This window comes from Quercus robur, chromosome 7, assembly GCF_932294415.1.
Source record: "Quercus robur chromosome 7, dhQueRobu3.1, whole genome shotgun sequence".
Taxonomy (NCBI): Eukaryota; Viridiplantae; Streptophyta; class Magnoliopsida; order Fagales; family Fagaceae; genus Quercus; species Quercus robur.
The window spans coordinates 14,702,987-14,847,165 of NC_065540.1; the positions used below are offsets into that span (position 1 = coordinate 14,702,987).

General features: G+C 37.2%; 6 protein-coding genes, 1 long non-coding RNA gene and 4 pseudogenes across 16 annotated transcripts; 7 read left to right on the forward strand and 4 right to left on the reverse strand.

The window, feature by feature from the left end:
* The window catches only part of LOC126691057 (receptor-like protein 7), a 3,344-nt pseudogene extending 2,625 nt beyond the window's left edge, over positions 1-719 (reverse strand).
* A 5,569-nt stretch (positions 720-6,288) lies between these two features.
* On the reverse strand, positions 6,289-53,450 carry LOC126692412 (receptor-like protein 7; annotated as a pseudogene).
* LOC126692413 (uncharacterized) lies at positions 25,169-26,806 on the forward strand. The gene is made up of 4 exons (XM_050388012.1): positions 25,169-25,446; positions 25,527-25,706; positions 25,780-26,177; positions 26,261-26,806. The coding sequence occupies exons 1-4, from the start codon at positions 25,170-25,172 to the stop codon at positions 26,792-26,794; spliced, it is 1,389 nt and encodes a 462-aa protein (XP_050243969.1). The 5' UTR covers position 25,169; the 3' UTR covers positions 26,795-26,806.
* Positions 53,451-58,111: 4,661 nt separating the features above from the next.
* Positions 58,112-72,933, reverse strand: LOC126692415 (uncharacterized). 2 transcript variants are annotated; one of them, XM_050388015.1, is made up of 24 exons: positions 72,440-72,933; positions 72,165-72,274; positions 71,486-71,558; positions 70,836-70,897; positions 69,353-69,494; positions 68,884-69,102; positions 68,642-68,708; positions 66,850-67,249; positions 66,088-66,235; positions 65,799-65,959; positions 65,209-65,308; positions 64,532-64,606; positions 64,260-64,394; positions 63,771-63,860; positions 62,385-62,561; positions 62,191-62,295; positions 60,967-61,125; positions 60,327-60,371; positions 60,010-60,231; positions 59,360-59,466; positions 59,210-59,266; positions 59,033-59,105; positions 58,657-58,911; positions 58,112-58,419 (listed from the first exon to the last, which is right to left on the reverse strand). In XM_050388015.1, the coding sequence occupies exons 1-23, from the start codon at positions 72,578-72,580 to the stop codon at positions 58,750-58,752; spliced, it is 3,030 nt and encodes a 1,009-aa protein (XP_050243972.1). In that variant the 5' UTR covers positions 72,581-72,933; the 3' UTR covers positions 58,112-58,419; positions 58,657-58,749. The 2 variants fall into 2 exon arrangements, with proteins under 2 accessions (XP_050243972.1, XP_050243971.1); XM_050388014.1 differs by having other exon boundaries at positions 58,618-58,911.
* Positions 72,934-75,409: 2,476 nt separating this feature from the next.
* Positions 75,410-80,819, reverse strand: LOC126692416 (uncharacterized). 2 transcript variants are annotated; one of them, XM_050388017.1, is made up of 7 exons: positions 80,554-80,819; positions 79,601-79,666; positions 78,688-78,806; positions 77,879-78,009; positions 76,243-76,390; positions 76,001-76,157; positions 75,410-75,875 (listed from the first exon to the last, which is right to left on the reverse strand). In XM_050388017.1, exons 2-7 carry the CDS (start codon positions 79,611-79,613, stop codon positions 75,784-75,786), a joined length of 660 nt encoding a protein of 219 aa, XP_050243974.1. In that variant the 5' UTR covers positions 79,614-79,666; positions 80,554-80,819; the 3' UTR covers positions 75,410-75,783. The 2 variants fall into 2 exon arrangements, with proteins under 2 accessions (XP_050243974.1, XP_050243973.1); XM_050388016.1 differs by having other exon boundaries at positions 75,410-75,790; positions 80,554-80,811.
* A 2,572-nt stretch (positions 80,820-83,391) lies between these two features.
* On the forward strand, positions 83,392-87,396 carry LOC126692417 (transcription termination factor MTERF4, chloroplastic-like). Of its 8 annotated transcripts, none has more exons than XM_050388023.1 (4): positions 83,392-83,699; positions 83,793-83,875; positions 84,993-85,075; positions 85,503-87,396. In XM_050388023.1, exon 4 carries the CDS (start codon positions 85,531-85,533, stop codon positions 87,103-87,105), a length of 1,575 nt encoding a protein of 524 aa, XP_050243980.1. In that variant the 5' UTR covers positions 83,392-83,699; positions 83,793-83,875; positions 84,993-85,075; positions 85,503-85,530; the 3' UTR covers positions 87,106-87,396. The 8 variants fall into 8 exon arrangements, with proteins under 8 accessions (XP_050243980.1, XP_050243979.1, XP_050243978.1 ...); XM_050388022.1 differs by having other exon boundaries at positions 84,993-85,052; XM_050388021.1 differs by having other exon boundaries at positions 83,393-83,710; positions 83,795-83,875; positions 84,993-85,180.
* Positions 87,397-93,246: 5,850 nt separating this feature from the next.
* On the forward strand, positions 93,247-96,481 carry LOC126692418 (uncharacterized). Its single transcript, XR_007645018.1, has 3 exons — positions 93,247-93,379; positions 96,021-96,089; positions 96,212-96,481. It is a non-coding gene; the product is annotated as an uncharacterized LOC126692418 (long non-coding RNA).
* A 1,467-nt stretch (positions 96,482-97,948) lies between these two features.
* LOC126692419 (pre-mRNA-splicing factor ATP-dependent RNA helicase DEAH7-like) lies at positions 97,949-106,884 on the forward strand. Its single transcript, XM_050388026.1, has 15 exons — positions 97,949-98,151; positions 98,405-98,518; positions 99,307-99,592; positions 100,123-100,296; positions 100,433-100,527; positions 100,905-100,999; positions 101,814-101,922; positions 102,573-102,750; positions 102,860-103,089; positions 103,222-103,398; positions 104,035-104,106; positions 104,216-104,392; positions 104,687-104,748; positions 104,847-104,999; positions 105,158-106,884. The coding sequence occupies exons 2-15, from the start codon at positions 98,513-98,515 to the stop codon at positions 106,755-106,757; spliced, it is 3,414 nt and encodes a 1,137-aa protein (XP_050243983.1). The 5' UTR covers positions 97,949-98,151; positions 98,405-98,512; the 3' UTR covers positions 106,758-106,884.
* Positions 106,885-108,673: 1,789 nt separating this feature from the next.
* On the forward strand, positions 108,674-110,090 carry LOC126692420 (transcription termination factor MTERF4, chloroplastic-like; annotated as a pseudogene).
* Positions 110,091-119,675: 9,585 nt separating this feature from the next.
* On the forward strand, positions 119,676-125,950 carry LOC126692422 (dnaJ protein ERDJ3A). Its single transcript, XM_050388028.1, has 7 exons — positions 119,676-119,886; positions 120,560-120,615; positions 122,441-122,514; positions 122,865-123,391; positions 123,476-123,817; positions 124,544-124,888; positions 125,241-125,950. Exons 1-7 carry the CDS (start codon positions 119,803-119,805, stop codon positions 125,535-125,537), a joined length of 1,725 nt encoding a protein of 574 aa, XP_050243985.1. The 5' UTR covers positions 119,676-119,802; the 3' UTR covers positions 125,538-125,950.
* Positions 125,951-130,708: 4,758 nt separating this feature from the next.
* On the forward strand, positions 130,709-139,401 carry LOC126692423 (pyruvate decarboxylase 1-like; annotated as a pseudogene).
* Positions 139,402-144,179: the final 4,778 nt, after the last annotated feature.

A 144,179-nucleotide genomic window follows, 5' to 3' on the forward strand; every position in this document is an offset into this window, starting at 1 on the left:
ATATAAAGGGTAGACAAATCAAGAGTAACCAACCTTGTGAGGCTCGAAATCGCATTAGGGATCTGCACTGCAAAGCAAGCATTTGACAAATTCAAGTAACTCAAATTCTTCAGCTTTCTAAACTCCGTTGGAATCGGACTGTTGAAGCAGTTATAAGCCAAATTCAGGTTCTCAAGATACTTGACTGAAAAGGCTACTTGAATTTTCAAGCCCACCTATGATGGTTTCGTTGAACAGGTTGAGACCAATAACACGTCCCTCCTCGCTGCGGGTTACACCTTCCCACAAACAGCAATTTTGACTTTCATTCCAGTGTACCAGTTTTGTGGACGAAGTAGTATTGAATTTGAGGCCGTTCTTGAATTGGAGCAAATAGGATCGTTGATTACTAAGACATTGGCCAGACACCACAGAGATACCAAAGCTGACGAAAAGTGAGCATATTGGTATCAAGAAGAGCAATGAAAAGTAGGGAATTTTCACTGGGGGCTGTAATAAGAAACGCTAATACAATCAAGAATTGAAGAGGTGATGAAATTAATGGTTAGTTCAGGAGGGCAAAGATCTATGAACATGGCCTTATTGACCTGTGACTCAATGACCTGTGACTCAAAGTCTTGGTGGACCCAAAAGGCCAAAACCACTCAGAATGTAGAATTGGGAGGTAAACGTCGTACTCAACACACAGTCTCTAGCGTGGACAAATATATAGTTGTCATTGTCTCGTTGCAAATTTACAAAGATTAGGTAGAAATCATATTAACCAAGGCTAGGACGCCATTTTTTTTTTTTTTTTTTGAATTTGGACGCTTGGTTTATTCGGTTCTGTAGGCACACGATTTGCGTTAAACCTCAGTTGAGTTGGGTTCGCACGTAAATGGGCCCATACAATATCATTTGTAAAGAGTGGGATCGAAAGGCTAAGCCATGTTTACCCGGCTGTGTTTTTGTTAAGATATTTATGCATGGTTCCAGTATATTTACCTCTGAAGCCCCTTTTTCCTTTCAGTGAGACTGGAGGAGCCCCTCTTTTAGGTTACATATTTTTTCTTTTATACTCGCATGCGTTCAATTTCCTTCGTCCACGTGTAGGGTCGACCCCTTCTGAGACTGATACTTGTCCCATCAGTCTCAGACCTAAGTCATTGAGAGTTGTTGATAAAGTTAATGGATAAGGCTCTGTTAGGCGCAGAGATATGCATGGGGAAGGTGACAAAGGAAGCCTCTCTTAGATATTTTAGATTTCCCCTTCGAGCACGCCCCTTTACCTTTCTGCCCTTTTTCTTGGGTCAGCCGAGGACTGCACTGTCCTCGGCTGCTTCTCCGGGCCAATTGGGCCACACTATTCTTGAACTCTGGCCATGACCTTTTTAGGCTTGGGCCTTTGGACCCTTCATCAGCAAACGGGCCTGGCCCGCCGATTACTGGACCCCACAGGTTCTATGAGTCGCAAATTTATACAATGTTTGAGAATAGACAATTATTTTGTAATTGTAATATAATATATAATTTGTTGTCAAAAATATTTTGAAGGTAATTTTGCTCTCCTTGAAAATTAAAAAATTTCTAATTATTTTTTATTTTTCTTTCTCTACCAATATATCATTATATATATATATATATATATTTTTTTTTTTTTTAGAGAGTTTCAACTTATAGTTTCCATTTTTGATTATATCTTTTTATTATTAGATTAAGACACCAGTCGATTTTTGGTATAAGCAGAGATTGAACCATAGATCTCTTATTCAACCATGAGAGACTTTACCAGTTAAGTTAACTGGAACCCACTATCATTATATTATTTTGGGTGTGTTTAATTGATATTATTCTTGTATAAGGTGGCCCATATTCTTCGAAATTATATTATAGTATGCTATGTTTTTTTTTCTACAACTAAACTTTTTAAGTTTTAAATAAATTATTCAAATACTTCATTCTCTTAAAGGAGATTATCATGATAATCAAAACTCATAAAAAAACTTATATTGAATATGTATAATTTATTCTTTAAATTTTATTGTACAAAAATTGTTCTTCCAAAAAGTAATTTCCATCACTCTATTTTTACAAATATATAAATTTTTTTTTTCTGTTATTATTATTCATTTTTTGAAATGGTCCATATTCTTCTAACTATTGTTATTATGCATTATATTTTCCTAATTTCTGTTGATACAACTAAAATTTTTAAGGTTTAAAGTTATTATTCAAATTCTCATTTTCTTAAGGAGATTATTATGATAACAAAAACTTCTCCTATAATTGCAATTAATATTACTAGAATAATTGATAGTACTCTCAACCAAAATTTTTCTTTTTCCATTCTTAAGTAAGTACACCGAATTGGACCAAATGGACCAAAGTAAACTAAAATGGACCAAATTAGACGAATGGACCGAAGTATACAGGATGGACCAAATATACGGAATTGGGCAAATGTGGAACAAATGGACCGAATAGACTGAAGTGGACTGAGTTGTATCGAAATGTCCCAAAGTGGACCAAATTGGGCTGAAGTGAATGAAGTAGATCGAATGGACCAAATTTGACTGAAATGGACCAAAGTAGATCGGATGGACCAAAGTGGACTGAACATGACCAATTTTATATGTTTCCTAATTTTTTTTCTTTACAACTAAAGTTTTAAGTTTCAAATTTCTTATTCAAATTCAATTATCAATTCCAAAATAACTAAGTATTAACTCGAAAAAAAAAAAAAAAAATCAAACCAAAGCTATAAAAGGGAGAGAGACTACCTATGATGAGGAACTCAAAAATACAACACCAATAGGTATTAACCTAAAATAAAGTTTCAAAAAACACAATGATTCATAAACCTAAAGTACACTTGTAAGGAAGAATATAAAATCAAGAGAGAGAGAATAACCACTTTTCAAGAGAGAATATGAGAGAGAATAAAAAATTTATTGAAAATAAGATGAGAAGAAAAAGAGTAAAAATAAAAGATATAGAAATAAACACCAAATTATCCAAGTCATACTATATGATAGAATAACATTATATTTCTTATATACTATCTTTATAATTCAATAAAATAACATCTATGAAATTAAAGAAAATAAAAAAGATAAAAATTAAAAAATACAAAAATAAATCACATCAACCTAAAGCAGAGTTATAAAGAACAAAAAAATTCATTAACCTGAAGTAGAGATGCAAAAAAAAAATAATAAAATTCACCAAAAAATGAAACAAGAATTAGAGAGAGAGAGGGAGAGAGAAATAATCTTTTGCGTGTAGGAAAACTATGCATAGAATGAAAGAGTGAATTGCAAATTTAAAGTAAGAGGATAGCAATAAGAAGAGCCAAAAATAAAAGGAAGATAAAGGGATAGAGGAAAAGCGATATTAAGGTAGATAATAGTGGGGATATGAAAAGGTAAAAGGGAGGAGAACGGTTGTAGAATATGTAAAAATAAATTGGGAAATTAATTTTTGAAAGATGATGAGTTGATAGAAAGAAAAAATGATTGATTATAGAGAATGTGCAAAATGAAAAAAAAAAAAAAAAAATTGTGGCATAGTGATGATGTGGGTCAACTGGAGTGCAGTAACAATAAATGCTACGCTTTAGCATTTAGATATATATATAGACCAGTGAATTTCTTGCGGGTGTACATTATAAAATTATTATTATATGAAAACATTCTGTTAAAAAATTATCCTAGTAATACATGGTTTGAATGATCTCAAAAATATTTAATTATTTTGAGTTACATAATTGCATAATTTTTAGTGTCTTTGATTGCATGTATCATTAAATTTGCTTTTATGTTTTACTATTTTTTTTCTTTTTTCTTTTTTTGTTTCCAATTATTTCTTAAGCAATTAAAATTGAGTAGGAATGTCATATTCCAAATAAATTATTTTAAAATATATAAATTAGAAAAAAAAAAACAACATAAATTTTTTTGGAAGAACCCAACATTTAATCCTCACCCCAATTTATTGTGAGAAACAAAAGAGTTACATAAATGACATTTTTATATTAATAATTAGTGCACCACCTATAGAAACATAATACTTAGAAATGAATGCATGTACCTCACGAAACACATAAGAAGAAATTAATATATTGCATGTCATTAAAATTAAGAGTATGCTATTCCTTTTTCTAGGCATGCGCCACATGGCAAAACTTTAGGGTATTGCAGCTTGGGATAAAACCTGAAGAACAAAATTATTAGTTAGAAACTTTGGATAACATATATTAAACACCTTTTATTTTGAAGATTTATCAAACAACACGTTATCAAGCAATTTATGATGCACAATATCATCTATTTTGGTTTTTATTTTTATTTTTTTTTGCTATAAAAGAGAGATACATATCTTGCTAACTGGTTGCACCAAAATTATTTTAAAATTTATATATTAAGAAAATAAAATTATTTATGGTTGAATATAAATAAATAAATAAGAAAAAAATGAAATAATTCATTAAGACCTTTGCTTAGGTGAAAGGTTAAATGTATACGGTACAGTACTTTTTCTTCTTTTTTATTTTTATTTTTTATTTTAAAGAATAGTGACACCTGACACTAATTAAATAAGTGAAACACAAAATGAAAGAATTCTTAAAGAATGCACATCATAGTGAAATCTAATGCTCTCACATGTGAGGTTCCTAGACACTTTTTATTTTGAAGATTTATGGCCACCAACATATGAGCAAGCCATTTATGATGCACAATACCATTTATTTTGAGTTTTTTTTTTTTTTTTTGCTCTAAAAGAAATATATATACCATGCTAAGTAATTACACAATAAATATATTAAAAATGTAAATACTAGGAAAATAAAATTAGTTACTTTTTAATATAAATAAATAATAAAAAAAACTAAATAATTCATTAAAACCTATATTTAGGTGGAATGTTTAATGTATAGTACCTATTTTTCTTTCATAAAACAGTGACATATAACACTAATTACAAGATGAGGTGGAATCGTAAATGAAAGAATTCTAAAAAAATGAGTAACATGGTAGAACCTAATACTCTCACACATGGATGTGATTGAGCACCGGTAGGACCTCGTCTTCATCATCTAACATTGCGTCATAGAAAAGTATTCCATTTGAAGTTGACCAATAAATTTGTTTAAAGCTAGGTTTACAATTGAAGTATTGGTCAGTTGACATTTGATCCTCCACAAACAATAGATCTGTAATAAAAATTTGTTAGATCGCAAGACAAGGGCATGTATCCTGGATATGTTCCTCAAGTAACACGGGAAGAAGGCATCCTCATTATGGTTTTTACTTGTTACAATCAGATATAGTACTCCCAGAATATAGGAACTTATACATGCATGTTTAATGTTCTTATCAGATTCTCTTGCTATTTCAAGTTTGAATCCGCGCATGAGTACATCTAAGATGCATGGACAATGCACTAGTTTTAGTGATATACACCCGATGCACTAGTTTTAGTGATATACACCCACTTAATATTTTTTTCTCAATCTCTCGTCCAGTGAGTCAGGGATGTTGCCATTGCTCTTCCCTTACTTCAGCAGTTATAAAAGTTAAAAACTGAAAATACATGCTGCAACTTATCAGCCATCATCTGATCTCAACTACCCAATTAATAGCACTAAAACTAGTGCCATATACAAAAAATGCAGGCAAATCATGTCAAAATCATCATCATCAATTTTTTTTTCCTTGAGGCATTATTATTTTCTGTTATTTACTCATCGAATTTTTTTTTTTTCTTTTTATACTCCAAATGCAGCTGGGAGAATGCCTACCTGATCTGTCACCACATATTTTATTATTATTAATTTTTTTATAAATGGAATTCACCGTTGAATGCAATTTTATTCAGACAAAAATGTTATTAATGCAGAAATTGCATAGTATGATAACAGGGAACCGTTTACCAAAAAAAAAGATAACAGAGAACTCCGCATGTAAATATATCTCAGCAATCTCGTTCAAATTTATATACCTACACAATCTCTTTGATTTACTTCTTTACCGCAGCTTTTATTGCAAATACATTGAAAATCTAGAAAATTATTGTGTACTCTCAGAATACCATAAATACGTACTCCTTTCTCTCACATAAATGATGGGCTCCATTAATTAAATTCATAGTAGGACCCAACATTCATATGAGAGGGAAGAATACGCATTTACGATACCCTGGGAGTATCTAATAATTTTCCTCAAAACTTAAAGAAAAAACATAAAATTAAATAAAAAGTAACAACTTTTGCATGACATACATACTGAAAAAGTAACCCTCTAAAACATTGTACTTAAACCAAACCCTTTTTTTGTTTTTTTTTGAAACATGATAAACGGCATTTTATTTAAATAACTAAAACATTAGATACTTATACCTAACCAAATAAACTAAATAGCCACAAAATAAGCCAGCCAAACACAGATAAACTACCATTAGTACCACACACTTTGCCGCAACTGCCCTATCATTAGTGCCTCTGCCCTTGATTTATGCGTGCTCGTCTTCGACGGTATTTAATTCCAAGATTCAGTTGAGGGAAGATCCTGATAAGAATGTCATCAACGTGTGTGAAATACCATCTACTCCATCTCTTCCAAAACATAAGGGGCACAATGACAATCCCAAAACCAAAAATAAATCCCAGTTCAACACTTACGAAATTCAAATGAATTTCTCCAGAATTCGAATGAGTTTCTTGAAATGTTGGAGGTGGCGATCTTGGAACTAGAGCACAATTTTTATTCAAAGGATTGCCACATAATCCCTCGTTCCCTTCATAGGATGTTCCTGAAAATGTAGCAAATTGCTTGAAAAATGGAATCGGTCCCACCAATTGATTGAATGAAAGGTTTAGAAATGCAAGGAAAGTTAGACTATCTGCAAATTGCATAGGGATATCTCCTGTAAGCTTGTTGCTTGACAAGTCTAATGATTCCAGCTGAGTCAAGTTTCCTAGAATTGGTGGAATGTGGCCAGTAAGAGCATTATGCGACAAGTTGAGAAAAAGTAGCGATTTGAGCGCTCCTAATTCTTCTGGAATTGGCCCATCAAGATTGTTGCAGGATAAGTCAATTGAAGTGAATAGAGTTAGAATCTTAACCAGCTCCATGTCTAGACCTTTACCGGTAACTGTTATCACATTTTGATAATCAATTTCACTGAATTGTAGGATTCTAATTTGGAGGTATTCAAATTGTGATTGGGCAATCATTGCCTTCCAGGCATAAAGGGATTTTCTTGGAAGCCAACCAGTAAAATTGTTTGAAGCTAGGTCTATGATTTGAAGCATCGGCCATGTGTTATTTGGCCCTCCACAATCAATGGACCCATAAAATTTGTTAGATCGCAAGATAAGGACATGCAATGAGGATATTTTCCTCAAGTTACATGGGAAGGCATCCTTTATCTTATTGTTCCCCAGGTCCAAGACCTCCAAATATTTGCAATTCCCCAAAGACTTTGGTACCACTCCTTCTAATAGGTTTCCATTGAGATTTAGAGTTTGTAGACTACAATTAACTGAAAACGAATCATATATATAGCCACTGAGTTGGTTTCTCCTCACATCCAGCACCATTAGAGTCTCACTCATCTCATAAAAGCATTGGGGAGTTGTGCCACTCAATAAATTATTTGACAGATCAAGAACTAGAAGATATGTAGCACTGCATATTGATTCAGGGATACTGCCAGATAATTTATTGTTTGAAAGAAATAAGAAACTAGCGAAAGTAAGGTTGCTGCCAATGCCATCATGTATAACAGAGCTGAAATTATTCCTTGAGAAATCCAGATATGCAGCAGATGCCAGGAGTGCCGGGAGTGGACCCTGGAGTTGGTTGGAGTGAAGTCTAGTACAATCAATGCAGTAGGAAGATTGAGCAAAGGCCCTTCCAGGTGGTTATAAGAGAGATTTAGGTAAAGAAGATTAGTAAGATTCCAATTCCAGTTGGGTATCTCTCCAGGAATCTGGTTAATTGAAAGGTCTAGAAAGGATAATTTGGATTGGTTTCTCAAGAAATCAGGAAAAGTCTTCAAGTTACAAGAAGCCAATTTTAATTTGGAAAGTTGGGGAAAGGAGGATGATGAAGAATTCGTTCCATTATATTCAATCAACAAGCTGTTGTATGAAAGATCAAGATAGGAAAGGTTTCTCAACTGCTGAATCTTATTAAGTTGCAAGGAGCCACTAAAATTGTTTGAAGAAAGTGAGAGAAACTTAAGACCTTGAAGTTCAAAGACAGACATTGGTATTGGCCCTTCCAAGTTGTTGCTACTTAAATCAAGGGTGTCCAGTAGGTAAGAAGAAACAGAAAAGTAATTGAGTTGACCAGAAAATTGGTTGTCGGAAAGCTCCAATTTCTGCAACAATGGAAGGGAAAACAGAGAGACAGGAATACTCCCTCCGAGTGAATTGAAACCTAAGTGAAGGTTAACCAGATTCGGAAGCTCATTCCAATGAGTGGAAGTAATCTTACCTGTCAATTTATTATGAGAAAGGTATATCTGGGTCAAATTCTTGGCCATGCTGAATGATGGAATCGGTCCAGTGAAGCTGTTGAATGACATGTCCAAATAAGCCGACTGAACAAGATTTGCCATAGAGTTTGGGATTGACCCACTGAAATTACAATTAGAAAGATCTAATCTGGACAACATTGTAAGGTTACCAATTGCATCTGGCAGTGCCCCTTGAAGTAGTTCATTATTTAATAAGTCAAGCTTCTGCAGTGTAAGAATTTGCAAGACACTTTCTGGAAATGTTCCTTTCAGTCCACAATAAACGAGATTCAAGGACGTCAAATTTACAAAATTTGCAAAAAATTCTGGAACTGGAGTATTTAAGGGATTACCATGAAGACGAATAATTGAGAGGGACCGAAGCTCTGATAAAGAGGAATCAAAAGGCCCTGAAAGATAACACTGTGACATGCTCAACACCCTTAGATTCCACAGTGAAGAAGATAAGGCCTGACACCATTCATTCCCTGGCGCTGATATATTTACACCATCAAGATAAAGCTCCTTTAGCTCCCCAAAATTCTGAACTAACGTAGCTAAATTTGGTTTCTCAATTTTCAGCATAGAATTACTCAAAAATGAATCGGTAGACAAATCAAGGGTAACCAACCTGTTCAAATTCGAAATCTCTGAGGGAATCTGCCCCGCAAAGCCAGCATTTGATAGGTTTAAACAACTCAAATTTGTCAGATTGCCAAACTCCTGTGGAATCTCAGAGTTGCTGAAATTGTTATAAGCCAAATTCAGGTTCTCAAGATCCAGGAGACTGAAAAGGCTTGAATTGTCAAGTCCACCAGAGATGGATTCATTGAACAGGTTGAGACCAATAACACATCCCTCCTCGCTGCAGGTTACACCTTCCCACAAACAGCAATTTGGACTTTCATTCCAGTGCACCAATTTTTTGGACGAATTATTGTTGAAAATGAGGCTGGTCTTCAATCCGATCAACAAGTCTCTCTGATCGTGAAGACACTGGCCAGACACGACATAGATACCAAAGTTGACAAAAGGTGAGCATATGGGTAACAAGAAGAGACATGAAAAGAACGTAATTTTCATTGGAGTTTGTATAAGAAACACTCCTACAATCAAGAATCGAAAGGGTGAAGAAATTTATGGTTGGTTCAGGTTTATGAGCTGTGGCTCAAGTCAAGGTAGACGCAAAACCAAGACTTTGGCACGGCAACCGGCAGGTCAAGAAGGGGAGGTAGTGTTGGGTGCAAGCACCGTGTGGGTCCAGCCCACATGCATTGGTCAAAAGCCCATGGATTTGGATCCTCTCCATTTCTATTTGAAATGGAGAGTGTCCAAGGACCGGATCTTTTTAAAAAAGATTTGTGGTCAAAAATTCATAATTTAACCCATATCAATTTTAACTGTGGTTAAACACTTGAACTATAGCACTCCTTTTTTTTTTTTTTTGGTTAATCTCACACGCCAATTCCAACGCTTAACTCAACCGAACAAAGTTTACTGGAAAACAAAAATAAAATATAACATTAAAAGAAAGAAGAGAGAGAGAGAGAGAGTCATAGCTGTTTTGGGAGGAAAAAGTGAAAACTAAATAGTCTATGTTTGTTTATTTGAAGGTAACATAGTCGAAGCTTCAGATTTTTTATTATTTTAGAGGAACACATTTCAAAGGTTGTTTTCTTTTTGTTACAACAGCGCACGTCTCTGTTTTTATCTTGCCAAAACAAAGGTACAATAGTACAAGTTTTGGTGCGTTTATATTGCTGTCTCGGTGGCTGGATGCCTATTGGAGTCTATTTGAACTTTTATTTTTAATTTTTTTAGATAAAAATTAAATCTTTACAATAGCTGGATGATACTTGGAGCCTATTTATAATGGCTGCATAGTTTTGAAATTCGAATTGGACCGTAACCGTTAGCCATTGACTAAAATGGTTTTTTTTTTTTTTTTTTGAAGAGGAAACCATCCTCATAATTCATTAAATAGAAATAGAGTCCTGATACAAGGCTTGCACTACAGGTGGAGGGGAATCCTCCAACCAGATTACATCATGTGACCCACCTTTTGCATGCCTAGCTAATAAGTGGGCAACTGTGTTAGCACTCCTTTTAGCAAAGTTGACTTGTGACCAACGAAACTCATTAAGCAGGCAAAGCACATCTTGCAGAATATGGCCAACCCGTGAAGACAGACCCCTCTTTTTCTCCAACGCTGTCATGACCGATTGGTTGTCTCCTTCAACCACCATCTCCCTAAAGCCACACTCGAACGCAAACTCCACTGCACGTCTATAAGCAAGGATTTTAGCTTCCTCACTGCAAGCCGCCGGTGGTCCCTTACCTGAAAGGCAGCCATAACTTCACCTCGTTCATTCCGAATAATGGCTCCAACACCTGAAGCGTCTTCCTCCTTGAATATCGCCGCATCAAAGTTTAGTTTGAACCGGTTCGGGGGTGGTGGTCTCCAGCAAACCGGGTTCGAGCTTAGGGGCGTTGTGACTAAGCGGGAATGAGCATGTCGAAATTCTGCCAAATAATCTTTAGCTCTTCTATTCAGAATACCAGGTTCCAGCAACTGTTTCCCATGGATCAATGCATTCCTTTGATTCCATATTAACCAAGCCTGCACAAGAAATAGTTCGAGCTCATCAACGGTGAGCTTTGCCATCAGTTCCTCCCATAGTTGTAGCATATCCTCCGGACCCACATGGCACTTCTGCAATCTAGCTGAGCAACCAGCCCAAATGTCCTGCGCCACACCACAATTCCATAGTGCATGGATTTCAGTTTCCGATTCCGTCTTGCAAGCTTCACAGCGATTATCTGTAATAATCTGCTTCTTGGACAGATTTACCCGAGTTGGCAGGATGCGACTACAAGCTCGCCAGCCAAAGACCTTAATCTTGTTTGGCACCTTAAGTTTCCACAAAGTTTTCCACACTTCTCTTCCCACAGCTCCCCTAAAGCATTCAGCATAGTTCAATTCCCTCCATGCCTTTTGCACTACACGATACCCCGACTTGACAGAATACTCTCCTGATTTCTCGCCGATCCATACCACTGTATCAGGGATATCTCTAAAACTCAATGGTACACGCAATATGGCTTCAGCATCTTCATGGTGGAAATTCTGCCAGATGAATTCTCGGTCCCACCCCCTAGACTCCGAATCTATTAACTCTACTACTGTCAATTCTTCTTCAATGTTTGGTGTTGGATGGAGCACTCTGTTTGTATTGTAGTTTGGGAGCCAAGCATCATTGAGAACCCGAATGTGGCGCCCATTCCCTACCCTCCAACATGATCCCCTTTGCAAAATATGCTTGGCTGCCATGATGCTCTTCCATGTGTAGGAACTATTTGGTGAGTCAGTGGCTTCAAGAAAATGACTTCGTGGAAAATACCGAGCTTTCAGGCAATGAAACAGCAGTGAATCTTGGTTTTGCATCAACCTCCACCCTTGTTTAGCAAGCATTGCTAAATTAAATTGGTGTAAATCCTTGAAACCCATCCCTCCTTCTATTTTTGGTCTAGCTAGTTTGTCCCAACTCAGCCAGTGAATCTTCCTTTCATTCCCAACTTGTCCCCACCAAAACCGAGCACACATAGCTTGGAGTTCCTCACATAATTTAAACGGCAGCTGAAATACACTCATAGTGTATGTGGGAATTGATTGAGCCACTGCTTTGATTAGAATCTCTTTTCCTGCTCTGGAGAGAATTTTTCCTTTCCACCCTTGTAACTGTTTCCACACTCTATCTTTTAGAAAAGAAAAAGTATGGTACTTACTCCGCACTACCAAAGTTGGTAACCCTAGATAGGCCTCGAATCTCTGCACTTCACTCACATCAAGCATGCCTTTGATCAATTCCCTTTTTTGGTGTGGCGTGTTACTGCTAAAATAGACAGAGGATTTCTCCATATTTATGCACTGACCCGAGGCTTCTGCATATAACTTCAAAATCTCCAATACCTCTCGAGTCTCCTCCTCAGAAGCTTGGCAAAATACAAGGGAGTCATCAGCAAATAAAAGATGCGAGATTTTTGCGGCTCTCCTGCAGATAGACACACCATGAATATGACCCTCCATTTCTGCTTTCTGCAAAAGAGATGTAAAGCCCTCTGCACATAACAAAAATAGGTAAGGTGACAAAGGGTCTCCCTGCCGGAGTCCTCTTGTGGGGGTAATCATTCCATAAGGTTTGCCATTAATCAGTACAGAAAAGGAGGTTGAAGAAATGCAACTCATCACTTTATCGACCCAAATTCCTGGAAAGCCCAATTTAAGCATAATCTGCTTCAAAAAACTCCATTCCACCCTATCATAAGCTTTGCTCACATCCAGCTTCAAAGCTAGATTCCCTATTTTACCCTTTTTCCGGCCATGCATCGTATGTAAAGCTTCATATGCCACAAGAACATTATCTGTGATCAACCTTCCTGGAACAAAAGCACTCTGTGTTGGGGCAATAATGTGAGGTAGGACCTGTTTCAACCTGTTTGCCAAAACCTTTGCAATAATTTTGTAAATAACATTACAAAGGCTAATGGGTCTAAAGTCAGACATTTTAGCAGGATTTTTAATTTTTGGAATGAGAACGATATAAGTATGATTTAGCTCAGGCAACATATGACCATTATTGAGAAATTCAAGAGCAGCAGACACAACAGTATCACCAACAATATGCCAAAATTTCTGATAAAAAAGGGCATTCATACCATCAGGTCCAGGCGCCTTAGTGGGTCCCATTTGAAATAAAGCTGCTTTTATTTCCTCCTCACTGAATTCATTAGTCAAGGTCTGTTGCATTTCACTAGTCACCTTATGCGGAACGGCTTCAAGGCACTCCTCAATTCTTGAACACGGGCTCCTGGAGAATAAGTTATTAAAATACTGCACTGCCACACCTGCCACATCGTCCATATCCTCCACCCAACGACCATCTGTATCCATGATGCCTTGGATAAGATTTTTCTGCCTACGTTGGGAAGCCTTCAAGTGAAAAAATTTTGAATTTTTATCACCATGTTTGATCCAATTAACTCTTGATCTCTGGGCCCAAAAAATTTCCTGCTTTCTGAGCCACTCATCCAATTCTTTGCTAGCTAGAAGAAATTCACATCTATTCTGTTGTGTTGGTGGAGCCCGGTTTAGAGCCTCAACTCTTTTTTGCAAATGTTTTATTTCTTCTACACCTGGATGAGTTTTGGAAGCACCCCATGCTAGCAACTCCGAAGCACATCCACCAATTTTCTTGTGGACGATTTCTAAGGCCGAATTACCCCATCCTCCATTTTCCCAAGCCTCCTGGATCACCTGTTCGCACCCATCCCACAACAACCAAGCTTCTTCGAATTTAAATCCACGCCTCCCCTTGTGCCTAAGTTTCTGCGGTTCCTTATTCTGGAGAATCAATGGCAGATGGTTCGATGTATGTGAGACAATGTGGTTCACAGAGGTTCTAGGAAATTTAGACCTCCACATCTGGTTCGCAACCGCTCGGTCCAAACGTTCCTGTGTGTTGGCTGTCCCTAGCCGCCTATTATTCCAAGTGTATGGATATCCAATAAAACCCAAATCCACCAAATTACAATGCTCCAATGCAGCACGGAATGCATCCAGTTGACGTGGTGGGGCTGGTCTGCAACTTAGTTTTTCCGACGAGTTTAACATCTCGTTGAAATCGCCTATGCACATCCAGGCACCATTAACTAAAGAGCAAATATGGGAGAGGAGAGCCCAGGATTTATACCGGTCTTGTGTTTCTGGCCATCCATAAAAGCCAGTCAGTACCCACTGGAATCCATCACTTTCGGTCACCTTAGCTGAAATTTGGTTGTCCGAAAATTTCAAAACATCTAGTTCGACGTCTGCCTTCCACATTAACGCAAGTCCACCACCAAGCCCCGGTTTTTTAACAACAAATCTGTTCTTATAAGGTAGTTCCTTGCACCAATAATTAATACCTTCTCTGTCCAGCCTAGTTTCCATGAGGAAACAAATAGAGGGAGCTTGTTCCTTCACGATTTTGCGAAGGTTTCGAACTGTCCAAGGGTTCCCAAGCCCTTGGCAGTTCCAGCTGAGGATTTTCATTGTTCCCGGCAAGGGTGATCAATCACCCCCACCGATGTAGAGTCTATTTCACCATCCTCACGTCTAACCTTGGTTCTTTTTTGAGAGCACGCAGCTTCCCCTATTTCACCGCTCACAAACAGAGCATCTTCTCCAATCCTTTTTCCCAACGTAGGCATGCTAGTGGATTTAGTTAACTCATTTGGGCCAACCTCCATCCTGATGACCCTAGTCCACTTACCCATTTGTTTAATGGGCCGTGAAGCAAGCAAACCACCTCCTTATTTCCGTCCTCTAGCCCATAGTCCGTGTCCACCCTCAAATTTGTTTCCGAGTTCCCTGCTTGCACCACCTTAGGCACGTGACTATCCATGCATTCACTATCCTCTCCATGCATTAAAATCAGCACGTTATGATCCAAGCTTTTAGTCACTTGCGCGATACCCTCCGCAATCTTTGGCTGGATATCTGGATCAACCCCGTGAAGCTCGTTGTTACCAGATTGGTTTATGCGCATGTCTCTGGGAGCCAAAACCCTAGCCGCCGTCTTCGCCGTTGCTCCCATCTCACTCCGCTCCACCGTCTGGTTGTCTTCCTTGTCAAACGAATCATCCCCATGCGTACTGGTACGTTGACGCAGAGGAGATCTATTTCTTCCATTGGTTGCTTTCAGCCAATTCCCATACTGGTAGTCCAAAGCAGTAGACCTTTTTGACTCTTCATAATGTGCTGGGCAGTGTCTGAGATCGTGTCCTAGGATCCCACAAAAATGGCAGAACACCGGCAGTCTTTCATACTTGTAGTCAACCCAATGTCTCTCTCCATCCAAGCCTATGAGAAATCCACCTCGCCGGATAGGTTTGGTTATGGGTAAAGCCACCTTAACTCGCAAGAAAAGGTTTTGTTCATCGGTCCGGCGTCGACGTTCAACATCCTCAACGACACCCAATTTATTCCCAATCTCCGTCGCCACCTTCGAAGACATCATATCAAACGGCATCCCCCATATCTGAATCCACATGGTTGCATGCTCCAAAACCACATTTTTAGAACTCATTCCTGCTTTCCAGCGCTTAAGCATCAAAAGTTGGTTATCGAAGCTCCATGCCCCCCCCCCCCCCCGGCAGAATGCGTTCAAGGTCATATTCAGATTGGAACTTGAATTGAAAAAGATTGGAGCCCACCTCCGATATTTGCAACTCCTTATCTAGGCCCCACGCTTTCCGAAGTGTATTTTTTGCAGCTTTTCGGTTATACGGTTTACACGTTAGAAATTTCCCAATCAAGCTTAAAACGCAGCTATCGATTTCCTCCGATCTACCCTCCTCCGAAACCTGAATTGCTTCTTCTTCCTCTGCCGTCAATTTTAGGTTTACCATACTATTAATAACATCTTCAACCATAGTTACTTTCTATCAACACTGAAGAACGTCACCACCCCGTGAAACCAAGACCAGTTTGTGTAACAAGGGAAAAAGGTGAATTTAAAATGGTTAGAAAGGTTTAGAAAAGATGGAAAAAAGGAAGCCCTAGGAGGACCCTAGGGAGATAATGCTCGTTTTCACGAGAGGGAGAGCTCCTACAAGAGGAGAGAAACAAAGGCTAACAAATTCTCCCGACTAAAATGGTTCTTTTACCTCCCAAAATCGACATATATAAATAAGTCAGGAAACCATATGAACCGCGGTCGAACCGCCTGGTTTAGAAACCGTCTCACGGTTCATATCAGAGCTTAACCTTGTAAATTACAGACAGAACCAAAAAGAAATAGCAGTATAAGAATAACTTAACCTTCAATGAATCCATAATCTTTCTCAAAAAAAAAAAAAAAAAAAAAAAAAAAAATCCTTCTACAAGATCCCTCCAAATAGAAAAAGAAAAAAAACTAAATTTTCTCTTACACAGAGCCATAGTGTCCACACTCAAAAGTTTGCCTCCACGTACAAGTTGTCCAATCGACGCGAGTCACAGCTTCGGTCCTTGTCTTCTGCAGCCTCCAGTCGACGACCAGTGAGCAATGGTGCTTGGATCTCTCTTTCTCTCACTGTTCTTTTTTTTTTTTTTTTCCTGAGAACTCTCATTTCATTGTCATTTGTTTGTTAAAGACTTGAAGTCTATCTATCTATTCGGTAAAAATTAGTTTCCACTTTCTAGCTTAAGAAATGATGCCTGCCACTTTGTGTACCACACTCTATCAAAGACCACCAAAAAAAAGAAAAAAAAAATCAGATTTCCACTAATATTGTTATATTTAATTATTAGTTTTGTTGATATTTGTGTACCACGGCAGCTTTTGACTTCATCAACTAACATCTTTAATATTTTAGTAATATTTTATGTTAGATTTAAATTTGATTTCAGTGGTTTATTATTTTTATATATTTGCTGTTTTGCTCTGTTTGGTTGCTTAGAAATTGCAAAAGAACAGAATTAACTTATACACAAAAATTATTCCCTTTGTTTGATCCTATCACGAATTTTTAGTCTAGTGGAAGCTTGTTATTATCTTCTTTTTTTGTTCCTTTGCTTGAAATTTAGTAAAGAAGCATGGGATTCACATTGATGTGTTATGAAGTTGTTATTTTTTAATTTAATTATTGAAATTATATTTGGGTTTGGAAAAAGGCGTATTTTTTGATGAATTTGGCATGTTTTGCAGTTATTCCTACGATGACAGTGCAAGAGCATGCTGGAAACGAAAAATCATGTGTGTGGCATGCCAAAGATTTTGCGGATGGGGAATTGAAGGATGAGCTCTTCTGCATTAGATTTTTTGAATTATTTGCTTCTTTGCGTGCCTGAATATATGTATTAAAAAATTATGTCTCTGAGTAGTCCTTAGCTGTTTCCTTTCTGTGTTTCTGTGAGACGTGTGATATGCTCTTTTAATTATAATTTAAGCTCTAAGTTTAGAGATTAGAGAATCTTAGATATGAAGGTTCTCTTTTTGAGAGCAAATTAGGGGAGTCTGGTTAAGGTATGGATGATAAGTATTTTTGAATTGTTGAAAATTCTTTGGAGATTGTCATGAAGAGTCTAAGATCCAATTTGTTGTCGTAGAAGCTTATTGGTGTTATGTTAATCTGTAAGACAATTGAATGCTTTGTAACTTTGGTGAAGGCTTTGAGAGAAGACTAATTTTGATAGTATTTTTGAGGTTTTTGTACCATATGTGTTGTTTTGATTACATGTAGCTAAAGAAATTCTTGGCAGCTCTTTTACTAGTGGTTTTTGTACCATATGAGTTTTTATTTATTTATTTTTCCTTTCTTAGTTTTCTGATTTTACTTTAATTTTTAAAAGAAAAAACCAAAATCTTGCGATAACTATGATTTATGTTTGGCAGTTTGGGTATTTGCTTTGTTTTAATTTAGGCATTTCGGTTATTTATGGTTTCAATAAAGGTTTTTCGGTTAGAATTTGGTTTTTTCTTAGCGTTTTGTTTGTTTTGGATATTTGAAAGAATTCTGTTCCGCTTCTTCTTTGCAACACCATATAACTAAGTTTAAGCATAACATTGTTAATTATCCTCTTCGAATACTTTTCCTTCCCCAAATACGGTTTCTGTTGTCTATAATTTACTACAATTGCTTTTCCTTAGCACCTGAATTTTTCAATATCTACACTCCTAATCATTAAAACCTACCGATCCACACTTTATTTATTTATTTATTTTTAAAAGCCTTAAAATTAGAGCCCATAACCGTTAATAAACTTTAAACATAGAGCAAAATGAGATAAATAAAGAGAGAGGGAGATAGAAATAAGAAGGTCAGCCCCTCTATCAAGCCAGCTTCCTGCCAACGTGTACCCTCCCACCACTGACTCGCTAAGACTGCTAACAGTAATTTTTCCTCTTTATTTTTAAATTTGTGCATTAAATATGATTTTTTTCCCCCTAAATATGTTATTTGTTCTTTATGAGATGTATATGTGTTGATTGTGATTTTTATGTTGCAAAAGCCACTGAGAGTAGGGAATAATCCTTAAAATTGCTTCTAATATTGTTGCATTTGGATTATTTAAAAGTCATATAAGGCATGGCTTTATGCATAAATTTGTGATGTTTCTTTTGCTGCTTTTACATGTTTGAGATTTTGACATCTTAGTTTTAGATTAAATGATCTATGAGATTTTTCTCCTTCATGTATGTGTGTGTTTTAATGTGCCGTATGTGTTCTATATACTTTCAGCCTCAAAATTTTCATTCGAAGTACTGGCAATTGCAATTTGGAGAACTTAGTCTACCAAAGGATTTAGTTGTTGGGTTTTGAGTTGAATGTATTTGTAGGTAGTTCTTTGATAAGATTATATGCAGCAGTGGTTGCAATAATAATGCATGATGTGTGTTTGATAAAATGCCTGCCTTGAAAAGATTATATTATGTGGAATATTTTGCTAAATGGTTTACTTATTGTAGTAATTCTCTAGAACTTTTTTTGAAATCAAATCAGCATGTGCATGAAATGCTTACTTATTGGATTAATAATAGATTGTTAGTGTTTAATTGGAAGAAAAACTAAGCTTGAAATTGATCCAATCAAACTTATCCAACATAGGCATTTCTGCAGTAGATGCAACTGTTAGGTCCTAATAATGGACTGAAGTTCAAGACTTCAAGTTTTGTACAAGCTGCCTCGAGGTCCACTTAAGTTTGTTGCCTAGGATATATGGTTATTTATATTTGTATAATTGGAGCACGTGAGGATTGATCTGAAAGTATGTATGTAATCAGCTATATGTTCTGATTCAACAATTACAGGGTGTGGCTTCCATGATTGAATTTATGGCCTATGGGACCAAGGTTAGAGTTAGATTTTGGCCTTATTACCAATGTTAACCATGCAATTCATTTTGTTATGAGTTTTCCTTGATAAGTTATTGATAGCATGGTCCTTAGAAATCAACTATTTTTAAATTTGTGATTACCCCTTCCTACTGCTTGCAGTTCATTTGTACAGCCATGTTGTAGTTTTTGAAAGTTTTTGAGCACCATGCTTGGTACCCAAAAAAAAAAAAAAAAAATCAATGTTATGCAGAAGGTAGAAGTGTTTGAGAATATGAAACTGCCTTCAGTACTGTTTCTTTTTTGAGAATTTTTGTTAAGAAGGTCAATGATAGGAGGGTTTAAACCTTTCTCTGCAATTAAGGCCATTGCAACATGTAGGAAAACTCCCCACTTAAAAATCTACCACTTTGTTCTGTTTCTTCTTTCTCCTCGGGTTTGTATCAATTCGTTTTATATTTTCCTTTTGTTTTTATGTAATTAGTAATGTACTTCATATATTATAATTGTTTTCTTAATTTTGTAATCACAATGAAATTAGAGGGTGGGGTTAAATATGATCTGTCATGACTGCATAATATTCTCCTTGAGTTTGGCAAAGATTAGATTTGATTTGATGCAATGATTTTCTATGTTCGGGTTTTTACCAGAATGAGACTAATTTTCAGGATTTATGATGGCTGAACCAATGCTCATGATTGGTGGCAATAATGCTCAACTTAAGTTGCTGCATAACTCATGTTGGTGTTGCTGCTGGAGGCTTAAGTAGCTGCATAATTGCTGGTGTTGTTGTTGCTTAAAGTCAAATTCTTTTTTCAGACACTATATGCTTAAATATAATACATTATTTAAGTCAAATTCTTTTTTAGAAAGAGCATGTAATTCAGAAACTTATCATTATGTTTAGCTATTTAATTCCATGAAATTTTAGGTCAATTGAGCCACAAGTGAAAGGAAAAGATTTACTCTGACTGTGATATTGCTTTAAGCCCTTTCTCTTTCGGGTTTGCTTTCTACTAAATTATCTCTATCTTTATCTTTATCTTTTTTATAATTCTTTTGTTAGCATTGTATAGATTTTCATTATTAACATAACAAAGCATTGTATTAAAGTTACCTAATATGTGTTAGATGAAGATGACGTTGCCAGTTTTATTTTTGTGTAGCAATTGGTTATATGATTATTTACTAAATTCAACTTTTGAATGGTGAAATTAGAGAAAGAGATTATTTAATTTATTAAGAAGAAATTTTCTTTTCTATTTCTTTGAGGAAATTAATAAGATTTTTTTTCCTCGAAGGCGTGTGAGCTCTACACTTTTGGGAGCATATAAGTCACCATGGGAAAGGAAGAACTCTGCCAAGAGCTTGGAAACCACTTTTTATTGTACTTTGAGACCACGATTTAACTTTGACCTGTCTTGTGGTGAAAAAAGAGACTACAACATATAGTGATACAATGTATACAATAAATTATCATTGTCATTCATGACAAGTGGAAGCCATGTATAATCACTAATTAGATTAGTTTTATATTTATTGGGATGTGTGAGTTTTCATTATTAAAATTATTTCCTCATCTAGAAGGATTATATGGTATGGTGTAGCCAATGTTTCATATAAAAAAAGTTTATTGGGAATAACATAAACTTGATGTTATGCACAGATATAAGTTGATGTACCAATTCAACACTACAATGTCATTAATATAATTGTCTTAAAGGATGAATGTCAAATGCGCCATGTGACCAATAGTTGTTCTAAGTTTTGACACCCTTAATCTTTCTTATACAAGCTTTGATATTTTGACATGGTGGTAATGCATGCTTAATATGTATAATTATTATAGTGTAATAATTTGTATAAAATGAAAATTATGTCATATTGGCTCTTACTTATATCAAACTTCATTACTTCAATAATCTCTTTCTTTTCTTTTCTTTTTTTCTATTTTTTTAAGAAACATGCCTCATTTTGAATAAATTAGAGAAAATACAATTATGTGTATCATTTCAATAGCTTCCCGTGCATCGCACGGGTTTGAGGCCAGTAGTTTTAAAAACTATTGTGATCTAAATCCTAGTGCGACCTTTATGCAAAATTTAGCTACAAAATTAGTTGTAGTTAAAGTTTAATCTTAGTTTAGATCTAGGGTTAAACATTAAAATATCAATTGCATTAATGATTATCCAATAGTTTTAAAAACTATTGCAATCTAAATCCTTGTGCGACCTTTATGCAAAATTTAGCTACAAAATTAGTTGTAGTTTAAGACTACAATTTTATTCAAAATGTGAATTTTGACAAACCCATCATAGGATTACATTTTCTTTTTATATCATCTATACTTGCAAAATTTCTAGAAAATTTAAGATTAATAGTTATGTTATCAATAAATTGTTTAAATTGTAAATTTTTGTAATTTAAAATTATGCATAAAATATAATCTTATAAATCATATAGTAAATAATATCTGATTGACAAAATTTGATGTGTATTAAGAGTTTACATAACATGCAATTCAACGTTTCAAAATATGTAATAATATTAATGATATTGAATAAGGATATGCTTAAATAGCTCAATGCAGCAAGAACTCATATAAGTCGTACTTGAGACAATTAACACATTTCTTCTAATGAGGCATACATGCGCATCTTATATAAGTATGTCTGTATACAGCTTACCAGTTACAAATGTCAAATGCCAATGGCCCTTAAGCCACGTGGCAACTGATCCCTTTATAGTGGGTCTTTGATATGAGGATGAATCCCCCTTGTCTTCAGCTGGCAACAAAAAAAAAGGGGTTTACAAACATCATACAACACTAGCAACCAATTGAACGTTTACTTTTTTTTTTTTAAAAAAAATTTACTTTTATTAGTTTATAAGGCAACCGAAAAAACTAGATTTAACCATAATAAAATTGCCCCAGTACCTCTACACCTGATTCTTTTGTGCTCTTCGACCCAATTTCTTTCAAAGATTCAGCTGAGGGAAGATCTTGATAAGAATATCATCAACGTGCTTGTAATACTGTATTCTCCACCTCTTCCAATACACCAGGGGCCCAATAACAACCCAAAAGCCAAAAATAAATCCCAGTTCTGCGCTTATGTAGTTCTTCCAATCTGTCCAAATCCAAGATTTCGAATGAGTTTCTTCAAATGTTGGAGGCAACGCTCCTGGTTCATCATATTTGCACTCTATATTCAAAGGGAAGCCACATAATCCTTTGTTTCCTTCGTAGGAAGTTTCCAAGAATGTAGCAAACTGCTTAATTTGAGGAATCTGGCCCACCAGTTGGTTGAAAGAAAGGTTTAGAACTGATAGGAAAGTAAGACCATTTGCAAGTTGCATAGGTATTGCCCCAGTAAGCTTGTTGCTTGACAAATCTAGTGACTCAAGTTGACTCAATTTTCCTAGAGATGGTGGGATTGAGTTTGTGAAAGCATTATGTGACAAGTTCAGGATATACAGTGATTTGAGCTCTCCTATTTCTTCTGGTATTGGTCCTTCAAGATTGTTGCAGGAAACGTCAATTGAGGTGAAGATAGTCAAAATCTTCACCAACTCGATGTATAGACCTTTACTGGTAACAGTTATCGCATCTTGATAGTATAATTGACTAAATTTTAGGACTTCAAATTGGATGTGTTTGAGCACTGGCTGGACTTCATCTTCATCGCCCAGCATTGCCTTCCAAGTAGAAAATGATTCTCTTTGAAGCTGACCAGTAAATTTGTTTGAAGCTAGGTCAACAATTTGAATTACGGGCCAGATGACATTTGAACCTTCACAATTGATTGATCCATAAAATTTGTTAGATCGCAAGACAAGGACACGCAAACTGGATATATTCCTCAAGTAACATGGGAAGGCATCCTCCATGTAGTTGTTCCCTATGTCAAAGACCTCCAAGTTTTTGCAATTGGACAGAGACATTGGTACCACTCCATCAAGTAAGTTTCCATTGAGATTTAGAGTTTGTAAACTACAATTTCCAGGAAATGTATCTATTATTGTGCCACTGAGTTTGTTACTCCTTAAATCCAGCACCCCTAGAGTCGCACTCATCTCAATTAAGCATTGAGGAATTGTGCCATTCAAGGTATTGTAAGACAAATCAAGAACATGAAGAGGTGTAGCGTAGCATAATGATTCAGGGATTCCCCCATGGAATTTATTCCTTGAAATTGAGAAGAAAGTAGCACTAGAAAGGGATTTGCCAATGCTAGCTGGTATAACAAAGCTAAAATTATTTTGCGAGTAATCCAAGTATAAGGCTTGATGACGTCGAAAACCGTCACCAATGGGTCACACCGTACTCGCGACTCGAATCGAACCTGCACGACGAAACAAACAAAAGAATCCTTCAGAGAAGCACCGGTGTGGTGCCGGCCGAAGGCTCTCCGACGGTCAAGTTAGAATTCCTTTGTTTTACTTAGTGCGTTAGAGAGGGTTCATAAAAGCATACCCCGGTTTCTGTGGGTATTACGCCTTTTTATAGTGATAAGGGGTTGACTTTCCCTTTTTGGTTTCCACATCTTTTCAATGTGGGACTCTATTCCTAATTCTTCCAAACGTGGTGAGCAAGGATTCCCATTTCCGGATCATGGGCCCTCGCTGCGTCAGCAGTGATGGGCCTTCAAAGCTGGGACCATACTTACGCAGGCCCAAGAGACCCAATCCGTCAGGCCCATTAAGGTAAGCCCATCATGCCCAATATTTTATCATCTTCAGTTGCCCCCTTCACCCCAATGATCCGTCATCTTTAAGGACAAAGGATCAATGGGGTGACGGTCCTTATGTATGGCTATGACGGATTCATGCAGAATAGGATGACGGTCCCAGATGGATCAACTCGTCAAAGGAAGAATCATCAAGTTGACGGTTACATGACGGGTACAAATCTGTTGGTACGTACTGACAGGTTGTCAGCATTTATTAAGCATGCCACGTGTCACTCTCTGAATGGTCGTTGTATAGGATCGAAGCGTCGCTTCGTCTTCCGTGCACTTCCTATATATATAAGGCGCCTTACTCTTTCATTTTTCAATTTTCACTCAGAAAACATTTGTCAGAGCGAAGCCGTCAACCTTGTCAGAGAAATCCGTCGAGGACGAATATTTGCTGATTACACCAACCGTCACCTATCCTCTACTAAGTTCGGTAAGTGCTTCTAATTTACTATAGTCAAGTTACATTTTCGTCCATGCATTGTTGTTTAGGCTTTCCATACCCGTCAACACTTTCAAACCCGTCAGTCTTAGGTTTTATTGTCAATTGTAGGAAATGTCTAGTGCGTCAAGTAACCAGTCGGTGGTTCGTGATGGGACGGAATACGAGGATGTATACCCATCCGGTCATAAAGACCAAGAGAGCCCCGGCGAAAGTAGGAGTCCGTCTGCCTCCTCTTCATCCTCAACAGATGAGGATGTGGAGATAGTTGAAGTAGATGGTTCCGACGATGACGGGGATCGAGCACTGGAGTCCGTCGTAGGTGCTGATGGACTAAGGCAGTTCATTATGTTACCAGAGTGGACGGTGCATAGGTTTACATCCGTCATTAGAGAAAAACACTTCAGCACCTTCAGAACCAACTTTCAAATCCCTGACTATGTTTCCATCCGTCTACCACATGTGTCGGAGAAGTGTTACTATGAGGGGGTAGACGGTGTCGGAGTGTACGAGCAGGCGTTGAAGGCTGGACTTCGATTCCCGCTTTCTACACTTCATAGGGAACTCTTACAGTATCTGGGGTTGTCCGTCACCCAGATATCCCCTAACGCCTGGAGGGTCTTCATAGCCATGGAGATTCTTTACGGTGCAATGTCGAACGGGGAAAGGAAATTGACGGTCCGTGAATTTCTTCACTGTTACCGTCCAGACGAGATTTCCGGATCAAGGGGGATGTACAGTTTTGCTAGTCGGAGCTCCTTGTTGAAGGTGATTTTTGAGACCCCAGACTCAAATAGAGACTGGAAGAGTCGGTACTTCTTCCTGGAGGGTGACAGATGGATGAACCATCCAGGGGAGACGGAGTACATGCCCGTCGACACAACTTGGGCAGTAATAAATCAGACACGTATGCATCCGTCTTAATTTTATACTGCTATTCATATCCGTCCATTTTTATGTCTATATCTTGATCACCTTTCTCTGCAGGTAGACGGCGCCCACAAGTCAGCCTTGAGGAGTTTAGTTTCCTTGAAAAGATTTGCAGGAAAACTACGCCGGAGGAAAGGACTTGGGCTAAGTTGGTGAACCCAAGGACCATACATTGGTACTGTGACGGTCCTGAGCCCACCCAAGAAGCAATTAGATACGACGAACGAGTTCATAAACGTAAGCCCGTCAACTTCACTTTGTCATCTAACTGCCCTTACGTAGTTTTAATTTCATCCGTCATTATTTGCAGAGATGGATGACGCAAAAAGGAGAGCTTTGATCAAATCCCAAGCCGTCAAGAAGAGGGAATCCGGCGAGGTGGTTCCTAAGGTGTCGGCTTCAGCACCTAAGAGGAAACCAACATCAAAATCTGACCGTCCGTTTAAGCAACCAAAAGTCTCACTTGAGCCCGTGGTTGGTTTGATGGCAGAGGGTGTCAAGACCGTCACCCCAGCTAAGAAGGGGACGGGTAAAGGACTGATGACGGCCCCAGAGGGTAAGCAAGAGAGACCTCCTTCCCTTCTCCGTGATGACTCCAAGTATGCATTGGAGAAGCTGTCGTCCATCATCACGGCAGAAGACTATGAAGACCTGGGAAACCATTCGACGGAGGCCATGGGGGAGACGGGCCTCTTCTCCGTCGCTCAGGTTGGTTATGTTTGTCAAATAAGTTTTTATTTTTCTTTCTTCTTATTACCTACATTATGTGACGGTCTCTTGTCTATTTGCAGTCCTTGGTCATGATGAAGGGACTACTTGACCGGTGTCTCAACCGTGAGAGTACCTTGGACCGGGTGCGCGCGAAGGCGCAGCAGACGGAGGAAGAGCTCGGACAACTTCAGAGATGGAGGTCCAAGATGGAGAAGAAGCTGGAGCTTTCTGAGCAGGCGAGGAAGGAGCTGGAGGAAAAGACGGCCACTTCGCTGACGGTCATAGAGAATAAAGAGGCTGAGATCAAACAACTCAAAGAAGATCTCCGTCAGGCTAAAGTGGCAGCCGTCGAGGAATACCGATGCTCGGAGTCCTGTTTGAGCGAGCTGTCGGATTCCTTCCTCCAAGGCTTCGATGATTCCCTCCGTCAAGTCAAGAAGGCTTATCCAGAGCTGGACTTGACAATGGTCAAACTTGAGGACCAAGCCCAGACTTCTGCCCTCCCCGTCGCCTCCGAAAACACGGAGGACCTTTTTGGCGACGGTGCTGCTCAAGGAGACGGAGAGTCCGCCCCGTCGAAGGATGTCCCAGTTGCTGAAGAAAAGAAAGATTGATGCCTATGTACTTTATTTTATGAACAATCCGTCCCTCTTTTTTATTCATTTTTTAAGACAATCCGTGCTTTTTAATTGTATTAAACATTTGCCTTTGGGGCTTTTGGCTTAAAGTTCACATATGCTTTTTATAATTGTTTGGTACTGTTTAAAGCTCCGTCTACCTTCTTGAGGGAGTATTTTTGTGAGAATATTTTGTTTGTCCGTCCATATTGAGGACTTATTTTTTTTTTTATTGAGCACTTACAATTGGGGATCCGTTCATTCTGTGGTGTTGTATGACACTTTTGAACGGACTTATAAAAATTAACGTTGCTAGTGGTCCGTCCACTTTTCGTACATGCTCTTTTATTATCCTTGTGGGATAGTCCGTCCACTGTGTGGAATTATTTTCACCTTAGTGATCCGTCCACTGTGTGGGATTATGTTCAACTAAGTGATCCGTCCACTTTGTGGCCTTGTATTTTTAATCACCATAGTGATTCGTCCACTTTGTGGACTTATGTTTCTTCACCTTAGTGTTCCGTCCACTTTGTGGACTTTCGTTTCATCACCTTAGTGATCCGTCCACTTTGTGGACTTTCGTTTCATCACCTTAGTGATCCGTCTACTTTGTGGACTTATGTTTCATCACCTTAGTGATCCGTCCACTTTGTGGACTTACGTTTCATCACCTTAGTGATCCGTCCACTTTGTGGACTTACGTTTCATCACCTTAGTGATCCGTCCACTTTGTGGACTTTCGTTTCATCACCTTAGTGATCCGTCCACTTTGTGGACTTATGTTTCATCACCTTAGTGATCCGTCCACTTTGTGGACTTACGTTTCATCACCTTAGTGATCCGTCCACTTTGTGGACTTACTTTAGTGATCCGTCCACTTTGTGGACTTACTTTAGTGATCCGTCCACTTTGTGGACTTACGTTTCATCACCTTAGTGATCCGTCCACTTTGTGGACTTTCGTTTCATCACCTTAGTGATCCGTCCACTTTGTGGACTTTCGTTTCATCACCTTAGTGATCCGTCCACTTTGTGGATTTACGTTTCATCACCTTAGTGATCCGTCCACTTTGTGGACTTTCGTTTCTTCACCTTAGTGATCCGTCCACTTTGTGGAAGTGATAATCCTTGTAGGCTTATCCGTCCATCCTGCGGACTTGTCTGTCCATCCTGCGGACATCAAGTGATCATCCATTTGAAGGATCCGTCCATCTTATGGACTTTATTTTGCATCCGTATATTTGGTGGAACTCAGTTACTTTGTGGGCGACATTCAAGTAGAAAATCTAAGTTGATAGAAATGTGTAAAGGAAAAGTGCCTGCCCCCCCGGGCTTAAAAAGGCACGACAAGATTGTAGCAAAAATAGTTAAACAGTTGATGGAAAAGTTAATAATGTCAAAAAGTCTTAAAGGAAAAACTGGTTGTCGTGTCGCTATCACTGGTAGTATTTCCTCAAGTGCTCAGTATTCCACGGATGCGGCAGCTTTTCTCCGTCTACTGTCTCCAGGTGGTATGTTCCCTTCCTTTTCCACGACGCAACTCTGTAAGGTCCTTCCCAGTTGGGGCCGAGTTTTCCCTGTGTAGGGTCTCTTGTTGCACCCATGACCCTCCTGAGTACGAGGTCTCCTACTTGGAAGCTTCTTTGTCGGACCCGGGAGTTGAAATGCCTGGACATGCGATCCTGGTATCTAGCGATCCTCTGCTCTGCAGTCGACCTGACCTCATCTATAAGGTCCAGCTGTAGCCTCGTGGATTCGTCATTCCTGCCCTCGTCGTGGTTGTGAACCCTGTAGCTTGTGAGCCCAACTTCTGCTGGGATGACTGCCTCGCTCCCGTATGTCAGTCGAAACGGTGTCTCTCCTGTCGGAGTCCTCGCCGTTGTCCTATACGCCCACAGTATGCTTGGCAATTCTTCTGGCCATATGCCCTTTGCCCCCTCGAGCCGAGTCTTGATAATCTTTAGCAGGGATCGGTTTGTGACCTCAACCTGACCGTTAGCCTGAGGATGGGCGGGTGATGAGTAGTGGTTTTTTATTCCTAGCTGTGTGCAGAAATCACGGAAGGGGCCGTTATCGAACTGCCTCCCGTTATCTGAGACAAGGACTCTAGGAATACCAAACCTACATACTATGTTCCGCCAGACAAAACTTCTAATGTTCTTTTCTGTAATGGTGGCCAAGGCTTCCGCTTCTACCCATTTCGTGAAGTAGTCAATACCCACTACCAAGAACTTTAACTGCCTTATCGCCGTTGGGAAAGGTCCCATGATGTCCAGTCCCCACTGAGCGAACGGCCATGGAGCCGTTACGGGGGTTAGCTCTTCAGCTGGCTGTCCGATAAAATTGCTGAACCTCTGGCATTTGTCGCATCTTTTAACGTAGGACTCAGCATCCTTTTGCATGGTCGGCCAGTAATACCCAGCTCGTAGCAGTTTGTGCACCAACGACCGCGATCCAGAATGATTCCCGCATATTCCTTCGTGTACTTCCCTCATCACGTAGTCTGCCTCTTCAACCCCGAGACATCTTAGGTAAGGACGGGAGAAACCTCTCTTGTAAAGAATGTCTTTTATCAAGACGAACCTTGCCGCTCGGACTTTTAACTTTCTCGCTGCCTCCTTCTCTTCAGGCAATATCCCGTCCTTTAGGTATGAAGTTATCTGCGTAGTCCAGTTTCTTTCGGAGCGTATCTCCTGCATGTTGTCGGGGTCTATTAGCGGAAAGATTTGAACAAAGGAAAGCACATTACCCGGTGTTATCATATGTTCTGCTGAAGCGGCTTTGGCTAGCCGATCAGCGGGCTCATTGTCTCCCCTGGGGATCTGGACGAATATTGCTTTTAGCCCGTCGACTCTAGCCCTCACTTGATCAAGATATCTCTTCAACCTTTCCCCTTTGCATTCATAATCTCCGTTTACTTGATTGGTCACGACTTGAGAGTCGCAATGCACGACCACACTTTCAGCTCCGGCGGCTTTGACTAGGTCGAGTCCTGCTGCTACCGCTTCGTATTCTGCTTCGTTGTTGGTAATGGGGAAGTCGAGACGGACCATAGATTCAATCTCGTCTCCTTCAGGTGACAGCAATATTATGCCGGCTCCTCCAACTCGCTTATTGGATGATCCGTCGGTGTAGATGTTCCACTGGGGGGGTTCTTCTGCCCCCTTGTCCGCGTCATGCGTAAACTCTGCTATGAAGTCGGCTACAGCTTGTCCTTTAATGGCCACACGTGGGCGGTATTTGATGTCAAACTCACTCAATTCTATTGCCCACAGCGTCAGTCGACCTGCGGCCTCAGGATTACTTAGTGCCCTTCGCAAGGGCTTGTCGGTCATTACGTTCACGATATGGGCTTGAAAGTAGGGCTTGAGCTTGCGAGCCGCCGTGACCAACGCAAAAGCGAGTTTCTCCATAGGTTGGTATCTTTCCTCGGCACCGCGGAGCGCCTGGCTGGCGTAGTACACGGGCTTCTGTGCCCTGTCCTCCTCTCTGATTAAGGCCGCGCTGACGGCCACAGTGGAGACGGCCAAATAGAGGAAGAGCTCTTCACCTGGTTGCGAGGGGCTCAGTAGAGGTGGTGAAGATAGATAGGTTTTTAACTCCTCGAATGCTCGTTGACACTCGTCCGTCCACTCGAATGACTTTTTCAATGTTCGGAAGAAAGGTAAACATTTGTCCGTCGCTCTCGACACGAATCTATTCAATGCCGCTACCTTGCCGTTAAGGCTCTGTACTTCCTTCACGTTTCTCGGGGGGGCCATCTCCATTATGGCTCGGATTTTGTCCAGGTTAGCTTCAATCCCCCTTTGAGATACCATGAATCCTAGGAATTTTCCTGCCGTTACACCAAACGCGCACTTTCCTGGATTGAGCTTCATGTTGTAGGATCGAAGTGTGCCGAATGTTTCCTTGAGATCTTCCAAATGGTCTTCCTCCTTCCGGCTCTTCACCAGCATGTCGTCGACATAAACTTGGACGTTCCTCCCGATTTGTTGTGCGAACATCTTGTTCATTAGTCTCTGGTATGTTGCCCCTGCATTCTTCAGACCGAATGGCATTACTTTGTAACAGAAGAGACCTTGACTGGTTACAAACGAAGTCTTCTCCTGGTCGTCCTCGTGCATGCGGATCTGGTTATAACCCGAGAAAGCATCCATGAAGCTTAGCAATTGGTGTTGAGCCGTCGAGTCCACTAGGATGTCGACCCTTGGAAGGGGATAGCTATCTTTGGGGCATGCTTTGTTAAGATCGGTGAAGTCCACGCACATCCGCCATTTGCCACTCGTTTTCTTCACCATTACCACATTCGCCAGCCAATCGGGGTAGTAGACTTCCCTGATGAAGCTTGCATCTTGGAGTTTGCGGACCTCTTCCGCTATTACTTGGTCTCGTTCCGGGGCGAATACTCTCTTCTTTTGTCGGACGGGTGGAAACGAGGGCAACACGTTCAACTTATGTACCATGACCGAGGGATCGATTCCTGGCATATCGTCATGGCTCCAGGCGAACACATCCTTATTGCTTCTCAAGAAAGCCACGAGCTCTTGACGGATTGCGGGTTTTGCAAGCGTTCCGATCCTGGTGGTTCGGTCTGGATTGGAACCGTCGAGAGTTATCTCCTCTAGCTTCTCTGTAGGTTCTGTCGTCGTTCGGTGTTCTTCTATGTTCAAAGCCTGGATCTGGTCTTCCACCTCCATCATAGCTACGTAGCATTCTCGTGCGGCAATTTGACTTCCGCGTAGCTCTCCTACCCCATACTCTGTTGGGAACTTGATCATCAGGTGGTAAGTTGATGTTGCCGCCTTCCACGAGTTGAGCGTGGGTCGCCCAATAATAGCATTGTAGGCTGACGAGCAATCGACCACCAAGAATGTTACGTCCTTGGTGATTTGTTGTGGGTAATCTCCTACCGTCACCGATAACGTGACTGCGCCCAAAGGGAATATTCTACTCCCTCCGAAACCAACGAGCGGGGCGTTTGTTGGTATCAGCAGCTCCCTATCAATCCTCATTTGTTGGAACGCCGGATAATACAAGATGTCGGCCGAACTACCGTTGTCGACCAACACTCGGTGGATGTTGTAATCGCCTGCCCGCAAGGTGACGACGAGGGCATCGTCGTGTGGATGGTGTAGGCGCCTTGCATCCTCTTCCGAGAACCCGATAATAGGGCCTTCCCTTCTTGCCATCTTTGGCACTGTGCCTGCTAATTGGACATTCTGTACCATCCGAAGATATGTTTTGCGAGCCTTTTTTGACGATCCGGCCGCACCTGTTCCTCCAATTATCATCCTTATGTCCCCCAATGGGGGCCTTGGTCGCTCGTTCTCTCGGCGGGGGTGTTGTTCTTGTGGGGGTTGATCCGTTCTCTCCTTACTGACGAACTTCTTCAATTTCCCTTGTCGGATAAGGGTTTCGATTTGTTGCTTCAAATCATAGCAGTCGGCCGTGTCGTGACCATGGTCACGGTGGAAGCGGCAGTATTTGTCTCTGGACCTTTTGTTGGGATCACTCTTCAGCTTTCCCGGAAACGTCAGGGATCCTTCGTCCTTAATCTGCATTAGGACTTGGTCTATCGGGGCGGTCAACGGAGTGAAACTTGTGAACCTTCCGCCCATTGGTTTTGGGCGTCTCTCCTCCCTTCGATCTCCCATCCGTCCTCTCTTTCGCCCCTGGTCCTGTCGGGGGTCCTCTTGTCTGTCCCTTTTCTTGGGTCTGTCTTCTCGGGCTAACAATGCGTCTTCAGCGTTCATGTACTTGGTGGCCCTGTAAAGCACCTCTGACATGGTCTTTGGGTCGTTTTTGTATAGGGAGAACAAAAACTTACCCCCCTTCAGCCCGTTCGTGAATGCTGCCACCAATATCTTGTCGTCAGCTTCGTCGATCGTGAGCGCTTCTTTATTGAAGCGTGATATGTAGGCCCGTAACGTCTCCTCCTCTCTCTGCTTGATATTCATTAAACAAGCTGTGGACTTCTTATACCGATGTCCTCCGATGAAGTGCGTAGTGAACTGAGCGCTCAGCTCCCTGAAGGTGCCGATGGAGTTTGGTGTCAGCCGGCTGAACCAAATCCTTGCCGCGCCCTTCAGGGTTGTAGGGAATGCCCTACACATAATTGCGTCCGCCACTCCCTGAAGGTGCATCAGGGTCTTGAAGGTCTCTAGGTGATCGAGGGGGTCCTTGATTCCGTCATAACTGTCCATGCTTGGCATGCGGAACTTACTCGGCAGGGGGAAGGAGTTGACGGACGCCGTAAATGGCGAGTCAGTCCTGTTGACAAGGTCGTCAAGATCGCTGGACACTCGCCCCTTGAGAGCGTTCATCAGGACTTCCATCTGTTCCTTCATCGCCTGCATCTCCGCGATGATGGGTTGTGGAGCTGTGTTCGTCACTGAGGGGATGCTAGCGTCCCGTCGCACTTGTTTGCTCGGGGCGTTACTCTCCTGTGGTCCGTCATTATTTCTCCTTTCCTCACTGTTCCCTTCTTGATCTTCTCCTTGGCTATTCACGGCTGCACTCTTTTGATTCAGCTGCTCCGTCAGGTCGTGGTTTTGTTTGGTGAGGCGCTCCACGGCTGCGGCGAGCGTCTTGACCTGTCTCTCAAGGGCAGTCGTAGGGGCTTCTTCTTGGACGTCATTTGTGGTTGCCATCGAGCGCGTGAGTACCATGTAACTCCTTTATCTAGGAAATGTTACCGTACCCGGTCGTTTTCCCACAGACGGCGCCAACTGATGACTTCGAAAACCGTCACCAATGGGTCACACCGTACTCGCGACTCGAATCGAACCTGCACGACGAAACAAACAAAAGAATCCTTCAGAGAAGCACCGGTGTGGTGCCGGCCGAAGGCTCTCCGACGGTCAAGTTAGAATTCCTTTGTTTTACTTAGTGCGTTAGAGAGGGTTCATAAAAGCATACCCCGGTTTCTGTGGGTATTACGCCTTTTTATAGTGATAAGGGGTTGACTTTCCCTTTTTGGTTTCCACATCTTTTCAATGTGGGACTCTATTCCTAATTCTTCCAAACGTGGTGAGCAAGGATTCCCATTTCCGGATCATGGGCCCTCGCTGCGTCAGCAGTGATGGGCCTTCAAAGCTGGGACCATACTTACGCAGGCCCAAGAGACCCAATCCGTCAGGCCCATTAAGGTAAGCCCATCATGCCCAATATTTTATCATCTTCAAGGCTAATGATGGGAGAACTGGGAGTTCCCCCTCAAGCTGGTTGGAGTGAAGGTCTAGGGCTAGGACATTCAAACTAGAAAGATTCAGTAAAGGTCCTGCCAGAGTCATCATCAGTTGGTTATACGAGAGATTTAAGTATTGAAGATTACTAAGCTTCCAAATCCAGCTGGGAATCCCTTGCTGAATCTGGTTATTTGAAAGGTCTAGATAGATTAAATTGGACTGGTTTTTCAAGAAATCAGGAAAAGTCTTCAACTTGCAAGAAGCCAATTTTAATTTGGTAATTTGGGGAAAGAGGGATAATGAAGAACTAGTTACATTATATTCAATCAACAAGTCGTTATAGGAAAGATCAAGAATGGAAAGATTTCTCAACTGTTGAATTGCACTGATCTGGAAGGAACTATTGAGGTTGTTTGAAGAAAGTGAGAGAAGCTTAAGGCCTTGGAGTTCAAAGACAGACTTGGGTATTGGACCTTCCAAGTTGTTGCTACTCAAATCAAGGGTGTCCAATAGGAAAGCAGAAATGTTGGAAAATTCTTTGAGTTGACTAGAAAATCGGTTGTTGGAAAGTTCTAATTTCTGCAGTGCCGGAAGAGAAAACAGAGAGATTGGAATACTCCCTTGAAGTGCATTGTAACCCAAGTTAAGATTCACTAGATTCAGGAGCTCTTCCCACCGAGTGGAATTAATAGTACCTGTTAGAACATTATGAGAAAGGATTATATCTGTCAAATTCTTGGTGATGCTGAAAGATGGAATAGGTCCGATGAAGTTGTTTACCGACATTTCCAAATAAACCAATTGTGCAAGGTTTGCCATAGAGTTTGTGATTGATCCAGTGAAATTACAACTTGAAAGATCTAATCTGGACAACATTTTAAGGTTCCCAATAGAATCTGGCAATGTCCCTGAAAAGTTTGTACCGCTAAGCAGCAATGACTGGAGAACTTTTTGGAAGAAATCCTGACAAAGAACCTTGGAAGTAGTTTATTATTTGACAAGTCAAGTGTCTGCAGTGTTAGAACCCGGAAGATTTTTTCTGGAAATGTTCCTTTCAAATAAGAAGAACTGAGACGCAAGGAAGTCAAATTTCTGGAATCTGCAAAAAATTCTGGAACTGGAGCATTAAAGAGATTATTATCGAGATAAATAATTGAGAGAGATTGAAGCTTCGATAAGGAAGAATCAAGAGGGCCTGAAAGATTACAACTTGACATGCTTAACACACTTAGATTTGGCAGTGAAGATGATAAGACCTGACACCACTCATTTCCTTGCGGTGATATATTTACACCATCAAGATAAAGTTCCTTCAGCTACGAAAGGTTCTGAACTAGCATAGCTAAATTTGGGCCCTCAAGTTTTCAACATAGAATCAGCCTAGTAATAAAAAGTAGACAAATTGAGAGTAACCAACCTTGTGAGGCTTGAAATCGCATTTGGGATCTGCCCTGCAAAGCAAGCATTTGACAAATTCAAGTGCCTCAAATTCGTAGCTTTCCAAACTCCGTTGGAATCCGACTGTTGAAGCAGTTATAAGCCAGATTCAGGTTCTCAAGATACTGGAGACTGAAAAGGCTACTTGAATTGTCAAGTCCAGCAGTAATGGATTCGTTGAACAGGTTGAGACCAATAGCACGTCCCTCTCCGCCGCAGGTTACACCTTCCCAGAAACAGCAATCAGCACTTTCATTCCAACGCACCAGTTTTGTGGACAACGTAATGTTGAACCTGAGGGGAGCAAATAGGATCGTTGATCGCCAAGACAATGGCCAGACACCACAGAGATACCAAAGATGACAAAAGGTGAGCATATTGGTATCAAGAAGAGCCATGAAAAGTAGGGAATTTTCATTGGGGGCTGTAATAAGAAACGCTAATACAATCAAGAATTGAAGAGGTGATAAAATTAATGGTTGGTTCAGGAGGGTAAAGACCTATGAACATGGCCTTCATGAGCTGTGGCTCGAATCTTGGTGGACCCAAAACCACTCTGTTTTGGCAATTGGCACGGCTGGTCAAGAATGGTGATAGGCCTTCGGACAAACTGCATAGACTCAAGTCACTCATCAGTCAACACACTGTCTCTAGCGTAGACAGTGTAGTTGTCATTGACTCAATCCTATTTAAAATGCCTGTACAATTTGTTAGGTTGAAATCTTATTAACAAAGGCTAGGACGCAGCTTTATTAGGGTGCTAAACCAGCAAACGTTCACATTGAATGAGATATATTTATATTTTCACTAGCACACATTATATTTGGGAATTTTATCTAAAGATATTTGAGAATTAATTATATTATTTATCATTAAAAAAAAGAGACGTAAAATATTGTGATCGATAAATTCAAAAATTTTTTTTTTAAGGTTAACATGGAATAGCATAAACACCAACTACCCAGCTGTCAAAGCAGCTGGGTCTGAACAAAGTATATTACAAACAGACCCCGAAGAGTCTCTAAACAAAAGCTGGACAATCTCTGAAGATGATAAAGTATTGGGCCTGATGGGCTTACCTTGATGGGCCTGACGGATTGGGTCTCTTGGGCCTGTGTGAAGATGGTCCCAGCTTTGAAGGCCCATCACTGACTGACACAGTAAGGGCCCATGATCCGAAACGTCCATAGCCCAGAAAAACCCTAAGATCCGGAAGTGGGAATCCTTGCTCACCACGCTTAGAAGAATTGGGAGTAGAGTCCCACATTGAAAAGATGTGGAAACCAAAAAGGAAAAGTCAACCCTCTATCACTATAAAAGGTCTAATACCCACAGAAATCGAGGTACGCTTTAATTGACCCTCTCTAACGCTCTAAGTAAAACAGAACAATTCTAACTTGACCGTCGGAGAACCTTTGGCCGGCACCACACCGGTGCTCCCTGAAGGACTTCCGTCGATTGTTCTTGTCGTGCAGGTTCGATTCGAGTCGCGAGTACGGTGTGACCTATTGGTGACAATTTTCGACGTCATCAGTTGGCGCCGTCTGTGGGAATCGACGTTTCCTAGACAAAAGAGTTACATGGTACTCACACGCTCGATGGCAACCACAAATGACGTCCAAGAAGAAGCCCCTACGACTGCCCTTGAGAGACAGGTCAAGACGCTCACCGCAGCCGTGGAGCGCCTCACCAAACAAAACCACGACCTGGTAGAGCAGCTGAATCAAAAGAGTGCGGCGGTGAATAGCCAAGGAGAAGACCAAGAAGGGAACAGTGAGCAAAGGAGAAATAATGACGGACCACAGGAGAGTAACGCCCCGAGCAAACAAGTGCGACGGGACGCTAGCATCCCTTCAGTGACGGATACAGCTCCACAACCCATCATCGCGGAGATGCAGGCGATGAAGGAACAGATGGAAGTCCTGATGAACGCTCTCAAGGGGTGAGTGTCCAGCGATCTTGACGACCTTGTCAACCGGACTGACTCGCCATTTACGGCGTCCGTCAATTCCTTCCCCCTGCCGAGTAAGTTCCGCATGCCGAGTATGGACAGTTATGACGGAATCAAGGACCCTCTCGATCACCTAGAGACCTTCAAGACCCTGATGCACCTTCAGGGAGTGGCAGACGCAATTATGTGTAGGGCATTCCCTACAACCCTGAAGGGCGCGGCAAGGATTTGGTTCAGCCGACTAACACCAAACTCCATCGGCACCTTCAAGGAGCTGAGCGCTCAGTTCACTACGCACTTCATCGGAGGACATTGGTATAAGAAGTCCACAGCTTGTTTAATGAATATCAAGCAGAGAGAGGAGGAGACGCTACGGGCCTACATATCACGCTTCAATAAAGAAGCGCTCTCGATCGACGAAGCCGACGACAAGATATTGGTGGCAGCGTTCACGAACGGGCTGAAGGGGGGTAAGTTTTTGTTCTCCCTATACAAAAACGACCCAAAGACCATGTCAGAGGTGCTTTACAGGGCCACCAAGTATATGAACGCTGAAGACGCACTGTTAGCCCGAGAAAACAGACCCAAGAAAAGGGATAGACAAGAGGACCCCCGACAGGACCAGGGGCGGAAGAGAGGACGGATGGGAGATCGGAGGGAGGAGAGACGTCCAAAACCAATGGGCGGAAGGTTCACAAGTTTCACTCCGTTGACCGCCCCGATAGACCAAGTCCTAATGCAGATTAAGGACGAAGGATCCCTGACGTTTTCGGGAAAGTTGAAGAGTGATCCCAACAAAAGGTCCAGAGACAAATATTGCCGCTTCCACCATGACCATGGTCACGACACGGCCGACTGCTATGATTTGAAACAACAAATCGAAACCCTTATCCGACAAGGGAAATTGAAGAAGTTCGTCAGTAAGGAGAGAACAGATCAACCCCCACAAGAACAACACCCCCGTCGAGAGAACGAGCGACCAAGGCCCCCATTGGGGGACATAAGGATGATAATTGGAGGAACAGGTGCGGCCGGATCGTCAAAAAAGGCTCGCAAAACATATCTTCGGATGGTACAGAATGTCCAGCTGGCGGGTACAGTGCCAAAGATGGCAAGAAGGGAAGGCCCCATTATCGGGTTCTCGGAAGAGGATGCAAGGCGCCTACACCATCCACACGACGATGCCCTCGTCGTCACCTTGCGGGCAGGCGACTACAACATCCACCGAGTGTTGGTCGACAACGGTAGTTCGGCCAACATCTTGTATTATCCGGCGTTCCAACAAATGAGGATTGATAGGGAGCTGCTGATACCAACAAACGCCCCGCTCGTTGGTTTCGGAGGGAGTAGAATATTCCCTTTGGGTGCAGTCACGTTATCGGTGACAGTAGGAGATTACCCACAACAAATCACCAAGGACGTAACATTCTTGGTGGTCGATTGCTCGTCAGCCTACAATGCTATTATTGGGCGACCCACGCTCAACTCGTGGAAGGCGGCAACATCAACTTACCACCTGATGATCAAGTTCCCAACAGAGTATGGGGTAGGAGAGTTACGCGGAAGTCAAATTGCGGCACGAGAATGCTACGTAGCTATGATGGAGGTGGAAGACCAAATCCAGGCCTTGAACATAGAAGAACACCGAACGACGGCAGAACCTACAGAGAAGCTAGAGGAGATAACTCTCGACAGTTCCAATCCAGACCGAACCACCAGGATCGAAACGCTTGCCAAACCCGCAATCCGTCAAGAGCTCGTAGCTTTCTTGAGAAGCAATAAGGATGTGTTCGCCTGGAGCCATGACGATATGCCAGGAATTGATCCCTCGGTCATGGTACATAAGTTGAATGTGTTGCCCTCGTTTCCACCCGTCCGACAAAAGAAGAGAGTATTCGCCCCGGAACGAGACCAAGCAATAGCGGAAGAGGTCCGCAAACTCCAAAAGGCAAGCTTCATCAGGGAAGTCTACTACCCCGATTGGCTGGCGAATGTGGTAATGGTGAAGAAAACGAGTGGCAAATGGCGGATGTGCGTGGACTTCACCGATCTTAACAAAGCATGCCCCAAAGATAGCTATCCCCTTCCAAGGGTCGACATCCTAGTGGACTCGACGGCTCAACACCAATTGCTAAGCTTCATGGATGCTTTCTCGGGTTATAACCAGATCCGCATGCACGAGGACGACCAGGAGAAGACTTCGTTTGTAACCAGTCAAGGACTATTCTGTTACAAAGTAATGCCATTCGGTCTGAAGAATGCAGGGGCAACATACCAGAGACTAATGAACAAGATGTTCGCACAGCAAATCGGGAGGAATGTCCAAGTTTATGTTGACGACATGCTGGTGAAGAGCCGGAAGGAAGAAGACCACTTGGAAGATCTCAAGGAAACATTCGGCACACTTCGATCCTACAACATGAAACTCAATCCAGGAAAGTGCGCATTTGGTGTAACGGCAGGCAAATTCCTAGGATTCATGGTATCTCAAAGGGGGATTGAAGCTAACCCGGACAAAATCCGAGCCATAATGGAGATGGCCCCCCCGAGAAACGTGAAGGAAGTACAGAGCCTTAACGGCAAGGTAGCGGCATTGAATAGATTCGTGTCGAGAGCGACGGACAAATGTTTACCCTTCTTTCGAACATTGAAAAAGTCATTCGAGTGGACGGACGAGTGTCAGCGAGCCTTCGAGGAGTTAAAAACCTATCTATCTTCACCACCTCTACTGAGCCCCTCGCAACCAGGTGAAGAGCTCTTCCTCTATTTGGCTGTCTCCACTGTGGCCGTCAGCGCGGCCTTAATTAGAGAGGAGGACAGGGCACAGAAGCCCGTGTACTACGCCAGCCGGGCGCTCCGCGGTGCCGAGGAAAGATACCAACCTATGGAGAAACTCGCTTTTGCGTTGGTCACGGCGGCTCGCAAGCTCAAGCCCTACTTTCAAGCCCATACTGTGAACGTAATGACCGACAAGCCCTTGCGAAGGGCACTAAGTAATCCTGAGGCCGCAGGTCGACTGACGCTGTGGGCAATAGAATTGAGTGAGTTTGACATCAAGTACCGTCCACGTGTGGCCATTAAAGGACAAGCTGTAGCCGACTTCATAGCAGAGTTTACGCATGACGCGAACAAGGGGGCAGAAGAACCCCCCCAGTGGAACATCTACACCGACGGATCATCCAATAAGCGAGTTGGAGGAGCCGGCATAGTATTGCTGTCACCTGAAGGAGACGAGATTGAATGTATGGTCCGTCTCGACTTCCCCATTACCAACAATGAAGTAGAATACGAAGCGGTAGCAGCAGGACTCGACCTAGCCAAAGCCGCCGGAGCTGAAAGTGTGGTCGTGCATTGCGACTCTCAAGTCGTGACCAATCAAGTAAACGGAGATTATGAATGCAAAGGGGAAAGGTTGAAGAGATATCTTGATCAAGTGAGGGCTAGAGTCGACGGGCTAAAAGCAATGTTCGTCCAGATCCCCAGGGGAGACAATGAGCCCGCCGATCGGCTAGCCAAAGCCGCTTCAGCAGAACATATGATAACACCGGGTAATGTACTTCCCTTTGTTCAAATCTTTCCGCTAATAGACCCCGACAACATGCAGGAGATACGCTCCGAAAGAAACTGGACTACGCCGATAGCTTCATACTTAAAGGACGGGATATTGCCTGAAGAGAAGGAGGCAGCGAGAAAGCTAAAAGTCCAAGCGGCAAGGTTCGTCTTGATAAAAGACATTCTTTACAAGAGAGGTTTCTCCCGTCCTTACCTAAGATGTCTCGGGGTTGAAGAGGCAGACTACGTGATGAGGGAAGTACACGAAGGAATATGCGGGAATCATTCTGGATCGCGGTCGTTGGTGCACAAACTGTTACGAGCTGGGTATTACTGGCCGACCATGCAAAAGGATGCTGAGTCCTACGTTAAAAGATGCGACAAATGCCAGAGGTTCAGCAATTTTATCGGACAGCCAGCTAAAGAGCTAACCCCCATAACGGCTCCATGGCCGTTCGCTCAGTGGGGACTGGACATCATGGGACCTTTCCCAACGGCGATAAGGCAGCTAAAGTTCTTGGTAGTGGGTATTGACTACTTCACGAAATGGGTAGAAGCGGAAGCCTTGGCCACCATTACAGAAAAGAACATTAGAAGTTTTGTCTGGCGGAACATAGTATGTAGGTTTGGTATTCCTAAAGTCCTTGTCTCAGATAACGGGAGGCAGTTCGATAACGGCCCCTTCCGTGATTTCTGTACACAGCTAGGAATAAAAAACCACTACTCATCACCCGCCCATCCTCAGGCTAACGGTCAGGTTGAGGTCACAAACCGATCCCTGCTAAAGATTATCAAGACTCGGCTCGAGGGGGCAAAGGGCATATGGCCAGAAGAATTGCCAAGCATACTGTGGGCGTATAGGACAACGACGAGGACTCCGACAGGAGAGACACCGTTTCGACTGACATACGGGAGCGAGGCAGTTATCCCAGCAGAAATTGGACTCACAAGCTACAGGGTTCACAACCACGACGAGGGAAGGAATGACGAATCCATGAGGCTACAGCTGGACCTTATAGATGAGGTCAGGTCGGCAGCAGAACAGAGGATCGCTAGATACCAGGATCGCATGTCCAAACATTTCAACTCCCGGGTCCGACAAAGAAGCTTCCAAGTAGGAGACCTCGTACTCAGGAGGGTCATGGGTACAACTAGAGACCCTACACAGGGAAAACTCGGCCCCAACTGGGAAGGACCCTACAGAGTTACGTCGTGGAAAAGGAAAGGAACATACCACCTGGAGACAATAGACGGAGAAAAGCTACCACATCCGTGGAATGCCGAGCACTTGAGGAAATACTACCAGTAATAGCGACACGACAACCAATTTCTCTTTTAAGACTTTTTGGCATTATTAACTTTTTTTGGCACTGTTTAACTATTTTTGCTACAATATTGTGGTGCCTTTTTTAAGCCCAAGGGGGCAGGCACTTTTCCTTTACGCATTTCTATAATCAGATGCAATTTTGATCTTCTACTTGAATGTATGTCATTGCAATTGTCCACAAAGTTAACGGAAACAATAGAAGTCCACAAGATGGACGGATTATCCTACAGGGACGATCACCCTAAGTCCACAAGGTGGACGGATCATCCTACAGGGATGATAACCTTAAGTCCACAAGATGGACGGATACAATATGAAGTCCACAAGATGGACGGATTATCCTACAGGGATGATCACCCTAAGTCCACAAGGTGGACGGATCATCCTACAGGGATGATAACCTTAATCCACAAGATGGACGGATCGTCCTACAGGGACGATCACCCTAAGTCCACAAGGTGGACGGATCATCCTACAGCGATGACCTTAAGTCCACAAGATGGACGGATACAATATGAAGTCCACAAGATGGACGGATCGTCCTACAGGGGCGATCACCCTAAGCCCACAAGGTGGACGGATCACCCTACACGGGATAACCTTAAGTCCACAGGATGGACGGACGCAAAATTTGAGCCCACAAAGTGGACGGATCACTAAGGTGATGAAACATAAGTCCACAAAGTGGACGGATCACTAAGGTGATGAAACGTGAGTCCACAAAGTGGACGGATCACTAAGGTGATGAAACGTGAGTCCACAAAGTGGACGGAATACTAAGGTGTTGAAATAAGTCCACAAAGCGGACGGATCACTAAGGTGATGAAATTAGTCCACAAAGTGGACAGATCACTAAGATGTTGAAATACATGAAATAAAGTCCCAAGGTGGACGGAAATAATAGAAGAGCGTGTTCGCAAAGTGGACGGAAGTTAACTACGTTAAAATTTTTTACAAGTCCATTAAATACGCGATATATTTAAAAATGATGTACAACGCCGCAAAGTGGACGGTCCTCCTAATAAACCTCTCAAAACAGACGGAAAAGGAAAATCCTCAACGATGTAAATGCTCAATCAACACAAGATAATAAGTCTACAATGTGGACGGAATATCACAGAAACAAATATTCTCACAAAAATCCTTCCTCAAGAAGGGAGACGGAGCTTTAAACAGGGTACCAAACAATTATAAAAAGCATATGTGAACATTAAGCCAAAAGCCCCAAAGGCAAATGTTTAATACAATTAAAAAGGACGGATTGTCTTAACATGTGAATAAAAAAAAAAATAAATAAATAAATAGACGGATTGTCCTCAAAATGAATTACATTGACGTTAAACTTCCTTTGGTTCAGCAACTGGGACATCCTTCGACAGGGCGGACTCTCCGTCTCCTTGAGCAGCACCGTCGCCAAAAAGGTCCTCCGTATTTTCGGAGGCGACGGGGAGGGCAGAAGTCTGGGCTTGGTCCTCAAGTTTGACCATTATCAAATCCAGCTCTGGATAAGCCTTCTTGACTTGACGGAGAGAGTCATCGAAGCCTTGAAGGAAGGAGTCTGACAGCTCGCTCAAACAGGACTCCGAGCATCGATACTCCTCGACGGCTGCCTCTTTCGCCTGACGGATCTCTTCTTTGAGTTGCTTGATCTCCGCCTCTTTATTCTCTATGGCCGTCAGCGCAGTGGCCGTCTTCTCCTCCAGCTCCTTCCTCACTTTCTCAGAAAGCTCCAGCTTCTTCTCCATCTTGGACCTCCATTTATGGAGTTGTCCGAGCTCCTCCTCCGTCTGCTCCGCCTTCGCGCGCACCCGTTCCAAGGCACTCTCACGGTTGAGACACCGGTCCAGTAGTCCCTTCATCATGACCAAGGACTGCGAATAGAAAAGAGACCGTCACATAATGTAAGTAACAACAAGAAATAAAAATAAAAGCTTATTTGACGGACATAACCAACCTGAGCGACGGCAAAGAGGCCCGTCTCCCCCATGGCCTCCGTCGAATGGTTTCCCAGGTCTTCATAATCTTCTGCCGTGATGATGGACGACAGCTTCTCCAATGCATACTTGGAGTCATCACGGAGAAGGGAAGGAGGTCTCTCTTGCTTACCGTCTGGGACCGTCATCAATCCCTTACCCTTCCCCTGCTTCGCTGGGGTGACGGCCTTGTTACCCTCAGCCATTAAGCCAACCACAGGTTCAAGAGAGACCTTTGGTTGCTTAAATGGACGGTCGGATTTTGTCGTCAGTTTCCTCTTAGGGACTGAAGCCGACACCCTAGGTACCTCCTCGCCGGATTCCCTCTTCTTGACGGCTTGTGACTTGATCAAAGCTCTCCTCTTTGCGTCATCCATCTCTGCAAATAATGACGGATGAAATTAAAACAAAATAAAGCCAGGTAAATGGTAAAGTAAAGTCGACGGGCTTACGTCTATGAACTCGCTCGTCGTATCTTATTGCTTCTTGGGTGGGCTCAGGACCGTCGCAGTACCAATGTATGGTCCTCGGGTTCACCAACTTAGCCCAAGTCCTTTCCTCCGGCGTAGTCTTCTTGCAAACCTTTTCAAGGAAGCTAAACTCCTCGAGGCTGACTTGTGGGCGCCGTCTACCTGCAAAGAAAGATGATCAAGATATACACATATAACTGGACGGATATGAAAAGCAGTACAAAATTTAGACGGATGCATACGTGTCTGATTTATAACTGCCCAAGTTGTGTCGACGGGCATGTACTCCGTCTCCCCTGGATGGTTCATCCATCTGTCACCCTCCAGGAAGAAGTACCGACTCTTCCAGTCTCTATTTGAGTCTGGGGTCTCAAAGATCACCTTCAACAAGGGGCTCCGACTAGCAAAACTATACATCCCCCTTGATCCAGAAATCTCGTCTGGACGGTAACAGTGAAGAAATTCACGGACCGTCAATTTTCTTTCCCCGTTTGACATCGCACCGTAAAGAATCTCCATGGCTATGAAGACCCTCCAGGCGTTAGGGGATATCTGGGTGACGGACAACCCCAGATACTGTAAGAGTTCCCTATGAAGGGTAGAAAGCGGGAATCGAAGTCCAGCCTTCAACGCCTGCTCGTACACTTCGACACCGTCTACCCCTTCATAGTAACACTTCTCCGACGCATATGGTAGACGGATGGAAACATAGTCTGGGATTTGGAAGTTGGTCCTGAAGGTGCTGAAGTGTTTCTCCCTTATGACGGACGTGAACCTATGCACCGTCCACTCTGGCAACATGATGAACTGCCTTAGTCCATCAGCGCCTACGACGGACTCCAGTGCTTGATCCCCGTCGTCATCGGAACCCTCTATTTCGACAATCTCCACATCCTCATTTGTTGAGGATGAAGAAGAGGCAGACGGACTCCTATCTTCGCCGGGGCTCTCTTGGTCTTTATGACCGGACGGGTATACATCCTCGTATTCCGTCCCATCATGAACCACCGACTGGTTACTTGACGCACTAGACATTTCCTACAATTTACAATGAAACCTAAGACCGACGGGTTTGAATGTGTTGACGGGTACGGAAAGCCTAACAACAGTGCATGGACGGAAATGTAACTTGACTATAGTAAATTAGAAGCACTTACCAAACTTATCAGAGGATAGGTGACGGTTGGTGTAATCAACAGATAGTCGTCCACGACGGATTACTCTGACAAGGTTGACGGCTCCGCTCTGACAAATGTGTTCTGAGTGAAAAGTGAAAAATGAAAGAGTGAGGTGCCTTATATATATAGGAGGTGCACGGAAGACGAAGCGACGCTTCGATCCTATACAACGACCATTCAGAGAGTGACACGTGGCATGCTTAATAAATGCTGACAACCTGTCAGTACGTACCAACAGATTTGTACCCGTCATGTAACCGTCAACTTGGTGAATCTTCCTATGACGGGTTCATCCATCTGGAACCGTCGTCCTTAGTGCATGAATCCGTTATAAAATGACCGTCATACCCATACCTAAAGACCGTCACCCCATTGATCCTTTGACCTAAAAGGTGACGGACCATTGGGGTGAAGGGGGCAACTGAAGATGATAAAGTATTGGGCCTGATGGGCTTACCTTGATGGGCCTGACGGATTGGGTCTCTTGGGCCTGTGTGAAGATGGTCCCAGCTTTGAAGGCCCATCACTGACTGACACAGTAAGGGCCCATGATCCGAAACGTCCATAGCCCAGAAAAACCCTAAGATCCGGAAGTGGGAATCCTTGCTCACCACGCTTAGAAGAATTGGGAGTAGAGTCCCACATTGAAAAGATGTGGAAACCAAAAAGGAAAAGTCAACCCTCTATCACTATAAAAGGTCTAATACCCACAGAAATCGAGGTACGCTTTAATTGACCCTCTCTAACGCTCTAAGTAAAACAGAACAATTCTAACTTGACCGTCGGAGAACCTTTGGCCGGCACCACACCGGTGCTCCCTGAAGGACGTCCGTCGATTGTTCTTGTCGTGCAGGTTCGATTCGAGTCGCGAGTACGGTGTGACCTATTGGTGACAATTTTCGACGTCATCAATCTCCACAGGCGGAGTTTCCAGAACAACAAAATCCTGCCCACCTCTAGAACCTGACTTGGCTAGCCCATTGGCGCAAGCATTCGCTTCTCTAAAGTAATGGCTGATCTTCAATGCTGGGATTAATGTCATGAATTGTCTGCAATCATCAAGAATAGGGGCAAATTCAGCAGAAGAGCTATCATTGTTAGAAAGTAAATAAACAACAGCTTTAGAATCAACATCTAATTCAATAGCAAGCAGTCCAAGGTCCAAGCACAGAGCTAAACCATCCCTGAATGCCCAAAGTTCCGCCTCCATACTATTGGCCCGGCCAATGGATCTAATTAACCCTTTAACCCAGGCACCATGGTGATTCCTTATAAGTCCCCCACCTCCCGCCGGTAATAAATTCAATTTATGATATATGATTTGAATGAGTTAAAAAATATTTAATTATTTTGACTAATTTAATTGTATAATAATAATTATTTTTATATTTTTTATTGCATGTATTATTAAATTTGCTTATATATTTTGCTAGTTTTTGTTTCGATTATTGCTTAAGCAACTAAAATTGAGCAGGAATTTCATATTCCAAATAAATTTTTTAAAATATAAAATGTAAAAAAAATAACCACATAATTTCCAAGACTATTATTGCTCAATGGCATTGCCTCGAAGAACTCAAATTTAAATCATCCCTCCCAATTTGTTGTGAGAAAAAAAAAGAGTTATATAAATGACATTTTTATATTAATAATTAGTGCATCACCTGTAAAAAGTAAACTAGTGGTAGCAATACGTGGGGATAAATATTTTTTTTGTATAGTAGTATAAAGTATAATTTTTTCTTAAATTTTTTTTTGAAGATAATCTGTTCTTTCTAAAAATTAAACAATTTTTATTCTGTCCAATTAGGTTTATTTTGGTCACATTCAGTCCAATTTGGTCAATTTCAGTCCCCTTTTGTCCATTTTAAACTAATTGGGCCTTAAATTGATTCTTATTGTAGGTTGTCTTTTCTAATTAGCTCAAAAATTCATTTTTATTCTTGATTTGTGGGTTGAAAGTATGAAAAATTATTATATTTGGACTAAACTCCATAATAGATGTTAGAAATTAGAACTATGAGCCTTAAAAATGCAATAAAAATTATAAATATTCAAAAGTGTCATTTGGTTCACATTGGTTCTATTTGGTCCATCATGTTCTATTCAGTCCATTTTGGTCCTATTCAATCCATACGGTCATAATTGGTCCATTCGGTCCTATTTAGTCCATTCTGTCCACTAAAGTTCTATTCAGTCCAATTTGGTTCATTGGGTCTTATTCAGTCCACTTTGGCCTTATTCGGACCATTCAATCCACATTGGCTCTATTTTGTCCAAATTGATCATATTCAGTCCATTTTGTCCACTTTAGTTTTATTTGGTCCATTCAGTCCATACTGGTCCTAATCAGTCCACATTGGTCCTATTCAGTCCACTTCAGTCCAGTCTTTCTATTTCAGTCCAATTTGGTCCCGTTCGGTCCATTTTATTCACTTAGGTCCATTCCGTCTTATTCGGCTCTATTCAGTTCATATTGGTCCTATTCTATCCACTTCAGTCCTATTTGGTCCACATTGTCTTATTCGTTCCATTTTGTCCACTTCGGTTCCATTTGGTCCAATTGGAATTGAGTGGAATGCAAAATGGAAGAATTCTCAAACAATGCGCAATATGGTGGAATCTAATGCTCTCACATGTGAGGTTCCTAGACACCTTTTATTTTGAAGATTTATCAACCAACATGTGGGCAAGCCATTCATGATGCACAATACCATTTTTTTTGAGATTTGTTTTTTGCTCTAAATGAAATATATATATCTTGTAAAGTAATTTCACAATAAATATATTAAAATATAAATACTAGGAAATAAAATTAGTTATTTTTTAATATAAATAAATAATAATAAAATTAAATAATTCATTTAGGTGGAATGTTTAATGTATAGTACCTATTTTTCTTTCATAAAAACAGTGACACTGACACATGACACTAATTACAAGATTGAGCACTGGTTGGACCTAGTATTTACAAGATTGAATATTGGTTGGACCTCATCATCATCATCCAAGATTGCCTTTGTAGAAAAGGATTCTATTTTGAAGTTGACCAGTAAATTTGTTTGAAGCTAGGTCTACAATTTGAAGCATTGGTGAGTTTACATTTGATCCTCCACAATCAATAATCGGCCAGTAAAATTTGTTAGATTGCAAGACAAGGACATGTAACCTGGATATGTTCCTCAAGTAACACGGGAAGAAGTCATCCTCAATGTGGTTGTTACAATCAAATGTACTCCTAGAATATAGCAACTTATACATTTTTTATGTTCTTATCAGATTCTTTTGCTATTTCAAGTTTGAATCCGTGCATGAATGCATCTAAGATGAATGATAATGCACATAATAAAATAATTTAAATCCACCCATCCCCGAAATTTCTACTAAGTCCACTTAATATTTTTTTCCCAATCTCTCTGCCAGTGAGGCAGGGATGTTGCCATTGCTCTTCCCTGACTTGCAGCAGTTAAAATTGAGAAACTGAAAATATGCTGCAACATATCAGCCATCATCTGATCTCAATTATCCAAATAATAGCACCAAAACTAGTGCCATATACAAAAAATGCAGGCAAATCATGTCAGAATCATCATCAATTTTTTCTTTTCTTGAAGTATTATTATTTTCTGTTATTTACTCATCGAAAAATGTTTTTTTTTTTTAAAACGCCAAATGCAGCTGGGAGAATGCCTACCTGATCTGTCACCACTTATTATTATTATTATTATTATTATTATTATTATTATTATTATTATTAATTTTTTTATAAATGGAATTTACCGTTGAATGCAATTTTATTCAGACAAAAATATTATAAATGCAGAAATTGCATAGTATGATAACAGAGAACCCCACATGTAAATATGTCTCAGCAATCTCGTTCAAATTTATATACCTACACAGTCTCTTTGATTCTCTTCTTTATTGCAGCTTTTATTCCAAATACATCGAAATCTAAAGAGAAAACATAAAATTAAATAAAAAGTAACAACTTTTACATGACATACGGAAAAAGTAACCTTTTTTTTTTTGTTTTTTGACATTAACCCTTTTTTTTTTTTTTGGTTGAAACATGATACGGCACTTTATTCAAATAACTGAAAAATTAGATACTCATAAGTCATACCTAACCAAATAAACTAAATAAGCCACAAAATAAGCAAGCCAAACAAAGATAAACTACCATTAGTACCACACACTTGCCGCAACTACCTTATCATTAGTGCCTCCGCCCTTGATTTATGCGTGCTGCTCTTCGACGGTATTTAATTCCAAGATTCAGTTGAGGGAAGATCCTGATAAGAATGTCATCAACGTGTTTGAAATACCATCTACTCCACCTCTTCCAAAACATAAGGGGTCCAATGATAAAGCCAAAACCAAAAATAAATCCTAGTTCAACACTAATGAAATTCAAATTAATTTCTCCAGATTTTTGTGTTGCTGAAGGTGGTGGAGTAGTACCATTTGTGCAATTTGTCACCAACGGGGATCCAAATAATCCTCTGTTCCCTTCATATGAATCATTTGTAAACGTAGCAAATTGCTTGCCTTGTGGAATTGGCCCCACCAATTGATTGAATGAAAGGTTTAGGAATGAAAGGAAAGTAAGACTATCTGCAAGTTGCACAGGGATCTCCCCTGTAAGGTTGTTGCTTGACAAGTCCAATGATTCCAATTGAGTCAAGTTGCCCAGAGATGGTGGAATATAGCCTGTAAGAGCATTATGTGAGAAGTTGAGAAGACGTAGCGATTTGAGCTCTCCTATTTCTTCTGGTATTGTCCCATTAAGATTGTTGCAGGATACATCAATCGAAGTGAAAAGAGTTAAAATCCTAACCAGCTCAATGTCTAGACCTTTAATGGTAACTCTTATCATATCTTGATAATAATTTTGACTGAATTGTAGGATTCCAAATTGGAGGTATTGAATTCGTGACTTGGCATGATCCATCACTGCCTTCCAAGCAAAAATGGCTCTTGGAGGTGGACCAATAAAATTGTTTGAAGCTAGGTCAAGAATTTGAAGCATTGGCCAAGAGATATTTGGCCCTCCACAATCAATGGACCCATAAAATTGGTTAGATCGCAAGATAAGGACATGCAACGAGGATATGTTCTTCAGGTAACATGGGAAGGCATCCTTTATCTTATTGTTCCCCAGGTCCAAGAACTCCAAACTTTTGCAATTCCCCAAAGACTTTGGTACCGCTCCTTCTAATAGGTTTCCATTGAGGTTTAGAGTTAGTAAACCACAATTAACTGGAAACGAATCAGATAAATTGCCACCAAGATTGTTCCTTCTCAAATCCAACACCCTGAGAGTCTCAGTCATTCCATAGAAGCATTGGGGAATAGTGCCATTCAAAAAATTATTGCGCAGATCAAGAACTTGCAGATATGGAGCATTGCATATTGATACAGGGATACTGCCAGATAAATGATTGTTTGAAAGATATAAGAGAGAAGCAACACTGAGGGAGCTGAGAATGCCAGCTGGTATAACAGAGCTGAAATTATTCCCTGAGAGATCCAGATATGTGGCAGATGGTGGGAGAGTTGGGAGTTGCCCCTGGAGTTGGTTGGAATGAAGATCTAGGATAGTTAACGTAGAAGGAAGATTGAGCAAAGGCCCTTCCAGGTGGTTATACGAGAGATTTAGGTAAACAAGATTAGTAAGATTCTGAATCCAGTTGGGTATATTTCCAGGAATCTCATTATTTGATAGGTCTAGCATGGTTAATTTGGATTGGTTTATCAAGAAATCAGGAGAAGTCTTCAATTTGCAAGAAGCCAAGTTTAATGTGGAAATTTGGGGAAAGGACGATGATGAAGAAGTTTCAATATACTCAATCGATAAGCTGTTGTAGGAAAGATCAAGATTAAAAAGGTTTCTCAACTGCTGAATCTTATTGAGCTGCAAGGAGCCGCTAAAGTTGTTTGAAGAAAGTGAGAGAAGCGTAAGACCTTTAAGTTGAAAGACAGACGTTGGTACTGGCCCTTCCAAGTTGTTGCTACTCAAATCAAGGGTGTTCAGTAGGTGAGAAGAAACATTAAATCCAAGCCGACCATAAAATTGGTTGTGGAAAAGTCGTAATATTTGCAATGATGGAAGGGAAAACAGGGAGGCCGGAATATTCCCTTTAAGTGAATTGTTACCCAAGTCAAGAATCACCAGATTCAGAAGATCCTTCCAGTTAAGGGAATCAATCTTACCTGTTAGATCATTATGGTAAAGGTATATCTGGGTCAACTTCTTGGCCATGCCGAATGATGGAATTAGTCCGGTGAAGCTGTTTGATGACATGTCCAAATAAACCAATTGAGTAAGATTTCCCATAGAGTTCGGTATTGATCCACTGAAATTGCATCCAGAAAGATCTATTCTGGACAACATTGCAAGGTTACCAATAGAATCTGGCAGTGCCCCTGAAAATTTTGTACCACTAAGCAGCAGTGACCGAAGAGAACCATTTGGAAGAAATTCTGGCAAAGAACCTTTAAGTAGTTCATTATTTGACAAGTCAATTGTCTGCAGTGTTAGAATCCGGAAGACTTTCTCTGGAAATGTTCCATTCAATCCACAAGAACTGAGACCCAAGGAAGTCAAATTTGCGAAATTGGCAAAAAAATCTGGAACGTGAGCATTAAAGAGATTAAAATCGAGACGAATAATTGAGAGAGACTGAAGCTTCTGTAAGGAGGAATCAAAAGGCCCTGAAAGATAACAATCAGACATGCTCAACACCCTTAGATTTGGCACTGAAGAAGATAAGGCCTGACACCATTCGTTCCCTGGCGCTGATATATTTACTCCATCAAGATAAAGTTCCTTTAGCTCCACAAAATTCTTTACCAGCGTAGCTAAATTTGGTTTCTTAATTTCCAGCATAGAATAACTCAGCAAAAAATAGGTAGACAAATCAAGGGTAACCAACCTTTTCAGGTTCGAAATCTCTGAAGGAATCTGCCCCGCAAAGCCAGAATTTGACAGGTTCAAATAAAACAAATTCGTCAGATTGCAAAACCCCAGTGGAATCTGAGAATTTTTGAAGTTGTTATATGCCAAACTCAGGTTCTGGAGATACTGAAGACTGAAAAGGCTACTTGATTTGTGAAGTCCACCATAGATTGATTCGTTGTTCAGATTGAGGCCAATAACACGTCCCTCCTCGCTGCAGGTTACACCTTTCCACGAACAGCAATTTAGACTCTCATTCCAGTGTACCAGTTTTGTGGACAAAGCACTATTGAATTTGAGGCTGTTCTTCAATCCGATCAACAAATCTCGCTGATCATGAAGACATTGGTCAGACACGACAAAGATACCAAAGTTGACAAACAGTGAGCATATGGTGATCAAGAAACGCCATGAAAAGAACGGAATTTTCATTGTAGGCTGTATAAGATACACTCTTACAATCAAGAATTGAAGAGGTGATGAAATTAATGGTTGGTTCAGGAGGGTAAAGACCTATGAACATGGCCTTTTTGACTTGTGACCAAAAAGCAAAAACCACTCGAGTTTGGCACAGCAGGTCAACAAAGTGAAGAATGGGAGGTAGATGATACTTTGCTTCAATTGGAGTAATGGTAAAAATGGTGATGATTGATGTTTGAGAAATAATTGGCCCCAGCGTAGGGATTACAATGTAGTTTTCTCATTTCTGACAAACCTCGTACTCAACACAGTGCCGGTGGCTCTACTGTAGACAATGTGGTTGTCATTGACTCATTAGTCATTTTACAAATCAATTCCTAAAGATTTTGCATGCCTGTATTGTTGGGCTTTGTGGAGTCTAATTTTGTTTGATCCGGTTTGACGACCTGACCCGACCTGAATAATATTGCGTGGTTTTTTAATGGGAGAGAGAAAAAAGTATTGTAGCCGCAATTTTTGTACTCTGTATTCTTCCCTGATAATAGTAAAATCCTTGCAACTCCGTGGGCGTAGGCAATTGCCGAACCACATAAATACTGTCTTGTGCGTGTGATTGTTTTTCTTTGGCGTGTGTTTTCTCTATTTTTTTTTGTTTCTCACAGGTTGAGAATTCGGTTAAATTCTCCACATGTATAATTTGTTAGATTGAAAATTTTATTAACCAAGGCTAGGATGCATCATGCATGGTTTGTTTGGGTGCTAACTGCTAACCGCTAAACTAACTAACGAAGATTCATATTACGTGAGATATATTTATATTTCACTCGCATTTTTTTCAACTATAATGGAGAGGAAGATGCCCTGCGTGCAAGTACATTATAAGTATATTATATAAAAATATTTTGTAAGAAATTATCTTTATAGTTTAGGTATAATACTCATTAGATTATATTTTATTTGAGAATTAGTTATATTACATGTCAATCAAAAAGTTTCTCAAAAAAAAACAAAAGTCATTTATAAAAGGGAAGTGTAAATTATTATAATTGATATAATTCAGTACATAAATATATGTATGAATGAACTCAAAAATATTTAATTAAATGTTTTGCTAATTTTTGTTTTGACTATGGCTAAAATAACTAAACTAGAGCTTCAAAGAAGTTCTTTTTAAAAACAACCTTACAAATTTCAAGACCCTTAAGTTTTAGTGCCATTGCCAGAAAAAACTCAAATTTAAATTCCCTCCCAACCTATTGTGAGCAAAAAATGAAAAAGAAAAAAAAAGAATCATATAAATTTCCCTTCTACAATAATAATTAGTACACCAACTATAAAAAGATAATACCTAGAAATGAATGCAAGTATAGTATACATTAAACACATAGAAATTAATTATTATAGTGTCATAAAAAATTAAGAGTATTCTATTCCTTCAAGAAATGTGCCACATGACAAAACTTTAGACTATTGCAACTTGGAATAAAACTTTTGGAACAAAATTATTAGTTGAGAACTTGGGATAACATATACTAGACCCCTTTTATTTTGAATATTTATCAACCAAGACATTAGCAAGCCATTTACACAACAATACTATTGCAAAGAGATGATAGCTACTTTGATTTGATGTACCAATTTGTGTATATATTCAAGGTTCTAAATCAATCATCACACACCATGTTTCAGTTTAAGTAATTCATAGAAATTTGATGCGTCCCCAATGTCCCGTATCAGGGTCCTTGTAGATTTATAGATTTGTCATTGGCCCGGAACGACAAGAAATTTTTTGCATAAGATCATTATTGTTGAGAAATCCGTTAGTGTTCTTGCTAATAGGAGCCTCTAATTATTTTTTCGAGAAATAGGTAATTCACTAATTCATAGCAATCGTGAATTTTAGTCAAAGTATTTTTGTTAATGGGAGGCAAAACGACTTGTAGTTTATTCCTTTCAGCATTTTTCTTTTGTGACAATTTTTAATTTCTATTAAGAGCTCGTTTGGATAAGCGTTTTGATAATCAAAACGTGTGTTTTTATATGAAAATGCTAAAAGTCAAACGTTTGGCATTGCATTTATAATGAAATCACGTTTTCAAATTGCCAAAAACTCGCGTTTTCAAAACACAATGAGCTCAAGCTTTTTCAAAAACACTAGTGAAAACGCAAATATGAGTTTACTATCAAAGTTCTTTTTTAAGTGTGAAATTCTTAAAATATCCTCACAAAATTGCATAATGACCAAAATACTTTAGAAAAATTTATTGGCTTGACACCATCGATCTCCTCTGTGCTTTGGTCCAGTTGCCTCTGTCCATCTCCTGTCATCCAGTTGTTCACTTTTTGTTCCCTTGTCACTCTTAGCTTGTTGCTTCGTTGTCATTGCAAGGATTAGTTGTCCTCACTGTTTTGCTTGACTAGAATCTTATGGGCAAGGGTGATTGGAGCTAAAGAAGATTAATGGGTGGCGCTGTAGGGATGAGAAAAGGAAGACAAGCAAGTAGAAAAGTAGTGATGTGGTGGTAAGCCTAAAGAAGATAGACACGGGCAAAAATTGTGGTAGGACTATAGGAGTCAAGGAGATAGAGTGGGTGTCCTTTTCTTTTATTTTATTTTTTAATTTTTTAATTTTTAAGAAATCTTTTTCTTATTTTATAAGAAGTCATTACCCTATAAAAAAGATGCTATTATTATATGCCTTCAGTTACAAGATGACAAAGGAGCCTTAAGCCCTTAACAACATAGTTATGCCCATTTTGGTAAATTACACCTACCACATACATTTTAAACCAATTTTATCCAAACAAACATTCAATTTATAGAAACCACACTTTTTTTTTTTTTTTATGGTTTTACCAAACGGTTAAGTGTGATTTGATAAATAGTATTTTCAAAACACACGTTTTAAAAACACCATTTTTTAAAAATGCACTTTTTAAAATAGCATATCCAAACAAACCCTATGCCAGGCTTTTAGAAGTGATTAAGGGCCCATTTGGTTTACCCCTGTTTTGAGTCATATGACTCAGTTCTCATCACTCAAACTGAGAATTACGTGGGACCCACTGAAAATATTGTGTTTGGCTTGATTTCCTCTCCCTGTTTTCATCACTCAAACTCAGTTTGAGTTGAGCTACAGTGCAGAAAACTGGAAACACCAAATTGGTGTTTTCAGTTTCTGAGTTACATAACTCAGTGGCAAAATTGTAATATTCTTGACCTCGTGGAGCCCACCCGTATGACTTGTCCCATCATCAAGTAACGTCTCTCTCTCCAACCGGTTCTTCTCTGTCTCTTCTCCTTCTTCATTTTTGTTTTCTTTTACCCAGAGCTCTCTCTTCTCACTGCCCTTCATTGCTCCTCCACAAGCTGTCGCCACCACCACGCCAGTCATCACCATCACGAGCAACCACAAGTCGTCACCATCAAGCTCAGCGATTTGGGTCTCCGATCAACCACAAGTCGTGATTTGGGTCTCTGATGTCGTCACCATCAAGCTCAACCCAGATCGGTTCATCTCCAATCTTAGCTACTTCACACCACTCTCCACCGAGCCTAACTCCATGGCAACGTTCTTGAAGGCGATTAAGTGGAGCTTGAGGGCGATGCTCTCTGCGAGGTCTCCGCAAGGTTGTTGCGGCGAGAGTTGCTTGCAAGTTACCACCACGATCTGCTTTGAATCTTGGTTTCTCTACTCTATGGTTGAGGATTGGCTTAGGTATTTGTTGGGTTTGGTTGCTGTGTTTGATTTGGTATTTCTCTATGGGTTGGTTTTCTTTTTTCTTTTTGAAATGGTGGTGGTAGTCTTCTGTTTGGGTGTCTTGTTGATGATGGGTTTAGGTTTGAGAAGAGTTGCGTTTTGATGAAATTTTTGGTGTTTCTGGGTGTGGGCTTATGAACGGTGTGTGTGTGTGTTGTTTGGGTGTTGTGTATTTCCTGTTTATGTGAACAATTTTTTGTGGGTATGAATTCAAACTTGGACTCTCTTTTGCTTGGATGTTGTTTGTGTTTGAATTTGGTGGGTGTCCTTTCAGATCTACATGGCTGGGTGGCTGGAATTGGTTTAGTGTGGTTTGGTTTGGCCGTGGATTTTGAGATTGGTTTGATTTGGGTGGTTGTTTGGTTTAGAAGGGAGAGACAGAGAAAGCTGAGAAAGAAACAGAGAAAAGTGGAAAAATTTGATAGGCAAAAAAATTTGATAGAAATGAGGGAGAGTCAGAGAAATGAAAGGTGAGAGGAAGAGCAGAAGATTTTTTTGTTAATAAGCCGCGGGTAGCAACAGTGTTGCACTGGGTAGTGTCAATGATGGGGTCCACGAGTTTGGGGAAAAGTGGTAGAGATATGTAACTGAGAACTCAATCCAAACATGTGTTTTGTAATTTTTGAGTGAAACTGAGTTTGAGAATTGAGTTATGAATTTTGGGTTTGAGTTATGGGAATTGAAAACTGAGAACTGAGAATTGAGTCAGCTCTAAACCAAACGGGGCCTAACTATCCCAAGAGTGGTCAGGCTTCTATTAGGATAGTTGAAAAGATTAACTAGAAAATTCCGAAGGCTAAATGCACAACACAACCTTTGTCAGCATTTTAACATTTTTTTTGTTATTGTAGATAATAGTGGAAACGCATACTGAACCACAAGTTGTTACACTCCCGGGTTCAGCATAAAAGCAGCTCAAGCAAGTCTAATATTTGGAATAGGGTTGTAGCTCAAACATCTGTGCCACATAGCACAGTACCTAAATTTTAAATCTCAATTCTCAGCAAAGGGAGTCTGGTGTTTAGAAGTTAGAACAGAGGAATTTCATGACTATTTTCATCTCAGGGTTTGATGAAATTTACGAGACCATGGAGAGAAATTAGAGGTCAATAAGCATAAGAACAGCACAAATTTCTTTTTCTTTTCTTTTCTTTTCTTTTTTTTTCCTCTTTCTGAAAAAATTTCATTTCATTTGCATTTCTCTGAACTCAATGCCACCACCCTCTACACCCGGTATATAATGACAAGTGCAGATCCGCTAGCTATTTACAAAGTTTTGTGCTATCAAATTTGCACATACAAATGAATTTGAAACTATAATTGAGATTAAAACCCAGCCCAAGCAATTATAAAGGAAAAGAAAGAATGTAGACCTCGCAAATCCAAGCACAGAAGCTTCCATATAACCTGGACGAACAGATATATCACCTGTTAGATGCTAGCAAATAACACATATAAGCACATCCCTACATTTAAAACATAAAGCAATCTGGGCGTATTGGAAAAAGAAGTTAAAAGAGCACATGCATTCAACATCAACCTTTTAATAGGAGAATACCTGCTGGAGGGAATTACAGAAATTAAAACAAGTGAGAGACATTATACCTAATCAGTAGAAAATTTGCAGGTGGTTGAAAAACTGACCCCATATCTTCTCAATCTATGGAACAGTGGAAAATTTGAAGGGTCCTGGACACAGCACCAACTGATAAGAGATCATACCAAGTGTTGCAGCAGCTACGGCATCTTCAATGCCTTCTTCAATTGTTCTAATGCTGCTGGATGCATGTTACCAATGGCGGAATTAAAAGATTCTCCATGAAGGGCAGCACATGTTTGAAGGTTCTCTCTGACTGAGGTCTCTAGTGACAACTGGTTGATTGGGTCGGAATACTTGATCTGACAGAGCAAATAACAAATCCATCACCAAATTATTCATAAATCATCATCATCTAAATCCAAAATTCGTGTTTTATTCATCTGAATTCAGCACTTTCAGGCATATCCCCAAAATGTTCACCTGTCTTTTTCTTAACTCTTTACTCGGAATGGTGCCCTCCCCATGGCACCTGCTGGAGCTCATATTTTCACCACTGCCATCACAAAAGAGAGAAATAAGAACAAAGAATAGAAGCTGATTCTAAAATGACAACTGAGAATTTGGATAACAAGTTCAATTAAGTATTAGAGATCCAACCTGGACTCTTCCTCAGATAAGTCATTGTTTTCGCTCAATATTACAGTTGTGCATACACTATAAATCAAAAGGCACAATTGCAAGACTTAATCAAAGGTTACCCAATATTCATTTGCAAATAATGTGCAAAATACAAAGATGAATCCATACCTCAAAATCTGATCAAGTTTATCGAGGACTTGAGGCAGTCTCAATGTGAGAATGATTGAAAGGGCTGAGCCAAATGTCTTCCTTTGGGTGGAAGATGCATTGTCTACCTGTGACCAAATAAAAATAATTTGGCAATAAAAAAAAATGAAGCAAGAACTTAAAGTAGTCAAATCAATGCTTGTGATCTTAGGTGTTGTACTTATATTCATATCATTAAGATCATTATAATAACAATTTTCTAATTTCAGGTATGTCACTATGATATAAATGTCAGAAATTAGTTATGTACAAGACTGAACTGTTATAATTTCTGTTTATGGATCAAATCAGTCAGTTTGAAAATAAATTAGAGCTCAAAAATATCATAAAAGTTAAAGGCTCACTTTATTTTGGGCGGAAAGGATTAGTGCAAGGTAAAAAATATTACTGTTAGAGCATGTCTTTCGGCAAAAATTATCTCAGTTCTCAAATCAAGGTTAGCCAGAAACACTTAAATTTAAAAAACAAAGTCTATATACACAGAGTCTATGCTCTAAATCTATAATATGATGCAATCTAGGTTTCTCAAAAAATCCACATACAAGTGATGTGCAAAAGAACACTTTGACAATCACTGAAAGTATCCTTATGGAAACACATGCTCTACTGACCTTGTCAAGCCAAATGTCAACCAGACAAAGAAGTATATTGTCTTTAATCGGAACACTCGCCTTCTGAAGCAGTAACAAAAGTGATGGTTCTGACATTAATTGAGCAAGGTAATTGGTATTCATCACTAAAATTCTTGCCAGGATGGCAGCAGAAGATGCTTTAACGGCAGTCTTAGAAGGATCATAGTCATCTCCTCCACTCAAACACATAACAATCAATTTCTACCAGCATCGAACAAAGAGTGTAATGTAAGCTTTATAGGGGACTTCTTGATGGATTCAGTATATCAACACAAGCAAAAATAGATCCCACTTACTTGTAAAACACTGCTGATCAATGGAGGCACTTCAGCAGGGAAACACTGCAAAGTAGCAAAAATAAATAAAAAGATATTAGTCGGAACTTTAAGATCAAATTACTGCTATAACAGTTTATAACCTTCAAACTACCATAAACAAGTATTAAACTGGGGAAAATGAAACAAATACATTGTTTTCTAGCAACCCAAGAGGTCCCTTGGATGGATCTATTATTAAAGGGGAATCACCATATATTCAGCAAATCCTAAAAAATCGTCTACAAGTGCAACAGGATTCTTTAAATAACCATTGTCAACATTAACAAAATTCATTTCATGCAAGTATCAATCGCAGAAACGGAGTAATAATTACATTTCATAGTGAACCCAAAGAGGAGTAGAACTTTTCCAATAAGTGAAAAAGATATAGTTTGCTTCAAAATGTAAAAATAAATTTGAATATAGTGATACTACATGAAACAATATGAAAACTTTCTCTAGACAATAAAAGAAATGCATGATTAGATGATGGAGAAGAAGATCTGCAGTCAAATTGCACTAGGCAGTCTTGGCTTCTCAATTACAACCTCCAAATACTCCATCTTCATTCTATCTACTACCCTAAAAATCTGCACTTCCCAATATGAAATTGAAGTACCTGTATTAGAATATCAATGACTGGAAGAATTGAGAGAATTCCTTTGTCTGTGACATTTCCGACAACAAGATCAAGAATTCTAGCCACACTGGAAGCATGCATGCTTAGAAACTCAGTTCCACCCAAAATAATGTAATCCTCAATTATGCTGACAGCAACCTATAATAATTTAAAGTAACAGAAGAATATTAAAGTAACAGAGTAACAAGCAGTTGAAGGCCAAAAAAGAACAAATTAACAACCAAGTCCAAGGGCATCAGACATTTAAAATGTTGTTTTCTTTTTTTGGAGGGGGGGTGGGTGGTAGTGGGGACCAGCATTACGTATAATATAAAGGGGGAAAATGAAAAACACAGGAGTAAAGAAAACATTTGAGTACCACAAGGTATATAATTAGAAAAATTTTAAACCCATGAGGTGTCAATACTCAAATAGAATTGCATTAAACAACAGGGTGATGTAGGTGCATTTTCCCCTTAAATTAATGAAGAAAGATATATATAATTTTTCACAGCTAAAATGAGTGTAGTTGAAATGAGAATGTTATAAGACCAACTATGCTCTATGTTACTAAATGTTGGGCTATTAAGAAGCAACATGCTCATAAAATGAGTGTAGCTAAAATGAGAATATTAAGATGAATACGTGGAAATACAAAGAAAGATAGGATTCAAAATAAAGAAATTAGCTTAAAGATAGGGCCCTATTAATGAAAATATGAGAGAGTCGCTAGAGATGGTTTGGTCACGTACAAAGGAGAGCAATCAATACACCAGCGGGGAAGAGTGAGTTGATTCAAGTCAAGAAAATGAAAAAAAGGTAAAAGAAGTCCTAAAATAACATTAGTAGAAATAGTGAAAAAGGACAAGTTGATTAAGGAGGTGATAGAGAGTATAATTTTAGATAATACAGAATGGAAAAAAAAAATACATATGACTAAACCTAATTAGTTTGCGAGAATCCAAGGTTGATCCCAAAATTTTAGGACTAAGGCTTGGTTGTTATTGTTGTGTGCTGTTCTTAACATTTATTTAGGTAATGGAGTAATCCATCACATTAATATGCCATAATGGTTCATAAGTTACAATTCATAGTTGGGGAAAAAAAAGACGGCAAAAAGATCACACACAAGTTCTATCCACCAATTAATAGTATATATATGGAGAATATATTAACACACACACCCATGGAGGATATTGTAATCAGAGATCCTGTAAGTCCAACCTGCAAGTGTTCATAACTTCTTTCCATAATTTCCACGAGACATGGGAAGCATGCTAATAGTTGAGGCACCAACGAAGGGGCATGAGAAAGTGTGGCTTCCCATAACTGCACAATCACAACAATTGAAATTAGCATGTTACACTACAACAAAATGATAGCCAGTTAGATAACTGAAATCAAACTAGCAGACTAACCAGCATGCTATCCTCTATAAGTTCATCTGGGCTATTTATATCAATTCCCTTCTGCAGAATGGGCAGTAGCATGTTGTAGCAAATGGGTGATTGACCACCAAGTGCAACCACAAAGTTCCGCAAAGCAATAAGAAGCTGAATCTGCAGCAGGCTTTCACCAGAAGACTCCTCCCAAACCTTTTCAAATAAGAAATAAAATAAAAATAACTAAAAGAATGTAATTCGAATAAGTGCAGAGCCAATGATTCTGAAAAATATCCCTTCCCCCTTTGATGAAGTGAAAATCCAAGTTTGCTAAGATGAACAATGTTTCCAGACAATTACTTATTTCACTATAACAAACTTAATAATTCAACATCTCTATTAAGTGACTTACAATAGCTAGTCAACTCAATTAGAAACTCGGATTTTATAATCTTTACGTCCATCGTTACATTAGATGGTACACAATTGGAAAGGTTGTACCCAGCGCACAAGGCTCTCGCTTTTATGGGATATAGTAGGCAGCCTTGCTCCCAATTTTTTGAGAGATCACTTTCCTGATTGGAACTCATGACACATCGCTTGGACAGAGACACTTGACGTCACACCAAGGTCCGACTTCTTAGATTATATTCTTTATTGGAATCCGGAGTTCATTAGAGAGGTGCATTATTGGGAATTAGAATCAATAACTCAATTGTTGGATGACATGTATGCTACAAAATTATGCCGTGGGGGTAACTAAACTGAAGTGGATCCCTTTGGAATCCAAAGGCTTCCAAGTGAAGAGCATTTGGAAAGTTTGTGTACCAACAGGGATGGCATTTTTCTTGGGGTGTGTGACATTAGATAAGACGTTGAGTACAGATAATCTAAAGAAACTGAGGGTTGGTCATTATGGATTGGTGCTTTATGTGCAAGAAACAAAGAGAGAATATGGCTCATCTCTTTCTACATTGCGTGGTGGCTCAAGAGTTGTGGTCTTTGGTTTTCTGTCTATTTGGGGTTTTTTGGGTAATGCCTTTTGGAATTGTTATGGTGCTAGAAGCGATGTTTTGGATAGACAAGAAATATGGAGATTTGGAAAGATGCTCCTTTGTGTTTCTTAATTTTGAAGACTTTATGATTGGACTTTGTCTTCTCATACTTTTTCTACTACAAACTTTCTAGATTCCTTGGACACTTGAGCTTCCGTTAATTATTTTTGTTATTTATTTATTTTTTCTTTTATATTTTGCTTGGGATTTCCTTTGTATACTCTCCATGTACTAGGGTTGCACACCTTATGGCCTTTATCTTTTGATGAAATTAATCACACACACACATATATACGTATTTATTTAAAGATGATACAAAGTTCTTCTAAGTATTAAATGACTAGACATAACTCTTACTGTATAATACCTTGTGAAAAAATTGCACCAAGTTTTCTGCAAATGGAATGACTTCACTAACATGTGCAATAAGAACAGAGACCGAATTCAAAACCTGAACCTGAAATAAATGATAGAATAACAAGAATGTCGGGTAAATTACCAAGAAAAAATATAATTAAGATTATAGATTTGAATTTATCTTACATAACATCCAAAAGTAAAGTTTGCTCTTGCAAAACCCTAACCAATTGTTTGATAATATGCAGATTCAAAGAATTGTAGAGCATTTAGACAAGAGCAATGCACTGCAAAATTGCAAGTGCATTCCTGTATCAAAAGAAAATAAAAGAATTGCTATTGCACACCAAATCTTCATGGTTTTATCGCTTGAAGCATGATCGACATATAATCAAATTAAGCAAAAGGTAAATAAGAAACAACAAGGGGAAAAGTTTGATGAGAAAATATTCTCTCCCAAAGTACTAAACATCAAAGTGATGGGAAACCTATGTTTTACCTTGGAGTCAAACTCCTGAACTTCTTCAACCAACTTAAAGCACGAAGCCCAACATATTGGTAGGAGATCAACAAATTCTTGTTCTGAAAAGTTCGCATCTTCAACATGTAAGCACAAAGACCGACAGGCTGCCAGCTTTGAAAAAGAATGCAGAAATTCAATAGTTGAACAGGATACAATAATATAGATTTAGGAGGCAGGAATATGTCAGAATGATACAGAAAGACCAGCAGAGGTGATGTACTTAAGAAAAATGGACCCATGCTACATACCCTGACAGAAAGGTTTTTTTCTTGTAACAATTTGATTAAAGCACAGTATACTTGTCTTTTGGTGTCATCTTTAACCTGTAAAAAGTGTAAAAATCAGAATCGATCATCAAATACGCCTCTTTATTTGTGACTAAGGTATGAAAAAACAATGGCTTGTCAAAAACCAAAAGAGGAAGCATATTTTATCACAGGATTGAATAGCCATAACAAATGTCAATTCAGAAGAATAGAGCATTATAGATTCAAAGATTATTGCAAGTATCCAATCCTGAAAACAAGGCTTGCCAATGGCAACATAAGAAAACCCTGTCACCCTTTTATTAGAACTAAGAAACTAACCAACCATTATCCACAAAAGTGGCATAGAGGGTAGACCATAACTAACAGACAGTAACTTAGAGGGACTGGCTTATGACTTCAGCCAAGGGCGCACACTTTTTACAAGCAGAGGACACATGCTAGATTTCATTGAATGTAAGAATAACATTGTAAGCATGATTTCTTCAATGGCATAGAAGTTTGAAGCAACAATCTTGGACTAACTATTGATTTTAAAAGGAGGGCAATACTGCTTCATTGCATCTTTCAGTGTCTATTCTGCCTTGCATCATCCTCTTGACAAAACTGAGAAGCTAAAAATTAATATAACTCATTTACTCCATAGAATATTATTTTACCTCGGAAACCCACTGTCCCAATATCAGTGCAACTTTACGATGGATGATATGCATATTTGGATGATCATTTGAGAGTTCTGGGGATAGTGCACCATTATACCTGAAATCAATAGTTTCCTGGAGAAAAGTCAAAAGTCCGGGTATAGCAATTACACTTAAAAGCATGATAAAATGGAATGACCGTATTGGATGATGAAAATGCTCAACCATACTACAGTGACAAATTCTATGAAAAACAATTTTAAATGAAACATCAGCCAAATGAAGATGGTTACCAAACAAATTTTCCTAATTCTCTTAAAATTTTTGTTTTTGCCTTTTATGAAAGTTATCTATAAAAATTTCTTTAAAAATCAAAAAATGGGCAAAATGACTCCCCATAATGCTAATTAAATGTTTTTGAGGAGCTTTAAATAACTATTGCATCCATCAAACGCTAAGCAATGCGGTACCAACTGATAAGCAATGCAGTACCAACTGATTGCAAAATTATTTTAACGGCTGCAGCAGTTAATAGTGCCTAAATTTAGATAGGCTATGCAAGACATGAAATGACCAAACACCATGCATATAGTGAAGAATGGACACACCAATCTTTGAAGCTCAGGTAGTTTGAGAGTTCATAATAAACATAAGCAGCAGCACCATAAGCAGCGTCCTTCAGAAGCAACCCTGGAGTAATTTCAGTCACTGAAGTCGGGCAACCTTTCATAGCCTCTTGAAGAAGGGAAACCACAACAGGACCAAGCAGCTAAAAGTAAAAGTCAAGATCACATAAGCACACATCCTTTATCAGAAATAATTAGAGAGCTTATGCACTAAAACTAACAACAAAAGATTTATAGAAGGGAAATTGTAAAAAAGAAAAACGCCACCTACTTGGCTATGGTTTTCAAACAGTACAATGTACAAAGCTTCAGCACATGGCCTCAATTTTTCTGTCCACTGAACCATGTCCTGCTCATGATGAAAAGATTCCGGGTTCTGGTACAACTCCTCCAAATCACTCGCTGTTAAAACAAAATACCTACCAAGACAGTAATAGCACAGTTTTAGTACAACGATTTTCTGGAAATCAGACACCATAACCAGAGGAACACAGTATATTTGAAGGTTTTTCATTGACAAAGTTCTAGCAGAATAACAGCATTCAAAATCTACATCTAGACTACAAGTGTAGAAAATTTTATTTATTTAATATTAGTTCTCCATGTCATGATATATGAATGCCATCAAACAGGCGTACTAGCTTACTCCATTCATTTCACTCCCAGAATCAACAATATCTCTTAGAACAATAATTTAAACCTCTAAGCCTGATGAAGAACACTAATAATATCATGCTATAGCCCTTGCACCTTAGTGCATCCTGGCTCTGTCATAATGCTTCCCTAGGAATGTCAGTTATGGTGAGGAAGATCACTGATTGCATTGATTGCGCCTTCCAAGAAGTTTTTTACATGAGCCTTTGGAAAAATAATTGAGTTATAGAATTAAGTAATATTGACTTGTTAAATGCATGCATTCTTCCCCTCGGGGCCCTTCCTTTCAGTGCGTAATAGCCTAAAAGTGGACAGGAATTAATCAAGCCATGATAGGCCCGACAAATTAATGAAGTGAGGCAGAAGTCAGCACCAATACCTTCTTATCAATACATTACATAAGAGTACTATCCGTTCATTGGGCAGAAGTGAAGTCAATACACCACCAACAGCATTTGAAATGTTTTTCTTTATCTGCTCTTGTGTAATCTGATTTTCATCCATCACCCGACCACTGAGACTAGGCTTGTATTCTTTACATTCCAATATGCACTTCACCATTACCATACATTGAATCAAGAATTGCTCAAACGATAACAAATCTGTCCCAGGATCTGTTATTTTATTTAAGCAGAAATCCAGAACAGGAAGAAGCACACATTTATCCCCAAATGAATAAGGATGTCTGCCCTGAATTGCTACTAAGACCTTCATCAATTTAGTACATGCCCTCTTTGTGAAGTCCCAAAATTTAGGATGTACCTTCTGAAAAGATGAGTCTGCAAAATAAGGTAACATATGCAGAAAAGATTAACTTACTTGAAAATTTGCAACAGAGAGAGAGAGAGAGAACAAAAAAGAGAAAGGATTGGGATTAGTTTCCTATCCCCTCCAAAGGTATGAAAACCAGATGGAAAAAAGCACGAGGGGAAAATAAAATTTGCTATTGCAAATCAAATGGGATTCATCTACAATATGTTAAGTACATACAGCTGTACAGGATTAAATTGGAGACCTCACCAGCTCACCCTCCATCCCTTGTTTTTGGGTAGGGGGAAAAGATGCCAAAGCCATTTGGTACAAAGACCATTGACATGTCCCTTCCTATGTCACTAATAAATTAACCAGCAATGAACTCAAATAATTGAAATTCCATAGCTGATTATAATGTACCTTGACCATCACTTTACAAACAGTAATAAGGGATCCTGTCTAACTTATAAAAATTGACAAGTTGTAGGTTTTAAAAAGTCAACTTTTCATTTTTAAGATCTAAATTGTCGCAGGATAAACCAAAAATGCGACACTGAATTCATAGAACAAGAAATAAGAGTAGAATATTATGCCTATATAGACTTACAAATCCTTATTATAACCGACATGGGAAACCCAATTATTGAATTCAAAAGTAACCTTGACTTTAATAAAATAAAATACTAACGACCTAAATAGTACCTAATAAAATCTCTTTTTTTGATAGGTAATAACAAATTTATTGATAATAGAAGTACAATGGATTTACGATAGTAAACTCACTGCACTGAAAAAAATACAAACCAATCAAAAAGAAAGACTAACAGAATTAAGAAAATCAAACAAAGAATGACAATGCATAAACCCCCAAATACGGGACCACTCAAACAAAGTCCTAAGCAATAATAGTACCTAATAAAATCTTGTTGACCAATAAAAACACAATTAACTCTAAAAATAAATCTTTCCAATGCTTCCCATATCATAAATACATCTAGGATTTGAAGGAAACTTAGTGGACAAGAAAGTAAATCTAATTTACTAAACCTTTATTATTTCTTCAATTGTCCCTATTTCATAATCACTAAGTTCAACGAGGTTAATCATAAAAGGCAATATAAACACTAATTTACGTTCTCATAATTTTTACAAAACTAGAAAGGTAATTCAATATTTTGATACCAACATTGTCTTTTATAATTAACTGCAAATCTGGGTTCCGTTTCAAGTGAAACTCTTTAGGTATATATAAAAGCAAGAGTCTCTATAGATTTACATTAGTTGAAGTAATTAATTATTACTTACTCAAAAACTTATATAAAACAAGGGAAAAAGCAATAGAAGAGGCATAAAGCAATTCAAAATCACTGCGATGTTTAAGAGTGTGTGCGCGCGCGAGTATGAGAGAGAGATCTCACAGTATGGAAGAAATGACTGAATGGCATTCAAGAGGACAGGAGAAACCTCCTTGACTGGCCGGACCTCCTGCAAAAAAGAGATGAGTCAGTTAAAACATTGACTTCAATAGATCCAGCTAAACTAAGGAAAGGAGTAAAACGGCTTTTAGAGGGTGTGGGGGGTTGCACCAAACTCTGAAAATTATTATTAAAAAAAGAAAAAAAGAAAGAAAGAAACAAATCCATTAGATGAGAATAACTACCTGTACTTGTTTTGCATCACTTGGAAACCCAGAAATTATAAGCTGGCGTATTATCTTTAAACATAATAACCATCTCTCACACTGTAAATAAAGTTCATCATGGTGCTGATTTGGATCATTTGAATTATAGCTTTGAGAGAGAGTAGAGAAACCATGCAATATGGACTGCACATCTCTCTGCCAAATGTGCCAGCTATAATCAAAGAAATGGGATGAAATCTGCAAAATAACGTCCGTAAGTACAATCAGCCCAAAAAATATTCATAATTGTGAAGTTACATTTTAATGTATATGTAATGTATATTCATGATTGCCGGTCCTTCCATTACCACAGAACATGTGCAGAAACTGCATTGCATAAAAGCTAATTCTTAATGGCCTTTTTTTGGGGGAAGGGAGTGTGGGGAATCTTATGTTCATGGAAAAGGGAAAAAGAATCTGTGGAATAAAAAATAACATCAACCCATACCTCTGCAAAGCTCCTTTGGTCCGAAATAAGACGTTTAGTGGACAATTCCTTTAAGGACCGAAAAATAATCATAAAAATCCGGTGGGAAGTAAGAACATCTGCCGATTGAAGCTGTTGTGCTAAAACTGAAAAGAGCTCCGGCCTGGATAAACCATTGAGTTGGCAGATAAGGATAGTGAACAATCAAAAGATGATGGATTTTTTTTTTTTTTTTTTTTTGCTAAATAATAATGGAAAGTTAAATATACACACATACACACAACAACCACTAGCTATGATGCAACAAAACTTTTATGCATATTGCTCCAGCTCAACATAGAGGAAGAAGAAAAAACCAATAAATAAAATTTAACCTTCGTATAAGAATCAACCAAAAATAACACAAGTTTTCTTCTTTGGATGAAACTATAGTTCATCCCATGTAGTTTGGCTCGTGGTCACCTGCCACCCTGTGGTTTGGGAAGTGATATTCTACTCCCATGAGGTTTATTTGGTTATGTTTTGTTTCTGTAATAAATGGAAATTGCACATAAAAGGCTCATGTTTCAGGAGGCATAATGTAAGTAGAGAGAACTTGGGATGGCTAGGTTACACTTTCTAAACCACATATTGTTAAGTAAAGGGGTAAAGTTTTCCTCTAAACCAATTTGGAGGAATCTCCAAAACCAATTGCGTGGTGGTTCAAATGACCTTCCACGTGTTTTATTTCAATGAATCATTACATCATTTAAACAAATCACATGAATTATATAAGTCATGTGACAAAATGTACACAAGGATGCTCATTTGATTTGCCACACAATAAGTTTGAGGAACGTTCTAGGAAAATTTTGTCCTTAGTAAAAATAAACCAAAATGCATGGAGAAAAAGTGTATTGATAAATTACCAATTCTCCCAAAAACTTAAGATCTTAGGAAATAGTGAATTTAATCATTTAGCCATAATTCTAACACCACTCCCCCCTCACATGTGGGCCTAGACTTCCCCTAAATATGTCAGGCCCAACATGTGAGATTAACTTTTTAAATGGAAGGTAGAGCAAAGATGGTGTTCCAACTCAAGACAGCATGCTTTGATATTATGATAAATTACTGATTGTCTCAAAAGTTTAAGTTGTTAGGAAATATTGATTTAATCATTTAACCATAATTCTAACATGTATATTCCTTTTTTCTTGCAACCAAAACATCACTAGGTAGTGCTCATTAGAAGTTCTCTCTCTGATGATCAATTCATCTTAAGAGATGTTAAAAAGTAAGTTTTTTTATGCAAGGATACATTATGGAAAACACATGTTCAATCCAGCTATTTGGTCTCAGCTATACAAGTCTTTTAACACTAGACACTTCATATGTATACAATTCATGCAAGTACAAAATGATTAAGTCAGACATTCATCAACATAAGTTTTATTTATTAGAGAAGCATTCACAATTCCAAAAATTTTGGAATATTGATGGAGAGAGAGGTCAAAATGTTTACCATTCTTTGGGGTAATCAATTCGAGCAATTTTGGATATAAGCACAGCCAACATTAGAGCTATCTGTATAGGAACAAATATGGTAAACACAGGAAATTAGCAAATATGATTACTAAATCAATTGAATTGATACCAAAAAAAAATCAAGTAAATTGTTGAGGCATTCTAAAGTGTGTATGTGTGTGTGTCACAGAGAGAGAGAGAGAGAGCATCTATCATTGGCCTCAAAATCTACCGGAGATAATACAAAAATAGATCATATATCTTCAAATCATGAATTGATGAAGTCAGCATTATAGCCACTATGAAATAAGGGCTCATTCAGGCATTCAAGGATGATCACATTGCCCCCATTCTCATTTAGGAGTCAGTCTATTAGTTCATCACCTTGAATAAACCATTTCTAAAATGGTAGCCACTGAAAGTGGAGTTAAGAAATAATATAAATTAAATCATACAATCCACTTTGGTGGTAGCTTTAATTTTCTTCAATAATCATGATTCAAGATAATAGCATAAGATATTTCATGAAAATAAACCAATACATTAAAATAGTTCCAAAAATCACACAGATGTTTAAAAATAACTCTATAAACAACCAAAAAAGGAAGAACAATAAGCAGCAGAGGAAGAACAAGTTTCTGGAAACACCTGATAATTCTCTTCTCTCAAGTGCGACAACAGTTTTTGCCTCAGGTGTATTTTCTCCTCATTGCTAATTCCCCTGAAACATAAAATTCCACATTACACATCCAGCCTACAACTGAAAAATTACATGTTTTATACATAGCTAACGAATGTACTTTACTTATAATAGACAAATAACTTCGAGTCTCTACCATGACAAGCACTACCAGTATACAACCTTCTAGGAGTTAGGACTATCCTCAAACTAATTCTTGTAAATGCCAAGATTCAATCATCAAAATACATGTTTTATACAGTACAAATACATATACTTACAAGAGACAAAATACTTAAAGAGTCTCTACAGCAACAAGCACTACTAGTACATGGCCTTTCTTGTAAATGCTTAAAATTACATGTTTTATACACAGATAAATATATATAGCTACAATAGACTATTACTCCGAATCTCCACCACAACAAGCATTACAAGAACCTTTCAAACCTATCATCAAGCTAATTCTTGTAAATGCTGAGGTGCTATAATCCAAAACTACATGTTCAATAAACAGCAAAATGAAATGTACTTATAAGAGAGATTTCAAGTCTCTACCACTACAAGCATACATGAATATTTCAAGACTAATTCTCACAACAATGTGAACACTTTTCAAAAATGAAAAATAAAGTTTAACAATCTTACGAAGAATCACGCCGATTCCTCCAGTACCGATTGATACTGTTCTTGAAGTAAACCGAAGCCAGCAAACGAATATCGACCTGAGAAGCTAAATCCTTCGCAGTAATCACTTCCTGCATTATCCATGAATGTTACGGTTTCGATTACGATTGCGAACGCATTTCAAAACAGGTTTTCACAAATTCAAATTGACATGCATTGAGCTAGATTGCGACGGGAGCAGAACAAAACAAAAACCGCGTAAGAACCCTAGAAATAGAAGATTGAGAAGCGAGTACCATGAGGCAAGAGCAAAAGCCAGGTCTGCTTTCGGACTGAGAGAGCGCCGACTCGGCCGGCTTGCGAACGTTCTCGTCGCCGCTCATTGAATTCGCGAGCAACGAGTACATCGCCGGTAGGTCTGAAGCTGAGAGCGCCATGGACGTCCGTACAAATTTGAGCTCCGATCGATGAAAAATCTTCGAAGCAAAATTGGAAAAAAAAAAAGAGGTTTTTTGGTCTGTATGTATTTAAGAATTTTGAATACTAAAAATATAATAGAAAATAAAAAGGTGTATGTTGAATCTTGGAAATTTGTGTGAAAATTTTTGGTACGGAAATGGTAATGGAAGATTTGGAATTTGGGAAGTGTTTAAAAGAAATGAAGGAGTGAATGAAATGATTGAGACGCTGGTCGTCGCCGTTTTAGCGATCCTTATATAGTGGTGCTCCAAAGCTGGCAACAGAGATAGAGAGAGAGACCAAAGACTAAAGTCTACAACAGTAGTACGGTGTTTGTCTTCAATTTGGGTTTACCTGCATCCATCTAATATTCAATGATTTTTTTTTTTTTTAATACAATATTCAATGAATTTTACTTCTTTGTTTTTTTGAATAATTTTTTTTTTTTGAGAAGATTCTTTTCATAACTTGTATGGGAGGCGGTATTATTATTAAATAAATTCATTATGGATAAAAATTTTATTGTGTACCAATTACAATATGACATAAGCATAGGTTTTGGACAAATAAATTATAAGACTTTTGCTATTATGTTTATTAATATTAATTAATATGTAAGAACTAATAGAAAAGGGCTCGGTTTAGATGTGATGCTCATGCTTCAAATGGATCTATTGATTTGGAACAACTCAACTATACAAATGTATATAATAAAAATTAGGTATGGAAACCATAGGAGATGAGGTGGAGGCATAGGTGAGTGACAGAGGGAGAGAGTGAGAGGTGTGTGTGTTTGGGATGGTATCATAATTTTATAACAAGTGTATAGGATGTGTGTAGAAAATTTAAACCATAATATGTATTGTAGGGATAAGGGCCCAAAATTATATATTAGGCCTTGCGTCTTGGTTGAGGACGTTAGTTGGTCCGAAAAAGAATAAACAGTAGTGAGAGTGTTAAGCTTAGAGTCTCATGAATAGGTTGCAAATGAAAAGGTTGGGGAAAGTTGTCCGAGGAGGAGTATCTCATCCACTGATAGGGACATGTATTACAAACATACAAGAGAGATGGGAGCTTAAAAATATTTAAAAGAAAGTTGTTACCACCGCATTGAATGCTCTATAGTAAACTCTTCGGCCGCATTAATGAGGAAGTGATCTCTGAACAGTGTTTGTTCAACCTTACAGTTACTCCTAAAGACTTCAAGAGGGTGTTGATGGGACAAGGATCAATATAAGCAATCTACTGTCCACGTGTAAGGTGAAAAGAAGACAGAGATAGTATAAATTAGAGAGAGGACCTTGAAAGAAAGAAATCGAGAAATCGAGAAATCAAGAAAGAAACACTGTAGCAATCAGGAATCAAATTTGTAATCAAACTTGTGAGAAATATATAAAAACTGATCTCCTCGGACTATACTGAGAACAATCTATTTTAGTTTAAATCAATCTATCTTCTTGTTCTTGTCATTTGAATCCATATTATTTGTTGTCCAACTCATTTTAGCCCAATTTTCCAACCTATTCTCTACAAATTCATTGTTTTAGGTTTTTTGAACCCAAGTTCATCCGTCTTTTGGACTAGGGACTTAAATCCGGTCCTTACACACACACACACACACATATATCTCTCTCTCTCTCTCTCTCTCTCTCTCTCTCTCTCTCTCTTAGATTATGGATGTCAAAAAGTCTCGCATAGGTTTTCTCCGCTTTAAAGAGAGGAAGTGTGGGAATGGATTTAATTGCCGGTTTGCCCTAACTCAAGTCTCTCTCTCTCTCTCTCTCTCTCTATATATATATATATATATATGAACATGAATTGCAATATGACAAACATCAAATGCATGTGTAATTACAAGTCGATTAAGCTCAAAGGTGGCAAAACTCGCATCCAATACCAACTCACAGATTAGGTGAAACTGTTTGTTGTTCATTTTTAGGTAGGCAATCATGCTCAAATTGGTAATCGAATTAATTTTGAAGTTTTTAACCCATAATTTTTTGTAACTTCTCGATCTAAAACACCCTTTGAATCCACTTTGTTCCTTGATGAAACAAACAACAATGTAAAGAAATTGATTCCCACAACAATAAACAAACCGACAACAATGAAACATGCATAAAAAATTCCCAATTTCCTATCAGTTATTTCTTAATTCAAAAATGAAAACCACTCAAATTCCTTTATGAAACAAGTAACAACAAAATGAGAATAAAAACAAGCAAATAAACAAATCCTATAAAAAGAGTGAGAAATATAATTAATTTTGAAGCACAATACATGTAACCTTAGCTCTCATAGCTCGACAGCGTTGTGGTAAGGATGTCAACAATGAGAATCTATACAGAGAAGAGATCGTATTAAAATTTTGCAAGTATAAAAATATAAGAAGGAAATGTAAGCAAACGGTAGATTTATATTCATCTTTAAGTTTTAAAATTTTTATATATAAAAATTGTGTTTATTTATGATCATTTTCAAATCTTGCCAACATAAAGAGTATAAGAAAAAGATATAATTAAATGGTGAATTAAAAAAAATATTTATTTATTTAATAAATTCAAACTCATGGTGTTTGCTTCTTGATAAATTTTATTATTATTATTATTATAACTATCTATCCTTTGATTATAAAAGCAACTATGATATTTTGCATAGGGTTTAACCAGTGGCTATTTATCAGGCATGTCAATAAAGATCCTGTTGGCATTTTATTTTTCTAATTTTTCCATTCATTATTATTTGCGACCCTTCAAACGTGCATCACATTTATCCAATCTAAAATATTTGATAATGCAATGTAGAAGGACTTAAATAAAAAAATCTCAATAACTAGTAATTTTACTTTCGACAGGGTCACAAATTTTTCAATGACTCAGGCAAACACAACATATAGTATAAGCAGACAAATGTTGATCTACTAGTATCCAAAACTAGCAAAATTGAACATAAAATATAGGAAGGCAATCTGCCACAATCTCTTATTCAACAAATACAGCAATAACACTCGTGAATATTTGAGGGGGACGCCGGAGGAACTTATCCCTTCTTCAATGTTTTAAAAGCAAAATCCCATTTCTGACTGGAACAAAACACTCACATGAAATCATAGTCATCAAGAGCATCATAGGAAGTAACGGCAATATCATCGTCTGGCTTGTCAACATGGAGCTGCTTTTTCTTAGGGCCTGCAAGGCAAGGAAAAACAATTGAGAAACACCAATTGATAAGTTATTGATAAATTCCTCATTACAGAACAATTGAGGACACCACCTGAAACAATGGAGAGATAAATTCATAAGATACGTACGTCAATGACCATCCATCACAATGGATTTACAGACCCATGTGGGATCCTCTTTTAAGTATACAGGAAGTCAAAGTACACAAAAAGATACCTTTCTTTTTACCAGCATTTGCTTCCTTTTCTGCTTTTAGCTTTTCATTTGCAATTGCCGAGACAGAAGATGCAACATCTTTTGCATCTGCTGCTTTCAAAGTAGTCATTGACAGTCTCATTACAGCCTTGAGTAAGGTAATATAATGGTAACTTTTCTGTATCAGAGAAGCACATATATATTAACAAAGTTAGATATTCACCTGACCTTTGGTCAAAACAGAGGAAGACAATATAACACACCTCAAATGGTCGCAGCTTATTTGATACGAGCTCGGCATATTCCAAGAAATCACTTTCTGATTTGGGAATAAAATTATCAAGAGTCTTCTCATCTCCTCTCTCACCAAATAGTTCTTTAGTAGATTTATAATCTGCTTCTTCCACCAGCCTGTCATGGACTATATAGTTGCAGTAAACATCTTTTCAGTATACCAAAAACAAATAAAATGTGCCTATTATTAAGTTTTTACAAACCTCCACACTAATTGTCTATTAAGATTAATATACAACTTCCAAATTTGCAGGGTCCATTCTAATAAATCATAATTTGCATTTGTTTTTCAATGATTTTGCTCCTAAACAAACTTTAGTAGAAAAACAAATGCAGGCAAACCCATAATTTAAAACAGAACAATGTGCATCCTATAGCATGATGCAAAAACTTACCAAGAAAACTGTTCAAAACTATGGGCAACATCCACCATCAACTACGCACTATGATCAGATTAACAAACAAGGTCATTGGGGGACACGTCTGGATGCAAAACACAGACAAAAGCACTTAAGATCTGGGCTATCAACTTTGTTCTTTGTCCAGTTTAGTGGTCTAATTTTTATTTTTATTTGCTAAGCAGCATAGTGATCTCATTTTGCTTAAGGTTTTTTAAAGTTATTCTTTAGGCATTGACAAAGAACTGGGTTTAGGCTTTAATTATGGTCTAAAGCAGGAACAAGTACATTGATGATAAGGAGTATTTTAGCTCATATACCAAGTAACTTGGAGAAAAAAATTCAGTCAAAGCCCATTTGTATTATTGACAAGTGAAGAAAATTTCAAATCAGTATATATACGTCAGCATTGGACAATTATTATTTTCTCTTCGAGCCTCTTAGTTCATAAAATTTAAGCTAACCTAGCAGGAAATTTTATTTTGATGACGAGGAAACCTGGAGACCATGCAGAGCATCGTGCCTTTTTACCCACTTAAACCCCAGACGACCAGACCAATGTAATGCATCCACATCACACGGATCAGGTAAGTCATTGGCTTCGCCAATGGGACAACATGGCCCCTAGAAATTGTTTGCACCCAAGGGCATTCAAACCTTAGTCTTGGAGGGAGCATACCACCAAACCCAAGGCCCTAACACATAGACATGTCAAACCATCAACATTGCCTTCAATGCTCACACATGAATATCTACAAAATCATCAATCGAGCTAGCGAAATCAGCTCAAATAAGGATCAGTTCAGCTGTAAACTTAGCTTCAAACTTAACAAAACCTCAATTGATGCAGTTTCAGTTAATTGTTTTCTAGATATTATCAATTTTATTGTGCACAGGAGAATCCAACTTGAAGCTGTTGGTTCATAAGACTTGCAGGTTGCAGTGTAATGAGAGAAACCAACTTGCATCACCAGGTACCAACAATCTGAGTCTAGCATTGCAAAAAAGAAATGCAATTTTAACACATTATGCTGCTCAAGACAGATAGTGTAAAAAATAATATTTATTGCTGCCCCATAATTTCAAGGGTTATCTGGAAATCATTTACCATTCATCAGATGAGACATAGACATGCCTACAACTAATTTATTATGCAAAAGAAGAAAATAAATCCACTGTTAGCAGTAAGAAGTAATTAAACTTTTACCGTTGTTGGCGAAGTTTCTCAGCTACAGGATCTAGTGGCTCTTCTTTTACTACTTCCACAGTTTTTCCTTTCTTTTCAGCAGCTTTCACTTTCTTTGGAGCCTTTTCAACTGGAGGTTTAGTTTCAGGTGCCTGGTAATCACATATAGACATAGATTTTGCATAATATAAACAAAGAACCACCATAAACATGAGGTAATGGCATGTCATTCCATATAACAGAGTTCTTAAGACCACAACTGCATACTAGCAAACTCTAATCCATGTTCCATTAAAACATATGTATCCAACAAGTTGACAGTGAAATAAATAATACTTTGGAAAATCACCAAACTAAAACAACTTTTAGTACAAAAAGAACAATTAACAACATGTGCAGAGGAGAATTTATGCAATCACCACAATGGACCACTGAAAGACAACATTTACATCTTTTTGTTAAGGTCCACGTTAGTTGGACTTATTGGTTTGCCCTAGATGGGCCAGACCACTGGGGACAACCATGTACTACCTCCAAAAACCAAACTTAAAAATAGCAAAACAATTTTCAAGAAATTGTGTATTTTTTTTTAATTGAACTGATCAAATAGAAAGGTCAATAATGAATAAACAGGATCTGAATACAAATAATATTCTCAGTGGTTCTAGAAATTGTTCAATTCAGAACAAATAATACAAATGCAACAAATGCCTCATTATTTAACTAATGAATCAACCAATTAATATGTGGCCCTCTATTCCAATCAACAAGTGTGGTAAGAAAGAAAATACTAAGGGTCTAAGAGATTGCATTTAAATCATCAACCATACCGGTGTAGGTTCATCTTCATCCTCCCATGATTCCTTCACACCATCATCGTCCACATCTTCATCATCCCAGTTATTTTTAGGCTGCTCCTTTGTAGGGATAGGTGGAATCTGCTCATCCTCTGGAGGGGCAAAAAAAGATAGAGCATATGCCTTTGTAAATTTATATAGCAGACTCCAACAGAAAAGAAAAGAAAACATAAAATAAACCTAAAGATACTATAAAGGAAAAATTAGAAATAACTTCACTAATATTATGCCCACAATTGCTAGAAAACAACACTGACTATTGTTGCTGTTACTACATGCAAATTCTTTACATCCCTTCTTTAATTATTTTGATGGATACTATTATTTTTAAAACCTAAAATATGCTTCAAAATATATAAAATATATCTAAATACATGTATTTATTAATTATTTGATTGCCATCTCACTGTACCATGTCCTAAATTATTTAGATTTGCTAACTGCTAAGTCACCACGTCTTGTGACCCTTATCGTGTCCGTGCTTCTTAGTGCATCAATGTATTCAGTTTTGGTTAGTCAGGTTTTGGTTAGTCAGATAGAAGGGTATACACAGAGCTGGAATGTTTGAATTCATAGAGATTTTAATGTTTGGGCCTGAGATAAGAAACTTTTGTAGTGGACTATATGTAGCAGAATAACAGCACAATGTAATAGGAAGTCACATTCACTAGACTTTCGTTACAGACTATAGCTGCTAAGTGGTCCTCTTTTTCAAGTTTGGAGGAATTTCTAGATGTTTGTAACTTTAGATTATCTTTGTAGTTTCTCTGGTACAATTCCTGTGTATATGGGGGACACTAATTTTTTCTCTCATCAATTGATTTCTTCAGTTACTTATAAGTTATAAATGGCAGGCATAATTAGAAGTCAGAAAAGAAAGAATTACCCCAGTCCTCCATCTTGTTGTCACTTTCTCAAAAGAAAAGTAGTCACGATCTTGCAAAGAGTGATTCTACATACAAAGAGATGTAAACATTAGAAAAATAATTAAAAATGAACTCCACATAGCTTTTAACAATAATACACTATCATCAACTTGGCAGAAGTGACTTAAAATACTTTTTCAGCATAACCAATAACTGAGGAATTATCAACTTATAACCAAGAAGCTTTTTTGATCCAAAAATTGGTATCACAGTATTTAATTAGGTCCTTAAAAAGCAAAGAAAAACCCGTGTGTGTCTGTGTCGGACATGGACAAGGCTGCATACATGTCTATGACGTGTTCCGCAGTATGGACATAGTACTATGTAATTAAAACCAATCAACTTCATGGACTTTACTACCTAATCAGAAAACCGAAAGAGGGCAACAACCACACATATAAATGGAAGACCCATATGTAATACACTTAATCATACTGCAGCAGCAATCCCAGCAACAAATTCTAATTGCTTTTATATATATAAGTAATAAATTTTATTCACAAATCAACAAGTACACACTGGGTATACTAGCTGATAATCACACAAACAACATATTCTGATTGCAAACTATATCAGGATAGACATTAATACATACCCATAATAAAAACCGAATTCATTATATACCTATGAGTCTATGGCAATCAAAATAAGCATATAGGTACAAAAAATTCCAGTCAAAGCCCACAATTTCTAAGTAAGCAAACAGGAATAATACTTCCAAAAAAATTAGAATAAATTCATAAACTCTATCAATCTCTTATGATCAATACAACAAGATTGATTGGCTTACAAGGATTTGTCAACGATGTAGAGTTTAGACTTTACAGTACAAATCTCTGCTCGTTTATATGAAAAATAAGCGAAATCGATATAATCGGAATTCAAAAAGCTGAGATGAAAGTTGATGAAATACCTGAGAAGATGCCGAGAAAATCGAAGGAATTGTTTTTTTTTTTTGGGTGGAAATTCGAAATTTTGTGCAGCAAAACCCTAATCCTTCGACGGGCTTAGAAATAGAGAAAGACGCAGAGAGAGAACTTGGTCAAAATATGCGAAAATTTATGTTGAAAACGAAAACAAAAACAAAGATTTATTGTAGACTCGATTCAGAGTCCGAGGTGAAAGAGGAAACTAGAGAACGTGGGGTTTAGTAATAATTAAGAATCCGTTTAACAAAAAGTAAAACCTCACGGATGTCGTTTGCCCAGTCCTGGTAATGGGTCGGATCGGATCCATCAATTGTATCATAATTAAATAAATAAAAATTTTCTTAAAAATATATATACACAATTAGGGCTTTCTGTAGGTCAGGTGGGTCAGGTTTTTGCCCAACCTGCAACCGACCTATAATAGTAATGGGTTCATCGGTTCAAGTTGCCGACAGGTGACTGTTAGTTTTAGATAAAACCGATAATCATCAGAATCTGTGAAGATCTTGCCAGATCCATCCAAAATCCGGTGAGACCTCGTCAGATCCGGTGAGATTTCTTCCAAATCGTGAGGAGAAATAACTGGTTCGGCCATATCCGGTGTTTATTGTGCTAGAAATTTATAGATTTAAGTGAAAAAGTGGTTGAAATTTTGAAAAAAAAATGGCTAGAGTTAATGGTCTTCGGGCGGGTCGGGTTTCACGGGTTTTAGAGGAAGAGATCAGAAACCGACCTATCGACATTGGGTTTTTGATGTCAAGACCCGAGTCCAACCGCAGGATCGGGTGGTTCTAGGTTGGGTCCTAGCGGGTTGGCGATTGATTTGGAGAGCCCTATATACAATTAAGAAAATTTTATTTGGAGCAATAACATTTTTTTTTTATCAAATTATTAAATTTTATTTATTTTGTCATTTGAAAGTTGTGAAATTCACAAAATTATGTTGATAGAAATCTTCTTCTTTTTTTAAAAATATTATTTAAAATATTGAATAAGTAGACTATAGATTAACTTTATATTTTTATTATATGGTCTAATTTACTTATTAAAAAAAATAGATTAACTTTATATTTTATTATATGGTCTAATTTACTTATTAATAAAAATCCAGCGTATTAAAATGGAATCATACATGTAACATATATGTAAAAAATAAAAATATAAAGGGAGTAGCATGAGTAAAAAAATGCAATAAAATTCAAACTTTTTGATAATACTTTTTATATTTCTTACAAAATACATATATATATATATAAATAAAAAATAAGATTAAAAACTTTGGTGTCTAAAGACTAATAATTATGAATTATAAAATAAAAAGAAATTTACATGGGACAAAAACTAGTATATCTAGAAGCTTAAGTGTAGTAGATTCTAATTAGCTCAACTAATAAAGTCTATTGTTATCGAATAAGAGATTTGAGACTTAATAAGTAATTATCAGAAGCAAACGTTATAGGTTAAAACCATCTCTTAAAAAAAAGCTTAAGTGTAGCGTTTATTGTTGCTAAACTCCTTTTAAGTCACACCAACCTAGCATTTTGGTCTATTCGATCCATTTCAGTCTTAATCGATGCTATTCGGTCCACTTCGCTTCTCTTTAGTTCACATGTCCTATTCAGTCTACTCTAGTTCTATTCGATCCAACTCGGTCATACTTGGTCCACATTGGTCCATTCTATCCACTTCAATCCAATTTGGTCATATTTGGTCCATTTTGGTTCTATACCACTTCGGTCTTATTCGATCCATTAGGACCACTTCAATCCTATTTGGTCCATTCTATCCACTTTGGTTATATTCAGTCTTAATTGGTCTATTCGGTCCGTTTTGGTCTTAGTCAATCCATTTGGTTCATTTGTCTCAGCCTCGATCAATTCCGTACATTTTAGTCCACTTTGAATAAACTCATAAACTCCTCCTGCCCTCAACATTCTCATCACTGCCTTTCACTTTTTATCCCTCACATGTATCTTATAGTGCCAAAATGTTCAAAACTATCTCATTAGGGAGGGTATCAAAACTATTTCCCCAGGATTCTATTTGGGGTTTTCTTTTTCGTTACAAGTCTGGATGGAATCTGTTTCACTAGATCGTTACAATTGTTATGTTTCTGATTTTTTAAGTATTAATTAAGTTTGCTAAGTTGGCATTTTCCTCAAAAAAGAAAAGAAAAGAAAATGATAGTGTATAAGATTTCCTAATTAAATTCAAACACATAGTTGTATTAACTATTAAGCATTAACTAACGAAATGCATACCAAATATATAAAAAACTAACGAAATACATAATTTTTTTTTCCGAAAACAATTAATTTCAATGTAGTCACATGTTTGAATTTAATTAGAAATATCAAAATTACTTTAACAAAGTTTTACCCTTAATAAAAATGACTTGCAAAAATGGATTAAGCTCCATTAAATTTGGAAATGGCAAAATCTCCCTCTTTGTTTAACCCACCCTATGTTATTTGAATTTTCCCGACCCAAAGAGGTGATGGGATAGGATGCGTTTTATTCACCCCGGCTTGCCTTGAGTATGTATTTAATTATTTATACATATGAAATAAATATCCTAGTTATCATTTTCAAAATACTAGTATTTCTTTCTTTTTTGGTACTTATGATATTCTTATTTTTCTTTATGTTTCATCTTTATCTCATCATTCTCGTTAGGATTAACAGCACATTTTTAACTTGCATCAAACTTGACCTGCCTTTCACTTACCCATAAGGCCAAAATAAAGGTAAGACATGTGACCTTGTCTTACCTAATTGTCATCCCTATTTAGAATTCTTAAGATAATTATACTTGGATTCATTTTGAAACTTGCGTATTAATTTTTACCAAGCCAAATATTTAAGAAAGCATTTATCATTTGATGACTCGCAAAATCCATGTAATTCTATGTTGATGAACAAAAATATCCAGATCTTTTTGAGTATCTGTTTATTCCTTTAAATATGTGCAATTAGTTCCGATACACACCAGATTATTACTAGGTGGAATCCCATGAGTTGGGGTGTCATTTGTTTCAAAACAAAAGGAATGGATAAAGCTAACTAGGAACTAGTAAGTCTACCTTCGGACAAAAACAACCTCATTCAACAGCCTCTCTCTCACCAAAAAGTAAGGCATTGGTTTTGTTGGAAAGCTGTCATTTGATTTCCTAGGCTTATATAGTGCCTTCTTAGTTCTTACTGTGTGTAACATGTATATCAGAGCTTGAGATTGTGGCTTCCTCTGCGTCATCTTCAGCTTTCTCGGCCCTCTCTTCTCTGTTCCAAGCACTCACAGAGTCACAGGTCAGTATTTTACTTTGCTTAATTTTTGTCACAATCTCTCACTTATCACTTTTGCTTTGTAAAATTTTGAACATTATCTGAATTCTTACCAACTTTTCTCAACTGGGTGTTTGTAGTTTGGCTGGTAATTGAGTGTTGCCCTTGCTTTTGAGCTATGCAAAACCCCAGTTGTATGCTATTGTGGAGTTTTGTTATTGCCCACAATCTGTTCGTTGAAATGCTTTCTTGGGTCTTGAATAGGTTCTTGTCAATAAATATACAAAAATTTTCTCTCTGACTCTTGGGGTTTAAATTTGTTGAATGGAATTTATCTGTGGAACTATAACAACACACTGTCTCTTTTCTCATATTTCAGTTGTCTAGAATGATCATGTTTTAACTTCATAGCATTCTGCTGTAGCTAAAACTGTTTTGAAGGACGATGACTAACTTGTAAGTGGTAATTAACTGGATTCAATGAATTGGAATAATAAATTATATAGAATTTTTTTTTGGGGGGTAAGTGTATACAATTTAAATTTGAAGTACAAACATGGAAGAAATTTGGATCTTGCTGTTTCAAAGTGGAGGAAATTTGCACATGTTTGGTTACTTTAATAGATGCTGAGTCTTTCATAAACGGTGCTCTATAAAATACCCACCTGTAGCACTCAATATCCTAAGATACCGTTAGTTGTTTTAAAGCATACATGTAAAATATGCATTCGATACATGCCATTAGCCCTCCCTAGTTATCAATTGTTGCATCCTCTTATGAGTTCAAACCTTTTTGGTGCCTTTTCAAATCTTTGGGTTGTTGTTCTGTTTAATATGATATGGGTAAATTTAAATTGCATAACAGCCATTAATTTTGTCATGTGATTGGGAGCAGGCAGTGAATTTTTTTTTTTAAAATGTGACCTTAGCTGCCGTGGGAAGTTCTCTCATCAATGTTTTTGCATACATTGCCTCTCTAAATGATTGATTTTTGTATTCTTTGTAAAAGTTTGTGAATTGATTGTGTACTTGGTCTATATTATATTCATGTTATAAAATGACAGTTTTGGTTCATATATTGGTTTTGGTTTTGGTTTTTTGACTTTTGCTTGTTGTGTGTTTGGTTTTGATTCCATTGTAGAAATCAGCAATTAAGGAATAGTTCCATCAAGCTTTAGCTCAAGTGGCACCTTCTCCCCTTGTAAGAGCAAAGTTGAGGGTGAGGTTGTTGGTTTTAACTTTTAAGACTCACACACCTATAAAGAAAAAAATGAAGCATGAAGCTTTAGTCAAACATGTGTAGGTTTTGTCTTCTGGAACCTCAACTGGGTAAGGAGCTAAGCCAGATTGATTTTTTGGTTTAATGACACAGAGAATGGAACATATGATAGAAAGTGGTTTTGAGCTTTATTGTTTATTCTGAGGCCATCATTTAGGAAATTAGCAGATTGCGGGCATTTCACACAACTTCCCTAATAATGTTTGTACTGTTATACTGCAAGATTTTATTCCCTTGCCTTCTTTTTTTGTGTTTGTGAGTGTGTGGTTTTTCTGGTCATAGTAATTAGCATACTCGGTTTGTTAAAATAACTTATTTAGTGTGTGAAGAGCATCAGCTTTAACCATTGATTTATGTATTGTCTCTTTTCAGATGCACTGATACTTCAAACTTTTGAAGTATGACGGTTAGAAGCTATGCTGGCATCACAAAACCTGGTTTTTGGCTTGTACATTCAGAGTTACCTGTTCTTACTCTCCTTAAACCCAAGTTAACTTCCTTATCAATTCTAAAGGTACTGGGTGACCACAAGAGAGGAATAGGGTTAATTACAAAATGTCAGTACTCTGTAGCTGATAGAACATTTGCATCGGGTTCTGTGGGTTCATCAAAGTCCAAGCCAGATGCTGTTCGTTTGGGTCGGAAACAAGGAGGTTCCTCATCCCTATATAGTCGTCCTAGTTTATCAGAAATGAGGAATGAGAAAGCAGCAAATCGTGCCAGGGTTTATGAGTTCTTGAGGGGAATTGGCATCGTTCCTGATGAGCTTGATGGTTTGGAGCTTCCTGTGACAGCTGAGGTTATGAGGGAGCGTGTGGATTTTCTTCACACATTAGGGCTTACAATTGAAGACATTAACAACTATCCACTTGTTCTTGGCTGCAGTGTAAAGAAAAATATGATTCCTGTTCTCGATTATCTTGGAAAATTGGGAGTTAGGAAATCCACTTTCACTGAGTTCTTGAGAAGATATCCACAAGTTCTCCATGCTAGTGTTGTTGTTGACCTTGCTCCGGTGGTCAAGTATCTTCAAGGAATGGATATCAAGCCCACTGATATTCCTCGGGTTCTTGAGAGATATCCAGAAGTGTTGGGATTCAAGCTTGAGGGGACCATGAGTACATCAGTGGCATATTTGGTTGGAATTGGGGTGGCAAGAAGAGAAATTGGAGGGGTATTAACTAGATACCCTGAGATTTTAGGCATGCGTGTAGGCAGGGTGATCAAACCTTTTGTGGAGTACCTGGAGAGCTTGGGCATTCCAAGATTGGCTGTGGCTAGACTGATAGAGAAGCGGCCTCACATCCTGGGCTTTGGATTGAAAGAGAGGGTAAAACCCAATGTTGAATTTCTTTTGGAGTTTCATGTTAGAAAAACATTACTTCCTTCTGTAGTAGCACAGTATCCTGAGATTATAGGACTTGACTTGAAGCCAAAGCTTCTCAGTCAACAGAGTTTGTTTAATTCAATTATTGATATTGGTCCTGAGGATTTTGGCAGAGTTGTTGAGAAGATGCCACAGGTTATTAGCCTCAGTAAAGCACCTGTGATAAAGCATGTGGATTTTCTAAAGAATTGTGGATTCTCCTTGCAACAAGTGAGGAAGATGGTCGTGGGGTGTCCCCAATTGCTTGCTTTGAATCTCGACATTATGAAACTTAACTTTGATTACTTCCAAATGGTGATGAAAAGGCCTTTGGATGACTTGGTTATTTTCCCTGCATTCTTTACTTATGGCCTGGAGTCTACCATAAAACCAAGGCATAGGATAATTGCCAAGAAGGGCTTAAAGTGTTCTCTTGCATGGCTTCTTAATTGCTCTGATAACAAGTTTGAGGAGCGGTTGAGCTATGATACTATTGACATGGAGGAGATGGAAACTGAGCCATCATTTGACATGAATACACTAATGGAACCAAGGAGCAGTGAGTCAGCTTCTGATTATGATGAGGACAGTGATGATGATTATGTATAAAAATCAGGAGTCAGCTTCAGCCAATGGTCTGCGGTGGAATATCTTGGCTTTTCTCATGCTGGATCTTCGAGTAGACAGTTTAGATGCAATAGTTAAATGGTAAAATTTTTTATCTGTGTACTTGCATGTAATGGATCAGTCTGGTGATTACATTTTCTTTTTAGGTCCTTTTTTAAGGCTGTTGTCTAAATATGCTGTCTGAGGCCTGGCATATAGACACTTGGAGCATAACTGATTTAGTTAACTCTCAGTGCTTGAAAACTGATAATATAGACTTAATGTTTTGGTCAACATTGCTGTAAAATAAATACAAATGAAATCAAGTTAAGGATAGGCTTGCAGATTGACAGAGGAGGGAAGACAAACGCAGTAAGTATTTTTCCCTAAAGTGAAGATGAATGCTACATGGCAATGGTTCAATTTTGTAGAAAGTTGAACTAGGATCCTAAAACACTAGGATGTGTAAACTAATTGAACTACAAAGTTCTTGACCACTGGTTTTTTTGCATTACATCAAATCATGGACAAATACATTGCATAAGATAGTATTAACTATTAATTGATGGCATTCTGGCATCAATGTTTTAGGCCATTTTATAGTCTCTCCATACTTGGCCATTATGCATATCTTATAAACGCAAATTGTGTTTATTGTTTTCAATTTTGTTATTCGTTATTCCAAGTTCCAACTTAATGGCAAAGAAAGTTCTCAACAATAAAAAGTTCCAACTTAATGGCAAAGAGATAAATAATTGAGATTTGCCCATGAGTTAAGCTGATGCCAATTTTGGTGTTCAAACTCTACCTACACTAAAAACTGATTGGTGTTTTAATTTAATAATAAAAAGTAATCATCATAAAATGAACATTGTAGGTTGAAATTTCTATTATATTTATCATAAAAATAAATAAATTGATATCATTCTTTAGCATTATCAATATCTAATATATTAAGTTTAGAAGTGGAGCCAAGATATGATTTTAAGGGGAGTAAAAGTTATTAGTGAACTACACATGCACACATGTGCATACTGAGGGATATTTGAATGGTAAAAATTTGTTCATGCGAATACTGAGGGATATTTTAATACAAGAATTAAAAAAAAAAATTTTTGTTATATTGTGTTTATCTGTTACGGTTTTGTTACAATAGAATAAGGAATTTTGCATTCTTTACTTTAAAATTCCATTTGTGATTCTTGCGAAAAAGATTTTAGTAGCTAGACAAAATTCAAATACAATTTTCGCGAATACTGATATTTTAGTTAACATACACTCCTTAAATGATAAACTTGTAATATTTTTAATGAATGCACTTATAGTCTTATACACAAATTTTCATTGTGAACAATTAATTATTGCATTAGGAATTTCATATAATTTTTTATCACTTTAAGGGTAACAATAATGTACTTTTCAAAAAAAAAAAATTCATTTCAACAAAAACTCGTGATTTTTATTTTTATTTTTAACATTTGTCTTTTCTTAAAACTTTTACCAAAAAATAAAAAATAAAACCGTTTATTCTAAAAATAAAAGCGGGTTGTGTTTCTAAATTTGGGGCATCCGCAGACCCTAAGCCCATAATTATTGTAAAAAAAAAAAAAAATGTGTCCACAATACTAGTACTACCTTGGAAATAGAGTCTATAAAACCTTTGTAGAAGTGTTTGTAAAATCAAGCCACAAGACTATATATCTTCTATCTTTCACAGCAAAGTTGTTAAAAAATATAGCTTTTAGTAACTCAAAACACTATTTTATCTATTTTAACACTCCACTTTATAATACATCCAACATCAAAGATTTTAATAATATAAACAACATAATAAAATAATAATCCCAACACAATAAACAACCACAATAAAATAAAGAGGAGAGAGAATGAAATATTATACTTTTTTTTTATAGCTTTGGAGCTACAATAGTGTCAAATATGACACTTTACTGTAGATTAGTTGCTAAATTTTTTAAAGGCGTAAATGCTCTTTAGTCCCTACATTTTGGGGTCATTTATATTTTGGTTCCTACATTTTCATTTTACCACTTTTAGTTCCTAAACCAATTAACACGTGACATTTAAGTCCTTACCGTCACCTAACTAACAGAAAAAGCTGACGTGGCTGACGGCACATTAAAATAATAATTAAAAAAATCTATTTTGACATTAAAAAAATGCCACATCAGCATTTAAATTAAAAAAATTAATTTATTAATTTTAATTAAATTAAAAAAATTAAAAACAAGAACATCAAACCCAGCAATGACATCAAACCCAGAATCAAAGAGCAAACCCAAAATAAAAGAACATGAACATCAAAGAACATAAACATCAAACCTACGAAAAAAAAAAAAAAACATGAACATCACCAAATCAAAGAGCATGAACAAGAGCAAAAGCTCAAGGACAACATCGAAGCTCGCCTCAAATACCCTAACCAACCCAACCAATTTGCCGACTTCGAAATTGACCTCCACGACGACCTCCACAAGCTTAGCATCCTCGCCGGAGCTCCCGAGCTATATCCGGATCTCGTCAATCTCAATGCGATTCCTTCGATTTTGAACCTCCTTGCTCACGATAACACCGATATCGCGGTCGATGTGGTTCAGTTGCTTCAGGATCTGACGGATCCTGATGTGTTTGAGGACGATGAGGAGAGTGATGAGCCGGCTAGGGTTTTGGTTGACGCGCTGGTGGAGAACAATGTGCTTGAGCTACTTGTTTAGAATCTGCAGCGGTTGAACACTTTTGATCCCGATGAGATGGCTGCGGTGTATAGCACATTCACGACAGTGGAGAATCTGGTGGAGGTGAAGCCTGCGGTGGCGGAGATGGTGTGCGAGAGGACGAAGTTGTTGAAGTGGTTGCTAGGTTCTGGGTTACTAGGTTCTAGCTTTTGCGGTGACGAAGTTGTCCTGGTCGGGTTCTGGTTTCAATGTGAGTTTGGTGATTGAAGAAGTGTGGGTTATGGCTTCTGAGATCTGATGATTTTCTGGTTTCGAACTTTCTGGGCTTATGGCTTGGGGATTTGATGATTTTGCTGGGGTTGAAAATGAGGGCTTTGAGATTTATGATTTCTTTTTTGAGCTGAATTTTTTGGGTTTTTTTGTGTGTTTGTTTCTCAAGAAAATTTTTGGGGATGAACCCAAGGAACATGAACATGTTCTTCAGAAATAAATAATGAAAGAAATAATTTTTTTTTTAATTTAAATATCTTATTTTATTTTAAAAGAATTAAAAAAAAACATGAAAATATCTTTTTTTATTATTATTTTATGCTGACTTGGCATTTATTAAATAATAAATAAAATTTATTATTATTATTTTATTCTCCACGTCAGTATGTAAACAGTGCATTCCATTTGCCACATCAGCTTTTTCTGTTAGTTGGGTGACAGTAAGGACTTAAATGTCACGCGTTAATTGGTTTAGGGACTAAAAATGGTAAAATGAAAATGTAGGGACCAAAATATAAATGACCCAAAAATGTAGGGACTAAAAAAGCATTTATGCCTTTTTTAAGTTTAGCAACCTTGATGTAGCTTGCTTTTTTGTGTTTTGGTTGCTAAAATAAGTTTTAAGTTATTTTAGCATCTTTAGTGTGAGTGCTTAGGCAAGCTTGTATGTGTTTGTAGTTATTTTGGTATAGTGTAATTAGCAACCTTGAAACGAATGAATAATGAGAGGCAATGACCAAGCCAACACGTGATTAATATCTCACTTTGATATCACAAATCAAAGAACCTAATGGATTGAACTTTCACTTTTGTTGTTAGTCTAGACTCTGGAGGTTGGAATGGAACTCATGAGCAACCATTAATTGCACATTACATCCAGCATGGGCTCATTGGTCTCATCGGTGTTCCAAGCCCATTGGGGGACACTTTAATTAGTAGATATCGATGTAAAATAACTCTTTTGCTCTCCAATAAACCCTACCCATCTTTATTTTTATTTTTATAATAGATAGAAATTATAGTCTAATCTAATTTAAGTGTGAAGTTCTCTCCTAAAAAACTTGAATCCTACCCTTTACTCCCATACCTCACAAACACTTAATACGTGTGAAGTGATCATTGCATCAAGTGTGCAATGATAACCCTACCCATCATTAATTTTACCTTTTTGCTGTTTTGTTTTTGTGGGCCCAAGTTGGTTAGTGTTGTGGGGGTAGCTCTTGTTTGAATCGTGGCTTGCCACAATGGATTTTAAAGTTGGGCCTTGTGAGATTATTATTTTGACAGGCCCATAATTAATACTGCTCTACCATGCGAAGTCGCAAGCCGACATATAAGGGCGTGGGTTCTGGATTTTCTATATATATTCGGATCACTCTCCCTCCAACAATACTCTTACAAAGTTGACCTTGCTTGTTCAGTAAGAAAATCCGATCGAGGCAAGGAAATCGTGAAGAACTCATCAACCACAGACCAAAGGTTAGAGACGAAGCCTTTCACACTCTCTTTTTGATTTTCCTTCGTGATTTTCAACTACAACCCTCAAATCTCACCGCATTATTCATCTTTTCTCTCCATCCAAACACTCTCATATACATAGCTACTTTAGTTAGGGTTTATAGAAGTTTTTAGCCTAAATGCTTACTTAGGGCATGTAGATGTTTTACTCTTTCCTGTAAATTGTTTTTCCTCGACTGCCAAACATGGATTATGTTGCACAAATTGGATTTTCTTTTCATTTATTTTTCCTTAGGGTTTGGGTTCTTAAGAATTTTCCGAACTTCCAAACAAACCTTACGTTCGAAGCCCCCTCTTTAATGTATTTTACAATTGGAAAATTCTTACTTATATCGTTGATATATGCAGGGGCGGCCCTAGACATTTTGGGGCCTAAGGCGAGAACTAAAAAAGTATGTGTATGTGCATGTGTGTTTATGTATATGTATGTGTATGAGTGTGTATGTGTATGTGTATGTGTATGTGTATGTGTGTATGTGTGTATGTGTATGTGTATGTTTATGTATATGTGCATGTGTGTTTATATTTATGTTCATTTATGTTTATGTATGTGTATGTATGTGTATGTGTGTATGTGTATGTGTATGTTTATGTGTGTGTATGTGTATGTTTATGTGTATGTGCATGTGCATGTGTGTTTATGTTTATGTTCATTTATGTTTATGCATATTTATGTATGTGTGTATATTTATGTATGTTTATATTTATAAACATAAACACACATACACATAAACATACATGAACACAAACACAAACAAACATACACAAAAACAAACAAACATAAACACACATACACATAAGCACGCATAAACAAACATAAACAAAAACAAACAAATATAAACACACACGCACACATAAACATAAACATACATAGATATAAACACACATACAGACTGAGAAAAATTAAACCCTTATATAGATGGAAAAAAATTGTGAACTAACACCAATCCTCAAACAATTTCATTAGTTATTTTGGTGTGCTAAATCGAGTCTTTATGTGTGTTTATGTTTATATTTAAGTTTATGTGTGTGTATATTTTCGTTTATGTGAGTTTATACGTGTTTATGTGGATGTATGTTTATATTTATGTATATGTATATTTAAGTGTATATGTATATATGTTTATGTGTATTTGTATATGTATGTGTATGTTTTTATTATGTGTGTGTATGTGTGCTTATGTATGTGTATGTGTATGTGTGTTTATGTATTTGTAAGTGTATGTGTTTATACGTGCTTATATTTATGTATGTTTATGTATATGTATAAGTGTTTATGCGTGCTTATGTATGTGTATTTGTATTTGTATGTGTGCTTATATATGTGTATGTGTATGTGTATGTGTGTATTTGTATGTGTAGGTCTTTTTGTGTTTTTCAGATTCAAGTGCGATACCCTGATGTAATTGTAATTAATGGCTGAGATTAAAAGTTGAAAAAACAATTTTCAATCTCAACCATTAAATAAAATATATTAAAGGAGAGTTAAAAAGTTTTTTTAAAAAAAGAGTAAAAAATGTAAAAAAAAATTACCTATGACAGTGCACCTGATCTCAGTTCGTCTTTCTTCTCTCACCATTTTTCTTTTCTTCTTTTTTACGTGGTGCTCTGTTTTTCTTCCTTTTATTTTCTTTTATACATCGCCTAGGTTGATAGGAGAGGAGCAAGCGAAAGCCACGTCAAGAAAGGAAATCGAAGATTGTACTACCGAGCCAAAGACTATGAAAATCTCTTCCTCTCAACTCAGATGATCATCTTAGGTGAAATTGTGGCTCATGAGGCTTCACCCGATTATGGTGTGTGATTTTTGGTTATTTATTTATTTATTTGAGATTATGAAGCAAATAGTTTTTATATTTTGCTTACCTTTTCTATTGGCGTAAATGCACTTTTAGTCCCTACATTTTGACGTTTTTCCATTTTAGTCCCTACATTTTAATTTTTCCACTTTTAGTCCCTGATTCAAATTAACGCGTTCTACTTTGGTCCTTTTCGTTAAGCCACCAACGGAAATTGCTTAGGTGGCAAACTGATACTAACGTGGTCAATTAAAAAATAATAAAAAAATTTAATTAGCATTTAGAAAATGCCATGTCAGCTTTTTAATATAACAAAATTTATTAATGAATTTTAACAAAATTAAAAAAGAAAAAACAAAATTAAAAACAATAAAATACATCAATTCAGATCTAATTCATTTTAAACAAGAACACAATCACAAATTTAAACATCAACACAAGAACATGAAGAACAAACCTAGAACAAAACACAAACATTAACGCAATATCACAAACACAAAGAACACAATTAAAAAAAAAAAAAAAAAGCATTAACTCCTGAGACCCATAAAACAAGATCACCACCTAAAACTCACCATCAACACCATCACAATCCAAAATCAAAACCAAAGAACCACAACGCCATCCACAACCCACAATCCAAAATCAACCAAAGAACCACACCATAAACCCACGAAATCAACCCACAACCCAGAAACTCAGATCGGTGAGGAGCGAGACCAGTGGTGAGTTGGCGGCATGTAAGGTCGACGGCGGTGAGATCGGCAACTTGTAAGGCAGCAGTGGTGAATGTATTCAACCTCTGATTCAATTCCAAAACTCAACCCAAAATTAAAGTTGAGCAGCACCCAAAACTCCTCGAACAAAATCATCCACCACCACCGTGAACAAAACCCCAGCAACCGAAACTCAAACAAACCCCCAATAACAACCACTGAAACTTAAAGAAACCAACCCAGCAACCACCGAAACTTAAAGCAGCTGGCCGATTTAAACCCAAAACCACCGATTCAAACCCACCCAGCAATCACAAGCAAAACCCAGCCAATCCATTATCGTCACTAACTCGCCTCCACCACTGCCTATTACCCACCACCACCACCACCACCAAACAGCCACAAACACAGCAAATCCAGATTAACAAACATGTCCCACATACAAATCGACGGACAATCTTGGTCTTCGTTGCTCTTCGGGCTTTGGTTTCAGAAAGAGAGAGAGAGAGGGGGGGGGGGGCGAAGGATGATAGAGGAGATAGAGGTGTGATTTACTGATCGATTGATTGAATCTAGTGACTAGTGGGTTCGGCTCTAACGTGGTTTGCACAACTTTGAAGCCCAGGTATCGATGTATTGATGAGAAAGTTGTCACTGGGTGGTTTTGTTCAGATCTGTTGGTGGTGTGGGTGGTCAGTGGAGTGGTGGTGGGTTGGGTTTTGCCAATTTGTTGGTGGTTGCTTGGGTTTGCTGGGATGTGAGATTTGGAGGCTCAGATTTCATTTTTACTGGGTTTGAATTTAATTTTTTTGGTTTTAAATTTGCTGGGTTTGTGTTCTTGTTCAAATATATAATGTGTTCATGTTTAATTTATCAATTTTATCTGGGTTTGTTTTTTTCATGTGGATTTTATTATTTTTCTGGGTTTATGGGTTTGATTTGTTGGAGGATTCGGTGGAGGAAAGGGATTTTGATTATTTTAATTTTCTGGGCAACCTCGAAGAACATGAAGAACATGTTACTTTGTTCTTCCGAAAATAATGAAAAGAAAAAAAAAGAAAAAATTTTAATTACTCTTTTTAATTGGTTTATGTTTGTTATTGTGTTCTTTGTGTTTGTGTTTATGATCTTGTGTTAATGTTTAAATTTGTGTTTGTGTTTTTTGTGTTTGGTTCTGGGTTTGTGTTGTTGTTTAAATTTGTGATTGTGTTCTTGTGTGTTCTTGTTCAAAATGAATTAGATATGAATTGATGGGTTTTATTATTATTAATTTTGTTTTTTGTTTTTTAATTTTGTTAAAATTCATTAATAAATTTTGTTATATTAAAAAGCTAACATGGCATTTTCTAATATAACGCGTTAACGGCAGATGTGTGTGTTTTTTATTTTTTATTTTTATCAATTATAATGGCAGATATATTCACAAACAAACGTGTGTTTGTTTTATTTATTTATTTATCTATAATACTATTTAAGGGGCTACACCTGTTTGGACTGGATTTTTTTTTGTTCCAAAATACCCCTACAGCCTATGTTTAAGTAGAGACAAAAGTAAAGGATAGTCAGGTTATGTTAAAATCAATTACCTTTATTAAAAAAAAGAGAGTCTATTATTCAAACTTCTCTATTTCCCATGTTTCACGTTTTCACGTTTTTATTTATTTATTTATTATTACTTTTTTTTTAACTCTCATTACCATCTCCATTTTAATTTCATCATTTAAATTGTTAATGATGTTGATTCAAGAGTCTGTCATTTCCTCCGCCAATTTGCGAAATCTCTTATACTTTCAAGAGTGCTGGCAAGTTTGATCTCATTCCTATTTCCTATGATATTTGCTTTCATTCCTTCTACTTTTATGAAATAATTTTATGGAGTCTAATTTGATCTAATACGTTTTGCATGCCATTTTGAATGAAAGGATTTTGGTTTCAAATTGGTGGATGAGGATGAATGGGCATTATCACTATTGGGAAACATGTACTAAAAGGTATGTTTGCACGGTTCAATCTATTCAAATTTTCTGTCAAAAATTTTCTTTTACTTTGTTTGGACCAAAAACTCTTGAGAAAGAGAGTAACATCCTTATTCCATTCACATTGTGGTTTGCAGATATGTGTTTCAACTGAAAGCACTATAAAGTGACCTTGATAGATCGACGACTGATGCCAATCTAGGATTTTAGATTTTAGCCAAACGAAAGTGTTAAGATTGCATGAACCCCAAGATTTTATGAAGAAGTTACCAAACTTTTACATTTCCTTTTCTTACTCATGTTTCACATTTGAGCCACTTAATTTTGAATGTGTAATTACATTTGAATCATGGAAAGCAACAATCAAATAATTGAATTATTTTTTGAATGTGTAATTACAATGTACCTATGGTGTTCCCTTCTTTCATTTTTATTTTATTTTATTTTTCAAATGAAGAGGGAAATTATTTATTTGTCAATTCCTAATCTTATATCTATGCTTCTGTTTACCTTTGCATGTTTATTTTGGAAATTTTGACTTCTGCATATGTATGGTGGGTGATTTTTTTTTAATAAAAAAATAAAATAAAAACAAGATTTTATGCTACCGATGTTCTTTAACAAGTTAACTAGGACCCCTCATTCTTCAGGATTCTCCATATGTTACAGGGTAATTTTTGTTAGGAAGTTGGGCCACTTTAACAGAGAAATCTAAAAATGAAGTACATGACAATATTGAACTGTTGCTTTATATTTTTCAATCACAAACCCAGTTTGAACAATCTTCTACACTTTCAAATTCTAATTATATTAAGGTTTTCAAAATTTATCTATTAACATTCACATTAGAAGCAACACAAAATTTGGATGATATATAGGAGCACGTGTGATGAGGCTCTTTTTTATTTTTTGGTTTTAATGTTATAATTTTCTATTTATACCCAGTCGAAGTTTACATGTTTGTCCATTAATATTACACATTTGTGAATGACTGATATTACACATATAACATTTTTTTTTTTTGGTTAAATATTTCGTTGGTCACCACATGTATTTTGTAAGTAGTTTTATTGTTACGATTTCATTATGCATTTTCATTATATGCACTATTTATAAGATTTATTCAATGGATCTTTTTTTCCTTCCCCTATAGGTTAATACTAAATTATAGCATCATCTTCCAATTAATAACACGTTGATTAATACATAAACAAAATTGGCAAAAAAGGATAATAATTACGGAATACTAGCCTTTGAGCACGAGCTCACGCGCGTGCTCAGAGGCTTTTCTATTTTTTAGGTAAGGGTTAATTTTGAGCATTTATTATAATTTGAGATTACTTTATTTTCCAATCACAAAAAAAAAAAAATCTAAGGATGTGATGAAAAAATTATTTCACCTGCTAGATTTTGTGATATTTTTAATTTTTTCATCACAACCCTAGATTTTTTTTATGATTGGAAAATAAAGTAATCCCAAATTATAATAAATGTTCAAAATTAACCCTTATCCAAAAAATAGAAAAGCCTATGAACACATGCATATTGTTGTAGTTTCACTGAACAATAACAAGTTTTTAGCAATTTCAATCAATTAAGTACAAGCATAACAAAAATTTAAGCACAGCCATAACACTAACACAAGACTTATTAATAAGACCCACCAAAAAAAAAAAAAAAAACAAATCCTATCTATAACCCAAAAAAAAAAAAAAAATGCAGGCTTAAAAAAAAAAAACTTGAAGGCCCAAACTTAACGCCCAGTCCAGGCAGCCATGATGATAAACTGATAAGTGATAAACAAAGTTACAAAACCAGCCAGGGAGGGCCCAAATCAACAAAGTTATCTTAAGTTCTTAACAAATAAAATGGAGTGCCCTGTGCCCTGGCCCCAAATATTTATAATTTTATATCTGATTCCTGAACCTCAGAACCTGATACACGGTGAGGTGAGCAGTTGAGACTTGAGAGAGGCGGAGAGCAGAGAATCAGAGAGAGGCTGAGGCGGTCCAGCTGGAGACTGAACAGTGGAGACTGGAGACTAGAGAGAGGCGGAGAGCAGAGACTAGAGAGAAAGGTAAAATTTTTAGGGTTTTGAGTGGATTTATTTGTTTTGATTTGTGGTTAATCTCTTAGACCGGATTTGTAGTTTATCTGGTTGATTCTTGGTCAATGATTTTGTTTAGAACCAATGTTTAATAGGATTTACCAAAATTTTTGTTTTTTTGGTTAAGAGGATGTGCTAGATTATTTTTGTAATTCATTTGAAACTACTACCCGGTTGGTTCTTTTCTAAAATTTTGGGGCCCCCTTCCACTTGGGGGCCTTAGGCAATTGCCTAACTCGCCTAAGGGAAGGGCCGGCCCTGGATATATGCAGGTACAGTGTTATTGTTGTGAGGTTTCGAGTCTTTCGACATTGGAGCTCATCGTATTGATATGGAGGTTAGTGTTTATTTTTATTTAATTATTTATTTATATTGTTTTCATCTTGGGTACCAAGTTTTAGTGCTATTTAAGATTAGCTAGATGAATGTTATTGTTATGCATACATATTTTTTTTACATGTAACATATGATTCTACTTTGGCCAAATCCCATTATATTAACCACTCAAACTTTAATCCACAGCAAATATAACTCAGATGGCTAACATGGTCTTTGCCTTTTTGGTTTTGCATTAAACAAGCGTTTGTGGTTTGTGTGAAATTATTCATAATACTTGGTGTACTACATAGTACATACACACTCCTCTCTCACACTAGCTTAGCATGTACACCGGGTGTGCAGTATAATTTCTTGTAGTTTGGAAACTTCTGCAATTCAATTTGGTTGGTCTTGTTTGTTGGTCAACTTTTGGCTGCATGATTGAAATTAGTTTCTGGGAATGCTGGTACATTTTAATTCTGGCTGGCATGACAAATGTGGGTGCCTATGTGGTTCATGACTACAATTCTGATGGTTTGGTGGGTTTTCAAGAAGATGCATGGCAAAACATGTCTTGATTTATGACTTGATTGGCTCACTTTGAATTGACCACCCTTTACCTGATGTTTGTGTTTGATCACTCTTATTGTATTTTGATGCTTTGATCATTTTGTTGCTTTCCATTGTTGATTGTTGTTCAATTTGTTCTCAGTATTTATGTATGCAAGAAGGCCTTTGATAGTTCTAATGTAAAATTTATTCAATTAATTATTTAACATGTTCCAAATTTCACCTTTTGAATTGAAGGTTCCTGCTACTGCTGGTCGACCCCAAAGTTTTGGGCATGATTGGTCTAGGAGTCCTGGGTATCACAGGGATGAACGAAGAAAGTTGAAGGTGGATACTAGAGATGAAAGCAGGAGGTTGAGACACAGTGTCAAGGAGACTAAACACCACTTTAAGGGAAGTGACGCATGTGGTCCATATCGACATGAGTATACTGGAGATTATGGAGGAAAGCGAAGTAGAGATGAGTACAGTGGAGAATTTGGAAGAAAGAGAAGTAGAAATGAAGGTTCAAGCAGGACAGTTGGTATGTAATTTTTTATTTTCTTTCCATTATAGTGTATTTCCTTTGTTTCTAGAAAAAAAATACTCATAGTTTCAAAGAAAAGAAAAAATTAATTGGGCGAGTTTTGCTGATAATATTTAATTGTAATTGGGGATTCCGTTGCGTTCAACTTGTACACTTAGGTTTCTCTTTTTATAATTAAAATTTTCACGTTACCATTAAAAGAAATTAATGGAATATGATTGAAGCTGGTTACGTTCAAAATATTCATTTTTAATATTTTTTTAAAATATAATTTTTAATGACACATTTTCGTGATTGCTGCAGATTTGTTCCTCCTTTTATTTTCCCCATTTTAGTATCAAACATGGACTAATATAACATAACAAGATCTATCAAAATATTAAATAAAAAGTTCCTAATAAACATGTTATTGATTATTTTGTTGCAATTTCTGAAATCACTTGTATTCTCAATATTTTCACAACAAGCTGCATTTATATTTTATAAAAGAAATTGCAACAATATTGAACATTCCGTTGATCTTGCAGGCCGGTCTGACTGGGATCATGGGAGATGGGAATGGGAAGATACACCAAACCGGAGTAATTGCTCCACTAGCAGTAGGTACCATCAGCCTTCACCGCCCCTGATGTTAGCCGAGGCATCACCTGATAAACAATTAGTTTCTCCATGGTTGGATGGCTATACACCTCGTTCTGCTGGTATGCTTAATCATAGTGTATTTTCTGTTTTGTAAATTTCAAATCTGTTTTTTTTTTTTTTTTTGAATACCTGAAATGGCTATTGTAGCTGCTGTTCTTGGAAACATAAATTAATTTAATGCCTGGGATTGGACAGGTTGTTCTATTTCTGCCTGGGACCACATTCTTCCCTCTCCAGTTCCAATACGTGCTGCTGGTTCTTCAATTAAATCCTCAAGATCGAGACATGAGGTATATTATTCGTATGGTTAATGTCTGAGAGACAGAATTCCTCCCACACCCCCTCTCGCTCTCTATGCAGGAATTTGTCTTTTTGAATGGTCAGGAATGTGTATCTGTTTTTATTATTACACATACAGAATATATGTCTATATTATAAATTTATAATTACATAGATAATACACATGCATACATAATACTAACACTCATGCCTGCACACACACACACACATGTACATATTTTGCTTTTGAGAAAGGAAGTATATTTTTCACATTTAATGTTGGTGACAATTGTGCGTTGTTATCATTTGTTATTGAAATAGTTTTCTTGTAATCTTGCTGCTATGTCACTGCTCACTGCTAATTTTATCATATTTTGACTTCATCTAGGACGGAGAAGCAGGTGAGGATTCTTTGCCCAAAGAACTCACCCACGAGATAACTGACATGCGTGCAAAGATGGAGTATAATTTTGATCATGCATGGTAAGTTTAGTAATGGACTAGTTTTATTTATTATTTTTTTGAGAGCTTCAGGTTCATGATATCTATGGGATCTTCTGTATGAGAGATGATTTACTTCTATGGTAGGAGTCCTCCCTCCTCTAATGTGGACCCCACCATGGGTCCCACACCGGGGCCCACACTTGTTTTGAGAGGAGGGAGGACTTTTCCTGTAGGAGTGAATAATTTCACCTTCTGTACGATGGCTGAATTTAGTGCATCATCTGTGGTTAAGACCAGCCCAGACTGCATGAATGTTTTTTCTTTGTTATCTGTGGACATCATGAATTTTTTAAACTTTCAGTTGGTTGTGTCCACTCTGCCCAATTAGCATTTCATCTATACAATTTTTTGGAGATCTTCTCCTAAGCATTAAGGGTAGCACATTTTAATTGTATTTATTACACTGGAATATACTCCTAGATATTGACCTTAATCCCTGGGCAGTTGCTTTTTTTAAGGAAAGTGCTTTTAAGTGGTGGTTTATCCTTCCTTGGTTATATGATTCACTCATGAGTATTATTTATCAAAAAAAAAAAAATGATCCACTATCGTGAACCTTGTTCTACTATCATGGATTTTCTTGTCTCTTAGTATAGCTTAGTGTTTGTTTGCTTATTTTTACCTCTTTTTTCTACTTGTTCACTATCGTGAACCTTGTGTATTTTTCATGCTTATCCTTTTTCAATAAAACTTTTTCTTACCTATAAAAAAAAATGAGAATCATTATTATAAAGTTTATATTTGCTTTTTTTGCTGTCAAAATTGTTTTTAACAATATTATTTTGTCATGTAGGTATGACAGAGAAGAAAGTAATACAATGTCTGATGCAGATACCTCTTCATTATTTTTGGGGGATGAGGCTTCTTTCCAGAAGAAAGAAGCAGAGCTGGCCAAAAAAATGGTATGTTGTAATCGTCTGTAGTGTTTTTTTATTTGGTTGAAAAACATGCTTGAACCATATTGTTTTGGGTTTTTTAAGTATTATGCCATTGCTGTTTTTTATGGAAAGCCTGGTGGTGTGCAATTGTGTAAAGCCACTTCTGTTGCTTATATATATATTGGGGGGGGGGGGGGGGTGGTTTCAGTTATTGTTATAAATTGTTGTTGTTGTTGTTGTTTTTGTTTTGTTTTGTTTTGTTTTTTTTTTTGTCAAATCCTACTGTGAATACCATGTTTTGCTATGGATTTCATGAATGCTGTAAAGTCTATTTTACAAAGCTTATATTTAGAAGTACATAAAGAAGGTGATAATATGGGGTCATACAACCATTAACTAAACATGCATATGTGAACTTGGTTTCTTGAAGACCTCCCTCCACCCCCACTGCCCAGCTGGGGGAACAAAATAATTTAGTTTGAAATTTTCTGAATTTATTGAGGAAATAAAATATAGATTTCTTCTCCATGTTACTTTAATCTAGCTACTATATTATAAATAATTGATGTTTACTATATTTTACTTTATTGATGTTCTTAATGATGGAATCATATGGTTTCTGATTTTGGACAAGCAGGTTTAAGGTTCTCAAAAAGATGTTATTTTTAATACAGGTTCAAAAAGATGGGATTAGGATGACAGTTGCTAAGGGCAAAAGGTTGGCTCAACGAATTGCTGATAATGTTCTTTGGGAAGACCGTCAACTTCTGAGATCTGGAGCTGTGAGAGGCACTGAGGTAAAGACTGAATTTGATGATGAGGAAGAACACAAGGTTACTCTTCTTGTACATGGTAAGTAATTGTGTGATAGGCCTTTACAATAATTATATGCAACGTGTGGTTTTTTTTGCATGCATGACCAGTCTAACTAAGTTTTCTACTGTATATTATTCTTGTCCAGATATAAAACCTCCTTTCCTGGATGGGAGAGTTGTTTTTACTAAACAAGCCGAGCCGATAATGCCAATCAAGGATCCCACATCAGATATGGCTAAAATTTCACGTATAGGATCTGCTTTGGTTAAGGAAATTCATGAAAAACAAAGTATGAACAGATCACGTGAACGCTTTTGGGAGCTTGCAGGCTCAAAACTAGGTGATATCCTTGGTGTTCCGAAAGCTGCAGAACAGGTATTTGAATAAAGATATAATATATATTTTCCCTTGTGCCTATTATTTATATATTATATTTAACACTGATATTTTTACACTTTTCTGCTAATATGGCTAACACGTCTAAACTCCTTTTATTTTTCACTAAAGACTGATGCAGATTCAGCTGTAGTTGGAGAACATGGTGAAGTTGATTTCAAGGAAGATTCCAAGTTTTCTGAGCTTTTGAAGAAGGGGGATGCTGTGAGTGACTTTGCAAAGTCCAAAACCATACAAGAGCAACGGCAGTATCTCCCCATATATTCAGTGCGAGATGAGTTATTGCAGGTTTTATTTTCTCCTTTGGTATATGTTTGTTTACTCGTGTTATAAGTGACATGTGATAGTGATCAAATAACGGCTCCCTGACATTCCACTAAATTGTCCCTTCTTGGAGCACTGCTTTCGGAATTGATTGTAACCATCAACCACTAAATTGATGGTTACAATCAAATTTTCTTATCTAACTTCATAACTGTTTGAATATTCGAGTAAATTTTGACTGGATTATTTGGATCATTCAATATTATCTCCTATTTTTTTAAGCTGGGTCTCTAGATTTTAATGATTTGTAGGTTGGAATTAAATTTTGGAAGTAATTTACATTCATCGTGAGAACCCATCTTAAAGGAATATTTTGGAAAGACTCTATATCAAGCTAAATTTTTGTACTTCTTTGGTGTTGTGGTCTGCATATTCTTTTGCACAGAAAAATTACTTTGACAGACCAATGACATGATTAACATCTCGAAATTAACCCTAATAGATATTTCAGTGCTTCTTCTGTTCTATGTCCCACTGATTGCCTGAAATGGAAATGATTTTTACAGCACTTCAATTTTATTTTGTTGCCATGGATGTATCCTTTGAAATGTCTAAACCTTTTTTTGATCTGTTCTTTTTATTCTGTTTTACATTGGATAGGTAATTCGTGAAAATCAGGTGGTGGTGGTTGTTGGAGAAACAGGTTCAGGAAAGACAACTCAATTGACACAGGTTCTTTAATGCTTTGGGTTTTTTTTTTTTTTTTTTTTTTTTCCACACAAATTAGAGTTTAGACAGCATTGTTTGTAAGGCATCAATTGATATCTGATTTTATTGACAGTATCTGCATGAAGATGGGTACACGGTGAATGGTATAGTTGGCTGCACCCAACCAAGGCGAGTGGCAGCTGTGAGTGTTGCAAATAGAGTCAGTGAAGAGATGGAGACTAAGCTTGGTGATAAAGTTGGCTATGCTATTCGTTTTGAGGATGAGATTGGGCCGAACACCATAATTAAGGTGAGTGGTTCTTTTATCTTTAAAGGGAAACTAAACTTATGAAACTTTCCTTATATGCCTTCATTAATCATTATTCACGATTCGTGATTCCTTTATGTGAGTATTATTATTTGAATTAATATTATTTTATGTGTTATTGTTCATAATGGTTGAAATCACCAATTGATGCTGTATGTCCCTTTAAGTTTTTCACCAGGCACAAAAGGTTATTTATGGAGACTATTATTTAACTAAGATGTGTGTCTTGACCTTGATAATGTTACATGCTAAATCTTTTTGTTTGCAACTCTACAGTACATGACCGATGGAATACTTCTGCATGAAACACGGAGTGATGGTGATCTTGAAAAGTATCGGTATGGAAAGTTTGAAATTTCATACATGTCTACATTACCTGTAATTTGTTCGCATTTAAAACCAAAATCATTTACCTTCATTGTTGTTACTGTGGTAGTGTCATTGTGATGGATGAAGCGCATGAAAGGTCTCTAAACACTGATGTGCTGTTTGGGATACTCAAAAGAGTGGTTGCCAAACGCCGTGATTTTAAGCTCATTGTGACATCTGCAACCCTAAATTCACAAAAGTTTTCAAATTTTTTTGGAAGGTAACCTTTTTCATTTTATTAGTGACCATACTGCATCTACTTTCTTAGCCTAGCCTTTCTCTCTCTCTTTTTTTTTTTTTTTTTGGGGGGGGGGGGGGGGGGGGATTTTGTATGTACTAATTGATTGTGCTTAATTAATTTCTTTGAATTTGTTTCAGTGTACCCGTTTTCAACATCCCTGGAAGAACATTTCCTGTGAACATCTTGTACAATAGAACTCCATGCGAAGATTATGTTGAAGCTGCAGTGAAGCAGGCAATAACAATTCACATCACTAGCCCTCCAGGGGACATCCTCATCTTCATGACTGGCCAAGAAGAGATTGAGGCTGCCTGTTGCTCCCTTGCAGAGCGCATGGAACAGCTAATATCATCCACAAAGAAAGTGGTTCCTAAACTTCTGATACTCCCTTTATATTCAGAACTACCGTCAAAGTTGCAAGCATTGATATTCCAGAAAGCTGAAGCTGGCACCCGAAAATGCATTATTGCGACCAATATTGCGGAGACATCTTTGACAGTGGATGGAATTTATTATGTAATTGACACAGGGTATGGGAAAATGAAAGTGTACAATTCTAGGATGGGAATGGATGCTCTTCAAGTATTCCCTGTCAGTTGTGCTTCTGCTGACCAGCGTTCTGGACGTGCAGGGAGAACTGGGCCTGGCACATGTTATCGATTGTATACAGAAAATGCATACATAAATGAAATGCTTCCAAGTCCCGTTCCAGAGATCCAAAGGACCAATCTTAGCTATGTGATCTTGTTGCTCAAATCTCTTAACGTTGAGAACTTGCTAGATTTTGATTTCATGGACCCTCCTCCGCAGGATAATATACTCAATTCTATGTACAGGTTATGGGTCTTGGGTGCTCTGAACAATGTTGGGAGCTTAACTGGTCTTGGCCGGAAAATGGCAGATTTCCCTTTGGATCCCCCACTTGCTAAGATGGTCTTGATGGGTGAACAGCTCGGATGTCTGGAAGAGGTTGTGACAATTGTGTCAATGCTATCGGTGCCATCAGTATTCTTCCGGCCAAAAGATCGAGCAGTAGAGAGTGACGCTGCCCGGGAAAAATTCTTTATCCCCGAATCTGATCACTTAACATTATATAATATTTACCAGCAATGGGAAAAACACAACTTCAAGGAAGACTGGTGTAATGTCCATTTTTTGCATGTTAAAGCGTTACAAAAGGCTAGAGAGGTAAGACATCAGCTGCAGAAAATTCTTCGGAAACTGAAAATTCCATCATCATCTTGCTGGCCTGATTCTGACCTGGTTAGAAAAGCTGTCTGCTCTGCATTTTTCAATAATGCAGCAAGGTTAAAGGGAGTGGGGCAATATGTTGATTGCAGGAATGGAATTCCATGTCATTTACACCCAAGCAGTGCTCTGTATGGTATGGGCTGTACGCCAGAGTATGTGGTTTATCATGAACTCCTTTTGACAAAAAAGGAGTACATGCAGTGTGTTACGTGTGTAGAGCCCCAGTGGCTGATGGAAGCTGGGCCAATGTATTTTTCAATTAAGGAGTCAAATACGTCATTCCTGGAGCATAAGAAGAGAGAGGAGAAGGAGAAAACAACAATGGAGGGGGAGATGGAGAATTTGAGGAAAGTGCAGGCAGATGCTGATAGAAACAACAAGAAAATAGACAGAGAAAGGAGGGCCAAGCAGCAACAACATGTGTCGATGCCAGGCTTGCGGCATGGCTCTTTCTTGAATCTGAGACCAAAGAAGCTTGGTTTGTAAACATAGCAGTATTGGACCTAGCAAATAGAGTCTCTCATTGCTACATGTTATTGGCTTTTTATTTATCCTCTTTTTCCCCTTGTAAGAACGAAGCTTTTATTATCCAATATAGGTTCTATTTACCTACTGTAGTTGGTTGATCGGCTTTTTATATATATATATCATTTTTTTCCCCTTGTAAGAACGAAGCTTGTATTATCCAATATGGGTTCTATTTGCCTTTTTTTTTTTTTTTTTTTTTTTTTTTTTTTTTTTTTTTTTTTGTTGTTGTTGTTGTTGTTGTTGTTGATAAGTATGGGTTCTATTTACCTACTGTACTTGGTCGATCGTAAGGATATCTGGTACATAAACTCACACAAATAGAACGAACATTTTTCTTTTGATAAATACGGAAGGCACGAACATGACACAACAAAGGTGGGTGACTTAAAGTTGGTCGATTGTAAGGATGTCTCGTATAAGTTGCTAGTTGGTCTGCACAAAAGTTGGCTTTCTGGAAAATATGCTTCACCTCGACATTCCGTGCCTAATGAGCCGGTTTCTGTAAATTTCTGTCCATTAATTTTTTTTTTTTGGTTGTGGTGTCCTTTGTTTGGAACTGTATAGTATGGGTAATCTTTTTTTTTTTTTTTGAGAAACATATGGGTATGGGTAAATTTAGAATGCATAAAAAGATAGATTTTTTTTTTTTTGATTGAAGGATACATGCTTGTTATCTCGTGGGGATGATAAATAGTGGACAACAATAACGTGAAGAGTATACTTACGGCAACTAATTTGTGAATGTTATCGTGGACAAAGATGAAAAGTTTTACTAAAATTCCTACTATAAAAGCTTGTTTCTTACTTTCATCCTCTTAATGAGTTCAAACCTTACTGGTGCCTTTTCAAATCTTTGGCTCGTTAGTCTGTTTATATAGTATGGATAAATTTAGAATGCATAATGGCCTTACTTATCGCATGTGACTGGGAGCAGGAAGTGAATTTTCACAACAACAAAAAAGTTATCTTAGCTGGCGTTGGAAGTTCTTGCATTGATGTTTTTGCATACATTGTCACTTTAAAGGATTGATTTTTGTAATATATATATATATATATTTTTTTTTTTTATAAAAGTTTGTGAACTCTTTTAGGTTGATTTCTGCTTGGTCTATATCATATTCTGTTATAAACGAATTAAATGAAAGTTTGGATTCATATAACTAATTGGAATTAGAGTTTTTAGCTTAAAACAGAAAGAAAGAAGGGTTAGAAGTGAGAAGCAGTGGTCTGTTTGGTTCTGGAGAAGATGTATGTGCTGAGACGCAGAGAAAACTAAAAAGGCTCCGCTGAACTGAGCCCAATTGCTTATTGTGTGTTTGGTTTTTATTCCATTGTAGAAAACAAGAATTAAGGAAGAGTGTCATAGAGCTTTTGCTCAAGTGGCACATCCTCCCCTTGTAAGAGCAAAGTGGAGTGTGAGGGTGTTTGTTTAAGACACACACCTATGAAAAAGGGAAGCATGAAGCCTTAGTCAAACTTGTGTAGGTTTGGGGTAGCAAGAAGAGCAATTGGAGGGGTTTTGAGCTTTTGTCTTCTGGAATCTCAACTGGGTAAGGAGCTAAGCCAGATTGATGTTGTGGTCTAATGACTCAAAGAATGGTCACGTATAATAGAAAGTGGTTTTGAGCTTTGGAGGTCATTGTTTAGGAAATTAGAAGATTGCGGCATTTCACACAACTTCCCTCATACTATTTTGTACCATCATACATACTGCAAGGTTTATTTCCTTGCCATTTTTTTTAAAAGGTAACTTTGCTATCCTTTTTTTTTGGTGGTTTTTCTGATCAGAGTAATAAGCATACTCGGTTTGTATAACTTATTTAGTGTGTGGAGAGCATAACCTTTAACCTTTGATTTATGTATTGTCTCTTTTCAGATGCCCTGATACTAAAATATGATGATCAGAGGCTATGCTGGCATTTCAAAGCCTGGTTTTTTGCTTGTACATTCAGAGTTACCTATTCTTACTTGCACCCAAGTTGACTTGCTTATCAATTCTTAAGGAGCTGGGTGACCAACTGACCATGAGAGAAGGATAGGGTTGATTACAAAATGTGAACATTTGCTTTGGGTTCTATGGGTTCATCAATGTCCAAGCCAGATGCTGTTCGTTTGGGTCGGAAACGAACAGCATCTAGAAATGAAGAATTGATATAGTCGTCCCTATGTATTGTCTAAACCCTAAATCCTCATCCCTATATAGTCGTCCTAGATTATTGGAAATGAAGAATGAGAAGGCAGCAACTCGTGCCAGGTTTTATAAGTTCTTGCGGGGAATTGGCATTGTTCCTGATGAGCTTGATGGTGTGGTGATTCCTGTGACAACTGAGTTTATGAGGGAGAATGGATTTTCATCACACATTAACACTTACAATTGATGACCTTAAAAACTATCCGCTTGTTCTTGGCTGTAGTGTAAAGAAAAACTATCCACTTTCATTGAGTTCTTGAGAAGATATCCACTAGTTCTACATGCTAGTGTTGTTATTGACCTTGCTCTAGTGGCCAAGTATCTTCCTGGATATCAAGTCCCACGATATTCCTTTGGATTCAAGCTTGAGGTGACCTTGAGCACATCGGTGGCATATTTGGTTGGAATTGGGGTGGTAAGAAGAGAAATTGGAGGGGGTTTTAACTAGATACCCTGAGATTTTAGGCATGCGGGTAGGCAGGGTGATCAAACCTTTTGTGGAGTACCTGGAGAGCTTGAGCATTCCAAGATTGGCTGTGGCTAGACTGATAGAGAAGTGGCCTCACATCCTGGGCTTTGGATCAGATGAGAGGGTAAAACCTGATGTTCATTATCCCTTTTGGAGCTCAATTTTAGAAAAACATTACTTCCATATGTAGTAGCACAGTATCCTGAGATTATAGCACTTGACTTGAAGCCAAAGCTTCTCAGTCAACAGAGTTTTCTTAGTTCAATTATTGATATTGGTCCTGGTTTTGGCAAAGTTGTTGAGAAGATGCAACAGGTAATTAGCCTCAGTAAAGAACCTGTGATAATGCGTTGGATTTTACTAAAGAACTGTGGATTCTCCTTGCAACAAGTGAGGAAGATGGTCGTGGGCTGTATTTTTTTTCCCTGCCTTCTTTACTTATGGTCTGGAGTCTACAATAAAAACCGAGACATAGGATGGTTGCAAAGAAGGGGTTAAAATGTTCTCTGATACTATTGACATAGAGGAGATGGAAACATAGCCATCATTTGACAAGAATACACTAATGGAACCAAAGAGTGATGAGTCAGCTTCTGATTATGATGAGGACTGTAATGAAGACTATGTATAGAAATCAGGCGTCAACTTCAGCCATAAGTCTGCTGCGGAATATCATGGCTTTTCTCAAACTGGATCTTACAGTAGACAGTTCAGATGCAAAAGTTAAATTGTAAAATTATTTACTTGTAGTATTTCATAAATTTTACTTAATTTTTATGTGTACTTACATGTAGTGGATCAGACTCTGGTGCTTACATTTTCTTTTTTAGGTCCTTTTTTAAGGCTGTTGTCTAAATATTTTGTCTGAAGCCTGGCATGTACACACTTGTGAAAGCACAACTGATCTAGTAAACTCTGAGCGTCTGAAAACTGATAATATAGCCTTGATGCTTTGGTCATCATCGCTGGAAAAATAATATGAAAGAAATCAAGTTAAGGATAGGATTGCAGATTGACTGAGGGGAGAAGATAGGGAGTGGATCTGTGGATGGTCCAAAGATTTGAAAACTCAATCAGTTGTTTTCTTCAAAGTGAAGATGAATGCCTCATGGAAATGGTTTGATTTTGTATAATCTTAAACTTGCTTTGGGGTTGTCATTGAGGTCAAAGATGAAAAAGATCCTGAAATTCCTACTCAAAAAAAGGAAAATAAATAAATAAATTACAAAGCTTCTTCTCTAGTTCTTGGAACATGGACTAAATGACTTTTCTATTAGATAAGCATGATGCATGATTAAACATGCAATTATCAATGTAGTAAATTTTTTGACATAAGGTGGTTATCAAGTTTGCAATGGTCAATTAAAAGAATCTATATGTCACTGCCCCCATTAATTAATTAAGTCTAGTATCTTCAGGTTGCCAAGGACCTGCTTGATCTACTGGCAGTCTGGCACCACCCCTTGTGAAAAACAATGGGGAGTTTCAACGTTCTGGTCCTGCATTCGATTCTAGGCAAGAATGGTTTATAACTGAGAACTGAGAAGGGTTTCAGTATGGAGAGGACTACCTTGATTGTATGAAGTAAATGAGCAGAATAAGAAAGAAAGAAAGAATAGGAAGGTGTGATAATACTTTCTCCTCAATAGCACCATTGATGAGATGGTCTTCAGATCTTTAGTGTAAAAACAAGTTCTGATGGATAATGCTAACATGCACACCAACATAGCTAAAAATACTATAACTAAACATGAAGCTTCTATTGAAGTCTTCAAGTAACTAAGAAAGTAATAAGATATCATAGCAGCAACAAAGCCAAATGTTTTTGCTATTTCAAAAAACATCACTTATAAGAGTACGGACACAGACAATCCATATTCCATTCCAATTGAACGACCCACATAGAAGTCAAAATGCATTCAATTTCAGTCATTATCTTCTGGCTGTTGTTCCTCCTGCATGGAAATAAACATCTTATAAGAATTCCGGTACTTCAACTACAAAAGAAAACTTGCACAAAAAATAGAATGGTGCAAGCAAATTGGATATCAACATCATGGCTAGATACCCTGTCATGTCAACAATAAATGTCACACTTATCCTCTCCACTCATGGAACCATTTTAAACAAGTTCAAGAACACCAAACAGCTTACTCAAAACATCAGTGCTCTGAGTAAAATACTTATTTTGCCTACAGCCAGTAGAATGCAATAACATGAAAACCATCCATGAAATGCAACCCCAGGCTATGTTGACAAGTATTAAACCAAGCCAAAATTGTTTTTTGAGTACAGATTTTAAATCAAATAGTTTTACAAAATACTAAATCCTGCAGCAGTGCACCAATATTAGAGAGAGAATTGATCCAAGAACTTAAGCCAAAGCAGCAAGTTTAAAGTTTCCACACCTTCCACTCCCTTTATCATGTATATTGTGTAAGAGTATTATTTGATATACTTATGGAAATATTAGAATGCTTACAATTACAGCTTTAGATGTGGATTTCCACTTTCCTTGTCCAGCTTCCCCAGCCTTCAATTGCAGAACACGACGAACAGTTAAATCTTCAAAATCCTTCCTGACACTATTACATTAACAGGACATGAATCAATTAAATCTTCAAAGGCACAATCATCAAATGACTTCAATTACCAAAAACAACTAGAAAGGAAATAGCAACAGAAACACAGAGAAAGCACTAGGAGGCCTCTTAGGTAAGTATCTTTCTTGGCCTTCTATAACTGCTACATACACTATACACCATCCACTATGTAATATATTTAATTTAATGAGTATCGAGTGTCATATCACTATCCTGAAAAACTTGGCAATGGCCATGAAACTAACATGGTCACATCAAGGAACAACCTCTTACAAAGTTATCTGAAACCACTGAATACAAAAACTAAAAAACCTGTCATCAATGGGCTTCAGTGCTTTCTTTAAGTTCTTTGCTGCCCCTTTACCGTTGCCAGCTATCATTGTTTTAAGCACCTATTGGGAAAAAAAAAAGATGAAGTAATTCGAAAAATAATAGTTGTGAAAGGACATACAACTCAAACTGGGACATGTATGTGGAACAACATAAATGACATTAATTAATAAAAAGAGAAGCACAAGCTTGATTGACCTTCTGATCATGTTTCCAACAATAGAGGTCAATGCAACACAGATATATAATAGGTAAGTTCATACATGCCTTAGCAAACAGAAAGATAAAGTCAGGAAGAAGTTCATTCTTGAAGAATATGCACATATATAAAGAGCAACTGAGGTTCTTCAATCACCCATAAAGGCAATGAACATTTTCACGAAAAGAGAAAGAAAGAAAGAAAACATTTAACAATTAACAAAGGACATTTGATAACAATATCAAAATAAGGGGACCAAAAGAAAAGTCAGGATTAGCCATTAGGACACAATAGGAGCACTCTCAGGTGCCAAAGCAGAAAAAGTGACATTTAATTATGCGGTGTAATCTCACAAAACTGGAGACGAGATGTATAAAAAGGAATCATTACTTCAATTGATGTATCAATAATATATCACTGGCTGGCATCAAGAAAGAATTAAAAGATTCAAAAATATCATTTTTATAACTTCAATTCAATCTTATAATGAATTTTAAAAATAGTTAAACCAAACAATACTGGAAGTTTGATTTCCTTCATTAGTACACAAGCGGCATCCTCATAAAAAAAATCGTCTGAAAGTGTCTATAATATATGAGATGAACACCTCTATGCGGTTCTTGCCCAAATTTCACATGCCAAGTAATTTCATCTTCTAGTTGTCCAAAGGCTACAAAGGATCTCATAGGATACGAGGCTAGTATGGGCTTTGTAAAGATGCTAACTGATGTAGTTTCCTCAGCCTTTAATTTGTTTATAAACTTATAAAGAAACAAATAATTGAGAGAAGATACTAAACACATGAGATTTACTCACCAAAATTTGGAAATTTTGAGTAGTGGTGACTGGTGAGCTCATTGCTGATGCTCTTAAGAAATAAAGACAGTTTCTAGAATTTTTCTACCAGTGTTATCTAGTGTGTGAAGCATTAAGCCCTAGGAGTGAATCCTAGAACACTAAAGTGAATCTGGGTCTTTTTCTTTCTTCTTTCTTTTTTAGGATAATTCGATAGTTACAGTGGGGTCTTTTCCCATCTTGTTTTCTCCTACTCCCCTCTCTATCTTCTGATCATAATTAGTCTAATAACCTGAAGTTCCAATACTTTTAGTCTCTACCTAAGGTACAACGCTTTACCCAATTTGTTTAACCTGACCCAGCCAAAACAAAAGTCATTTATCAAGCCGGCTTCTAAATACATTAGGTGCCACAAGAGGTGATATATTATGTGTAACCGTTGGATGTAATATCCCTATCACATCAGGGTGGGTCTCACACCCCCCACCGCATGAGAGAGGATATTGAGAGTGCAACATGTTACACAAAATAACAAATCATCAAGACGATTATCAAGACTTTATAAATCTATATGGAGAACACAACTTAACCATTGACTGGCCAGAAAATTAAACCTGTTAATCATCAACATAATAGGAAAGTGGACAAGTGCGATGCAAGAACATGTTGAGTACTTGAATTTGACCATACAGGTCACCAAATCTAAATTACATCTTACCTGCAACTTTTTGGGAACTGTCATGTGTTGATGCCCAATAGACATTAAGGAAATGGGAGATGAATCATCAAACACACCGAGCTTGTTAAATCCTGCTAGTAAGTCACTAAAATCTGCAATACCTTCAGTTTAAAGACAACAAAAATTAATGCATATTTGAAGTTGCGTTTCCTATACATTCCAACATGGAAGGATGCTTTAAAAAGTTGAATGTGATCAATTAATTGAGGAAACCATTAAAAAAAGGAAAAAAAAAAAAGGAAAAGAAAGAGAAATGCTACATTCAATTTATCAAAAAAGAAAAAAGAACAAAACAAATACTACATTCATAATTTACTGTGAATTTTAAGTAGTAAATTATTACTAGTTGGTAAAAAGTGACAAGCTCATATTTAAACCAGTAACATCTTGTCACTTAGGATTTGTTATGAAAATGTTGTAAATATCGTATTTATACTAAACTCATCAAATAGGACATACCAAACAAAAACGCCAATTTTCGCTGAAACTTGTGCCTCGAACAACTTGCAACACTACTAACAGTGCTTTGTTCTTGATCATCACTTTCCATAGCAGCATCCTCGTTGTTATCAGGATCATCATCATCAAACTCATGACCACTCCCTTCTCCTCTGCCTTCACCATCATCATTGACATTATCATCCTCATTTGCTTCAATGTGAAGATGGTATGATCTTATATGTTCTTCAATCTCATAATGATTTCCCTCTACAAAATTTCTATCATCACATTGCTTACCATTTTCTCCTTTCCAATCACATTTTCGTTGTTTACCGTTGTAATATTCAGCAACCTCCGGTGATTGCATCTCTATTAAAGTTACACCACCATCCCGGCTTGGACAACGAGAAAGCAACAATGATTCATTTATCATATCCCATTTCACAACTGCACCACCTCGAAGGAATTTATCGATGCAGTTGGATCTAAATCTGCTAGTGCCACATATCAAATGTGCGCATTTAGCTATACCATTACATTTGAGCTTCAAGGGTTGGTGAGGGACATCCTTACAGAAAAAACAACGCATACCGCTAATTTCCATAAAATCACGGTCATCATCTGGGGTTATATACTGAAGTCCACCATCACGATTCTGGTCAAACATACCAGAAAAAGTATGACGCCGATGAACATGACTTTCTATATCTAGATGGTGACCCCGATAATAACATGTGGCTCCATGCATATAATGGTCGCATTTACGGGAAAGAACATTATAAATTGGCCTGAGCACTGCAGCCACTTCTACACCAAGGATGGTGCCCCCACAAGCAGCACAGGCACAAATCTCTGCTCTTTGTTGAGTCCTATTCCATAGGACTCTATGGCCATGTCTGATGAGATGGTGATAAATACAGTGGCTTCGTTGACTATTCGTGCCACAGACAAGATTCCTACAATTTGGATTACTGCATATTAGCGTAAGTGCTTGATGAGGAACTTCGTTACATTGAACACAACGCTGATCATGATTCATCATTCCTGTTAAAAATAAAAAATAAAAAGAAACTATCAATCTTCATTTTAACGTAATCAAATATTTTCCTCTAACTCTTGAAAACGATTTTCCTGCTATGGCAAACAGTAAAATCAAGTGCACATATTCTACAAAGGAGAAGTATCATGTCTACGTAAGGCTATATGCATGCATGGCCAAAAAGACTTGATGTATGGGTCAAATAAAATCCTCTCCAACCCAAGTGAAGTTGGGAGACTTCATTTTATCCTCACATTTATTGTTTTTAAAAATCAACAGTATACAAATGGTACCAGAGTGATGCAATTCAAGCAATGATACTGAAAGAATAAATCATGATGAGGAAAAAAGAAAAAAAAATGGTGGAGCTTTTTTTTATTTTTTATTTTTTATTTATAAAAGGCATGCCTTGACTAAACCATGCCCACAATAAACTTGAATTGGCTTGCTCCAAAGAAACAAATGGAAGTTGAACATTTTGATCTCCGTTGCTTACTTCCCCAAAATAAAAAGACTTTCTAAGTTTCTATGCCATTGAGTTAAATAACTTGATTTTCACAAAAATAATCAGACTATGCACGAAGTCAACTCAATAGTCAATGGAAAGGGAGCTCAAACACAACTCCAGTGGTGTAGCTATGATTCAAGTTGAGGGCAAGATTGAAAGACAAAGTTCAAATAAATTTGATTTAATAAATGCTAATTATTATAAGTAATAAGATAAAAAAAATATCTAAACAAAATTTTAATTTTAACCTAAAATATAGGTATAAAATGTAATTTATTTCTAAAACATAGTATCAATTAAAAGATACTAACACAAAGAGTCAATATACATTCATCAATAGAATACCTTAAATAAACAGTTCAAAAAAAAAAAAATGTAAACAAATACATAATTTAACTACTTATATAAGAGTAAATTGAGATATACCTATAACCTTCCAAAAAATTCTATATGCATTTTGATTTATTTAGGAATTTGCACAATATGTACTTAATCTTTCTTTTTTCAACACTAGGAAGTGGGAGGGAGAGTAGAGGATCCATCCAAACATACCTTATGTCCCTAACTTTTATTTTTAATTATTACAAATTTGTGTGTGAAAACACTAAAAAGGATGTTGCAGTATTGTAAAAAGAATTTCTAAAAAAATAAATTAAGATATACATCTTTTAACAATTGATAGTTCTCCCACTCATATAGTGTACCACTTTGTTCTTTTTTAAAATAAATGGATGTTCCACTATAAATGAGAAATGTGTAACCTTTAAAAAAATTGGGAAAAAGAAATAGATGTGCAAAATGGTTTTTTTTTTTTTTTTTAGTGTACATGAGTTGAATTCTAAAAAATATAAGAATGTAACATAATAATTTATTGGGATTGTTGAGAGAGATAAATAATATGTAAATCTTACTGTATTAGCCAGAGGTTATTTGTCAAAACTTGAAACAAGGTATACAATTTGGGAGAGGGGTCAATGTATAAAACTCTTATAATTAATAAAGGGAGTAAGATAAGTAAAAATATATCCAAAAAAAAAACCTCTCATAGAAATTAATCCTGAATCTCGAAAATACAACTAAAAAAGGCATCATTTTTATTTTTAATTTAGAAATGGCAGGCATAATTGAGAAGAAAAACACTCTCTTCATTGATTAGATTAACTATTTACATGATCTCTGCATTATATACTAATAACTAAATGAATACAGAATCAATCACTGTGCATTAGCCGTTGAACAGTGATTCTTACAAACAAGCTAAAGTTATTTTACCATATATTATATATCATCAAAACAAAAACTAAGTTATTTTACATTTGACCAATTACACAAAGCCACCTGTACTAAAGATGCACGTGCATATCACATGCTCTATCAAACGTAAAATCAGAAGATCACAACATACGACAGGCAGTATAGCACAATATCAAAACTACTGTAGTTTATGCAGATGCAGTGACTTCATTATGCAGAACTTTGCCATCCATTTTCTCTACTCTCCAAAGACACTTATTTAATTTATCATACTTCGTATATATAGTAATATCTGATTTTTTTTTTATTATAATAAAAGTAAGGATCTGAAAAGATATGGTAAGAGTAAGGATGTGAAAAAGATATATTTAGTTTCCTAGGCCAAAAAAGAAATCTTTGCAAGCAATGCATGAAAAAAGATCCAGATCTAAATGCAAGATAAACTTTTTTATTTAGTAAAAACTAGAATTTTTTTCCCAAAAGAGTTGTGAAAAAACTAAGGGACGTTTACTAATGTTATTTGTATTTTTTAGAAATACATGTGAGGAAAAAAGCATATGTAAATATATATAATGTTGTTTAAGTACTGAAAATCGTTGTTTAAAATACCTTACTAAACACCTCAAGTTTCAGCTGTGAGCTAGAAACACTCACACAAACCAAAAAAGAGAACTTTTTGGCTTTTACACACTTAACTAAGAAATAAAAAGTTGTATACACCAAGATCCAAACGGAAGATAAAAAGGAGCAAAGGAAAAGGAAATGAAAGATATACCTTTTCCAAACTATAGAAAGTGTTGTCATTTTTTTTTTGTTTTTTTTCAAAAGGGTTGTGAAAAATCTAAGTTTCAAAATGTGAGCTAGAAACACTCACACAAGCCAAAAAAGAGAATTTTTGGTAACAAAGAAATAAAAATTTGTACACACCAAGATCCAAACGGAAGATAAAAAGGAACAAAGGAAAAGGAAATGAAAGATATACCTTTTGCAAACTATAGAAAGTGTTGTCTTCTTCTTCCTTTTTTTTTTATCAAAAGGGCAGTGAAAAATCTAAGTTTCAAACTGTGAGCTGGAAACACTCACACAAACCAAAAAAAAAGAGACATTTTAGTTTTTGATAACAAGACCAGAGACTAGCTAGTGTTAAAGAATGAAAGAAAAAAAAAAAAGTAAAGCGTGAGAGAGTTAAAAGAGAACAGAGAGGTGAGCTCATATATTAGGTACAGTTTTTTTAAAATTTTTTTGCTCAAAATAGTGCTGAGGATCTCTGCATTGATGCTCTGTTTTTTCCATCTCCGGTAGCAAAACAGTGACACGGAGAGCTCTGTTTTTGAATAATAATGGGTGGACATGAATGTATGGGCCGGGTACAAGGTTCGGGTTTGACACAGGGCTGGAACATCAGCCCGTACTTTTATTCTTCGGGCCAAAAAATAGGCCCACTTAAAACGTTTCCATCTCTCTCTTCTGGGTGTGTAGCCAACTGGCCATAATCCAACCTGATCCGCCCAGTTGTCAGTTTTTTGGGTTGGTTGGTGGGGTTGGATTGTGATTTTTTTTTTTTTTTTTTTACAGTGGTCAGATTGGGTTAGTTTTTTGAGTTGGTGTATTGGGGAATTTTTTATTTTTTTATTTTATAATGGGTAATGTTGGGTTCGGATCATTTTGGGTTATAAAATTCATAAATCCGCTTAATTTGATTTAATCCACTTATATTTAATGTATATTTAAAAATTTAAAAAATACATTAATATATATAATATAATTTTGTTATTTATTTTTTTGCCCTCTTCTTAAATAAAACCCAAATTCTAAATTCTCCTCATATAGTTTGGTATTATTTTAGAGATTATTTTATTATAAATTTGTTCTTATTTGTGATAATATTATTCTAATACTCAATTTTAAAATAATAATAATAATTTTTAAAAACAAACAGTCTAACTCATGGGTCTAACCCGATTTACATGAGTTAGGTTAAATTGGACCTATGTGATAATTGGTTTGAATTGAACCTTTTTTTTAACCTACCATAGGTTAGGTTGAAAAAAAACCCCCGAATTAACCCAACCATACACGTAACACATCCCCACTTGAGTTCTGTACTCTTTTTTTTTTTTTTTCTCTCAAATGTTGGGCCACAATTTCAACCTCATGGATTGGACCAGGCCCACCCCCATTCTTTTTTCCTCACAACATCCTCTAACTCGAAATTTCATTGGCTAACTCGCGTGGAACTCCCTCTCACCGCCACGTGTACTTAACGGCCCTTAACCCCGAAGGATCTGGATTTTTCTTGCCGCCGCGGAAACCTATTTAATAGACCCAAATTTCAACCTCTCTTATATGTCTCTGTCTGTAGCCTTACAAAACTCACTCTCATAAAAAAACCTAAAAAATCTCCAACTCTCCGTCGAAACCCGGATCCGAATACGATGACCCGATTACCATTCCTGACCCTCCTCTTGGTTTCGCTTTTCGTTTTAACCTTAGAAGCGAAAACCAAGGACCTCTACAAGGTAAGCAAAGCATGTCAATTCATTCTTGATTAATTTACTTTGTCTAATTTTGTTTACAATATTGTCAATTTGAACTTGTTTTTGGCTAATTGTGGCTTTAGAAAACAAAAAAGTTTGTTTGTTTGTTTTTTTTTTTTTTAATTTTTTAATTTTTATTTTTAATTTTTATGTTGTGATTATCTGATTTCAAGTTGATTTCTTGATTAAATTGATAATGGGAAATCTTAATTGACATCATTGCTAATTATTTTTGTTACAATAATTTCAATTTTTAACTTGTTTCTTTGTGGTTATTTGCTTTAAAGTTGATTACTTGATTAGGTTGATGATGGGAAATTCTCATGCTATGAATTTTGTAACGTGGGTTGAAATAGTTCATACTTCATATTATATAGATATTTTTTGGTGGAAAAATATTGTAGCTTTCGATATTTGTGAAGTTCTGTGTGCTTTAGGTAATTTAGATTTCACAGAAACAAAGAGAAATTTCAAATTTGAATCTTTAATTCTTTCGTGGTTCCAGTTAGCTCAATTAGAAAATATCAATAATCCTTTTCTTTATATAATATAATCTTTTAAGTATCGTCCCTACTTCTTTGTTTCTTTGCATTTTTTTATTAATTACCGAGTATTTATCTATCTCTTTTTTGTGGATGATTAAAATTGTTATTAGGTTCTTGGGGTCGAGAAAACTGCAAGTCAACGGGAAATTCAGAAAGCTTTCCACAAGTAAGATTTCTTTGAATTTCCATCTCTGTTATGTTATTGTGTAACCTCTGAATTCATGTCTTTCCTACATCAAATTACCTGATCCATGATTCACTATTGCTCGTTTGGTAATAAGGTTCAGTTTTAAAGTGCACAACTTTTTCAAGTTTCAATCCTTCCCCACCCCCCCCCCCCCCCACCCCGGGGGCGTGCCCCCCCTTCTCCTGAATACAGCCTTTTCAACCCCAGTTTCAAAAAGCTGAAATAAAATGAAATAAAAAAAAAAGTTGTACCAAACGGGAAATGTCTTCTTTGATGTAATTATGAATTGCAAAAACACATTAAATAGTTCACTTTTTTGTTACTAATATGGCCCTGGCTTGATCCAGCCTGAGTCTGGGCTATAGATGGAAATATATGTCTAAAGGGTATTTTTTGAGTTTTACTTTGCTTTGAATGGATAAAGTCGGTTTAACTGTTAGTTTTGTCAATAATGGTGGTCCTAGCAGTTAATGGTGATGTGGGGTAGTGAAAATTCAGTGTTAGTCTGTGGACAAGGGTTCTTTGAAGATCTTGAACAGTATTTTGCAGAAAAAATTTTACTTTGATAAGGCATTATAGAACAGGATAAGCATTGTCATGTTTTTCCTTTTTTTCATCAAGTAGCTACATCAGTGTTGTTAAAAGTGTTGTTAAAAGTGCTGAGCGCACTTAAGCACAAAGGCCTCCTGGAGCCTAGGCGCAAAGCGCAAGCGCGTGCTTGATCGATGTGAAGCGCACATTTTAAAATTTTTTTTGATAAATAAAAAAAATTTATTAATGATCAATACAACAATCAAGTGATCAATTAATCATATAAATTACAATAAAACATTTTATATAATTTATATAATTCTATTGTGCTTTACAAAATATATGTAACCATGATATTTGATGGCCATGATTACAAAACATTGTTGAATCAAAATTGAAGTATAGAACCACGAAGGCAAAGGCTAAAAAGTACTAGAATGTTAAGTAATATTATTTTTGTGAGTGTCTGATTTAGTGTTTGTTTGTGTCGTTGTGGTTAAAAATTCAAAAATATCTAAAGAGACAAGCTTAGCCGCTTAGGTGTATGATAGCACACCACACTATTAGTTTTTATATATTAAATCAATGGCTTATATCAAACATATTTAGATCTAATGGCTAAAAATCAAATCAGGATTTTTTTTTAAAATTTTTTTTACAAAAAGCTCAAAAAAGCGCGCTTTTGTGAGGGCGCTTCGCTTTAGAGGGAAAAAGCCCCAAGGGCTTTGCACTTTGCACTTAAGCGCGCTTTTAACAACATTTAGCTACACACCATCCCGATCTATTGGATTATGAGTTTTGGGAAAAGCATGGGTTATTTAAAACCCTGCAAATTGTAGTTTGGCTTCAATTATTCCACTTTCGATTTCGATTTCAATGTTTGGAAAGGTTTGTAACTAAGAATGTATCTGTTTAGTATAAATGCATTAGCTTCATTATATTTGTGTATAAGTTTACTAAATTATAGCAAATGCACAAAAACACATATTCATTGAGGCATGCATGTATGTGTAATTGTGCACAAATTTATATTTTAGGATAAAATTTAGATACAGTACCTTAGGTTGCTGTTCTTTAGGTTCTCCTCTTAAAATTCATCCATGTTGCTACTTAACTAAACAAATATACTTCCATCTATGAAAAAAAATCCACATGGCAAAATCTTAAGAGGGGAATCTAAGGGACAGTACCTAAATACTATACTTAAGTTTTATCCTATATTTTATATTGTTTCCATTTAATTACTCATAGCTGTTTCTAATATTTCTTTTAGGCTCTCTCTTCAATATCACCCAGACAAGAATAAAAATAAGGGTGCTCAGGAGAAGTTTGCTGAAATTAATAATGGTATGATATTTCTAAATTGCTTTGTATCCTGTACAGGTTATTTATTTATTTATTATTTTTAAAATATAAATATAAAAAGAGTCTACTTACATATCCAATCGGCATATAGAATATCTGGATGTGGAAATGAGTACCCGTGTTGTCATCATGAGAACAAATCCATTAATTGTTTCTGTTTAAATAATGATCAAATGCAAGTGACTACAATGTGAAGTCTGTATGGTCTGATCTACATCTCTTGTCATTATTGGATGAAAAATGATTCAGTTCTTTTTATTTTGCTTTTGGATATTTCTTTTTGGCATTCATTTTTGTTGGAAATGTTGACTTTACCTTCTTGTTTTCATCAGCGTACGAGATTTTATCTGATGAAGAAAAGAGAAAGAATTATGATATGTATGGGGATGAGAAGGCTAGTCCTAGATTTGATGCTGGCCATTCACAGGACAATGATGGATATACTTACTTCACAAGTGGTGGTGGTGGACCAGGACATGGTCAGAATACTTTCAGACCTGGTGAATGGCAGAGTATGGGGGGGAGTGGAGGCTCCAAGTCATTTTCGTTTTCCTTTGGTGGCTCTGGTGGTCCAGGCTCATTTGGTTTTGGCTTGAATGATATTTTTTCCAACTTTTTTGGCAGTGATACAAAAGGTTGGGGTCAGTTTGGTGGTTTTGGTGGTTCAACCAGGTCTCAATCTGGCCCTAGGAGTTCCTCAAAGAACATAAGGACCATAAATTCACAGGTCTTTCAGAAAGAAATAACTGAACAAGGGATGACTTGGCTTTTGTTCTCGTACACACCCTCATTGAAGGGGAATCAACATATTGAGTCAATCTTAGAGGAGGTACCCAGTACACTGGAGGGAGCTTTACAGGTACTCCTGTGTTTTTCTTTGTGTTCTCTAGCATTTGACATTCCTTTGATCGGTGTATGCTTATTTTGTTTTTCCCTCTGACAGGTTGGAAGCATAAACTGTGAAACAGAACTGTCTTTCTGTAAGGACCTTGGCATATATCCCCGTAGAGCACCCAGGGTATTTATTTATTCATACATATCAAGTGACAAGGGTTCTTTGGTGGAGTACAATGGTGAGTTGGCTGTGCAGGATTTGAAATCATTCTGCCAAGAACACTTGCCAAGATTTTCAAAACGAGTTGACCTGAGGCATTTTGAGTTTCCCTCTGTGACCAGTGAAAAATTACCTAGGGTCATACTTCTTTCCACCAAAAAGGATACACCTGTTATCTGGCGTGTCCTCAGTGGGTTGTATCGCAAGCGCTTCATTCTATATGATGCACAGGTATGTTATCTCTGCCCATTAGTTTGATTTACTTGTTTTCCTTTATAGACCTTTCTTCAGTGAAAAGAAGATACTGTTGATTCAGTCTGGCCTGAAATCATTAATGATTTTATAGGGTGTACAGTGGCAGAATCTATTGGAAAGAATAAGGAGTTTATAAAATGATGACACTTTCTTTACTTGCATATACTTAAATGGAATGCTTTTGTATTAAAATCATTGATTAGGCTTGCCAGGTTAGCTTTCTTAGCAAATTGAATCAGACTCTTTTTCTTATGATGAAAAAGATACTTAGGCTGTTTACATACCAAAAAAAAATATGTTGCTTTTGTGGAGTTTGAAAGTGGTGGTTGGTAGACAGCCTTACAATTTTTGGGGAGGTTAATTTCCAGACGGAAAAAGTTAACCTACAAACTGGTTTGGAGGAAAATTCCTCCATGCCACTACATGACAATTAATAAAACTATCCATGTGTACTTTTAGTGACATGATCTAAATAATGGAGTCATAGGATTTTTTAAATAATACATGTAGATGGTTTTGAGTCGCCACGTAATGGATTGGATGAGATTCCTCCAAACCAGTTTGGTGGAAAATTTTGTCATTTCCAGACTTAAACCTGCAACATCTCACTTGGGTAGAGGGTACTTCTAGGTTGTTTGCATACTCGAAGTAGATAATTTAATAAAAGATGTAGTAATTCATTCATTTATTACATTGCTCTAGGTTCAAGATGTTACTGATCCGACTGGGAGAAGGTTAGGAGTTGATGCACTTCCGGCCATAGTTGGTTGGCTATCAAATGGGGAGAAGCATGTCCTAAAAACAGGGATCTCTGTGAAAGACATCAAATCTGCAGTTAATGATCTTAGTATCTTACTTGATGGTTTTGAGAAAAAGAACAAGAAGGAAGGAACCAGAAAGGCAAAAACTAGTACAGAGGAGAAGCAGATACCTCTGCTGACGGGTTCTAATTTTGATGCTCTATGTGAAGAATCAACTCCCGTTTGCATTATTGGTGCTTTCAGATCTTCCAGAGCAAGGGAGAAGCTGGAATCAATCCTATCTATGGTGAGTCTAATTTTCTTGCGTAGGGTTTCTTTTCTTGGTTGAGTGGGTAGGTTAAAATTGTGCAATTATTTGTGTCAATAAGCTATATAGCTCCACTGGGTAAGGTTGTGGTTCAAAGACCCACTGGGTGTGTAAGTTGCCAATTAAAAAAATGCGTAATAATTTTTTTTTTATCAGATTGGGGTGGGGGATTCAAACATAATAGTAAGTTTTTACATCTTAACTGGAGAGAGAACATAAAAGCCATCCAAAGTCAATAAATCAAGGTTTTTCACATATTGGAAGTTCCTTCTCCATGATTGTTATTTATTTATTATTTTTTTTTGGGTCTGATGAATAATTGTGCTTTCAGGTTTCTCAGAAATCACTCACGAGGCGACAAAATTCAGCCTTCGGCTCAAGGGATTCCATTTCCTACGCACTCTTAGATGCCACCAAGCAGTCAGCATTCTTAAATGCATTTGACAAAGCAGGATTTAAATCAGTTGATAAGCTCTTAGTGGCCTACAAACCACGGAAGAGGAAGTTTGCATCGTTTGTTGGTGAAATGACGGTAGAAGAAGTAGAGAGGTTTATTGGCTCTGTTCTTAATGGGGACATACAGTTTAGGGAAACAAGAAAGAAGCCGGTCCTTAAGCAAGAGAGCTAATTGTAAAATACTTGTACATAGTTCAGAGTGATAGTGTCATTTATCTTAAGAGTACAGTAGAAATACAGATCATTGGGACTAAAGCAAAGAGTCAGCAAAGAGATACATTTTGGTTTAGCCCCACATATAGCCTCTAGCCATCATTTAGGGCCTATTTGGATTGAGGGAGGAGGAGGAGGAGTGGAGGGGAGTAGCATAGAGTTGGATGGATCATTAATTAGGTAGAAGCATTTAGTTGTCATGTAAAAGTGCAGTTACAAGAGATTTGCAGAATGGGTGGGAAAATCCCTGGCCCTATAGAAGGGGGTTTTGTTACAAAGATGATAAAAGAGTTTTCATACATACATTGATGTATGAAATCTATTTTTTTTTTCATTTTTTTCTTGTGAAATTTTACCTTATTATTATTATTATTATTTGTTCTCCACGCTCATTTTGAGTTTGTTTAGATTTTAGAGAATGCTAGATGAAGGTGTAGGAATTAGGTATACCTATCATTGGGCCTGGGGAGACTGTTCTTTGCCACTACCCTGTGGGCTCAAGATGTGCTAATTGGGTTAGATTAAGTAATGGTGCAAAAGCAGATCATGACTAAGAAACCCAGCCACTCAATTTATAAGCTTTGTTTTATGTAAGCTAAAATGCAAAATTCACATTTTAAGTTTTTTTAGATTTCATTTCAGTTCTTTAACTTTTTTTTTTCATTCATTTTAGTCATCTAACTTTCAGATTTATTCAATTAAGGTCTTTTTGTTAACTTTTGTTAAAAAATTTTGAAAAAAAAAAGTATTTTTTATTCATTAATTGAATTTTTTTAATTTAAAAAATTGAAAAATTAATCACAACATATAACAAAAGTTGATAAAAAAGCCTTAATTGAATAAATTTGAAAATTCAAGAATTGAAATGAACAAAACAAAAGCAAAGTTAAATGATTTAAATGAAATTTGATAAAACTTAGACGGTCAGTTTTACATTTTAACCTTTATATAATCACACATTTTATTAATTTATAAATTTAAATCAATAATAAAATTGTGAGACTCCTGAAACGTTGGACACAACTCTTCAATTAGAATATAGAACTAAAAGACTAGATAGTATATTTAAAAAACATTATAGTAACCAAGAGATTGACTCTTCTTGCAAATTCTTTTTTTCCCTCATGTAATAAAAAAGTTCAAAACTAGCAACTAATGGTAGCCCATTCTGTAGCCTCCTAGGCATCTTTTTTGTAATTGATTGGGCCCATTTTCTCACCTCCTCTTTCGGTCAAGTAGTATCTCAAAAGTCTTTTGATCAAGTGGTGTAGGGGTGAGCTTGAGTTTGAAACTTTGAATCAAGCTATCCTCTTGGAGAGTGTGGGAAAAAAAAAAGTATTGTAGATTTAGTAATTGTGAGATGCGTCAGCCTTTAAATTTTAAAGTAGAGCACAAAATATGGTACAAAAAATTTGCATTTTTTATTTTTATATATGTAGACAAAGTTTAATTAAAAAATTAGTTATAGTTTTAGATTATAAAATTAGTTGTAACCTAATTATAATATCTTTTTATTAAATGTAAATTTTGACATATCTATCATTGAATTGCATCTTCTTTTTATATTCTCCATACTTACAAAATTGTTAGAAAATTAAAGACCAATAGTTATGTCATCAATAAATTGTTTAAATTACAAGTTTTTGTAATTTAAAATTATATATAAAATCTAAGCTTCTAAATCATATAGTAAATAAAATTTGATTAACACAAAATTTGACATGTATATTAAAAGCGTAAAGAACATATAATTCAACAGTTAAATTTTTAAAATTTGATATTTATTTTATTGAGTAAGGTTGTAACTTTAAGCTCAAAATTTAATATTAATTTTATGATCTTTTTGTGTACAAAACTATATACTTCGCTATCTACTGCTTTCAACATAAAGAAATTATTTCCTGTTATTTCAAACACAACTTTTTGTAATTTTTTTTCCTTAATAGTAAATTGATGAACAATTCAAATCCATGTTCTTTTTGGCAGAGAAAGAAACTAGTCAAGTAGTCCAATAATCAAAACACAAACCTCTAGAGTCTGGATAAACATCTTGATAATTTTATACAAATAATGTTGTTTCCCCAACACATTAATTTTAGCTTCGACCTATAATAATAATTTTATAATCCCTATGATAACAAATAATTTGTACCCAAACACACATGACGTGAACGCATCTATGTTCCTATGTCTAGATAGTGACATTATTTGACAAAGAATATTCCACCTAAATTTGCGCTATTAATTTAGTATTTTTTTTTTTTTTGAGAAATGATATGTCTACAACATTTTTACAATATTTTTACAACAAATCCTAAGTGGCAAGTTTTTACTAGTTGTTATTGTTGGGGCAAAAAAGTAATCTTAGCGTTAGTTTGAAATTTGAACTAATAACAACTAATCACCTGTGATTTGTTGTAAAAATATTGTAGACGTAGCATCTTTTTTTTTTTTTTCAACAAAGTTGCCATTGGATCCAAATGTCAGCGAGGAAGTCATAAATAAGTAAATAACACAGTTGGAAAATAGTGGTGATTCTTGGCACTATTTTCAAACTCGGACCGAACCAGGAGGTTCGATTGGGAAAACCGGGATGAAAACCGGTTTTTTAAGCATAGAGAACCGGAATTATTGTTCATTTCGTGAACCCCTTAAATGGAGTTGGACCACATGATTCATGCAGAACCGATGGCATGAATCGTGTGGTCCAACCCCGATTCAATTTTTTTTTTTAATAAAAACAACTTAACACAATTCTATTCTATTTAATTAAATTATCTATCTCTTAGAGCATTTCCAGCAAATTCATCAAATTTTTTTACTGTTTGAAGAATGAACAGTGACTTTTACCTTTATTTACCTACTTTTTCAAATACACTTTCCAAGAGATTCTCTATCCTATTCTCTATCTCATTTAAATATTATTTCTTCATTCATTATTTATTCTTTTTTTAACAACTACACATCTTTCAACATTTTTTTATTCAACACCAAATTATTATAATAGAAAAAAAATGATTTGAAGAATGAACAGTAGCCCATCAGACTTGATGGGCTACTGTTCATTAGCAAAAAAAAATTCCGGATATAGCTAAGCTGCTGGAGCATGAACAGGAGCATATAGAGTATGAACAGTGTAAAATATTCTCTATATTTTGGCCATGCATTGACTGTTGGAGATGCTCTTACTTTTTGTACCGCTTCAAATTTCGGCCGATATCAGACTGTATCAACCTTATCAGAGAAAATCAGGTGTTTTGGCCGATAAAATTGATTCGCGCTAGTAAAGAAAAAGCCATAAAAACATACCACTAAAAAAGAAAAAAGCCAAGAAAATGTTATCACCACCGCTTTCAACCTTGCACCCTTCTTTGTTTCTTCTTCTTGCACTGTTTTAGTTTTATAGCCTTCTTCTTACCCCCACTTCTTCTGCTTCTCCTCTATTTTACATCATTTCTCTTGTGGGTGTACTAAAGATCTGGCTGGAAGGCATGCCAAGTTTATTCCTTCTTATTTTGTATGCCGACTAGTGCTCTTCTCAATGCAAAAGTTTAAAAATATATATTAAGAGTCTATTTAGAATCTGCTTATTTTGCTGAAACTGAAATTTTTTTGCTGAAAGTACTGTAGATAAAAGTAAAAGTTAGTTGAAATAGTACAATAAGACCCCATAAATAGTACCAAAAAGTGCAGTATGGCTCATGAATAGTAGCGAAAATAAGCTGAATAGTAAAATAAGCTGGTTTTTTAATTTGGAGCCAAACGCATAAAAGTGTGCGTTTGGCATGATTATTTTTGCCAACTTATTTTACTATTCAGCTTATTTTTCCTACTATTCATGGGTCTCATTGCACTTTTTGGTACTATTCATAGGTCTCACTGTACTATTTCAGCTAACTTTTACCTTTATCTATAGTATTTTTAGCAAAAATTTTCAATTTTACCAAAATAAGCGGATATCAAATGAACACTAAAAGTGAGTTTATAGGACACGTGGTTGGTTGGAGGGTGTTAAGAGTTTGAAAAAAGCTTTGAGTTTTGCCATTTCCAATGTGAATGACAACCATCAGTCTTTTTGAAATTTAAAACATAATAACCTTTTTTCTTTATTTTTTTTGTTGATTGAATTGTACTCATATGACGTTTCCGCTTGTTGTTCAAGAATTAAGTCTTCATTTTATTTTTATATTTTACTCTTCATATATTTTTCATTTTAAAACTACATATTTTTTATTTTTTAGGAACTAATCCAAGGTAAAATTTTTTTTTTTAAAAATAAAATAAGAAGAAAGAAAAAAGATCTATATATGTACCTGAATATCTATATTATTATAATTTTACAATTATAATGTTGGGTTGGGTTAGAATGTAATATTATATATATATATATATATATATATTTATATATATATATAAAATTAGTGATAATCCTGAAACGGTACATCGATATCAACTGATACCGAAATATTTCGTACCTATGATCAAATCCAAACAATCTGGTACAATAGACCACTACGGCTCTAGAGTTGAGATCACAATTTTACTAAATGAAGGTTCAATGTAGAGCACACCTTCATGATGCATAGTAACCTGTCTTTGCCTAGTAATCTCTCATTAACTAAAAAAAATTTAATATTAAAATGAGTGGGGGATTGTTGGAGCATTTTAATATTAATTAATTAAAATGGATTTATATTACAATATAAATGTAAAAATGTGAGAGTTAATATAGAAAATAAGAAATTAGTAAAAATGTTTAATCTCATATTGAAAAGAGATAAATTTTTTTATTCTTTTTAATTGTGGTGATTAATGGAGCTAACATGCATTAATTCAGATATTGGGTTAGATACGTGTGCAAGAGGGAGACAAATTAGAGAAGGTCTGTATCGATTACAAATTTTAGTCAACTAATTGAGTGAATGTTGGGTCTCAGTCCAAATACTGTTATTTCTATTATTTTTGTGTTTGCACCAACACTAACAAAAACGATTAGCATTATTTTCATTTATATAATTATGAAATTAGTTTTATGTTTTTAACCTCAAAATCAATTATTAGTATGCAAACATTTCTTTTTTGGCAACATTTCTGTTGCTAAAACTACAAAGCACCTTCCAAAACCGCCCCTGGTAACAAATCCCACTATCAAAATCACCCTATAAATTCACTTCCACTTCTCTCACTTACTCACACCAATTCCTAAACAAACAAAACACTCCTACACTATACCAGTATTCCTCTGTTCGCTCTCTCTAGTTCTAGAACTATCACACAAACAAAACAACAAAACAAAACCAAAACCATTCCTTCATTCCCTTCATTTTTTACGTTCTCTCTCAGAACATGGACACCAAAATAGGAGCACTCGACGCGAGCCCACCCACCTGCACAGATCTCTATGCCGCACCGTCAAACGGCGCTGTCTCCACCATCCAAAGTTCATCCTCTCCCACCATTATCACCCCCTCGGACACCACACTGGGTCGCCACCTTGCTCGTCGACTCGTTCAAATCGGTGTCACCGACATATTCTCTGTCCCAGGTGACTTTAACCTCACTCTTCTCGACCAACTCATCGCCGAGCCTGGTCTCACCAACGTCGGCTGCTGTAATGAACTCAACGCTGGCTACGCCGCCGACGGCTACGCGCGGTCCCGTGGCGTCGGCGCGTGCGTTGTTACTTTCACCGTCGGTGGGCTCAGTGTGCTCAACGCGATCGCTGGTGCTTACAGTGAAAACCTTCCTCTCATTTGCATCGTTGGTGGGCCCATCTCCAGTGACTGTGGAACCAACAGGATTTTGCACCATACTATTGGATTGCCTGACTTTAGTCAAGAGCTTCGGTGTTTTCATACTGTCACTTGCTATCAGGTAATTCGGTGTTCTCATAAATCAAAATGAATTAAATCAAGCAATTCGGTATTTCCTTGGTCACTTTTATGAGAACTTTTTGTAATCTTATCTTGACTACAAGTTTCATATTTTTCAAATTTTCAAAATATATTGACAGTCTTTAACTAATCCTAAATTATTCATGATTTCCACGTATCTACTATTTATATGACACAAACGAGCATGCCAAAAACTAATAGAAAAAAGCAGATAAATTGAAATAGTAGATGCTTTATTATTCTCAACATTTAATTTAAACATTTTACCACAAGCATAACTCTTGCCCACAAATAATCTATTTTTAGTGATTATATAATTATTAGATTCCATAGTTTGCTTAAGCAAAAAACTTGATATCAAATTATTTCTCATGGACGGAGTGTAAAGTACATCTTTCATTATTAGTACACGTCTAGAAGTGAATTTCAAATCAACCTCACCACTGCCACTCCCAAGAGCCTTGGTTTTGCTAGAGTCACCAAGCATAATTGTTTTTTCTTCTTCAAAGGGAGTGTACAACTTGAACCAATCTTTGTCATAACAGATATGCCTATTAGCACCAAAATCTACCCACCACCCTTCAATATATTGCTCCATATTGATGTCTATAATCATTGCCACTAAAAGCTCTTCGGTTATGTTAGTCTGCAGAATAGATTCATGTTTTTGAATTTGAAAAACCGAGCAATATACCCACTCTTGCCACAAACAAAACAAGAACTATTAAATTCATCCTGTGAAGGAGGTCCTCGGTTCTTATTGTTATTTTTATTCGGATTTCCCCTTCCTTAAGGTCTATTATTATTTTTTAAATTCTATTTTTAGGCTTCAATTGACTATTTCTAGGAAAATGATTTTTGGGCATATTATTATTGGCAAGAATAAGGTTTACCTTTAGGGTGGAATTACCATTGCTCTCTTGTGTCATGAGTGCATCTTGTCCTTTAGCCTCTTCCTCCACACAGATGCGTGCGATCAAAGTCTCTAAAGATGTCTTCTTTTGATTGTGCCGTAAAGTCTTTTGAAACTCCCTCTAAGATTATGGTAGTTTATCAACTATGCCAATTACCACCAGATTATCTCCAATCTTTATGCCTTCGGATCTCAATTCTACCACAATCATTTGGATGTCTTGTGCTTGATCCACCATTGATTTTTCATCCACTATTTGGTAATAAAAAAATCTACTAGCAGCATACTTCTTTGCATCAGCCTCTTCAATATCGTACTTGCTTTGAAAAGCTTTCCAAATTTTCTTGGTAGAATTATAAATTGTATCACATATATATATATATATATATATATTTCTAAAAACTGAAATGTAGCAGTTATTGTTATTACACTCCTGTTACGCCACCTCATTGACCACATAATCTTTATTTTTCTTATTATTTTTTATTCCTAATTTCTTTTACAAAAATATATAAATAGATTATTGAATTTACACATTTATCCTATGATGCACGGACGCGGCAAAATGGGCGCCACACCCGCGTCCAATGCAACGACATGTAAGCGACACCGTTGTCTGCACATTGGTGCCGCATCTAAGTTTTTTTTAAAAAACGGATTAGCTCCGACTCGGCTCTGATTCGCGCTGACTTGGCTCCAATTCACGCCGACTCGGCTTCACTTGCACCGAATCGGGCCGATTCGACCAGGATTGGGTCGTATCGAAGCGTATCAGCCGGTGGTTGAAACTGACCGAAACAGGCTAAAATCGGCCTTGAATTATGCCGGAACAACCGAAATTGGCTTTGAATGAGACCCAAACATCCTAAATCTGTCCTTCCTCAATTTTATTTTGAATATTTGTTGCTTCTTTTGTATTTTCTTTTTTGTTTTGTGTTTCTTGCCTTCTTCTTCTTCTATTTTTCTTTTATTTTTATTTTTTGAACCAAGGACATATAATGTGTTTTTTAAGAATATTTTAATATTAAAAATATATAGAAAATATAAACAAAAATATTTTTAATAATTTTTTAATTGCCGCACTCGCACCCTACTTTTTCAAAAATTACCAAGTCCCGCACCTGCATCCGAATCCGGAAAGTCACCCATGCTTAATAGCATTTATCTTGGGCATTTTTAACTTTATATAAAACTTTGCCTTTACATATTATCTACTTTAATTTAAATCTTTAATATTCCATATCATTAACTTGATGGGCCGTCTATAAGATTATATAATGAGTTTTTCTTTTTCTTTTTCTTTTTCTTTTTTCCATAAAACCACTACATTAATAATTAAATGCAAAATGGCCTCCTCAAATCTCTCCTTCATTAAATCTATCTTCCTAGAGTAACATTCTTTTTCTTTTTCTTTTTCTTTTTTCCCTTCAACGGTTATCAAGCCACAAAGTAATCCTTAAATATCCCTAATCATTATGTTCTTTATTTTTGGGTTACAAAGATTTATATCTTAACATTTATGAGGAGGGACCCCAAATGATGTATGATTCATATATCTAAAGATAAATACTATTAAATTCTACCTTTTATGATGATGACCAATGAGTTGCCAATATAACCAGAGCAACTCCCAAGTAAAAATAAAGCATCTTTATATGCAAATAGGTTTTTGAAAATTTATAGTACGACACGGGTATGACACCTTAAATGAAGTGTACATGCTTTCTTAGAGAGCAAGGCTACACAAAAGACATTGTTTACAAAGAAACTTATATCAATCTTCTTAAGGTAAAATTCCTTCAATTACAATACTATTGAATTATTCTTAACTAAATTCCACCAAAATTTTCACGTTATTTAGAGTGAACCATCCACCAGGCCTTCATGCATGTTAATGCATGTTATGAGTATCTTTTGTTTAATTAAATATAATTTTCATTGTTTAAATTAATTTAATTTTCTTTTCCTCCATATTATTGTGAATGTGATGATGGTGTATTCTTTTCCTCCATTGTATTTATTTTGCTGCCTTCCACTTTTTTTTAACCCATTTATTCTCTTATTCTCTTAGTTTTATCAATATAGTTGGCTATTAAAAATTTTAATTCCATCTCTAATTTGTCTTGTTTGTTGTTTGATTTTTCTTAATCAGCAAGTTGTGTGAATAATATATATTAATATAAAAAAATATTGTCATGCGGAAGAGATAATTTTGAATTCGGTCTTTTGTTGATGTTTTAATGGTACCATTGCAAAGATAATTGACTTTCTCTTGTATTTTAAGTGACCAGGAAAAAAAAAATAGAATGAAAGGAGGGTAAATTTTAAGATTTACTTTGCTGAGAAATTGGTTACATTTTTAATGGTACCATTGCAAAGATACTTGACTTTCTCTTGTATTTTAAGTGACCAGGAAAAAAAAAATAGAATGAAAGGAGGGTAAATTTTAAGATTTACTTTGCTGAAAAATTGGTTACATTTCTATTTTGAGAGTGAAATTAATTATTATTGTGGGGCCAGAGAGTTTGTGACCCTAGCCCATTTCATGTTAAGGCCCAAGGCCTGCGCCGAGGAGATACAGGGCCAAGGACACATCACGAGAGTCATGGACGGCCTAAGGAAATGGCCGAGGACGAGCTCCTGCTCGGCATGCCATAAATACCCCTAAAAGGAAAAGTGATCACAGTGCGGGGACAGCACAAGTAAAAGGCTGCCAGAACCGCAATAAAGCATTCTGCGCCTGACAGAGCCATACTCTTAAACTTTTACAACTACCCCCAACCACTCTGGGTATGAGCTGATGGGACAAGTATCAGTCTTGGAAAAATTGATCCTACATGTGAACGAAGGATAAGGAATACAGGCTAATATAAAAAGAGGAACAAGCAATCCGGAAGAAGGGGCTGGGAAAAATGGCCAAAAACCAGAGCCTCCCAGCCCGCCTCTAAGAGAAAGACTTCTCGAGCGAACACGATTTAATTCTATATGAACACCACGACAAACCACCGTCTGGTAACCAAGGCCTAGCCTTTCAAACCCACGCTCTACAAATAATATTGTTTGGGTCTTTTTACGTGCGAATCCAATATTATTATGAGTCGTTACAAATTGTGTCCTTACAATTATTATTATTATTATTTTGTTTTTTGCAATTTTTACTTTGTTCAACTTTTCATCTTCTTCAGCTATTGTCTTCTTAATTCAATTTTTCATCTCCTTCAATCATTGTTTTTTAAAATTTTACATTTGATTCCCTCTATAGATTTTTAAATTTTCTTATTTATATCTTCTTAAATTCTACCATTCCTCTTCCATCTAAGTTTTTATATAAATTTCTTATTATTTCATTTCCACCCCTCCTCTATTCCTTACAAGTTGTCCACGACAAAAGAGGTCAATATTCTCTCTCTCTCTCTCCCCAATTTTGTTTCTCATTCGGTGGATTTTTTTTATTGTTTCAACCACTTATTTTTTTCCACTAATGGTTATTTTTGTTATTGTTGATTTAATTGTCACATTACATTTGTTTCTCGTTTTGATAACTTTGTATAGACTTTTATACATATTTAGGTATTTTGGTATTCTAATTCTTGATCACGAGTTCTTTTTCTTTATCCCATTGGTTTTTGATTTGATTTGGGTTAATAATTAGGTTTTTTGCAAGTTAGAATTTGATTTTTTTTTTTTTTTTAGTGATCCATTTAAATGTTAAACTATGAGACTTTACTAAATTTTGTTTATTTTTTAATCCTTTTGGGTGGAAAAATTTGTAGTTTTTATAGAAAAAGTACTCTTAATCGTTGTATTAGAAGTACATTATAATACCACTTATTCAAAACAAAAAGGTTAGTCATAAGAAAATAATTAGATGAAAAAAATATTTTAACTTTTGCAATTGTGTTTTCATTATTATTATTATTATTATTTTACAATGATGCATATATAGAAACTTAATTCTACGACTTTGCTAATAATTTTTTATTTGATAATCTTTTTTGGTGGATGAATTTGTAATTTCTACAAAGATAATAACCTCAACAGATTATTAGCAACAAATATATTTCCTAATTGGTCCAATTAATCATTGTTAAGTTTTATTAATTTTTTAGATACTTTTTCCAGTGTTTTGGATTGAAGGGTAAAAAAAAGGGGTTGAGAAAGTTTGTTTAATACTAAAATAATAATTTCCAAATTTTATATACCTTTTAATGATACACAAAATATTATAAATAAATTTGATTAAAAAGTGAATATTTTTACTAACTTGCCTTTTGAATTCCTATAAAAAAAATTGTATTGTTTTCATTTTGGTATGAAATAAATTATATATATTACACTTTTTTATTTCTATAATAAATGAAAATATGATTATGAAATGCATTACTCTTTATTAAATTAGTCTAAATTAAAAAAAAAAAAAAAATTTAATGAGATCACCATAAATTAATCATAGAAATGATCTGCCTCCTCCCTTCCCTTCTCTCTTGGGCACGTATCTATACATATTAACCCATTAATTGCCATAACTAAAAAAAATGAAAGAGTCTCTCCTTTTCAATGTGGAATTAAACATTCCACTAATTCCTTATCTTCTATATTAACTCCCACATCTTTACATTTATATTGTCCTATAAATTTATTTTAATTAACTATATTAAAATGCTCCAACAGTTGTGATTTTTTTGCTTAATTTTGTTGTTGTAGGCTGTGGTGAATAATTTGGAAGATGCACATGAGTTGATTGACACTGCGATTTCAACTTCATTGAAGGAAAGCAAGCCTGTTTATGTTAGTATAAGCTGTAATTTGGCTGGGATTCCTCATCCAACGTTTAGTCGTGAACTAGTTCCATTTTCGTTAAGTCCCAGGTAAAATTTTGGACTTTTTATTTTTTATTATTTAAGGAGATTTTATTTTCCTTGTGTAGGAAAAAGTGAGTATTAAAAAACTATATTTTGAAAAGGTACTGTTGAAACCATGTTACCAAATGGGAGATTCTACTTAACATTACTATTTCGTGGTGAAAAAGAGTGTTCTTAAATGAAAACACAAAAAAACTGGCATATTTTTTTGTTCTTAAAATCGAAGTTAGAAGAAATGCATCTTCAAATTGCAAATTATGCATTTTCAACTTTATTTTAGTATTGCAGTTTTTAAAGCAACAGTACATTGTATAGATTTTACCAAATGTTCAAATTGCGTTTTTAAAAATCATGTTTTCAAAACCATTTTTTGTAGAGCCTGTAATTCTGGTTGTACTATTATGAGATTTACTTATTGGGTTTTTTGTGTTTTTGGGGGGATAAAGATTGAGTAATCAGATGGGATTAGAGGCTGCATTGGAGGCAGCAGCGGAGTTTTTGGACAAGGCTGTAAATCCAGTTTTGGTGGGGGGTCCTAAACTGAGAGTTGCAAATGCAACCGATGCATTTGTTGAACTAGCTGATGCTTGTGGTTATCCCCTTGCTGTGATGCCATCAGCGAAAGGGCTTGTGCCTGAGCACCACCAACATTTCATTGGGACTTATTGGGGTGCTGTCAGCACTCCATTTTGCACAGAGATTGTGGAGTCTGCAGATGCTTATTTGTTTGCTGGACCTATATTCAATGACTTTACCACTGTTGGGTATTCATTGCTTCTCAAGAAAGAGAAGGCAATCATTGTGCAACCTAACCGTGTTGTGATCGGGAATGGACCTGCATTTGGGTGTATTTTGATGAAGGATTTCCTCAGAGCACTTGGCAAGCGGCTCAAGTGTAATACAACTGCTTATGAGAACTATCATAGGATCTTTGTTCCTGAGGGGCATCCTTTGAAGTCTGCACCAAAAGAACCTTTGAGGGTTAATGTTCTGTTTCAGCATATACAGAACTTGCTGTCTAGTGCGACTGCTGTGATTGCTGAGACAGGGGACTCATGGTTTAACTGCCAGAAGCTGAAATTGCCACAGGGCTGCGGGTAAGTGGTGGAGAGCATATAGTATTTGATGTTTGTTTCTAAGTTGGAGCTTTTAGTATTAATTCAAAGTTTTGATTGGCTTGCAGATATGAGTTCCAAATGCAATATGGATCAATTGGTTGGTCAGTTGGTGCGACTCTGGGCTATGCACTGGCTGTGCCTGAGAAGCGAGTGATTGCTTGCATTGGTGATGGGAGCTTCCAGGTTTGCCTTGTTCCTATTTGTCTGTAGCAATTTTTTTTCTACTTACAATGTAGGCAAGTAAGAACCTTGTGGACCACATCCAAATTGTTAATTGGTTCTTTTTTTACTTATTTTGACATTTATCACTTAAATGAAAATCTAGAATCAATATTGTCATGAAAAATTCTTGCAAAATTCCAGAATGGCATTGTATGTCAATGTTTCAAATGTCATACATGGGTTACTGTATCTTACCTAAATCTATATATTAATTCTTTCCAACATACTAGAACTGCCAAGATTTCACCCAGCACATTGATTTGTAAAATCTTGATGTGTTTTTTATTGCCTCACAGGTCACTGCACAAGATGTGTCAACAATGATTAGATATGGACAAAGAGCCATCATCTTCCTGATAAACAATGGTGGATACACCAGTGAAGCTGCAATCCATGGCGGGCCTTACAACGTGATTAAGAACTAGAACTACACTGGGTTGATTGATGCACTCCACAATGGCGAGGGCAAGTGCTGGACCACCAAGGCGAGTTGTTTAACATGGTGCATACGCTCTAGTGCATCAATGGATTCAATACCAATGCTTACAAACACTGATAATACGATTCTTTTGTACATTCATTGTTTTCAGGTCGGTTGCGAGGAGGAGCTGATTGAAGCAATTGGAACAGCAACAGGGGATAAGAATGACAACCTATGCTTCATTGAGGTGGTTGTTCACAAGGATGACACCAGCAAAGAGCTGCTTGAATTTGGCTCAAGGGTCTCTGCTGCCAATAGCGGCCCACCCAACCCTCAGTAAATCTTAGCCACATTAATGAGATTGAAAAACACAAAATAAATTGAGCAGTTTTATGTAACATAGTAATATTGAGTTTGTTTCTTGAGTGGTTTGCGTAATGAACAAGGAGAGCTTTGCTGATTTATGTGTATGTTCTCTTTGGATTTGCTTTACTATTGAAAGATCAAATTAATGAGTTTTGTGATAACATTTTTCAAGTCTTTTCCAAGACTACTGATATGGTTTGTTGAGATTAGTGCATAATAAAAGTAGTATTAGTAGTAGGCTTATTCGAAGCCCAATGGTGACGTTGCTTCAATCACAACTTATGATTTTAGTGTATTGTAGAAATGGTTAGGTCTTTAGTTAGGGGGTCTCACAGTTATAGAAATAGGAATAGAAATTGGAATTTAGTACTCGTTTTGATAGGTCTGACGAAACCAACTACAGACGAACATAACGTTACAGACGAAGTCATCCTCATGGACAAACCGAGACAAGTGCCTCCATCGCTGACGAAGGCATCAGGCCCATTCAATACCACCAATAACACCTCGGACGATTACAACAACAGCTATGCAGACCGTTGAAAGCACATTAAGACCTCGATATTAAGCAAGAGGCGTTACCAAGAAGGGCATTAACATCCCATTATTAACCACAACGGTTAAAATCCAAGAGAACCTATATATAAGGCTCTCACATCACCAACAGGAGGTACGAAGATACTTTCAGATATATTTTCTCGCTTTGTGATGTTGCATTATTCTTTCATCAGTAACTTCTTGGTATTGACTTTGGCATCGGAGACTTTGTGGCAGGCACCACATCGGTGACCACTTTGAGGCACCATCACTCGGGCTGAAGGTCAGTTCCATCTGCTATCTCTGACTGACGAACGTACGCTTCATCAGTTTGGCACCGTCTGTGGGAAACGACATTTTCAGATTCATATTTGAGAACGTAGTTTCCATCAAACCTCTACATTCAGATGGAACCCAATCCAGATTCCGCAGCCTTGGCCCAGCAAGTTCAAGCTCTTGCGACCACCATTGAAGAACTCACCAAGCAAAATCAGGAAATGAAGTTACGGCTTCAACAGTTCCAACAGGCTCAACAGGAGGAGAACCGGTCCAAAGATAACATGGAGGGAGAAGGGGATAGCCATAGGAGGAGTATTCATCAAAGGCCAACTACTTTGGACGAGCAGAATTCAGATCTCCTTCAAGAAATAAGGAAGGAGATGGACAAACTGAGGAACGCCATTAAGGAGAAGACTGACCGAAGCATGGACAGAATGGTAAGGGCCACAGATTCGCCTTTCACCTTTGTGGTGGTTGAATGCCCTGTACCGTCGAAGTTTCGCTTACCTCAACTTGAGCCGTTCGACGAACTCAGAGACCTTCAGGATCACCTTAATACCTTCAAGACGACTCTAGGTCTTCAATAGCCACCCGACGAAATACTGTGTCGTTCTTTTCCCACCACTCTCAAAGGAACAGCAAGGGAATGGTTCGCAAAGTTGCCGACTTCGTCCGTGGACAACTTCGAGCAATTGAGCAATGCCTTCTTGCATCACTTCATAGGGGGGTAGCGTCCAAAGAGGCCGGCGGACCACTTGCTCACCATCAGACAGGGAGAGAAGGAAACTCTGAGGTGGTATGTGAAACGCTTTACTCGGGAGACTCTGGAGGTGGACGAAGCTGATGACAAGGTACAGCTGACGACCTTCAAAGCGGGATTGAAATCCAGAGATCTTGTGGCCTCCCTCGCAAAGAATCCACCAAAGACGATGGCAGAAATGCTCCTAAAGACACAGAAGTACATGAATGCTGAAGATGCTTTAGCGGCCATAAAAGATGTAGAGAAGCCAGGAGACAAGGCAAAGAAGGAAGACGAGCGTAGGGGTCAAAAGAGGGAGCGCCCAGATCGTCGGAACAGTGATGGGAACAAGAGAAAAGATGATAAAGGTCCTCGGATGGTAAGATTTACTCCTTTGGTTATGCCTGCTGACAAAATTTTAACACAGATCAAGGACGAGCACTATCTCATCCCCTAACGTCCGTGATAAGAATAAGTACTGTTGATTCCACAAAGATCACAGCCATAACATAGAAGATTGTAGGGACCTAAAGGAGCAAATAAAGGAGTTGATACGGAAAGGGAAATTACAGATATATGTGAAGAAGGGGGAATATAGTAAGTTCAGGGACAGTAATGAGAGCCAGCATGGGTCCTCTTCCAGGAGTGACGACCGCCCGTCCCAACCTCCACAGGATGTGATCGGGGAGATAAAGACAACTATAGGAGGGCCCTTCTCAGAAGGATCATTTAAATCCCTAAAGAAAGCATACCAGAGACAGGTAAATAGTGTCCACACGATACCTCCGTCCAAGCAATAACAAACAAACCGGGACATGTCCTTCAATGAAGGGGACGCTAGGGGAGTGAAGCAGCCCCACAATGACCATTTGGTTATAATGCTGAATATAGAGGGATTCAATACCAAAAGGATCCTTGTGGACAACGGTAGCTCCGCAGACATCATTTACCTCCTTGCCTTCTAACAGCTGAAGCTAGATTTAAGGAGACTGCGCCCATTCGACTCTCCCCTCGTTAGCTTCAGCAGGGACAGGGTATACCCCAGGGGCATAGTGACGTTGACAATGATAGTGGGGACCTACCCAGTGCAGTTGACCTATCAGTTAGACTTCCTAGTGGTGGACTGCCCCTCATCCTACAATATCATCATTGGGAGGCCCATGCTCAACAAATGGAAAGCGGCCACGTCCACCTACTGTTTAAAGGTAAAATTCCCAACAAATAACGGTGTCGGCGAAGTAAAAGGAGATCAAGTCCTGGCCAGAGAGTGTTATCATGCCGTCCTGGCTGCAAAAGAGAACCACACGTGGATGATTGAAGAGAAGGAAGAAGACAAAATGGAAGCCTTGGAAACAGTGGAACTGGCTGAAGGGGAAGCAAACAAGACGACTAAGATAGGGACGACGCTAAGCCCTGAGATGAGAACAAGACTCATCCAATTCCTTAAAGAAAATCTAGATGTCTTCGCATGGAGCCACGAGGATATGCCGGGCATAGCTCCAGATGTCATCCAGCATAAGTTGAATGTGAACCCGGAACGGAAACCCGTCCAGCAAAGACGAAGAGTCTTCGCCCCAGAACGAGATCAAGCAGTCGCAGATGAAGTTACCAAACTATTGACAGTAAGGTTTATCCGAGAAGTGTACTATCTTGAATGGCTCGCAAACGTCGTCCTAATGAAGAAAGCAAATGGAAAATGGAGGATGTGCGTAGACTTCACAGATCTGAACAAGGCATACCCGAAGGACAGTTTCCCTCTACCGAGATTAGACCAGCTTGTGGACTCTACAGCCGGGCACAAGTTACTGACGTTCATGGATGCTTTCTCGGGATATAACCAGATAAGGATGGCTAAGAAAGACCAGGAGAAGACTGCTTTAATCACGAGTCAAGGACTCTATCGTTACAAGGTAATGCCTTTTGGATTAAAGAACACCGGAGCCACGTATCAGAGGCTAGTGAACAAAATGTTTAGCCAACAGATTGGCAGGAACATGGAATTATATGTGGATGATATGCTCGTCAAGAGTAAGGAAAAACTCACATATCTGGACGACCTGAAGGAGACGTTTGCCACTCTCAAAAAATACTAAATGAGGTTGAATCCTAGTAAGTGTGTTTTTGGGGTAGCTTTAGGGAAATTCCTGGGATTCATGGTGCCCCAAAGAGGAATAGAAGCAAACCCATAGAAAGTGCAAGCCATAATCAACAGGGCATCGCCCAAAACCGTCAAGGAAGTCCAGAAGCTCACAGGAAGGATTACAGCTTTAAACAGGTTCGTCTCCAGAGCTACGGACAAGTACCTACCCTTTTTCAAGACCTTGAAATAGGCTTTCGCCTGGACCAATGAATGTGATGCAGCGTTCCAAGAACTAAAACGTTACCTGAGTAGTCCACCCCTCTTATGCCCGTCCAAAGAAGGGGAAGACCTGTATTTATACCTGGCAGTGTCAGCTTCAGCAGTGAGTGTAGCCTTGATTAAAGAATAATGCAAGAAGCAGCTCCCAGTTTACTACATCAGCCAAGCCTTCCAAAGGGCTGAGTCCAGGTATCCACGGATTGAAAAGATCGCGTTTGCGTTAATAGTAGCCTTACGCGAGCTAAGGCAATACTTCCAAGAAAATCCCATCCTCGTGATGACGGACCAACCAATCAAGAAATCGATGAACAAACCTGAGGCAGCCGGAAGAATGGTTTAGTGGGCGATTGAACTTAGTCAATTTGATATTGAGTACCATCCTAGAACAGCAATCAAGGCGCAAGCTTTGGCAGACTTCATCGCAGAGTTCACCTTACCGGACGAGGATAGCCTCACCGACGAAATTGAGCAATGGACGATACAAACTGATGGTTCGTCAGCCCAAAGGAGGGGGGGAGTAGGGGTCGTCATAACCACCCCCGATGGAGAGATGCTTAAGTATGGAGTTTAACTGAAATTTCCGACTACCAACAACGAAGTTGAATACGAAGGGATATTGACAGGATTGAGGCTTGGAAAGGCGCTTGGAGTTAAGAACCTGTTAGTCCAAAATGATTCAAAGCTAGTGATCGAGAAGATCAGGGGGGAGTACTAAGCAAAGGAAGAAAGAATGCAGAAATACCTCAGGCTGACGAAACATCTTACTCAGGAGTTCGATACAGTGGAGTTCGTACAGATCCCAAGAAGTCAGAATATGGGGGCAGACGAAGTCTCGAAGCCAGTATCGTTAGAAAATGGGGAGATTAGCACGGACTTGACGATGGAAGTCCA

Excerpts from the sequence above, each read along its gene's own strand:
- LOC126692422 (XM_050388028.1), top strand. The coding sequence starts at position 119,803 with ATGACCCGATTACCATTCCTGACCCTCCTCTTGGTTTCGCTTTTCGTT. Across the intron at positions 123,818-124,543 it reads TCATTCTATATGATGCACAG|GTTCAAGATGTTACTGATCC; the intron begins GTATGTTATCTC and ends ACATTGCTCTAG. Across the intron at positions 124,889-125,240 it reads TGGAATCAATCCTATCTATG|GTTTCTCAGAAATCACTCAC; the intron begins GTGAGTCTAATT and ends TTGTGCTTTCAG.
- LOC126692415 (XM_050388015.1), bottom strand. The coding sequence starts at position 72,580 with ATGGCGCTCTCAGCTTCAGACCTACCGGCGATGTACTCGTTGCTCGCG. Across the intron at positions 71,559-72,164 it reads AGGAATCGGCGTGATTCTTC|GGGAATTAGCAATGAGGAGA; the intron begins GTAAGATTGTTA and ends TTTATGTTTCAG. Across the intron at positions 69,495-70,835 it reads ATTGATTACCCCAAAGAATG|GCCGGAGCTCTTTTCAGTTT; the intron begins GTAAACATTTTG and ends TGGTTTATCCAG.
- LOC126692417 (XM_050388023.1), top strand. The coding sequence starts at position 85,531 with ATGACGGTTAGAAGCTATGCTGGCATCACAAAACCTGGTTTTTGGCTT.
- LOC126692413 (XM_050388012.1), top strand. The coding sequence starts at position 25,170 with ATGGAGATTCTTTACGGTGCAATGTCGAACGGGGAAAGGAAATTGACG. Across the intron at positions 25,447-25,526 it reads GGCAGTAATAAATCAGACAC|GTAGACGGCGCCCACAAGTC; the intron begins GTATGCATCCGT and ends CTTTCTCTGCAG. Across the intron at positions 25,707-25,779 it reads CGACGAACGAGTTCATAAAC|AGATGGATGACGCAAAAAGG; the intron begins GTAAGCCCGTCA and ends CATTATTTGCAG.
- LOC126692419 (XM_050388026.1), top strand. Across the intron at positions 99,593-100,122 it reads AGGTTCAAGCAGGACAGTTG|GCCGGTCTGACTGGGATCAT; the intron begins GTATGTAATTTT and ends TTGATCTTGCAG. Across the intron at positions 104,393-104,686 it reads GGCCGAACACCATAATTAAG|TACATGACCGATGGAATACT; the intron begins GTGAGTGGTTCT and ends GCAACTCTACAG.
- LOC126692416 (XM_050388017.1), bottom strand. Across the intron at positions 76,391-77,878 it reads GAGAAACTTCGCCAACAACG|GCTGGTGGAAGAAGCAGATT; the intron begins GTAAAAGTTTAA and ends AGTCCATGACAG. Across the intron at positions 75,876-76,000 it reads AAATGCTGGTAAAAAGAAAG|GTGGTGTCCTCAATTGTTCT; the intron begins GTATCTTTTTGT and ends CCATTGTTTCAG.